A 122,767-nucleotide genomic window follows, 5' to 3' on the forward strand; every position below is an offset into this window, starting at 1 on the left:
CTCATATGACTTATCTGTGGGTTTCACCGGAGCCAGAAGATTCTTCATGAGGCTGTAGGTCGGTGCCCCGCAGACTCTGAGGAGGACCACTCTCCTTTTTGCAGTGCTTCCTTCTCCGTCCAGCTCATTGGCTACAAAGTACTGGTCTAGCCATTTGACATAGGCTTCCCAGTCCTCACCCGCCGAGAACTTCTCTAGGATGCCCACAGTTTGCTGCATCTTTGCGTTGGATTCGTATTCTCGTCACCAGTTATTGTGTTCCTAACACAGATGAGGCTGCACACAGGGAGGCGAAAGTAACAGTGACCTCAGTCTTTAATAAGACACTCCAGAGTGAGGAACAGGCCTTAGGGGCCTTAGGGTTAACCAGGACGACTGGAGACCTGCTCTTCTCCATAGCCCCCATCTCTCTGCATCCCCTTCTCTCTCTTTCTCCATATCTCCCCCCCCCACTCTCTCTCCATATCTCACCTCTTTCTCTCCATATCTCCCCCCTCTCTCTCTCTCTTTCTCCAGATCTCCCCCCTCTCTCTCTCTCTCTCTCCACATCTCCCCCCCTCTCTCTCTCCATATCTCCTCTCTCTCCATATCTCCCCCCTCTCTCTCTCTCTATCTCCCACCTCTCTCTCTCCATATCTCCCCCCCTCTCTCTCTCTCTCTCTCCATATCTCCCCCTCTCTCTCCATCCATATCTCCCCCTCTCTCTCCATATCTTCCCCCCCCTCTATTTCTCTCCATATCTCCCCCTCTCTCTCTCTCCATATCTCCCCCCTCTCTCTCCATCCATATCTCCCCCCTCTCTCTCCATATCTTCCTCCCCCCTCTATTTCTCTCCATATCTCCCCCCTCTCTCTCTCCATATCTCCCCCCTCTCTCTCCATCCATATCTCCCCCTCTCTCTCCATATCTCCCCCCCCCATATCTCCCCCCCACCTCTATTTCTCTCCATATCTCCCCCTCTCTCTCTCTCTCCATATCTCCCCCTCTCTCTCCATATCTTCCCCCCCCCTCTATTTCTCTCCATATCTCCCCCTCTCTCTCTCTCTCCATATCTCCCCCTCTCTCTCCATATCTTCCCCCCCCCTCTATTTCTCTCCATATCTCCCCCTCTCTCTCTCCATATCTCACCTCCCCCCCTTTCTCTCTCTCTCTCTCCACATCCCTCACTCTGAGTGGCGTCACTCTCCCGCTCGATCCCACCATGCGTTGCGTGCTCTCTCCTACCCAGCTTCGCTCGGCGGACAGGGCCGCGGGACCCCGCCCGGTCCCTCACCATGTCAGCGTGCCCCGCCGCACAGCCCGAGTCGGAAGGAAAGAGGCGGTGGAGAGGCCGCCCCCCCGGCAGCATGAACAAGCAGACGAGGAGCCCGCGCTCCAAGCCCACACCCTGTCTGCGCCAGCTCAGGAGTTCAAGTAAGGAGGCCGGCCTGGGAGGGCTGGGTGACCTGGCTTTGGCCTTGGGAGGAGTGGCAGTGAGCGGCTGGTGGCGGGTGGGCGCCAGTTTTCCACTCCGTTGTCCACAGTGGAAGCCTTGGAGACATCACATGGGGTTAGGCGGCGAGCCTTGGCTTCTTTAGGCAATCGTTAATCGAGGGAGTGTTTCACAAGACACTTTGGACAAGTGGTAAGTTAAGGTACAAGGAGACACAACTTTAAAATCAGAGCCAGGCCATTCAGGAAAGACGTTCGGAAACACTTCGTCACACAAAGGGTGGTTGAAGTGTTCTACTCTCTCCACTAAAGCAGTAGATGCAAGCTCAATTAGATCTGAGATTAATATCATTTTGCTAGACAAGGTTATAAAAGGATATGGAGCCAAGATGGATAAATGGAATTAGGTTACATATCAGTCATGATCTCACTGATTGCAGAACAGGCTGGGGGGGAGCTGAATGGTTAACTTCTCTGTTCCGATGTTCTTCCTAAGGTACCAAATCCAACACGCCCAACTATAACCTCAAGGCAATGGAAGAGTTGCTGCTTACCCCCAGTGTCCATTTCTCCCAAAGATGAATTCTCAGCAACCCATCTTAACCATTATTGTCACTCCCTTCTTTCTCCTGAAACGCATCTTGAGACACTGATCCAGTGCTTGGCTCTTTTCCGCAGCAGAATGATGGTGTCAACCCATGACCCTGTGTTGCTGCAGTGGTATGCGGAAATTGTGCTTCAGATCTGCTGGCATTTGTTTGATGATCTTCCATGAATATGCCAGTACAAATGATCTTATATTATATCTAGGCATCTACATTGAGATAGGATTTCTACAAAATAGTGACAGAGTTTTTCAGATATGTTGGCATCAATATTAACACCCCCTCCCCACGATGGGCAGGAGAGGGGTGGGGCTGGGGTTAAAATGTGAAATCATTGGGAGCAGATGGCTACTATTTCATGACTATTTCTGGGCCAGGAGGAGCAGGATTGCTTTCCCTACTCCCCCCCAACCTCCCGAGTAAGCCTCCAGCCCTGAGTTCCAGCCTCTCCCTCCGTCCCCTCAGCCCTCCCACCCGGCGGCCAGGCTGTCCATTTGTAGGAAAACTGGAGCTTGGCCTTAAAGGGGATAGTTAAGTGTTCACTGACATTTTTGTAAATTCATTAAATTGGGAAGAATATGGGAATCTAGTAATGGAGCTTCCAATTTTTAATATTTAAGAAAAAGGTCTAGTGATATGCATGAAACTACAGATGTTCATCGGCTGTGGAAAAGTCTTTGAAATGACAGAGATCTAATGGGTGATTTGCCCATTTCAATGGTCTTCTCTGGTAACTTATTCCATAGCTAGAACCCATTGGATGAACATTCTTCCCAACTTGCCTTCTTGCTCTCAGTTTCCTGCTTTTAGTTTGTGATACAGGAAAGGAGATGTTGAATTAGGAAAAAATATCATAAGAACATAAGAAATAGGAGCAGGAGTAGGCCATATGGGCTCCTCGAGCCTGCTCCACCATTTAATGTGATCTTGGCTGATCCGATCATGGACTCAGGTCCACTTTCCTGCCTGCTCCCCATAACCCCTTATTCCCTTATCGGTTAACTCTCTATTTCTGTATTAAATTTATTCAATGTCCCAGCTTCCACAGCTCTCTGATACAGCGAATTCCATCGATCCACAACCCTCTAAGAAAATAAGTTTCTCCTCATCTCAGTTTTAAATGGGTGGCCCCTTATTCTAAGATTATGCCCCCCTAGTTCTAGTCTCCCCCATCAGTGGAAACATTCTCTCTGCATCCACCTTGTAAAATCCCCTCATAATCTTACACGTTTCGATAAGATCACCTCTCAATCTTCTGAATTCCAATGAGTAGAGGCCCAACCTACTCAACCTTTCCTCATCAGTCAACCCTCTCATCTACGGAATCTTGGAGTTATTGTGGACAATTCTATGAATTGATCAGCAAGAAGCATGGCTGATGGGGCAAATAAGGTACAAGTTTGTATTAGCAAAGGGTTTGACTGCAAATCAAGAAAGAGTGTATTGCGGTGTAAGATGTTAGCCCGACCACATCAGGAGTATAAATGATTTGGAGCTGGGAGTGGAAGCAAAACTGCCTTTGTTCACTGGTGACATCAAATGTGGGGTAGGTTCAAATAATAGGAACAAGACAAACCAAATACAAAGGAATTTTGGCAAGGTGGAGAGGTTAGTATCAAGTGGGATCATCTTCCATTTGTTCACGTTAAAAGGAAATAAACAGTGGGGTTATAAATGCAAGTACAGTATAGTTCCAAGCTGCAGGATACAACACAGAACAACATTTTGGGAGTATTGTTGGACATCTCAGTATGATGTGTAGTCAGAAGGATAGAATGAGTTGGCACAAGGCATTCTAATAGCTATGCATGGAGTACCATGTTCAATTCTGGTTTCTGCACTGCACTGGAGCAAAGGTATATCGGCATTGGAGGTGGTACAGAAAAAGACATCCAAACTGATAACTAGTTTAAGAATGTGAGCTATGAGGAGAGGCTGAAGAGCCTGGAATTGTTTACTCTGGAGAAAAGACGACTTGGGAGATATTCAAGATTCTTGAGGGGATAGATAAATCAAACCTGGTTAATATGTTCAAGATTGTCGCAAACTCTAGAAGCAGAGGACACGGTTTCAAGGTTAGAAGGAAGGAAGGTCCACAATTAACATAGATTTAACTATTTTACATGGAGGGTGATGGATGTGTGGAATGGACTGAGCTGGGTGTGGTGGAAGAATTTAAATGAGAATTGGAGACACTTAAGGGGGAGGGCATATTGAGAGATATTGGTTTTTGGGACTAACTATAGCCCTTGCCGATCGTGTAGTTTCCTACAGTATCAAATGAATTTCCCCCCTGCCCCCCTAGCAACCCCCAATTTTGTTGTAACAAGCAGTGGTTCTTACTTGTACAGTTATGGAAAATGGTTTTATTAAACATTTTTTCTACCCCTTCCGCATGGTGGGTAGGCAACTTATTAAAATACCTTTCCCAGTGGTACAATGTAACATTTCATTATGTGGATACAAGAATGGTTGAGATTATGTCTTGTAGTTGAGATCTGTAACTCATTCTAGCTTTGCTTGGTCAGTTGAATGAATGCCTGAGGTGTATAGATACCTATTGCCATGATATGGGGCTTCAAATCAAACTACTGTACTGAAAACTACATAAGTCAAGTTTCTGCACACTCATTCACTGTAGGGACAATGCCTGCTTGCCCAAAACCCAAAATAACTTCGTCCCAAATTGGAAAGAGCCAGTGCTTAGGGATTTCCCAAGCCTACAGGTGTGCATAAGCATATTGCGGAAGTTCAAGGAGCTAAGTACCATGCAGTTTACCAGCACATGACACTGGTAAACATCCCACTAGTTCTTTCCATTATGACATTGGCTTGCAGGGTTACCTGGAGCCAAGCAGGGATATTTACATCCGCGAAGCCATTAGTCTACCCTCCCAGGTCTGGTCAATGAGTTAAGGTAGTTGGTCAATCATGAATAATGTTCTGGATGGTCACTGACCTCTTGACCTTGTTACATCCTTAATCCAGACATGGATGGAAGAGCAGAATACCAGAGGAGAGGTGAGAGTAGCTGCCTTAGCATCAAGACAGTGACTGACTGAGTATGGCACCAAGGAGCCCTAGCAAAACTGGGGTCAATGAGAAAACTCTTCAGTGGCTGGAGTTCCTCAGGGCAGCATCCTTGGCCCAACCAGCTTCAGCTGCTTCATCAATGACCTTCCTTCTGGCATAAGGGCAGGAGTGGGGCTGTTTTGCTGGTGAGATTCAGCTCCGCTGACAACTATAAAATTGAAGTTGTCTGTGCCGGCCTACAGCAGGACCTGGATAAGATCCACTTCTTGACAAGAGGCAGGTAACATTCATGCTACGTAAACGCCAGGCAATGATCTCTAAAAAGAGAAGAACCTAACCCTGATCTTCAATAGCACCACACTTTCTGAGTCCCCCACATCAACATCCTGGAGGTCACCATTGACCAGAAGCTTAATTAGACCAACCATATCGACACTAACTATGAGAGCAGGAAAGAACCTGGGTAATCTGCTACAGATATCTCCCATCCTGATCTCTCTCTGCCTCGCTACCATCTACAGCGCTCAAGTCAAAAGTGATGAAATACTCACTGCTTGCCTAATTGGGTGCAGCTGCAGCATCTCAAAGTCCAACACTGTCCAGGCCATACCAGGCTTGACTGGCACCCCTGCCACTGAACTCTATGTCCACCCCATACACCACTGGCTCACTGTGTTTCTACAGGATGCACTGCAATCAAGTTGCCCAGCCCCGTGACATCTACCATCAAGAAGGACAAGAGTAGCAATGTCATAGGAACACCATTATCTCCAAGCCACACACCAATTCCCTACCTAACACCCATCACCACAAGGACAGCAACAATTCAACAATTCCACCATCACCTTTTCAGGGCAGCTAGGGATGGGCAATAATTGTGGCATTGCCAACATCCAAGAGCAAATAGAAACTGTGCATCATTGGCCAACTGAGCAGCATGGATTTTTAGTCCTTGCTGGGCTGACAGCAGGTACCAGCAACCACTCGCCATAAAATGTGAGCACATTGCTAATAATCTCCTGACCGCAGTGTGGGTAGATAGCATATCCTATTGAATTCTTGTTCCACCAATTGGAGATGCAGCAACTACTTAGCTAGCAAGGTTGGGCCATATGCATAGAAAGCCAGATACCCCTAACATAAAGATCTGAGCCATGGATGTCGGATTGTGTTTACATACCCTTCCTTCAGGTGATTGGAACATGGGCAGATACAGCAAGAATGGCGAGATCGGGGCGAAGGAGCAGTGAGAGACCGGAGGGACGTGATCGGGGCCCAGGAGAGGTATGAGTTCGCGGCCAGGGGCCCAGGGACAGCACTGGCCAGCCCACACTGCGATATGTGTGCGCACCAGGTCTGTGCAGCAGAGCAGGTCTCCAGTCGTCCTGGTTAATCCTTGCCACTGGACCAAGACCTAGCTCTGTCAAGCCTGTGTGATGGCTGGTGTGCAAGGCAGGACCTGGAATATCAGGTCCTTCATTGGAACACCTGTGAACTTATCCTTTTTTGGCGTGGAAGCAAGTCATCCTCGTTTCGAGGGACTGCCCATGATGATGATGATGATGAATGTCTTCTGGTAATTATTGTCACCAGCCAATAACCCTGCAAGTTAATACTGTTATGTGGCAGTGTTTAACAGGTGACCCATGAGCCAACTCTGGCCCACAAGTGTTTTTTTGCATATTAAACAGAGCTGGGTTTAACTATAGTTAGTTTCATTGGGAGCAGAGCCCAGGTAGTCCTGGAGAAGGAGCACGCAGTGTCTGCCGTTATGCTTGAGGCTGTAGGGTGTAGTTGACACAGTGTAAATAATATTGTGATTCAATTGATTTAAGTTTCCTTTCTTAGCCATAATTTTGAGTGTTTATTGTTTGTGTCCCTTTAAAAGGGGGGCACTTTGGATATTTGAGTTGATTACAGTGGCGGGGTTGGCCTAATTGTCCAATAAGAAGCAGAGAAGGGAGAATGGGATGGACTGCTCAGCTGCTGCTTTACAGGTTTCTCAATTTAGAGGTTTGTCAATTTAGACCAATCAGGAAGCAGCTTCTTGCATCAATCAGCTCTCTAAGCTGGGAAATTTAAAAGGTGAGGCTCAATCGTTCCTGTTTTCAGTGTAGGAGGAGGAGATGAAGGGGGGGTGAGAATGGTATGGGGTGGGGCTTGACTTTTTTTTTGTTTATGGAGATGTTGTCTTTCCGCTGTGGCTGTCTGGCTTTCTATGTATATGGGTAGATTCCATTTTTGTGTTTGGATGGTAATGCTTTTTTGGATTTGGGCCTGACTATTTATATATTGTGAGTTTGAATTTACTGTGTATCAGGGCTCACATTTGTGCTGCATTATGTGGTCCATTCACTGGTTTTAACACAATATCAGGCTTCCAGCTCCAAATGGATAAGATTGTCCTAGCTGAATGAATGGTGGGAAGCTTACCAGTGCTCTGCCCTGGTATACTGCATGGTTTTAATATAATTAGACCCCAGTAATATTCCTATGCATGTGGAGATTGCCGAAGCATTGTTGCAAGAGGATTTGAGTATAAGAGTAAAGACGTCTTACTGCAATTTTATAGGGCCCTGGTGAGACTGCACCTGGAGTATTGTGTACAGTTTTGGTCTCCTTACCTAAGGAAGGATATACTTGCCATAGAGGGAGTGCAACGAAGGTTCACCAGACTGATTCCTGGGATGGGGGGGATTGTCTTATGAGGAGAGATTGAGTAGACTAGGCCTATATTCTCTAGAGTTGAAACCTACAAAATTCTCACAGGGCTTGACGGGTAGATACAGGGAGGGTGCTTGGTCTGGCTGGGGAGTCGAGAACCAGGGGGTCACCATCTCAGAGTAAGGGATCGGTCATTTAAGGACTGAGATGTGGAGACATTCACTCCGAGGATGGTGAATCTTTGGAATTCTCTACCCCATAGGGCTGTGGAGACTCTGTCATTGAGTATATTCAGGCCTGAGATCGATAGATTTTTGTATATTAAGGAAATCAAGGGAGATGGGGATAGTGCAGGACAGTGAAGTTGAGGTAGAAGATCAGCCATGATCTCATTGAACGGCAGAGCAGGCTCAGGGGCTGAATGGCCTACTCCTGCTCCTAATTCTTATGTTCTTGTGTTCTTTGCCTACCTCTGCTTAGTTTTATCTGGGTTTGGCTAAATGGGCTTCACCTTTACAAGGAAAGAGTGTGCATTGAATACCAGCGACAAGATAAATCTAGACCAGCGTGATTCAAAGACATGTAGGACTGCCTGCGATGTGGAGCCAATGCGATGTGCTGGTTGATCAAGTCCAGTGGTGTCACCAGCTAGTTAATCTAGGTCCTCCTGGAAAGGGTTTTGGGGAAGAGATGTGGATGCTGTGACTCTTGGCTGAGCAACAAATTGGTGACAATTTATTTTTTTTTGCCAAGAATCCACCTTGCACTTTCATCTTAGACACGCGCCATGGCTGAAAGAAACCCTTCCGTTGTAACCCAAATCCTACCTCTCTGGACAGATAAGTCATGTCGATGCATTGCCCAGTTCTACCCGTACCTCACCCTCACCATTGCTGAAATCTTTATCTTTGCTTTTCTCTATGTCCAAAGAGATTTCTCCAATGTCCTTATCAGTGGCTCAGTTGGTAGCACCCTCGACTGAGTCAGAAGGTTGTGGGTTCGAGCCCCATTCCACAGACTTGAGCACAAAAATCTAGGCTGACACTCGAGTGCAGCACTGTCAGAGGTACTATCTTTCAGCTGAGATGTTAAACCGAGGCCCCGCCTGCCCTCAGGGGGTCTTGGGCAAGGATTCCATAAAAGATTCCTGGCACTATTTCAAAGAAGAGCATCACTTAATAAAAACCGATTATCTTGCTGCTTGTGGGACTTTGCTGTGCACAAATCGGCTGTTGTGTTTCCTACATTACAACAGTGACTACACTTCAAAAGTATTTTATTTGTTGTAAAATGCTTTGGGACGTCCTGAGGTCATGAAAGATGCTATAGAAATGCAAGTCTTTGTTTCTTTCTTTGATAAACTCCCAACTAGTCTATAATGTATCCTGTCCTGCACAAGTGCGACATCCTGGTCCTTATGAGTTGCACAGGCTCTCCTGAGCCCCAAAACATTGCATTTAAAACTCTTGTACTCCTCTTACTATCCCTCCATGGCCTCGCTCCACCATAACTCTGCACTCTCCTTCAGCTTTATGTTTTGTTTTCACCCTTTGGTCTCCTAGCATGGCCTTTCTGTGCATGACTTTCTTCACTCCCATTAACTCTGTCTTCAGCTGCTGCAACCTTGCTCTCTGCAACTCACTTCTCTCTCCTTTAAAAACCCATCTCTCTGATCAACCATTAGGTCACCTTTCTTAACTCTCCCAGCAAGGCTTGGTGTCCCCTTCTGGAAAGGGACCTTTTTCTCTACTAAAGGTGCGATATGCGATCAAATTGTTTGCTGCACCAGTACAGTCATCACTGGCTTTAAATATTAATTCGCTGTTAATTCAGGATTTTGTGGTACTACTCAGCTTAAGGTCTCCAAAGGAAAAGTGCCTGCTCCCCGATTTGAAGCTTCGCTCAGGGGGGGATGATACAGTAAAGGTGGTACAAAAAGCAGCTGCTTATTTTAAAACATGTCCCATCAAAAGTAGTTATTTAAAAAATCTTCTTCGACAGTCCCCCGGAGTCGAGGATGACTTGCTTCCACACTAAAATGAGTTCTAAGATGACTGATGAGATCAATGCGGGACCTACAGTCTCTGTCACAGGTGGGGCAGGCGGTGCTTGATTTGTCGTACGTTCCTTCTGCTTTTTGTGCTTGGCTTCCGCGTGCTCCCGGCGAAGAAACTCGAAGTATTCGGTGCCTTCTCGGATGGTCCTCTTCCACTTTGAGAGGTCTTGGGCCAAGGATTCCCAAGATTCGGTGGGGTAATGCATTTTTCAAAGGACGCTTTCAGGGTGTCCTTGAAACATTTTCTTTGCCCTCCAGGGAAACGCTTGCCGTGACGTAGCTCGGAGTAGAGTGCTTGTTTCAGGAGTCTAGCATCGGGCAGCGGACAATGTGGCCTGCCCACCGGAGCTGGTCGAGCGTGGTCAATGCCTTGATGCTGGATATGTTGGCCTGAGAGAGAACGCTGACGTTGGTGCGCCTATCCTGCCAATGGATTTGCATGATTTTGTGGAGGCAACACTGGTGGTACTTCTCCAGTACTTTGAGGTGCCTACTGTACATAGTCCATATCTCTGAAGCATATTTTTTTATAATATGTGTAAATATTCTGTATGGTGAAACCAAATGCAGGCTGATCAAATTTTATAACAAGGCAAAAATAGGGAAACCTGTAAAGACTGAGTGTATGGCACAAATATCTGCAGAAGGATTTATATTATCTGTACAATTGGACAAATGTGTAGCAAGTGAGACTTAATACTGATAAATATCGAACATTATACATAGGCCAATTGTGGACACAAAATGGGAAGAGAAAATGCTGGAAATAATCAGGTCAGGCAGCATTTGCTGGAGATGCACAGATGCTGCATGACCTGATTATTTCCAGCATTTTGTCTCCTTATTTCAGATTTCCAGTATCCGCAGTATTTTGTTTTTGTATAGAATGAACGGGAAAGAGTAAGTGCACTGAGACTGAGAAAGGGGCCTATTCAGTTGTGGTGATCATGGCAAAAAACATTTTACTCACATTTAGAGTAAGGCAGCAAGCATGAAGAGGCTGAGCTATTAGGAATGATTCGGGAAGTTTAAACTTTGCAACCCGGAAAGAAAATGGTTAAAGGCTATCTCATTGAATTATCTAAAATATTAAATGGGATAAATTATTTAAATTCAAATTAATACATCCAAACAATACTTCTGAGAAAGTAGAACTGCCAGGCACAAATAAAATTGGTGAACATTAAATTTAAACTAGCTGTCGGGAAAAGATTATTTGCTCGGTGCTGACAGCAGAGTTAATGTATGGAGGAGTGAGCATTAATGGACTGAGGGTCTCCCCCTGTACCTGAATTTTCTCATGTTCTTAATGTTATGCCTTGAATAAAGAGTCAGACCAGATACTGCAAGCTCAAAGTAAGGTGTGACTGTAGTCCTTTATTACAGATCTCAGAGTGCCTCTCCAGCCTGTGAGGCCTCCTTATATACAGGTGCTCCCAAGGGATTGTGGGATCCTTTGGGACTCCAGGGAATAAGCCCTCTGGTAGTTAGACATGGTATTTACAAGTTTGCATACATAACACTTAAGTTCAAATATGTTCTTCTTCCTCTCTTAATTGCTAGCAATCGAACAAAGAATGAAGATCGATCAAAAGAATTCCACTGAAAGAGGTTCTCCAGACTCCAGTGATGCTGTGATAGATCGCAGCATTGGAGAGCCCAATGTGGATTCTACAAGGCATTTAATCAGAAGATCCGTTCAACAGACGTATTTTAAAAGAGGAACTGAGGTAAAGGATTTTCACTCTGGAAGACTACTTGTAAATATTATTAGAAACCTTACTTGTAAATATGACAGAGATGTTTCCACTTGTGGGGGAGACCAAAACTAGGGGTCATAAATGTCAGATAGTCACTAATAAATCCAGTAGGAAATTCAAGAGAGATTTATTTACCTAAAAAATGGTGAGAATGTGGAACTAACTACTACAAGGAGTGGTTGAGGTGATAGATGCATTTAAGGGGAAGCCAGATAAACACACGAGGGAGAAAGGAATAGACGGCAATGATAATGGGGTGAGATGAAGTAGGTTGGGCGGAGGCTTGTGCGGAGCATAAACATCGACATAATCCAGTTGGGCCAAATGACCTGTTTCTCTGGTAAATTTTATGTAATGTGTAATTCTATGTAAAAGTTAAAGAATATGATGCTTTTGTAAAGACAACAGTAGCCGAATGGATGGTGCAGCAGGTAAGGATGATGACTTCAATCCAGATTGATGGATGGAAAGATCCTTGGAGCTTTTGCAACCATCAATGTCTCAGCCTAAACCGCAGCACTGAAAATGAATGTTGCTCAGACCACAGGAGTGGATGGCATGGGAAATAAGTGTTTCAATACAGCAAAAATAAGAGATTGAGATTATTAGAAAAGTGTAGAGGGAAATATTTATTGCTCATAAATCAGATTCTGCTCATACTTATCTGGGCATGTGTAATGTATGCAAATAGCTATCCACGACAACATCCATCTGGTCCACCATTGCCAGAGTGCAAGTCTGTCAGTCGCCGTCCTTTCCCTGGATCTGGAGAAGGCGTTCTCCAGGGTAGAGCACGAATATCTCTTCGGGACTCCGTGCACTTTCAGGTTCGGGGTGCATTTCGTCTCCCATATCTGACTTTTGTAGACCGCCGCGGAGTGTCTGATTAAGGTTAACGGGTGTTTGAAGGCGCTCCTTCGCTTTGGGAGAGGGGTGCCTCAGGGATGCCCCATATATGGCCAGTTGTATGCCGTCTGCGTGGAGCTTTTCCTGTGCCTCTTGCGGAAGAGGTTGACCGGACTGGCTCTGCAAGGGGCGGGCTTGGAGGTCGTCCTCTCGGCTTATGCCAGTGACGTGCATCTCATGACTTGCGGAGGATGCACGAGTGCCAGCAGGTTTACTCGGCTGCGTCCTCTGCCAGGATCAACTGGGAGAAATGTTCCAGACTCCTGGTGGGTCAGTGGTGAGTGGACTCCCTGCGGGAGGAGTTCAGGCCTTTTGCCTGGAGCAACACCTATCTCCTCTTCCTGGGGGTCTACCTTAGCCCTTCCGAGGAAGCTTGGCCTGCGAACTGGCAAGAGCTGCAGGCCAAAGTCACCGCTCGCCGAGGGCGCTGGACAGGACTGCTCCGAGTGCTGTCCTACAGGGGTCGAGCGCTAGTTATAAATCAACTGGTGGCCGCTATGCTGTGGTACCGGTTGGTCACTTTGATCCCTCCCCCTGTATTTGTCACCAAGATACAGAAGAAGCTCGTCGACTACTTCTGGAACGACAGGAAGCACTGGGTCTCTGCCGCGGTTCTGAGTCTCTCGCGTAGGGAAGGTGGTCAGGCGTTGGTGTGCGTGTGAACCCAGGCTGCCACTTTCCACCTTCAGACCCTGCAGAGATACCTGTACGTCGAGCATCCTCCCAGATGGTGTGTGCTGGCGATGTATTTCTCCTGCCAGCAGTACGGCCTCAATTATGACACTCGGCTCCTGTTTGTAAACCTGAGGGGCGTCCGGGCCTCCATGCGGGGGCTGCCTGCCTTTTACCAGGAACTCATCAGGGTCTGGAACAAGGTTGCCTGCAAGCGTAGTTCTCCCCCATCTGGAGTAGCGGCTGTCCTTTGGGAGCCGCTGCTCAGGAATCCGTACTTCCACGACCTCAGTTTTAGGTGGCAGGCAGAGGAGAGGGCTGTGTTTGGCAAGGTGACCAGAGTCAGGGACTTACCTGATGGTGGAGGAGCAGGTTGGATGGCGCCAGAGGAGCTGGCACAGCATCTGTCCTGGGCTGACCGGCTCGTGGCCAAAGCCATCGAATCTCTCAAAATGGCACTCGCCGTGTCGAGGAAGCTCAAACACATGGGGCGATCTTGTCCGAACTGACCCCCGCCCGGATGGAATTCCTCATCGGCGCCAAGTCCAGAAACCCACCTCTTGAGCCACCTCCGGGAAATCTATTCTGTGCCGTTCAGTTCTGCAAGGAGGGGTTTCCTGTACGGGCTGCTCTTGCACACCCTCCATTTTGCCATCCTCGCCTGCTGTATATGCGCCATGGCGCACAATCTTACCATCTAGAGGAGGCGGGTGTCCCCAATAGAGGGCTCCCTGTGGGAGTCCTCCCTTTATCTATTGAGGACTTGACCTGGAGAGTGTTGCAATTATTAAAAATAAGTTTTTAAGTTGGTTCCCAGGCCGCCTGCAATTTCTGGGGTCTGAAGGAGTCCATGTTCCATGTGTGTGAGGTTCCAGCCCCTCTTCCATTATTTGAAGGGGCTTCTCCTCAATTTCTGGCTGCACTTCCCACGCTCCTGATCTTTGGGCACCCGGTGCGGAGGAGAGCAGGCAGGCCGGAAGGCCTCATCGTGGGACTGATCCTGGGCCTGGCCAAGGTGGCCATCAATAGATCCAGGCAGCGGGGTCGTTCAGCCCGATTGCCTGCCTATCTTCCGTGGCTATGTTTGCGCCAGGGTGTCCCTGGAGATGGAGCACGTGGTGTCTACCGGTACGCTCGCAGTTTGCCGCGAGAGGTAGCACCGGAGGGACTGGAGTGCATCATTACAGCAGGGGACAGAATTTTAATTTGATTTGGCAAGGTCCCCTTTAATGTTAATTTGTGGGTTTTGGTGCCCTTGCAAAAGAGGACACTTGGTTTAATGTTATAATTAAAATAGTTGTCGAGCTGTTGAATTTGATTTGTTTGGTTTTCTCGTTGTTGTGCCCCTTTAACAAGGGGTGGCACTTCGTTAATATTATATGGTAATGTATAGTGTGATTGTCAAACTTTTGTTAATAAACCAGCTAGTTCTTGATAGCAAAGTGTTGCTTTGAATTCTTAAGCAAAGAACCCATGAATCAAATACATTATAGCGTGCTTGGTGCTGATAATGGGTGGCAGAGTTTTGTTATCCAGCACAAGCATTTCTTGCCTTAAATGCAAACTTGATCCAAAAAATAAAACTAAGTTATAGCATGAAATATCAAGCATTCGGTCGTGATATTATGTTACAATTGTATTTTTCAGGAAAGCAAGATTGTTCCTGTGCATCTCCTGTGTGACTATATAATTCCTAAAGAGCTCCAACAACCCTCAGTATGTGACCTTTTCAGTCAGTGTAATGACACGTGCAGTAAGTCAGTAAAAGGTCCCAAAACCAAAAGGTGCCAAGCGAGAAAGCGGGCAAAGGACCACGGCTGCGAGGATTGTAAAGTGGCCGATGTGATTAAAAACAATTGGAGCACAGAGCTCATAGCAACAATTAAACCTCTCCAGGTTCACCTAAAGAGAAATGATTGTAGCAAGATAGAATTATCGAAATGTATTCAGCAAAATCATAGCAAGAGTAAATCAGCGGGTATGGAGGTTGCAACAGAAGGTGCATTATCCGGGAACAACACTAAAATACTGCTGGAAACAGGGCCATCAGAGCTGTCGAGAGTAATTCAGAAACGGATACAGCGTCTTAAAGCTCTTGATAAAGCACATTTAGAAACTGATAATATATTTGTTGATGCTGAAAAAGCTCGAGCATCCAATGTTCCTGAAGCTTGTTCTGAAAAAGGACTTGAATCAGGACCTTTAGAATTATCCTGGCATCCCAAAGGTTTGGTTTGGCAACGTACGTGCCAAGATACCACAGCTTGCAGCAAAGCGGATTCCACAGATGTAATAGGAGACTGTTTAGAAGTGGAAATAACAGCATTACCTGATGTTGGAGGACTAGCATTAACTGCTGGTTTTGAGCCTGTTGGCGTCATTGTAACTGATGAGGCGAAAGGACTTTCTGAAAGCTGTAAAAGAAAAGCAAGCGAGCGTGTGCACTCTGAGGCCTCTGTTGCTCAATTTGGTTGTGCAAGAACGACACCAGTCACTCTGGATACTTGTGCTCGAACTAGACCATTCAAGAGAATCAAACCGTGCCCAAAGTTTTGGTTTGGTTCAGAATGGTATTGGAAACAAGAAAAAACAGATGAACTGTGCAGTGATGCACCAGTACTTGAGCCAAAATCACGAACGTTGCCTCGTCAAGGTTTACTTCACAAAACTGCCAGCAATTTTGCTGGCAATCAAGGAAATTTGGAATCAGTTGCGAGTACTGTTTATTTGTTGGACATGTTGTCCTTGGAAGTACCTGAATTAAAGGCAGTTAACAAAGATAATCTGAGAAACAAATCACTATTGGAAAATAATTGCAGTTATACATCTTTTGCAAGTGACAAGGTAGCTAAGGTACAGCCATTAATACACTTCTCTAAGTACTCCAGTGTTGTAGTAGAATATGGTAGACAGTTAAAAGATGCATATGATAAAACATCCCTATCAGTCAATGTACGACATAGCTCCAAAATGGCAAATGGTGTCTGTGGTCAAGGAAAAAAATGTCTAATCAGGAAAAGTGAATTGAATTTTCGAAGTTCAGCTGCTCATTGCACGAAAAGCCTAATGTCAACAAAATTACCGGCATTCCACATTCCTTTGTGCAATGATATAGAAGGAAAAGCAGCCGTAGACTACCAAGGACACAAGACAGTTCAGGATAAATTTACTCCAAGGAAAGGGTGCACAAAGGAAATAAATGATATGCATCCAGCGGTGATCCCCGTTCATCAGAATGAATCTTTAGAGTTGAGATGTGACCGATTGGATGGACAGTGCTGTTTTGAACCGAGTGAACAGACTAGGAGTAAGGGATTTGTTGAGAGTTACCCTGTCTTAGGTTTAGAAAAAAATATAGAGAATCAATCAAAGGTAGTAGAAGTCAACAGTAATTCATTATTTGTATCCCTGTGGCCGGATGGTAATTGCAGCCTTGAAAAGCCATTGAATTCTCTGTGGAAGAGAAGTGCTGAAAATACCCCTTTATTAGAAAACCAGCAAGTGCTTCCATCTCCAAAGGAGCCTTTTATTGCAACATATACAACTGCAGACAGTGAAGTCGGAGAGATACTGGACAGGAGCTCTGAAATGAAAAGGACTGTACAGGGGGTGCCTGACATCATAAGGGCCTACGAAGAAGATGCCCTTGTGCTCGATGTGATTCAAGATGACCCAGAGCTATTTGGCAGCCCCAGTAATACTGATGAGATGGTGCAGACTGCTGGGCAATTGGTGGGTTTGCAAGAAGCTGGTTGTAGGAAAATGGAATTAAAATCTGTAGACGATTACCTTGGAAGTGAACTGAACAGCAATTGGCAGAAGGATTCAAATGAAAGGACCTCCAGGTGTGTGCACGGTTTCCATTCACATTTTTAATTGGTTATTTGATAAAGCTGTACTTTAAGTTGGAGAAGAACAGTAATGGGGATAATGTTGGAACCAATTATTAAAGATGAAATAGCAGCACATTTGGAAAGCAGTGACAGGATCGGTCCAAGTCAGCATGGATTTATGAATGGGAAATCATGCTTGACAAATCTTCTGGAATTTTTTGAGGATGTAACTAGTAGAGTGGACAAGGGAGAACCAGTGGATGTGGTGTATTTGGACTTTCAAAAGGCTTTTGACAAGGTTCCACACAAGAGATTGGTGTGCAAAATTAAAGCACATGGTATTGGGGGTAATGTACTGACGTGGATAGAGAACTGGTTGGCAGGCAGGAAGCAGAGAGTCGGGATAAACGGGTCCTTTTCAGAATGGCAGGCAGTGACTAGTGGAGTGCCGCAGGGCTTGGTGCTGGGACCCCAGCTATTTACAATATACATTATGGATTTGGATGAGGGAATTGAGTGTAATTACTTCAAGTTTGCAGATGACACTAAACTGGGTGGCGGTCGGTGTGAGTTGTGAGGAGGACGCTAAGAGGCTGCAGGGTGACTTGGACAGGTTAGGTGAGTGGGCAAATACATGACAGATGCAATATAATGTGGATAAGTGTGAGGTTATCCACTTTGGTGGCAAAAACACAAAGGCAGAATATTATCTGAATGACGGCAGATTAGGAAAAGGGGGAGGTGCAACGAGACCTGGGTGTCATGGTAAATCAGTCATTGAAAGTTGGCATGCAGGTTCAGTAGGCGGTGAAGAAGGCAAATGGTGTGTTGGCCTTCATAGCTAGGGGATTTGAGTATTGGAGCAGGGAGATCTTACTGCAGTTGTACAGGGTCTTGGTGAGGCCTCACCTGGAATATTGTGTTCAGTTTTGGTCTTCGAATCTGAGGAAGGACATTCCTGCTATTGAGGGAGTGCAGCGAAGGTTCACCAGACTGATTCCTGGGATGGGAGGACTGACATATGAGGAGAGACTGGATCGACTGGGCCTTTATTCACTGGAGTTTAGAAGGATGAAGGGTGATCTCATAGAAACATATAAAATTCTGACAGGACTGGACAGGTTAGATGCAGGAAGAATGTTCCCGATGTTGGGGAAGTCCAGAACCAGGGGACACAGTCTAAGTATAAGAGATAAGCCATTTAGGACTGAGATGAGGAGAAACTTCTTCACTCAGAGAGTTGTTAACCTGTGGAATTCCCTACCGCATAGAGTTGTTGATGCCAGTTCATTGGATATATTCAAGAGGGAGTTAGATATGGCCCTTATGGCTAAAGGGATCAAGGGGTATGGAGGGAAAGCAGGAAAGGGATACTGAGGTGAATGATCAGCCATGATCTTATTGAATGGTGGTGCAGGCTCGAAGGGCCGAATGGACTACTCCTGCACCTATTTTCTATATTTCTATGTTAGCAGAGTTTACAGAATATGCCCAAGTCGTTATTGCTAAAGCTATGCAAATATTTTTTTTAAATCATTTGAGTATATGGCATTACAGAAAGGAAAGAGTTGGAAAAATGAATTAAATTGCAGTAACACATCATGCAGTCACATGTCTAATTAGTTAGTAACCAATTTCCACCTTATTTATACACTGATCAGAGATGAAATTACTCTTAGTGTACATTGCAGGATGCATTAAATGAGTTAATTTCAGAGTATCAAGCAGCAAGTAAATGAAGTTGAGGTACAGAATAGCTATGATCTAATTGAATGGCAGAACCGGCTCAAGGAGCTGAATGGCCTTCACTTGTTCCTAATACACAAAATGTTAACTGATTTCCAGTGACATTTCTTATGAGTAGTCTTGAATCTGGATTGCAGCTATGATGTTGAACATGGCATCATGTTGAATCAGGGGATGGTGCACAGTGAGGGAGCCAAGGCAGCAGAGCACAGCAGGGCCATTGCCATGGTGTGGAGCAGAGTGAGGAGAGGCAGGGGTTTCAAAATGAAGACCAGTGTGCATCCAGAGTGATCTGTTTAATAATGCTGGTAATGTGGGGAACTGTGAGGGCAAGTGTTCTGAGATCAAGCAGGTTTCTTGGATCTGTTTTCCATTTAGTAAGCAATCGGGATGTGTCCAGTTTTTTCTTCGATAGCAAGATTGCTCATTGGTAGAGTAAGCCACAACTTTTATGTTCTCAAGATGTAGGTGGCTGGGGCATTTTATTGTCTATCCTAGTTGCTTAAAGAATCATAGAAACTTATAGCCATATGGCCTGTCATGCCTATGCTGGCATTTTGAAAGTGCAATTGTGCTTAGACCCACACCCACCTTTTGTCCGTAATCCTGTAAGAACATAAGAACATAAGAACATAAGAACATAAGAACATAAGAACATAAGAACATGGAGCACGAGTAGGCCATTTGGCCCCTCGAGCCTGCTCTGCCATTCAATAAAATCATGGCTGATCTGTTCATGGACTCAGCTCCACTTCCCCGCCCGCTCCCCATAACCCTTTACTCCCTTATCGTAAGCTCCTCTTCCTCAAGTACCTGTCAAACTTCCTTTTAAAATTATTTATGGAATCAGCTTCCACCACTTTTTTAGGTAGATCGTTCCAGATCCCAACAACTGAGTGAAAATTATTTTCCTCTTGTCCAGATCTTTTGTCAATGATTTTAAATCTATGATCTCTGGTTATTGACCCACTCACCAGAGGGAATAGTTTTTCTCCATCTACTCTTATCAAAACCTCTAGTTATATTGAAAACCTCAATTCGGTCACATTTTAACCTTCTCTGTTCCAAGGAGAACAGTCCTAACTTTTCCAACCCCTCACTGCTGAATTTCTTCATCCTGGTAAACCTCCTCTGTACCCTTTCTAAGGCCTTTATATCTTTCCTGAAGTGTGGTGCCCAGAATTGTCCACAATACTCCAGCTGAGGCCTAACCAGTGATTATAAAGTGCTCGAAGGTGGTAGATGACCTTTATTCTTGAACAGGCAATTGTTTGTATAACAAAGGCCTCTCCAGAGGGCATAAGAGTCAACTATGTAGTGAACTAGTCATATGGAAAGGATGGCAGGCTCCCTTTTCTAAAGGAGATTTGGGAACCAGTTCAGTTTTCATGGCTGCCTTTCACGGTCATAGTTTTGATATTTACTAAATTTTATTCAATTCAGTTTCACATGGTGGGACTTGAACTCACAACCACTGGGCTGCTTATGCCAGTGCCATAACTACTGCGTTACTATACCTATTCGCATCCCATGGTCCTTATTTCTTTATTGGACTAGAAAAGTAGCATCCATGAGCTGCATTTTGGGAGTTGTCTAGCTGACTGATGTGCCCATTGACAGTACATTCTGAGAATTGCAGTTCAGTAGTGTGACAAAACGAGTGCAATTGTTTTTTGGTTAAAGTACTAGAGTAATAAAGATTGTAAATTTAATTCCCACCATGGCAAGTTGTAAAATTGAATTTGATACATATGGTCATTTTTGGGCTGCCATCGGAAAAAATGACCATAAGAGCTGTTGGATTGTCATAAAAGCCCAACTGGTTATGGTTGTGATGCATATATCCACTCCTTCCTCCCTGCTCCTGGCTCCAAAAGGTTAGAAACCCCTGACTTACTATATTTAAAAAAAAATGTCTTTTTTTTTCAACTGTTCATGTTTTTTGATAAATGTTGTGGAAGGATGGACTGAAGCTGTTAGATTTTGAATCTGCTTTAGATATTTGCTTGGGTTCAGCAATGCTGATCACTCCTGTAAGCATTCCAAGATTGTTTATTGAGAAGGGATAAAGTCAGTAAGTATTTAAGTTGGGTTTCCCCCCCCCCCCACCCCCAAGTGATTCACATCTAATATTGCAATGAATTATTGGGTTACTATTAGTTGGTTGTTTTCCATTTCTATACTCTTTGAGACTTGTTAGAACGAATTCACGTGTGGTATAAGTGGAAATGCAGCCTAATGGTTAGAAAGCTCGTTGGCAGACAGGAATTAAATAATTGGGGTTAATTGGTGGTGTGCATATTAGGGAGGGGTTGGAAGTGGAATACCCCAGAAGTCAGTGCTGGGTCTGTTTTCAGAGGGAATAACAAGGAATGGGAATATAAAGATGCTGAAGAGTGTGGAGGGACGAGGAGACCTAGGTAGGGGTGCAAATACATAATTCCTTGAAAGTGTGAATGGGAGTGAATAAAACTGTAAAATGGCCAGGAGCATTTTTGGTTTTATAAATAGGGTTGTTTTATAGAAGAATAAAGCAATTATGATAACTTTGCATAAAGTAGTGGTTAAACTACACTACATTTTTGGGTCCCCTATACAGAAGTTATATTGAAGCCACAGAGTGTGCAGCATAGATTCAACTAGATGCTACCAGGAATATTGAATTGTAGTTATAAGTGACATTTGAGATTCTGGATCAAAAAGATACAGAAGAAATTTGAGAGGTATTTGAAATTAGGAAATATATTGAGGATGAAAAATGGTGAGTCAGTTGTGATGGGTTGAGTCACCATGTCAAAGTTGTCACTGTTGGGTTAGGAAATAATTCTTTATACAGGGAATAGCTAGAACATTAAAAACTGTGCTGTAAACTTAGATCCCAAGATCAGTCACACCAAACCCCATTTTGGCTCTGAATTCATCTTTCAGCTAGATTCAAATCACTTGGAAATACAAACAACCACAATTTGACTCTTCACTGAGAAAGAGAGGAAATTATTTTTGTGGCTTAGAGGTAACTCACTTTTTTTTTTACAACTTGGAAGCTTTGCACACTATGAATTTTTGAGTCTTTATGGATTTTGGGGTTGGGGGCATAATTTGCAGATGATACCAAGATCTGTGCAAGTGTTAGAACTGTAGATGATGCTCGTCTGATTCAGGCAGATCTTAATGTGTTTGGAGATTGAGCTCAAGACTGGAAAATTATGTATAACTTAGATAAGTGTAGTGTTATGCATGTGGCCAGGGCAAATGCTCAACATTCATACACCCTCCAGGGGAAGGCATTAATGATGTTAGAGATGGAAAGAGATTTGGGCATTCTCGTGCATACATCCTTGAAGGTACATGAGCAATGCCGTGCAGTGATAGCTAGAGCAAATGGGGTGTTGGGGTGTATACATAGGACAATTGAATATAATACGAGGCGTACTGTTTTGTCTTTAGTCAGGCCGCATTTAGAATACTGTGTCCAGTTTTGGTGGTCTCATGATAATGAGGCTTTGGAAAGGGTGCAGAAGAGGGTCACTTGATTAATTCCAAGTCTAAAGCATCTTCGTTATCAAGATAGGCTAAAAGAGTTGGGACTCTATACCTTAGAGCAGTGTACTTGGAGGGGAGGGAGGATCTGATTGCGGTTTATAAGATAATGAAAGGAAGAGACAGTGTTCCAGCTGACAGTTTATTTCAATTAAATAGATTAGGCAGGACCAGAGGTCACAAATTAAGTTGTATAGGGCTAGGTCTAGGTTAGATGTCAGGAGGTGGTTCTTTTCCCAGAGAATAGCAGACCTCTGGAACAAGCTGCCGTTTTGTGTGGTGGATGCAGACTCGCTGAATTCCTTCAAACGAAAGCTGGATTTGGTTCTGGCTGCGGCAGAGATCACCTCTTACAGAAGGTAGGTACTGCAGGGAATTCAAGGCAAGAGTGATCGCCTGAACTAGTTTTGATTGCCTGGATGGGTCAGGGAGATTTTTTTTTCCCCCCAAATTGGCCTGGGGTTTTTAATCTGTTTTTTTGCCTCTCCCAGGAGATCACATGGTTTTTGGTGGGGTGGAGTGTATATGTTGTGATACACAAGATATCGCAATTGTGTGGGACAGGCTCAATGGACCAGGCTTTACCTGTCTGTCCTTGTTCATATGGAGGTACTTTATATGGAGGTTCGTATGGAGGACAGAATGTATAAAAGTAAGAGTGTATCAGAAAGTCGGGTCAAAGCAATAAAAAACAGTAAAAAGACAAAATTAAAAGCTCTTTATCCATTCGTAACAAGATAGATGAGTTGACGGCACAAATAGATATAAATGGGTATGATCTGATAGCCATTACAGAGACGTGGTTGCAAGGTGACCAAGGCTGGAAACTGAATATTCAAGGGTATTTGACAATTCGGTAGGATAGACAGAAAGGAAAAGAAGCTCTTTTAATAAAGGAGGAGATCAATGCAGTAGTGAGAAATGATATTGGCTCAGAAGATCAAGATGTAGAATAAGTGTGGGTGGAGATAAGAAATAATGAGAAGTTGTCACTGGTGGATGTAGTTTATAGGCCCCCAACAGTAGCCACACTGTCGGACAGAGTATAAATCAAGAAATAATGGAGGCTTGTAAGAAAGGTACGGCAATAATCATGGGTGATTTTAATCTTCAAATTGATTGGACAAATCAAATTGGCCAAGGTAGCCTTGAGGAAGAGTTCATAGAGTGTATCCGGGGTGGTTTCCTTGGGAACAGTACGTTGTGGAACCAACAAGGGAGCAGGCTGTTTTAGGTCTAGTACTGTAATAAGACAGGATTAATAAATAATCTCATAGTAAAGGATCCTCTAGGAAATGATCATAGCATTATTGAATTTCAAATTCAGTTGGAGGGTGAGAAAGTTGGGTCTCAAACCAGTGTCCTGATCTTAAATAAAGGCAATTACAAAGGTATGAGGGCAGAGTTGTCTAAAATGGACTGGGAAAATAGATTAAAGTGTAAGACGGTTGATGAGCAGTGGCAAACATTTAAGGAGATACAGGGTATTTCATAACTCCCAACAAAAATATATTCCAGTGAGAAGGAAAAACTTTGAGAGGGGAGAACCATCCGTGGCTAACTAAGGAAGTAAAGCATGGTATCAAATTGAAAACAATGGCATACAATGTTGCCAAGATTAGTGGGAGGCCAGAGGATTGGGAAATTTTTAAAAACCAGCAAAGGACAACTAAAAAAAAATAATAGAGAGAAGATGGATTATGACAGTAAACGACCAAGAAATATAAAAACAGCTAGTAAGAGCTGCTTCTTATTGTGTTCCTAACACAGATGAGGCTGCACCCAGGGAGTTAAAGTTACAGTGACCTCAGTCTTTAATAAGACACTCCAGAGTGAGGAACAGGCCTCGGGCCAGCTTATATAAAGTGCTCCCAAGGGATGCTGGGATCTCTTGGGACTTCAGGGGATGAGCTCCCTGGTGGTGGAACATGGGAGTGCATGCTTTACAGATACACAACATCACTCTCCTCCCCCGCCCCGCCCCCCGCCCCCCCAAAGTCAAAGTGAAAACCATTTACAAGGTGAGGCGGTCGGGAGCCTTTCTTTCCCTGGTGGACTGCCTCGGTACAAATGTCTGTTCTGGTGTGTTGGCTGTGCCCTCACAGGGCTGCAAGGTGAGCCTGGCCTTGCTGGGCTGTTGAGCGTGATGGGTTCGATTTCCTGGTCCGGCGTGGTGTCGTTTATCCTTTGGGTGTGTGTTGTGGGCTCGAAAAAGGTGGTGCCTGTTGTGGGTTGTTCAGGGTGGCCTGTGATTGGTTTCCAGCTCAAATTTGAGGCCAAACAGGTACTGATGCATTTTCTTTACCCCGAATACACATGGTAATGCCTCTTTCTCAATCATGCTCTCGACCTCTCGGCCTTAGACAAGCTTCTGGAAGCATAGGCGACAAGTTACCACTTCCACGCAACGTTAGCTTGTTGTAATACACACCCGACTCCATATGACGACGCATCACATGCTAGCACAAGTCTTTTACACGGCTTATTCAATACAAGCAGCTTGTTGGAGCATAAAATGTTTCTGGCTTTCTCAAAAGCAATTACTTGTTTTTTTCCCCCCCCCCATACCCAGTTCTCACCTTTGCGCATTAACACATGTAGGGGCTCTAAAAGGGTGCTTAACCCCGGTAGGAAGTTACCAAAATAGTTGAGTCCCAGGAACGACCGCAGCTCTGACATTCTGTGGCCTAGGCGCGTTCCTGACAGCCTCTGTCTTGGCATCTGTGGGCCGAATGCCGTCTGCCGCGATCTTTCTCTCCAAAAACTTCACTTCTGTTGCCATGAAGACGCATTTCGACCTCTTCAGCCACAGCCCTACGTGATCCAGTCGCTGGAGGACCTCCTCCAGATTTTGTAGGTGCTCGCCGATGTCCCGACCTGTGACCAATATGTCGTCCTGAAAGACCACCGTGTGTGGTACTGACTTGCGTAGGCTCTCCATGTTTCTCTGGAAGATCGCTGCAGCCGACCGAATTCCAAACGGGCATCTGTTGTAGATGAACAGTCCCTTGTGCGTGTTGATGCAGGTGAGGCCCTTCGAAGACTCCTCCAGCTCCTGCGTCATGTAGGCCGAAGTCAGGTCGAGCTTGGTGAACGCCTTGCCTCCTGCCAACGTCGCAAATAGGTCATCTGCCTTAGGTAGTGGGTATTGATCCTGTAGCGACAAACGATTAATAGTTACTTTATAATCGCAGAAAATCCTGACCGTGCCATCACTTTTGAGTACTGGAACAATCGGGCTTGCCCACTCGCTGAATTCCACCGGGGAGATGATGCCCTCGCGTTGCAACCTGTCCACCTCGATTTCCACTCTCTCCCTCATCATGCGAGGCACCGTTCGTGCCTTGTGGTGAATGGGTCGTGCCTCTGGGACCAAGTGGATCCACACCTTCGCCCCGGAAAAGTTTCCAATGCCTGGCTCAAAAAGGGAAGGAAATTTGTTAAGAACCTGGGTACGTGAGGCCTCATCGACATGTGATAGCGCTCGGATGTCATCCCAGTTCCAGCGGATTTTGCCCAGCCAGCTTCTTCCAAGCAGTGTGGGACCATCGCCCGGGACAATCCAGAGTGGCAGTTAGTGCATCGTGCCCTCGTAGGTGACCTTGACCATGGCGCTGCCCAGAACAGTGATGAGCTCTTTGGTGTACGTTCTCAGTTTCGTGTGGATGGGGCTCAAGCTGGTCTGAATGGCTTGTTGCATCACAGTCTTTCAAACATCTATTTACTTTTGATGGATTGGCTAGCGCCAGTGTCCAGTTCCATGGCTACGGGTAAGCCATTCAATTTGATGTTTAGCATTATAGGTGGACGTTTCGTCGAAAATGTGTGCACCCCGTGTACTTCAGCATCTGCCTCCTCTCTCTGAGGCTCGAAATTGCTTTGATCCACCATGGACCAATCTTCCTCTGCCACGTGGTGGTTAGCAGGTTTTGCACAGCTTGCAGCTCATCTGCAAGCTCGTTGGAGGTGCCCCATTGTTCCACAGTTCTTGCAAACATACCCTTGAAGCGGCATGAATAGGCTGAATGGAAGCCTCCAAAGCGCCAACAAGGTGTGAATTGCCTTGCATTCATCCTTTGTTGGGGACTCTGAGTCATCTGGGTCACCTGAGGCCTGCTGGCAGTTGCAGACTCGTGGTTTCTGCCCTGTACATTTCTGCTCGCAAACACAGTTCCAGTTAATTTATGAACATTGCTAGCACTTGTGTGCTGAGAGATTTGTTTGGTGTTATCACTAGTGGACATAAACGCCTGTGCTCTCGCAATGGCCTTACTGAGTGAGGGTCGGTGTCTCTACAGTCAAAAGTTTTTGTAGGATGGTCTTGTGGCCAATGCCCAGTACAAAAAGGTCTCTGAGCATTTGCTCCAGGTAACCGTCAAACTTATATTGTCCTGCAAGTCGCCTTAGCTCGGCGACGTAGCTCGTCACTTCCTGACCTTCAGATCGCTGGCACATGTAGAACCAATACCTTGCCATCAGCACGCTCTCCCTTGGGTTAAGATGCTCCCTAACCAGTATACACAACTCCTCATACGATTTATCTGTGGGTTTTACCGGAGCCATAAGATTCTTCATGAGGTTGTAGGTCGGTGCCCCGCAGACTGTGAGGTCTCCTTTTTGCAGCGCTTCCTTCTCCATCCAGCTCGTTAGTTACAAAGTACTGGTCTAGCCGTTCGACATAGGCTTCCCAGTCCTCACCCTCCGAGAACTTCTCCAGGATGCCCACAGTTTGCTGCATCTTTGCGTTGGATTCGTATTCTCGTCACTAATTATTGTGTTCCTAACACAGATGAGGCTGCACACAGAGGTAACAGTGACCTCAGTCTTTAATAAGACACTCCAGAGTGAGGGACAGGCCTTAAGGGCCGGCTTATATACAGTGCTCCCAAGGGATGCTGGGATCCCTTGGGACTTCAGGGGATGAGCTCACTGGTGGCGGAACATGGGAGTGCATGCTTTACAGATACACAACACTTCTGGTATATAAAAAGGAAGAGAGTAGCTAAAGTAAATGTTGGTCCTTTAGAGGATGAGACTGGGGAATTAATAATGGGGAACAGGGAAATGGCAGAGACTTTGAACAAATATTTTGTATCAGTCTTCATGGTAGAAGACACTAAAACCATCCCAATAATAGATAGTCAAGGGACTATAGGGAGGGGGCAATTTAAAACCATCACTATCACTAAAGAAAAAGTATTCGGTAAAATAATGGGACTAAAGGTGGACAAGTCCCCTGGACTTGATGGCCTGCATCCTAAGGTCTTAAAAGAAGTGGCTACAATCTACCAAATTCCCTGGAGTCTAGAGAGGTCCCAGCGGATTGGAAAACTGCAAATGTAACGCCCCTATTTAAAAAAAGTAGGGAAACGGAAAGCAGGAAACTATAGACCAGTTAGCCTAACATCTGTCATTGAGAAAATGCTGGAGTCCATTATTAAGGAAGTAGTAGCAGGAGATTTATAATTTCATCATGCAGTCAAGCAGTGGATGTAGTGTATTTGGATTTCCAGAAGGCATTCGATAAGGTGCCACATAAAAGGATACTGCACAAGATAAGAGCTCATGGGGCTGGGGGTAATATATTAGCATAGATGGAGGATTGGCTAACTAACAGAAAACAGAGAGTCGAGATAAATGTGTCATTTTCCAGTTGGCTAACGGTAACTAGTGGGGTGCCACAGGGATCGGTGCTGGGTCCTCAACTATTTACAATCGATATTAATGACATGGATGAAGGGACCGAGTGTAATGTAACCAAGTTTGCTGATGATACAAAGATGGGTGGGAAAGCAAGTTGTGAGGAAGACACAAAGAATCTGCAAAGGGATATAGACAGGCTAAGTGAGTGGGCAAAAATTTGGCAGATGGAGTATAATGTGGGAAAGTGGGGTTATCCACTTCGGCAGGAAAAATACAAAAGCAAATTATTATTTAAATGGAGAGAGATTAAAAAATGCTGCAGTACAGCAGGACCTGGTGGTCCTTGTGCATGAAACACAAAACGTTAGTATGCAGGTACAGCAAGTAATCAGGAAGGCAGATAGAATGTTGGCCTTTATTGCAAGGGGGATAGAGTAGAAAAGCAGAGAAGTCCTGCTATAACTGCACAGGTTATTGGTGAGACCACACCTAGAGTACTGCGTACAGTTTTGTTTGCCTTAAGGAGGGATATACTTGCATTGGAGGCAGTTCAGAGAAGGTTTACTAGGTTGATTCCTGAGATGAAGGGGTTGACTTATTAAGAAAGGTTGGGCCTATACTCACTGGAGTTTAGAAGAATGAGAGGTGATCTTATTGAAACATATAAGATACTGAGGGGGCCCGACAAGGTAGATACAGAGAGGATATTTCCACTCGTGGGGCAATCTAGAATTAGGGGGCATAGTTTAAGAATAAGGGGTCGCCTATTTAGAACTGAGATGAGGAGGAATTTCTTCTCAGGTTTGTAAATCTGTGGAATTCTCTGCCCCAGAGAGCTGTGGAGGGTGGGTCATTGAATATATTTAAGGTCGAGATAGACAGATTTTTGAACGATTAGGGAGTGAAGGATTATGGGGAGCGGGCAGGGAAGTGGAGCTGAGCCCAAGATCAGATCAGCCATGATCTTATTAAATGGCAGAGCAGCCTCGAGGGGCCAAATGGACTATTCCTGCTCCTATTTCTTATGTTCTTATTTGTGGAAATTGATATTTATTAAAACTATATATGTCAACAAAGTGACTACACATGCACTTTGTGAAAGAATGGAACATGAAGGCTGATGATGGACAGAGCAGTGGTTGGGATGCCGAATGGCCCAAAGAGGGACCCTCCAATTTAATTGTCTTAATGCCATTTAGCTTTTGGTATTAATATTAAACACGGTATGGTAGGGAAGATCTTCTGCAAGTCATTCTAAAAGCCACGTAACTGAGTGAAGTTGAGTGTGAGACTTAATCTCCTACGCTCGGAACAGGCTGCCTGGTGTTTGACTGTAACTGCGAAGCGGTGGGTGAGAGGGTTAATCCTTTCCAATAGGAACAGGCTGCCCAATGTGGGAACACAGTGGAGAGGGGCGTGTGTGGGGAGGGGGGGTTTCAAAAATGACCAAAAAAATATTGGCTCCATTCTGCTGGCCCTTCTTCCCCCTCAGGGCTGTTAGAATATTAGACCCCTCTTCCCCCTGCTCAGAATACAGCCAGATTCTGCCAAACTCCTAAGAAAGACTTTCATTTATATAACGCCTTACACGTCGACTAGATGTCCCAAAGCACTTTACAGCCAATGAAGTACTTTTCAAGTGTAGTCACTGTTAAGAAGGAAATGCGGCAAACAATTTGTGCACAGCAAGTTCCCACAAACAGCAAAGTGATAATGTTCAGATAATCTGTTTTTGTTATGTTGATTGAAGAATAAATATTGTCCAGAACACTGGGGATAACTCCCCTGCTCTTCTTCAAAATAGTGCCATGGGATCTTTTACGTCCACCTAAGAGGGCAGACACTGCCTCGGTTAACATCTCATCCCAAAGATGCACCTCCGGCAGTGAAGCACTTTCTCAGTACTGCACTGGGAGAGCCAGTCTAGATATTTATGCTCAAGTCTCTGGAGTGGGATTGAACCCAGTGAGTCACTGGCTTATACATAATTATGCTAGACAATGAGGGATAGCAGTTCTTGCCAACTTCCTGCCCACCCCCTCCCAGTTCTCAAGCCCCTTCAGCTGCCCTGCAAGAAATCCCAAACTCCGGGAGCACCCCCAGTGATTCCAGATTAAAGAATTTTAAATGTGAGCGGTTCGATCTTGAGATCAGCGATGTTACTACATTGATTGGAAAGTTGGTTTCTTGTAGAAAATTGCTACAAGGTGGTGGAGACCCTGAAATAATGAAAGCATGATGAGTTTAAAAAGCTTCTGTAACTCTAGCGTACAGAATGAGGAAACTGGTATATATTGTTGCCTTGTCATGTCTCAATGATCAACTCATTTATAATGGATCTGACAGTCTTGCTAGTGAATAAAAAAAACTCTGCCACTTTCTATTGTGTATGCTTTTCTTACTGATCTTAAAATGGAGACCTGTAACTATATTTAGAAACTGTTAAATGTTCTAAAATCTGTAGGTTCTGTTCTATTCACAGCGCCTTTCTGTACATACCTAAGGATTATGCCTCTGGAAAGCTTTCAAATTCTGCCAGTCCGCAGCAAACCGGTAAGTTTATATAACTAATCCATATTTACTTCTCTCTCTCCACAGATGCTGTCTGACCTGCTGACTATTTCCAGCATTTTTCTGTTTTTATTCCATATGTACTTCTACAGTTTAAAAACTGTATGAACTGTTCAAACCGATGTTTAATGCTTGGATGAAAGAGTGCAAATTTAGGTTTCGAGTTGGTGGTCAAAATACGTGTGTTGGGGGGGGTTGGGTGGTTGAGGGGGGGGTGGTTGGGTTTGGGGGGGGGTTGGGTTGGGGGTGGGTGGGTGGTGGGAGGGAAGGAATTGTCATTTAATAATGTTATATTGTGGTAGATTTTACTACAGCTCAATCTGGGAACACACTCAATCTTACAGCACAGAAGGAGCCAATTTAGGCCACTACGCCTGGCCCAATTAGCTCCTTAAAGTTACAATACGAGCTATGTTTAATTGAAGTAATAATTCTATATTTTTTGGTATTTTAGGCAGAACACCAGTGAGTGAAGAAAGTTACTTTGAAGAGGACACTCATGTGGAGACATTAGTGAAAGAGGGAGAGATAACTGAATCTGGATACAATTTGTACCAGGTAGATTAATAGTTTAATCAATGTTTAAGTGACTTTTTTTGTGTCGGTATTGCTTTATGCCTTGTGTCTTTAGATTATTCTTTTCAGTAAATTTTTTTTTAAAACTCCCAACGTCCTTGCTTCCTTTCAATTGTCTTACCCCTCATGTTCCCTCTCCTCCACCTGGGGGTTGAGAGGCCAGGAAGCGGCCGTTTCCCACAGGCCTTCCCAAATTTAACGACAGGGCCTGATTAGTGTTTCAAAAGTCTGTTTTCCACCTGCAACCAGACAGATGGAGAGGCTGGCTGTGTAGTGTAGGCTTGCAGCACTATTTTGCAGAGAGGAAGGTTTGGGTGGGAGCTTGGGGGAGGACGGGTGGGGGTTGGGGGCGAAGGAAGCATGGATGGGGTCCGGAGCATCGGCTAGGGGCAGGAGGGAGAGAAGCATCGATCGGGGCTGGAGCGTCAATGGGGGGGATGGGTTGCGGGGAGGAAGCACGGATCAGGGCCAGAACATCGCAGGGAGGGATAGAAGCATTGATTAGGGCCGGAGCACCAGGATGGGGTTGGAGGGAGAAAAGCAGTGAATGAACCGAAGCATCGGGGGTGGGGTGGTGGGGGTGTGGGGGGGAGCATCGATCGGGGCTGGAGCGTTCAGGTGTGGGGTTGATGATTGGAGGGGGTGATCGGAGGCCTCAGGGGAGTGACCAGAGGCCTCGGTGGGGGCAGGGCGAGTGAGGCAGCGACGCTGGATCCAGCAGGTAAGTATAAAGGCACTTACCTCCTGGATCCAGTCGTCCTCATACTTTAGCTGCCAGGTTCCTTCAGTCCTGAGAAACTCGAGCACTCACAGTTAAGTTTGAAATGGTGGTTAAATCCGAGGCAGGCCAGCCTCATTATAATGGCTCTGAAATTCGGGTGGAAGGCTTCCTTCGGATGAACGCCTCTGACCCGAGAATTCTTTGAGAGTACGTGGTGGTCCCGGAGGTACCTTAGATTCCAGTCGGAGGCCTTCTCTTCCCACGCATCAGAGCGCGTCCACGTCTTCCAGGTACGCACGGAAAAGCTGGTGTCACTTGGGCCTCGGCAACCAATTACGGTACAGTATTCTCAATGATAGCAATGGGAACTCCGTAACTCCGAGTTCTCATTGCTATCAATAAGAAAAAAAAGCACCCAAACACAACACAACAAACAAAAAAAACACCTCAATTCCAAAACCAATTGAAATTAAAGTTAATCAAATGTTTTATTAAAAAAAGTTTTGGGGGGGATTTCTTTTTTATGTCTTTTAATAGGTCCAACATAAACTTACCTTAATAGACAGGGCCCCCACTCTAAAAATGTGTGTTTAAATTTACTTTTATGTGTTTTAAAACTATTACTCTGGTAAAAGTAGGCTATGCGCCTGTTTTTCCCAGGCACAAGAGTTTTAAGGACATTCGCTGGGCAAGTGTTGGGCACATAGCCCAGTCTCGTCTGCGCGAATGTCCTTGCTGTGGTAGATCTGTCAAGACAAATCTTGACAGATCAGAAAAGCTGGTTTTCAGTGCATGCGCATTGCGCGCAGAAAGCCGGCTTTTGCGAGGCCTCGCCGGGTCCATATGTATTCCGTACGGAGTCAGCGAGGCTGGAATTTTAGCCCCAATATTAAAATGGACGACCTGCCTCCTGGGAGCAGGTTGGCTGCCCCCCCCCCCCCCCCCTCACCACCGGCGCATCCTGTCAATGTTAAAACTGGAAGGAGGCGGGTTGAGGTTGGGATTTAGTTGCAACATCACCTGTGTGGAACCAGTACATGTACAGTACTTATACAGTGTCAGTCATGACTCAGTGGTAGTATGTTTACCCCTATGATCTTATTCATTACAAAGATGTGTCTGAACAAAAGATACAGGTTGTCTTTTATTTGCAGGTTGCTTCAAATACAGAATTAGTTTCTGAGATAGAGGAACATCAGGAGGGCAGAGGGACTGAAATAAGGTTAGTGGATGGAATTGTTACATTTGCATTTGCTGCAATGAGGGACACTTTCACTTCCCCTACGGTGCAATCACATCGGACCCTCTTCCCCCAATTCTCTAAAACCCCAAGAGCCTTCTTTTCATAGGAACACAGAAATGTACAGTACCAGAAAAGACCATTGCAGGATTTCACAGCAGTTGCAGAAGAAACAGCATATCGTAAGATACCACTCATTCCTCTCTATCTACGCACTTAACTGTGCCCTTCGAATTTGGTGATCCAGTCATTCTCCTGTGCCTCTTTTGGCCATTCATTCCATTCATTCCCAACCCTTTGCATAGTTACATTTAAAATGTCATTTCCTCCTCCGTCTTGCTAAGTTTGAGGCTTTGCCCTCATGTGGAATCTGTGATTGTTAAACATATTGACCCGGATTTTCCAGGGCCTATAACTGCCTACGCTGTCGTAAGTGCCTCGCAAGTTCCGGGTTCCATTGACATTTATCTTGTCTATAGCCTGTTTAGGATCTTGAATATTTCAGCAAGATCACCTGAACCTTCTCTCTCCAGTACAAACATTCCCAGCTTCTATAGCCGCTCCTTATAAATCAGGTGCCTAATCCCATTTATCACTTTAGTTACCCCTCACTGCACCCCCACCAGTGCCTGGATGTCTTTCTCAGAATGTGGTGACCAGAATTGTGCACAGCATTCAAGATGAGGTTGTACACAGCGAGTTATGATCTGGAATGCACAGCCTGAAAGGTGGTGGAAGCAGATTCAATAGTAACTTTCAAAAGTGAAATGGATAAATACTTAAAAGGAAAGATTGCATCGCTATGGGAATAGAGCAGATGCGGGATGTGACTAATTGGATAGCTCTTTCAGAGAGCTGGCACAGGCACGATGGGCTGTATGATTTTATGCTATATGTCTACTGCATACTGTGCCAATGGATTTAGTGACATAGCTACCTGCCCCAAGTCCCTCTGCTTTGCTGTGTCTAAAGAATACTATTCAGCTTATATTGTATACTTTCCTTTCCCAATCTCGTGACTTTGCATTTGTCTAGGTTAAATGACATTTTGTGTGTCAGCCGTGGCTCAGTGGTAGCAGTCCCTTCTCTGAATCAGAAGGTTGTGGGTTCAAGCCCTATTCCAGAGACTTGAGCACCTAATCTAGTCTTGACACTCAGTGCCGTACTGAGGGAGTTCTGCAATGTCAGAGGTGCCATCTTTTGGATGAAACGTTAAATCGGGGCCCCATCTTCCATCTCAGGTGGATATAAAAGATTGCGTGGCACTTTTGAAGAAGAGCAGAGGAGTGCTCCCCAATGTCCTGGCCAATATTTATCCCTCAACCAACATCAGTAAAACTAGTTATCTGGCCGTTATCACATTGATGTTTGTGGGACTGTGCTGTGCGAAATTGGCTGCCGCATTTCTTGCAGAGTGCGAAGGCTCACATACGGGAGTGGTCTTTTGGGTTCAGCACAGAGATAATATCTAATATAAAAGTTGAAAAATGTAACATTACTGTCTTGTGGCTGAGGCATCATGCAAAGTCCCGTTGATGGTGCAAGTCAACGAAAAAATATTCCATGTCATTATTCAAAGAGCAGGGAGTACTCATGGTGTCACAGCCACCATTCCTACCTCAATGAACACCACCAGAAACAGGTTAACTGGTCATTCATGACATTTACTGTTGTGGGATCTTGCTGTGCACAGGTTGCCTCATTTCCCTACATAACAGCAGTGATTGCACTTCAAAAGTAATTTATTGGCTGTGAAACACTTTACAAAGGAAAGAAAGAACCTTGTATTTCTATTGCGCCACCCCACAGTGTTTTACAGCAGCCAATGAAGTACTTTTTAAAGTGTAGTCACTGTTGTAATGTAGGGATGTACTAAGGATTTGATGAGATACTCGTTACAAATTTAGGTCTGCCGTAGGTATCTTCTTGGACTCAGTGGTGATGGTCGTTCCTGTAAGTGGATCCCAGGCCCTTTTAATTACACACACTACACTTTCAGGCTGTCTGAAAAGCATCACATTCCTTCTTGTTTCCCACATATCCAAAGTTTTATACAAGAAAGACTTCTCAACGTTGTTTGATATTAATAACCCACTGACTTCCATTATAGGTATGAGTTGCGTGCTTGAACCCAGATCCTGGGGTCATAGTCTTTTAACCTGCCATGTCTCTAAGCCTTAACAAGTAAGGTTAAATAAATTATTGTACAATATCTGGGTTAGTAACGATGCATGCTTTTCTTGCAGTGTCAGCAGTCCTCAGCACCAATGTTCAGACAGACCTATATTGGAAAATCATTTTTCTCTGAAACCACCTTGTTCTGAACCTTCATTCCAGAAATCAGCATTGACAAATGGTATGCTCCAATTTTGTATTTGTGTATGCCAACAATTCATGGTTGACCTTGGTGTTTTATAATAAAATGTGCGAATGTTAGTGCTACGTCTTTAGATGATTTGAGAGTGTAAGTACTTACTGTAGTACTTGGCAGTCCTCTCTGTAATCCTGGATTCCTACAAATAGAGACTTTTTTTGTTTAGGGCAGATGAGTGCAGCATCATAAACAGAAAATGCTGAAAATACTCAACTGGTCAGGCCGCATCTGTGGAGAAAGAGACAGTTAAAGTTTCAAGCCGCTGACCCTTCGTCAGAACTGACCTGAAACATTATTGTCATCAACCTGGCACATTAACTCTGTTTCTCTCACCACAGATGCTGCCTGACCTGAGTATTTCCAGCATTTCCTGTTTCTATTTCAGATTTCCAGCAACTGCTGTATTTTGCTTCTGTGCTAAATCATGAAGCCTTCCTGGTTGAAAGGCTATTGTTTATTAGTCCAATTCTGATCTTATTTGGCAAGTAGATTTGTTTACCTTTTTAAAAGATATTTAGGGCTAGAAATTATTTTTTCAGCAAAAGCAGTATTTTTTTGCCAAAATTACCGTTTTCGATTCGCTATCGCTATCGGGCTCGATAGTCAGGCCTTAATTTGCGCAGCGGTAAAAATCGGCATTGTACGAGGATTCGATGTTCTGAGGCTGATTGCAGAGAATCCACTGCAACCCTACCTGAGACCGTCGAATTCAGCACAGTCCAGGCATTGATCTGTTCAGTCCAGTATCTCGCCAGCCCTTGAATTTACCGGCTGGTTTATATTGAGAATGGTCACTTGGGTTAGATAGCAGAAGACTGGTGCCGCCCGTGGAACTGTACGTAGTGTGCGTCGATGTCTTCGGGAGGAGGGAGGAAAAAGGAAAAATGGCTATTAACTGAAATTGACGAGGATTTTTTTTTCCCCCTTTTAGATTTGAGGCTTACCCAGGAGCATTTATTGCCACTAACATCAGCATGTGCTGCTCCTTCTCTGCAGCTGAATAGCTCGGAGCATTGGACCAAGTCTGTAAGTCTGGAATTCATATACCCCTTCCTGATCCATTTGATCTGCTGCTGCATTTAGCATGTTTATATAGATATGGGCCTTTAGATTATATTGAGAAATGAATTGCACCCCCTAGAAAGATTTCTCTTTTGTTTTAAAAAAAAAACTCACTTAGAACTGTTGGTTCATTCACCTCCGGTTAAAAATTAAGAGTTTCTTTATCTTGTTCGATTAAAGCTCCTTGTTTTTTTTTGTAAAATTGCAACCATTGCGACCTTCTCTCCCTCAAAAGTCCATGGGTCTGTGATAGCGGTTTGCTTTTATTCCTGTAGACAGCAGTAGATTTCAGTTGATCTCCCCCGACGTTAACATTGAGATGGAAGGTAAGGGTTGATATTCAGGGGACGGCACAGAGAAGAACAATCCCTATTGTTAGAGTTCTGAGGAAAGGTTGGAAGAAATGGGAGTACCTTGACCTTGACAGGGTGCGACTGAGGTATTAACAGTTGGGCAAGATAAATCCAGACCACGACTTCCAACATAAACATCGAACTGGTGGAAGGTGACTTAAGGATGGATTCAGGAAGTCTTTGAAGATTTGGGAGTGGCCTTCTGGTACGATTCACTCCAGAGCCAGTATGCGGGTTGAGGAGCACTGTTAAGTTATTTTTCTAGATGAATGAGCAACTTGCCTCCCTATAACCTGTATTTTGTCTGTGCCTCTTTCAAATCATCCAACACAAACCTGTCTTTCTCCACCATTGTCCGCATTACTCTGGAGTTGTGAATTTCTCCAGATTTGCTGTTTTCGTGATGGTGTGATTGGACAATAAGTATTTTTATCCAAAGCACTTCTGCAATGAAGTTTTATACTGGGGCCCTTTAGAGGAATTAGTAGAATAAGTGGATTTCATTGTCCAGTAACTGTTTCTTAAAACAACAGCTACTTGCATTTATATGACGCCTTTATTGCAGTAAAACGTCCCAAGGTACTTCACAAGTGTGTTACCAAACAAAATGTGACATCGAGCCAAATAAGGAGATATCGGGGCAGGTTACCAAAAGCTTAGTCAAAGAGGTAGGTCTTAAGGTGCGTCTCAAAGGAGGAGAGAGAGAGAGAGAGAGATAGGTAGACGGAGGGAATTTCAGAGCTTAGGGCCTCGGCAGCTAAAGGCATGGCTGCCAGTGGTGAGGGCAAAATAAATCAGGATGCATAGGAGGAGTGCAGAGATCTAGGTGGGTTTGAGGAGGTTACCAAGATAGGGAGGGGCGAGACCAGAGCGGGATTAGAGCACAAGATGAGAAAACCAGCACCGTTTGCAAATTCTAGCTCATTTATTTTTTGTAATCAATGTAGATTTATATTCCGTGGGTCAATTTGTTTTGGGATATTTTGGAGATCCAGTACTGTAGGTTTAAAGCTTTTTAGTACATTTAAGAACATAAGAAATAGGAGCAGGTGTAGGCCATGCAGCCCCTCGAGCCTGCTCCGCCATTTAATAAGATCATGGCTGATCATCGACCTCAACTCCACTTTCCCGCCCGATCTCCATATCCCTTGATTACCCTAGACTCCAAAAATCTATCTGAGCCTTGAATATATTTGGAAACTGAGCATCCACAGCCCTCTGGGGCAGAGAATTCCAAAGATTCACAACCCTCTGAGTGAAGAAATTCCTCCTCATCTTTGTCTTAAATGGCCTACCCCTTATCCTGAGACTGTGCCCCCTAATTCTAGACACTCCAGTCAGGGGAAGTCACCTCTCAGCATCTACCCTTTCAATCCTTTTCAGAATCTTGTATGTTTCTATTAGATCACCTCTTATTCTTCTGAACTCCAGAGAGTATAGACCCATTCTGCACAATCTCTCATCATAGGTCAGCCCTCTCATCCCAGGAATCAATCTAGTGAACCTTTGTTGCACCGCCTCCAAGGCAAGTATATCCTTCCTCAGATAAGGAGACCAAAACTGTGCACAGTACTCCAGGTGTGGTCCCACCAAGGTAGTGTACAATTGCAGCAAGACTTCCTTACTCTTATACTCCAAACCCTTTGCAATAAAGGACAACATGCCATTTGCCTTTCTTACTGCTTGCTGCGCCTGCATGCTAGCTTTGTGTTTCTTGCACAAGGACACACAAATCTCTCTGAACACCAATATTTAAAAGTTTCTCACCATTTAAAAAAGATCTGTTTTTCTATTCTTTCTACCAAAGTGAATAACTTCACATTTCCCTACATTATACTCCATCTGCCGCGTTACTGCCCACTCACAGTCTATCTATATCCTTTAGGAGACATAGAAACATAGAAAATAGGTGCAGGAGTGGGCCATTCGGCCCTTTGGGCCAGCACTGCCATTCAATAAGATCATGGCTGATCATTCCCTCAGTACCCCTTTCCTGCTTTCTTTCCATACCCCTTGATCCTTTTAGCTGTAAGGACCATATCTAACTCCCTCTTGAATATATCCAGTGAACTGGCATCAACAACTCTCTGCGGCAGGGAATTCCACAAGTTAATAACGCGCTGAGTGAAGAAATTTCTCCTCATCTCAGTCCTAAATGGCCTACCCCTTATCCTAAGACTGTGTCCCCTGGTTCTGGACTTCCCCAACATCGGGAACATTCTTCCTGCATCTAACCTGTCCAGTTCCGTCAGAATCTTATATGTTTCTATGAGATCCCCTCTCATCCTTCTGAACTCCAGTGAATAAAGGCCCAGTTGATCCAGTCTCTCCTCATATGACAGCCCAGCCATCCCTGGAATCAGTCTGGTGAACCTTCGCTGCACTCCCTCAATAGCAAGAACGTCTTTCCTCAGACTAGGAGACCAAAACTGAACACAATATTCCAGGTGAGGCCTCACTAAGGCCCTGTATAACTGCATTAAGACCTCCCTGCTTCTATATTTAAATCCCCTAGCTATGAAGGCCAACATACCATTTGCCGCCTTTACCGCCTGCTGTACTTGCGTGCCCACCTTCAGTGACTGATGAACCATGACACCCAGGTCTCGTTGCATCTCCCCTTTTCCTAGTCTGCTGCCATTCAGATAATCTGCCTTCGTGTTTTATGGCACCAAATGGATAACCTCACATTTATCCACATTATACTGCATCTGCCATGCACTTGCCCACTCACCTAACCTGTCCAAGTCACCCTGCAGCCTCTTTGTGTCCTCCTCACAGCTCACACCGCCACCCAGTCATCTGCAAACTTGGAGATATTACACTCTATTCCTTCATCCAAATCGTTAATGTATATTACAAAGAGCTGAGGTCCCAGCACTGAGCCCTGCGGCACTCCACTAGTCACTGCCTGCCATTCTGAAAAGGACCCGTTTATCCCGACTCTCTGCTTCCTGCCTGCCAACCAGTTCCCTAACCACGTCAGTATATTACCCCCAATACCATGTGCTTTGATTTTGCACAACAATCTCTTGCGCGGGACCTTGTCAAAAGCCTTTTGAAAGTCCAAATACACCACATCCACTGGTTCTCCCTCGTCCACTCTGCTAGTTACATCCTCAAAAAATTCCAGAAGATTCGTCAAGCATGATTTCCCTTTCATAAATCCATGCTGACTTGGTCCGATCCTGTCACTGCTTTCCAAATGCGCTGCTATTTCATCCTTCATGATTGATTCCAACATTTTCTCCACTACTGATGTCAAGCTAACCGGTCTATAATTACCCGTTTTCTCTCTCCCTCCTTTTTTAAAAAGTGGTGTTACATTAGCTACCCTCCAGTCCATGGGAACTGATCCAGAGTCGATAGACTGTTGGAAAATGATCACCAATGCATCCACTATTTCTAGGGCCACTTCCTTGAGCACTCTGGGATGCAGACTATCAGGTCCCGGGGATTTATCGGCCTTCAATCCCATCAATTTCCCTAACACAATTTCCCGCTTAATAAGGATATCCTTCAGTTCCTCCTTCTCACTCGACCCACTGTCCCCTAGAAGCTTCGGAAGGTTATTTGTGTCTTCCTTCGTGAAGACATAACCGAAGTACTGGTTCATTTGGTCTGTCATTTCTTTGTTCCTCATTATAATTTCACCTGAATCCGACTGCAAGGGACCTACGTTTGTCTTTACTAATCTTTTTCTCTTCACATATTTATAGAAGCTTTTGCAGTCAGTTTTTATATTCCCTGCAAGCTTCCTCTCGTACTCTTATTTTCCCCCTCTTAATTGAACCCTTAGTCCTCCTCTGTTGAATTCTAAATTTCTCCCAGTCCTCAGGTTTGTTGCTTTTTCTAGCCAATTTATATGCCTCTTGCTTGGCTTTAACACTATCCTTAATTTCCTTTGTTAGCCATGGTTGAGCCATCTTCCCAGTTTTATTTTTACTCCAGATAGGGATGTACATTTGCTGAAGTTCATCTATGTGATCTTTAAATGTTTGCCACTGCTTATCCACCGTCAACCCTTTGAGTATCCTTTGCCAGTCTATTCTAGCCAATTCACGCCTCATACCGTCGAAGTTACCTTTCCTTAAGTTCAGGACCCTAGTTTCTGAATTAACTTTGTCACTCTCCATCTTAATAAGGAATTCTACCATATTATGGTCACTTTTCCCCAAGGGGCCTCGCACAACAAGATTGCTAATTAGTCCCTTCTCATTACACATCACCCAGTCTAGGATGGCCAGCTCCCTGGTTGGTTCCTCGACATATTAGTCTAGAAAACCATCACTAATGCACTCGGCCTAGAAAACCATCCCTAATACAATCTTTGTGTTCTCCTCGCAGCTTACTATCCCACCCAGCTTTGTGTCGTCAGAAAACTTGGATACATTATACTCGTTCTCTTCATCTAGGTCATTAAGATATATTGTAAATAGCACTGATCCTTGCGGCACCCCACTAGTTACAGCCTGCCAACCTGAAAAAGACCCGTTTATCCCTACTCTCTGTTTTCTGTCTGTTAACCAATCCTCTATTCATGCTACTACATTACCACCAATCCCATGATTCCTTATCTTGTGCAATAACCTTTTATGTGGTACCTTATCGAATGTCTTTAGGCAATCTAAATATACTACAGGTTAGAGTGTCTGAAATTCGGAAACCTCGGGACCGAGGCCGTTCCGAATTTCGCTTATTTCCGGATTTCTGGGCCAAGGTAGATAGGGAAGGGGAGGGGGTCAGGTGGGCGAGGTAAGGTGGGAAGGCTGAGTGGCCGAGATTGGGGTAGGGTGGGGGGGACGGAAGTCGTTGCCGAGGCGGGGGGACGTTGGGAGGGGTGTGGTGGTCGGGCGGCCGAGGTAAGGGGTGGGGAGGGGGAGGTCAGGGGCCAAGGTGGGGGATGTCGGACGGCCAGGGCGGGGTGGGGGAAGGTTGGGCGGCCGATGCAGGGGGGGAGTTTGGCTGGCTGAGGCGGGGTGGGGGGTGCGTGGGAAGATCGGACGGCGGGGTGGGGGGGGGGGCTGTGGGGAGGTCGGGCGACCCAGGTGTGGGGGGAGGGAGCGCGAGCGAGAGACAGTCAGGTGTGGGGGAGGGGGAGGAGTTCGGATTTCGGAATAATTTCCGGTTTCTGGACGACCCCACCATGGATCGGCCCGGATTCCAGAACATTCCGAATTTCGGACTCTCAACCTGTACATCCACTGGTTCCCCTTTATCTACCCTGCTCAAAAAACTCTAAAAATTTGTCAAACACGATTTCCCTTTCATAAAACCATGTTGACTCTGCTTAATCATGTTATGATTTTCTAAGTGCCCTTATATCACTTCCTTAACAATGGATTCCAGCATTTTCCTGATGACTGATGTCAGACTAACTGGTCAATAGTTCCTTGTTTTCTCTCTCCCTCCTTTCTTAAATAGCAGTGTTACATTTGCTCCCTTCCAATCCGCTGGGATCGTTCTACAATCCAGGGAATTTTGCATTCACTATCTCTTCAGCAGCCTCTTTTAGAACCCTAGGATGTAGGCCGTCAGATCCAGAAAATTTGTTGGCTATTAGTCCCATTAGTTTCTCTAGTACTTTTTCTCTACTTATATTAATTACATTAAGTTCCTCATTCTCATTAGACTCTTGGTTTCTCACCATATTAGGTATGCTTTTTGCGTCTTCTACTGTGAAGACAGATACAAAATATTTGTTTAACATTTCTGCCATTTCCTTATTCCCCATAATTTCTCCTGCCTCATCCTCTAAGGGACTAATGTTTACTTTTGCTACTCTCTCTTCCTTTTTACATACTTGTAGAAGCTCTTGCAATCTGTTTTTAAAAGCAATTGGTTAATTTGAGCATGAGTGTTGCATTCTTTAATGTGAAACATTGCAAGTGATTCAGAGATTAAATTGTGTTATCATTATTTCCAGTTTAGTTACCCATTGGAGCAGACTGCACTACCATCTGGTTACTGTCGATTTTATTTCACCACAGTTAAAGGCTGCTTTAGAAAACCATGTTGGTTTGGACATGAAGTTAAAAAAGGAGATGAGAAAGTAAATGCATTATTTCTTGATGCTATTGATTTTCACTGTACTTTCTAAGCTGTAGTACCTTTTGTAGATCTGTGTCTTACCGGGTTCTGTTCTCTTTAGTAATAATTTATCTGCGTAACAGATAATTAGTTTTAGTATTTAGTTATTTTGAAAATATTCAATCGAAATTTGAATCACCGTCCAGGAAATAATTGTAATACAATGTGATGAATCTTTTTCCCATTAATATCTGTGACTTTCACACTTGAATTGTGTAAATGAAGAGATGTTTGCCTGAACATACGCATTGACCTTTTTTTAGATCTGATTGCAGGATGAGCCACTGAAACTTTCTTTCACTCATTCATTTTACATTTTTCCAGTTTTGTATGGAGATTGTTCAGAGGTTCACGGAGACCAGTAATCCATATCTCTTAATACGTGCAGGTAGGAATAAGCTTGCTAAGTGCCATTTTCTATGATGCTTTTATCAGTGTAATTTTCCTCATTGGTATTTAACAGAATTGTAGCATTTTAAAAAATTCATTCCTGGGATGTGGATGTTGCTGGCAAGTCCAACATTTATTGCCCATCCCTAATTGCCCTTGAGAAGACGGTGGTGAGCTACCGCCTTGAACTGCTGCAGTCTATACAGTGAAGGTACTCCCACAGTGCTAATAAGAAGGGAGTTCCAAGATTTTGACCCAGCGATGAAGAAACAGCGATATATTTCCAAGTTTGGATGGTGTGTGACTTGGAGGGAACTTGGAGGTGATGGTGTTCCCATGCGCCTGCTGCCTTTCTCCTCCTCGGTGGTAGAGAGTGCGGGTTTGGGAGGTGCTGTCGAAGGAACCTTGGTTAGTTGCTGCAGTGCATCTTGTAGACGGTACACACTGCAGCTATGATGGAGGGAGTGAATGTTTGAGGTGTTGGATGGGATGCCAATCAAGCGGGCTGCTTTGTCCTGGATCGTGTCGAGCTTCTTGAGTCTTGTTGGAGCTGGACTCATCCAGGCGAGTGGAGAGTATTACATCGCACTCCTGACTTGTACCTTGAAGATGTTTGAAAGGCTTTGGGGAGTCAGGAGGTGAAACACTCGCCACAGACTACCCAGCCTCTGACCTGCTCTAGTAGCCACAGTATTTATGGACCAAGTCCAGTTAAGTTTCTGATCAATGGAGACACCCCAGGATGTTGATGGTGGGAGTTCCGGTGATGGTCATGCCATTGAATGTCAAGGACTCTCACTTGTTAATGATGATCATTGTCTGGCACACTTGTGATGCGAATGTTACTTGCCACTTATCAGGCCAAGCCTGAATGTTGTCCAGGTCTTGCTGCATACAGCCTTGGACTCTTCATTATCTGAGGAGTTGCAAATGGAACTGAACGCTGCAGTCATCAGCGAACATCCCCCTTCTGACCTTGTGATGGAGGGGAGGTCATTGATGAAACAGCTGAAGATGGTTGGGCTGAGGACACTGTCCTGAGGAACTCCTGGAGCGATGTCTTGGGACTAAGATTATTGACTTCCAACCACCACAACCATCTTCCTTTGTGCTAGGTATGACTCCAGCCAGTGGAGAGTTTTTGCCATGATTCCCATTGACTTCAATTTTACTAGGGCTCCTTGATGCCACACCCAGTCAAATGTTGCCTTGATGGCAAAGGCAGTCACACTCATCTCACCTCTGGGATTCAGCTCTTTTGTCCATGTTTGGACCAAGGCTCTAGTGAGGTCTGGAGCCGAGTGGTCCTGGCGGAACCCAAACTGAGCATCAGTGAGCAGGTTATTGCTGAGTAAGTGCCGCTTGATAACACAGTCAACGACACGTCCCATCATTTTTCTGATTGAGAGTAGACTGATGGGGCAGTAATTGGCCGGATTGGATTTGTCCTGCTTTTTGTGGACAGGAGATACCTGGACAGTTTTCCACATTGTTGGGTGGTACCAGTGTTGTAACTGTACTGAAACAGCTTGACTAGCGGCGTGGCTAGTTCTGAAGCACAAGTCTTCAGCACGACGACTGAGATGTTGTCGGGGCCCATAGCTTTTGCTGTATCCCGTGCGCTCAGCCGTTTCTTGATACCGTGTGGAATGAATCAAATTGGCTGAAGACTGGCTTCTGTGACGGTGGGGACCTCAGGAGGAGGCCGATATGGATCATCCCCTCTGCACTTCAGGCTGAAGATGGTTGCAAATGCTTCAGCCTTGTTTTTTGCATTTGCGTGCTAGGCTCCACCAACATTGCAGATGGGGATATTCATAGAGCCGCCTCCTCCCGTTAGTTGTTTAATTGTCCACCACATTCACGACTGGATGTGGCCGGGCTGCAGAGCTTTGATCTGATCTGTTGGTTGTGGGATCGCTTAGCTCTCTTAGCATTCTGCTTCCGCTGTTTATCAAGCATGTAGTCCTGTGTTGCAGCTTCCCCAGGTTGGCACCTCCTTTTTAGGTATGCCTGGTACTGCTCCTGGCATGCTCATCTACACTCCTCGTTGGACCAGGGTTGGTCCCCTGGCTTGATGGTAATGGTAGAGTGAGGGATAGGCCGGTCCGTGAGGTCACAGATTGTGTTGGAATGCAATTCTGCTGCAGCTGATGGCCCACAGTGCCTCATGGATGCCCAGTTTTGAGCTGCTAGATCTGTTCTGAATCTATCCCATTTAGCACGATGGAGGGTGTCCTCAGTATGAAGTTGGGACTTCGTCTCCACAAAGACTCTGTGGTGGTCACTGCTGCCAATACCGTCATGGACAGATGCATCTGCAACAGGTAGATTGTGTGAGAACGAGGTCAAGTTGGTTTTTCCCCTTGTGTTGGTTCTCTCACTACATACCCAGTCTGGCAGCTATGTCCTTCAGGACTCGGCCAGCTTGGTCAGTTGTAGTGCTACCAAGCCACTCTTGGTGATGGACATTAAAGTTTTCCACCCAGAGTACATTCTGTGCCCTTGCAGAAACTCAGTGCTTCTTCCAAGTGTTGTTCAACATGGAGGAGTACTGATTCATTAGCTGAGGGAGGGCGGTGTTGTGTATAGAACTCCACGAGGCTGAGTACTGTGAGCTAAACTTAGTGTGACCTTAGTCTTTATGACAACTCCAGAGTGCCTAAACAACATGGCAGCCAACCTTTTATACTGGCCCTGCACGTGTGTGCAGGTGACCCTTAGGACTCCAACAGTCGCGCCCTCTGGTGGCAAGTATTAATAGTTACATACATAACAGGCGGGAGATGGTAATCAGCAGGAGGTTTCTTTGCCCATGCTTGGCCTGAAGCCATGAGACTTCACGGGGTCCGGAGTCAATGTTGTGGACTCCCAGGGCCACTCCCTCCTGACTGTACACCACTGTGCTGCCACCTCTGGTGGGTCTGTCCTGTATGTGGGACAGGACATACACAGGGATGGTGATGGAGGACAATGGGACATTGGCTGAAATGTATGATTCTGTGACTATGACTATGCAGACTGTTGCTTGACTAGTCTGCTAGTCCCCAGGCATCGTGGGCTGCCCCGACCTCTGAGAACACCACCGCAGGTTGGGGCTATAAATAGAGCTGGAGCGCAGGGCCCTGGAACATCGTGGCAGAGATGCGGCGAATGAGAGTATGGGGCTCAGAAGAGCCGAGGGCCCAGGGGCAGCACGGGCCTATTCACACTGCGATATGTGTGCGCACTAGGACCGTGCAGCAGAGCAGGTCTTCAGTCGTCCTGGCTCAACCCTTGCCACTAGATAAAGGCCTAGCTCTGTTGTGCCTGTGGTGGCTGATGTGCAATAGTCACCACACGTTAAAAAAAAATCCATGCACAGGCATCTTCCACCCCCCTCAACTGGAGTTCAGGACTGGAACAGCGGGTCCTTCATTGAAACATCTGTGAACTCTTGTGAAAACAAGTCATCCTTGTTCGAGGGACCGCCTATAATGATATTGAGGACTTTGCAAGTCGGACTGGGCTGGGTGTGCCTTTGTCATGTCCGAATCCAGTGTTTCGTCCGGTTTTATTCTGATTGTATTTTGTAGCGGTTTGATACTGAGTGGCTTGCTAGGCCATTTCAGAGCGTAGTTAAGAGTGGGTCTGGAGTCACATATAGGCCAGACCAGGTAAATATGGCAGATTTCCTTCCCTAAAGGACATTCGTGAACCAGATGGGTTTTTACGACAATCCGATAGTTTCATAGTCACCATTACTGATACTATTTTTTTTTTAATTTCAGATTTATTAAACTAACTGAATTTAAATTCCCCAGTGCCCTTTGAACTCATGTCTCTGGATCATTAGTCCAGGCCTCTACTAATCCAGTAACATAACCACTATGCTACCATACCTGACTAGTTATAACTAATTCACATTGACTGCATTTCAATTGGGAATACTATATGGAATGAGAGTTCTTGTTCAAAATCAGTATTGGATGGTAGAAATTCTAAGATTATTCTCTTCCAAAAACCTTGAATCACATCTTAAAATTGGTAACTTCCAGAGAGGAAAACTATCTTGCTGTCTTAGTGGGAGATTGTGCATTGCAAAGCCTTTTGCACCCTTTTGTGTGATGATGGAGATTTTTGGATATTAATGGAATGAAAGGATATGGGGATGGTGTGGGAAGGTGGAGTTGAGGTTGACGGTCAGCCATGGTTTTATTGAATGGCGGTGCAGGCTCGAAGGGCTGAATGGCCTGCTCTTATTTTTTGTGTTCTAGAATGCCTGGAAATCCCACTGTCATCCTATACTGGCTTGGCCATTATCACTTTGCCAGTAGCCTGTTATACTGGTCTTTCAAGTCATTGTTTATTAAATTTGTATGTACTATCCTTGTGGATAAATAGTTGTTTTTTGGTTATAGATTGTGTTTAGGCCATCGTAGGGTGACTGCCGTCTGTTCTGTTGATGTAATTGTATTGTGCTTTCTGCAGTACATTAGTAATGATCAGCAAAGCTTGTATTTATATAGCGCCTTTCAAGTAGTAAAACGTCCCAAGGTGCTTCACGGGAGCGTTATCAAACAAAATTTGACACCGAGCCACAGAACGAGATATTAGGTCAGGTGATCAAAAGCTTGGCCAAAGAGAGAGTCTTAAAGGAGGAGATAGAGGAAGAGAGGTTTAGGGAGAGAGTTGCAGAGCATGGAGCCCAGGCAGCTGAAGGCATGACCAAGAATGGTGGAGTGACTGAAATCGGGGATGCGCGAGGCCAGAATTAGAACAAAGAAGGCTTTAGCACTATTATGACGTCAGAGTTTTGAGAAATGAAAGAGAGTCGAGTACGTTCCTGAGTAAATCATCAAATGATTTTTATAGATGATAAATAAATGGGTGTCCAAACGAGAGGCTATTTTAGCTGTGAGCATTCAACTGACTAAGATGGTAACAGTGAGTTTGTGTTGGAAAGGCAAAAGGGGTACGTACAGTTTGGAATGAATGCACTGTGACAGAGTGGACCTGAATCTGCAAGAGTGGGGCAAATAAATAAGAGTGGTTCAAGAATCAGTCAGGCAAATACAGAAAATGGGCACAGGACCTTAGACTAGCTATGTGTATTACATATATAATCATTGTGATACTGCGCAGAAGGAGGCCATTCGGTCCACCGTGCCTGTGCTGGTGATGTGGGATATCCTAGATCTAAAAGCATTCAGGAGGGATACATGAGCATGAAATCCTAGACTGGGTGATATGTAATGACTGAGGATTAAATAGCAATCTTGTTGTGCGAGGCCCCTTGGGGAAGAGTGACCATAATATGGTTGAATTCTTTATTAAGATGGAGAGTGACACAGTTAATTCAGAGACTAGGATCCTGAACTTAAGACAAGGTAACTTCGATGGTATGAGACGTGAATTGGCTAGAATAGACTGGCGAGTGATACTTAAAGGATTGACGGTGGATAGGCAATGGCAAAAATTGTACATCCTTGAATGGAGTAAAAATAAAACGGGGAAGGTGGCTCAACCGTGGCTAACAAGGGAAATTAAAGATAGTGTTAATTCCAAGGAAGAGGCATATAAATTGGCCAGAAAAAGCAGCAAACCTGAGGACTGGGAGAATTTTAGAATTCAGCAGAAGAGGACAAAGGGTTTAATTAGGAGGGAGAAAATAGAATATGAGAGGGAGCTTGCAGTGAACATAAAAACTGACTGCAAAAGCTTCTACAGATACGTGAAGAGAAAAAGATTAGTGAAGACAAATGTCGGTCCCTTACAGTCAGAAACAGGTGAATTTATAATGGGGAACAAAGAAATGGCAGACCAATTGAGCAAATACTTTGGTTCTGTCTTCACTAAGGGAGACACAAATAACCTTCCGGAAATACTAGGGGTCCGAGGGTCTAGCGAGAAGGAGGAACTGAAGGAAATCCTTTATTAGTCAGCAAATTGTGTTCGGAAAATTGATGGGATTGAAGACCGATAAATCCCCAGGGCCTGATAGTCTGCATCCCAGAGTACTTAAGGAAGTGGCCCTAGAAATAGTGGATGCATTGGTGGTCATTTTCCAACATTCTATAGAGTCTGGATCAATTCCTATGGACTGGAGGGTAGCTAATGTAACACCACTTTTTTTTTTAAAAAAAGAGGGAGAGAGAAAACAAGGAATTATAGACCGGTCAGCCTGACATCGGTGGTGGGGAAAATGTTGGAATCAATTATTAAAGATGTATTTGGAAAGCAGTGACAGGATCGGTCCAAGTCAGCATGGATTTATGAAAGGGAAATCATGCTTGACAAATCTTCTAGAATTTTTTGAGGATGTAACTAGTAGAGTGGATAAGGGAGAACCAGTGGATGTGGTGTATTTGGACTTTCCAAAGGCTTTTGACAAGGTCCCACACAAGAGATTAGTATGCAAAATTAAAGCACATGGTATTGGGGGTAATGTATTGACGTGGATATCGAACTGGTTGGCAGACAGGAAGCAAAGAGTAGGAATAAACGGGACCTTTTCAGAATGGCAGGCAGTGATTAGTGGAGTACCGCAAGGTTCAGTGCTGGGACCCCAGCTATTTACAATATACATTAATGATTTAGACGAAGGAATTGAATGTAATATCTCCAAGTTTGCAGATGACACTAAGCTGAGTGGCAGTGAGCTCTGTGAGGAGGATGCTAAAAGGCTGCAGAGTGACTTGGACAGGTTAGGTGCATGGGCAAATATATGGCAGATGCGGTATAATGTAGATAAATGTGAGGTTATCCACTTTGGTGGTAAAAACACGAAGGCAGATTATTATCTGAATGGTGATAGATTAGTAAAAGGGGAGGTGCAACGAGACCTGGGTGTCATGGTACATCAGTCATTGAAAGTTGACATACAGGTACAGCAGGTGGTGAAGAAGGCAAATGGCATGTTGGCTTTCATAGCGAGAGGATTTGAGTATAGGAGCAGGGAGGTCTTACTGCAGTTGTACAGAGCCTTGGTGAGGCCACACCTTGAATATTGTGTACAGTTTTTGTCTCCTAATCTGAGGAAGGACAGTCTTGCTATTGAGGAAGTGCAGCAAAGGTTCACCAGACTGATGCCCGGGATGGCGGGACTGACACATGAAGAAAGACTGGGTCGACTGGGCTTATATTCAGTGGGATTTAGAAGAATGAGAGGGGATCTCATTGAAACATATAACATTCTGGTGGGATTGGACAGGTTAGATGCAGGAAGAATGTTCCTGATGTTGGGGAAGTCCAGAACCAGGGGTCACAGTCTAAGGATAAGGGGTAAGACATTTAGGACCGAGATGAGGAGAAACTTCTTCAGAGTTGTGAGCATGTGGAATTCTCTACCACAAAGTTGTTGAGGCCAGTTCGTTCGATATATTCAAAAGGGAGTTAAATGTGGCCCTTATGACTAAAGGGATCAAGGGGTATGGAGAGAAAGCAGAAATGGGGTACTGAAGTGCATGATCATATTGAATGGTGGTGCAGGCTCGAAGGGCCGAATGACCTACTCCTGCATCTATTTTCTATGTCTATGTTAGAAGTTATGTTGGGGGAGAGGTAGTAGGATGTTTCCACTTGTGGGCAAGTCCAAAACTAGGGGCAGTAAATATAAGATTAATGGGCTCAATTTTGGCCAGAAGTTGCTCTGTTTTTTTTGGAGTATCTTAAAAATTCTGATTTTGCACATTCAATTTGCGCCAGTATAAGTGAGTTAGTTAGGATTTTTAAAAGTTTTTTTTTCTTAAAAGCGGGTGTTACCAGCCACCTATGCCAGTTTTGGCCATTTAGGTCACTTTGGCCAGCTAATAGTTACTCCAATTCTCCTTCGGCCAGCTTATGTGGCCACTTCAGAAAATCCTTGCGGAGAGTTAAGAAATCAGCGCAGGTAGGTACATTCGGCTTGGGCTAGGGTAGGGAAGGGAAGCGGAGAGGACCTTGCACCAAGACTTACAAAGCACAAAAAGTAATAAGCATTCAAGAAGAAATAAAAAATAAAACTAAGTCCTACCTTCATCTGGAAACTTGGCTCGGGAAGGCACACACAGGCTGCAGGAAGCAAACTCACCGGACAGGCTGCAGCAAGGGCAAAACACAAGCAGCTACTTCAACAGCAGGTCGGCCGGTGCGGGAGGCCACTCGTCCTGGGATAGGTGCGGGACGACCGGAAGACCACTCGGCCAGGGATAGGGGCGGGACGACCGGGAGACCACTTGGCCAGGGATAGGGGCGGGAACTGCCGACATCGGAGCGCACACAGGCTGCAGAAAGCAAACTCACCAGACAGTAAAACACAAGCAGCTGCGATTCCTTTAAAAAATGGCCGATTGCCAAATTTCGGCGCTACTGAGCATGCGCGGACATCGCGACCCGACTCCAATGCGCATGTGCAGACGTCCCGGCACTGTTTTCAGCGCAGGACACTGGCTCTGCCCCCGACTCGACTGGCCACGCTGCGCGACGACTGAGGAGAGGCCAGACAGCGGCCAAAGTGGGGAGCGATTTTTTTTTTTTTTTTTTTTTCCGGCGCACTTATCAACGGAGAAAAGTGGCGCATCTCCGTTAAGTGCGCTGAAAAAAGGGGTGGACCAAAATTGAGCCCAAAAAATCCAATAGGGAATTCAGAAGAACCCAGAGAGTGCTGATGATGTGGAACTCCACAGGCAGTGGTTGAGGTGAATAGCAATGATGCATTTAAGGGGAAGCTAGATAAACACACGATGGAGACGGGAATAGAAGGGTATGTTCATAGAGTGAGATGAAGTAGGGTGGGAGGAGGCTCATGTGGAGCAAAAACACCGACCTAGAATACGCTGCTCGAGCAGAGGAATACTGAACGTAGGAAATACAGGATTGAAAAAGACTCTGCAATCTGTCTGGCCAGTGGCAAGAACTAGGTCTCCCAGGATAGTATCTTCACCACTCTCTGCATGTTCTCAAGATGTGGGCCATACTGACAAGGCTGCATTGATTGCACATCGTCGGGTGCCCTGAGAAGGCTATGGCAATTGTGACCATTTTGTTTTTGAAGTTGACGAGGTATTTTATTGTTTTTTGGAGGAAGACAATTTAATTGAAATATAATTTTGGATGAAGACGCCTTATTCAATTTTTAAAACCTTGAGGCCCAGCATAATTCAAGGAATTCCAAGCTCTCTCTCACCTCACTGTTTTAAAGTTTTGACTCTCACTGTAGTGCTTAAAATAAAATCTAGTATTGAAATAGCCAGATGTCAGGAGTAGTTTTAGTACTGTAATTGTAACCTTGCGCAGCTGGAAAAATGCAAAAAGAAAAGTAATCCCTTCTGCTTGTTCTATCCCATTTTTAATGTATTCACTCTGCTACTAACTAAGAAACCCCATATTTTGGATTTGAAAGTAATTAAAATGCCCATTTTTCATGTCCCCTGGGTTGCATTGCCTAATATGAAAGATGGAACCCACACTAAGAGAATAATTGACCTCAGATTTTCTGAAACCTGGAATGCGCTGCCTGAAAGGGTGGAGGAAGCCGATTCAGTAGTAACTTTCAAAACTGAATTAGGTAAATATTTGAAAAGGTAAGATTTGCAGAGCTATGGGGAAAGACCGTGGGGGAGGGTGGGATTAATTGGACAGCTCTTTCAAAGAGCCAGCACAGGCACGATGGGCTGAATGGTGGCCTCCTGTGCTATAAGATTCTATGATTCTTTTAGTCAAAGCCATCTAAGTGTAAAGATTAGTCATCTTCTGGCAAGATTTTGGCAGGTTACTGCTGGTTGAGGTACATCATCCACAGTGCTTTCAGCCATTTGTTTGGGTGTGAAGAATTTGCCAAGGCTTCAGCACAAGAGCGGTGAGTCCTGGTAAGTAAGGTCAGAGTTCAATGCTTAGCACTGACTGATCTATCTTGGGCTTCCCAGTTTGACCAATTTTAATTGGGAAGCCTTGGAGGAGTCGTTTTGCAATGTGTGGCTCCTGGTGAGGTGGGGTGGAAAGTCTTGCCCCATCGATTGAGGGTAATAATATGGCTGAAAGCATGGGAAAATTATCGAAGAAAGAACAAATGCTTCCCAACCCTGCAGATAATGACGCATTGTTTATTTTTTTTCCATTCAGTAAGAATATTTAGAAGTTGCTACAGAAATTTTCAGCCTGGCATTTATTACAGTTCCCAAGTGATGAACAGACTACTTTTCGCATTGTTGAAAATGCGTAAGTTGCAAAGCCTTTTTGAACTGCTCAATATGGCCATAATCATGAAGGTGTTGGTGAGTAATCATTTTATTATTAATCCAAATTGAAGTTAATAAATTGCCCTACCTCAGTAATAGATAATGTACAAAGCAATGAGAAATGAAGAGCTGACTGATTCAATGAACAAGGAGGTATCTGTCTCTGCTCTCTGTATGATCAGTGTTGTATACTAAATCCTGGCTCCGATAGTTAGCTATCACTCACTGTTAGTTTTGAATATGATAACCCTTGACCTGTAAACCATGAAAGTTGACAAGTTGCTCTTTTAAGGATGTGGCAATTTATTGCTGATCTACTTGACTGAATTTTGAATAGTAAAACTTTAAAAGTATCCAGGTAGAATTGTTAAATGTGTAGGAGGGTGATAGCCTCTGGGAACTGTGCATCAAAGTTTCCTTTTTCAAGGAAATACTGGGTAAGAAACTTTCCCACGAAACTTCAGGAACTTTCCCATGAAACTTTTGAAACTCCGCAAGCTAGTTAGTTTTTTCTCAAAGATTATTTCTTCAAAGCTGTCATGGTGTTACTGAACAGAAGTCTGGGCAGCAGGTTTCCATTGCCAATATTTTGTTAGTCTCTCCTAATTTATTATTAGACGTTCGGTTGGCCACTTTGCTTTCTCTTAAAAGCTGCGAGCAATTTCAGTTTTCAGACATTGACCCATGGTGACACCAGATGTCAAATTCTGTGAAACATGTTGGGCTTTCCTGTTCACCGAGTGCCCTGTCTCGTGTCTTGCTGCTAGGATCTTGAGCCATGATCCCATTCCTTAAGCAGCTTTCAGAACATTGAAAAACCTGTAGACTAATATTGCGGAGATGAGTATTGCTGAATGAAGACTGACACAGAAGCAACCCAGCGATTCGCACATTTTCCTGCGGCAGGTATCCGTCTGCCAGCTTGATGCATGTCGCAGCCCATTCATGGCAGCAGAACTTAAACACAGGAAATCTCAAAGGCATTTTGGCTAAAAACTCTGCTTCATTGATTGATCTCAACCCAGTTTATCACCGTTTCTCCATATCCGATCCTATGCCATCTTTTCCGTTTCTCCTACTCCTCGACCCACTTATCCCTGTTCTTGAAAATTGTCTTATGTTCATCCTTACTCATTCCAACAAAAACAAATCAACAATTCATAACCCGTGCATACTTCTCTCTCCCGCCTTCTAATCCTTCCAGTACCTTCCTGTACTCTCATGCATGGCTGGGAGACATACAGAATGCAGCAGAGATAGACGAAAAGAGAGAAAGCATAAGTGAGAAAGTCAGGTGAACAGAGCTGACTAGGGAAAATATGCAGGGCACAGGGAAAGAGCGGAAGACATACTAAGAGAGTGAGAGAAGAGTGGAGAGAATTATAGTGGGAAAACGAGCAGAGATAGGCGATTGGAGAGAAAGACTAGTAATATAGAGCGAAAAGAAAATCTAATTTTCTTAAACTCGTACAGCACAGAAGGAGACCATTCAGCCCATTGTATCTGTGCTGGCTCTTTGAAAGAGCGATCCAATTAGTCCCACTCCCCTCTTCCCCATAGTCCTGCAAAGTTGTTTATTCTACGTCCACCATTCTTTCAGGCAGTGCATTCTAGCTCGGAACAACTCGCGTATTAATTATTTCTCCACATTTCCCCCCCGGCTGTTTTGCCAATTATTTTTAATTTGTATCCTCTAGTTACCAATCCTCCTGCCGATGAAAATAGTTTCTCTCGATTTAATCTATCAAAACTCTTCATAATTTTGAATACCTTTATTAAATCTCACCTTAACCTTTCTCTGCTCCAAGGAGAACAATCCCAGGTTCTTTAGTCACATCACATAATTGTCCCTCACCCTTTCTTTATAACTATTAGCAAAGAAAGTTTGAAATAGAAATGTGCAGGTAACAGAACACTACTAAACATACGGTAAACATTTTCTCTTCTAGCCAGATGGTGAAATTTTACTCAATGTATTTGATCTTGTGGCATCCACAGACTTGAGGGCCATGGTTCCCAATCTCATAGAAATAACCTGCAAGGTAGGGGCAACTGCTGCACATGTTATACATGCGAAAGAAGTGAAGTATGGTAGCTTTGTAAATAAAACACAGGATTTGCTACACTAATTGACACTATCTTTGAAGAAATCATATTTATTGAATTTGTTCCTTACATATACTTTAATACTGAGTACACAACAGATTTGTGTGCGGGATCTTGTACTACGTTAAAGGTGTTATACAAATAGAAGTTGTGTGTATATGCCTGCCTGTGTTGCTCGCTCTCTCTCGCCATCTCTCGTCATCGCCTCCTCGACCCCCCCTTCCTCGACCCCCCCTTCCTCGACCCCCCCTTCCTCGACCCCCCCCTTCCTCGACCCCCCCTTCCTCCACCCCCCCTTCCTCCACCCCCCCTTCCTCCACCCCCCTTCCTCCACCCCCCTTTCCTCCACCCCCCCTTCCTCCACCCCCCCTTCCTCCACCCCCCCTTCCTCCACCCCCCCCTTCCTCCACCCCCCCCTTCCTCCACCCCCCCCTTCCTCCACCCCCCCCTTCCTCCACCCCCCCCTTCCTCCACCCCCCCCTTCCTCCACCCCCCCCTTCCTCCACCCCCCCCTTCCTCCACCCCCCCCTTCCTCCACCCCCCCCTTCCTCCACCCCCCCCTTCCTCCACCCCCCCCTTCCTCCACCCCCCCCTTCCTCCACCCCCCCTTCCTCCACCCCCCCTTCCTCCACCCCCCCTTCCTCCACCCCCCCCTTCCTCCACCCCCCCTTCCTCCACCCCCCCCTTCCTCCACCCCCCCCTTCCTCCACCCCCCCCTTCCTCCACCCCCCCCTTCCTCCACCCCCCCCTTCCTCCACCCCCCCCTCCCTCCACCCCCCCCTTCCTCCACCCCCCCCCCTCCCTCCACCCCCCCCCTCCCTCCACCCCCCCCTCTCCCCTCTTCTGCCCTCCCACTGGGAACATATTAGGAATGTTTTTAAAGATTTGTGTTATCCAGAGTGACGGAAATATAAAATGAATGACTTGCATTTATATACAGGTGCAACGTCCCAAATCCGGAACTCTGAAAACCGGACATTTTGCGAATAGCTGATGGAGTCGTCCAGAATCCGGAATTATTGCCTGAAAACTAGACTTTTTGAGGCAAAACCCAAAATCCGGCATGGATTCGGTCGAGGATTCCGAATTACAGACTAGAATATCAAATCTGAAATCCAGAGTACTCGACCTAATCCATGCCGGATTTCGTATTTTAATGAATTTTCAGACTTCGCCATGGTCCGGCACGAATTCGGTTGAGGATTCCTATGATATTCTTGGTCTGAAATCCAGAAAAACCCAAAAACCAGACTGGACTCGGTAGTGGGGATTCCAGATTTTGGACGTTGTACCTGTAGCACCTTTCACGATGTCAGGATGTCCCAAAGTGCTTTACAGCTAGTTTAGTACTTTTGAAGTGTAGTCACTGTTGTAAAGTAGGAAACGCGACAACCAATTTGCGCACAGCAAGGTCCCACAAACAGCAATGTGATAATGACCAGATCTGTTTTTTTTAGTGATGTTGATTGAGGGATAAATATAGGCCCTAGGACATTAGGGATAACTGCCCTATTCTTCTTTGAAATAGTGCCATAATATCTTTTATATCCACCTGAGAGAGCAGACGAGGCCTGGTTTTAAGGTCTCCTCGAAAAGACGGTACCTCCGACTGTGCAGCACTCCCTCGGTACTGCACTGGAGTGTTAGCCTGGATTTTGTGCTTAAGTCTCTGGAGTGAGGTTTGAATCCACAACCTCTGACTCAGGTGAGAGTGCTACCCACTGAGCCACAGCTTATTTTAGATTTGCAAATGGACTTCTAATTAAATATCTGCGTTTGAGATAAGCAATAATAGGAAAGTGTCAAATATTATATTTTAGATGTGTTTAAGACTTTTTAACATACAAAGTAATTTGTTAACATTTTCAGCTTGTGGAAGCAGGGCTTGAGCTCCAGTTGGATCAGTTTAACAACATGATACACGTGCTGAATCAACTGCAAGTGTCTCACCAAGAAATACATTCCATCGTGGCACTGAAACCCAGGTAAGCAGTTGCTCAATTTGTTCTTCCGTAGACTTGTCTAGTTAGAGTTGTAAGCCTACAATACTGAAGAGTCTCCGCTTGGGTGATGTGGTCGCTGGATCAGTATATGTGGGCTATGTTTGTAACTTGGAAGGATTAATAACATTAATGGGCATGTATAGAAAATAAATGACTTATTTCAAGTGAAGAGGAGGGCTAAAGAAAGCAGTGTTTTTATTTTAATTTGTTGGTGTCACATATCACATGCTGAGATTTATTTAACTGTGTTAATGTGGGGTGGGCAAATGTATTTATCTGTAGTAAGTAAAGAAATGCTATTTTCGAGGACCAATAAAAAATACCGTCTTTGGGAGATATGTTACAAACCTGACTCACCAGATGGGCAACAATGGTTTTTTTCATCATCATCATAGGCAGTCCCTTGAAATCGAGGGAAGATTTGCTTCCACTCTAAAAGTGAGTTCTCAGGTACAGTCAATATGGGAATTACAGTCTCTGTCACAGGTGGGACAGACAGTCGTTGAAGGAAAGGGTGGGTGCAGAGTCTGATTTGCCGCATGCTCCTTCCGCTGCCTGCGCTTGCTCTCAGCGAAGAGACTCGAGGTGCTCAGCGTCCTCCCAGATGCTCTTCCTCCAATTAGGGTCTTTGGCCAGGGATTCCCAGGTGTCGGTGGGGATGTTGCACTTTATTGAGGAGGCTTTGAGGGCGTTCTTGAAACGTTTCCTCTGCCCACCTGGGGATCGCTGCCATGTAGGAGTTCCAAGTAGAGCGCTTGCTTTGGGAGCCTTGTGTCGGGCATGCAGACAATTTGGCCCACCCAACGGAGTTGGTCGAATGTGGTCAGTGCTTCGATGCTCAAATCGCTGGAGAAATACCACCAACGATGTCTCCACAAGATCCTGCAAATCTTTCCCTGGGAGGATAGACACACCAACATCTAGCGCTGTACATTACTACGTTCCTAAATTATTTCATGTATTGTCAATCTCACCCCCATTTCCAATCACTCCTCCCTTGCAACCAGGGCCAAGTTTACAGCACCGTGGGTGGCTCAGCTGCACAGGGGGGGGAGGAAGAAGACGGGAAGGGCTATAGTGATAGGAGATTCAATAGTTAGGGGAGCAGACAGGTGCTTCTGCGGCAGCAAAAGTGACATCAGGTTGGTGTGTTGCCTCCCTGGTGCAAGGGTCAATGATGTCACTGAGCGACTGCAGGGCATTCTGGGGAGGGAAGGGAAACAGCCAGTGGTTGTGGTCCACATTGGTACCAACGACAGGTAGAAAGAGGGGTGAGGTCCTGAAAGCTGAGTTTAGGGAGCTAGGAGTAAGATTAAAAGCTAGGACCTCAAAGGTGGTAATCTCGAGATTACTGCCAGTACCACGTACTAGTGAGGGTCGAAATAGGAAGGCTAGTCAGATAAATACGTGGCTGGGGCATTGGTGTAGGAGGAAGGGCATTAGTTTCCTGAACAATTGGTACCGCTTCTGGGGTAGGTGGGACCTGTACAAGTCGGACAGGTTACACCTCAACAGAGACGGAACCAATGTTCTCGTGGGTGGTTTTGATAGTGTGGTTGGGAGGGCTTTAAACTAGCTTGGCAGGGGGATGGGAACCCAGGAGAGGGCTCTGAGCTAGTTAAAGTGGGTGAGAGCTCAGATGAACAGAACTCCAAGAAAGGATGCAAAAGGCAGGAGGCAACAGAGCAGAGTAGCACTGGGGTAAGTGTAAACCACAAGGTGATAGGAAGGGACAATATGTATGAAATTAAAGGGGCTGCAGGAGGGGTCAAAACTAAAAATCATGGTTTAAAAACTAGTATTAAAACACTTTACCTAAACGCACGCAGCATTCGAAACAAAGTATATGAGTTGACGGCACAAATCATTACAAATGGGTATGATTTGGTGGCCATTACAGAAACGTGGTTGCAGGGTGGCCAAGACTGGGAATTAAACATACAGGGGTATCTGACAATTCGGAAAGATAGACAAGAAGGGAAAGGAGGTGGGGTGGCTCTGTTAATAAAGGATGATATCGGGGCAGTTGTGAGAGACGATATTGGCTCTAATGAACAAAATGTTGAATCATTGTGGGTGGAGATTAGAGATAGTAAGGGGAAAAAGTCACTGGTGGGCGTAGTTTATAGGCCCCCAAATAATAACTTCACGGTGGGGCGGACAATAATCAAGGGAATAATGGAGGCATGTGAAAAAGGAACGGCAGTAATCATGGGGGATTTTAACCTACATATTGATTGGTCAAATCAAATTGCACGGGGTAGCCTTGAGGAGGAATTAATAGAATCCATACGGGATTGTTTCTTAGAACAGTATGTTACAGAACCTACAAGGGAGCAAGCTATCTTAGATCTGGTCCTGTGTAATGAGATAGGAATAGTAAATGATCTCCTAGTAAAAGATCCTCTCGGAATGAGTGATCACAGTATGGTTGAATTTGTAATACAGATTGAGGGTGAGAAAGTAGTTTCTCAAATGAGCATACTATGCTGAAACAAAGGGGACTACAGTGGGATGAGGGCAGAGTTGGCTAAAGTAGACTGGGAACACAGACTAAACGGTGGCACAATTGAGGAACAGTGGAGGACTTTTAAGGAGCTCTTTCATAGTGCTCAGCAAAAATATATTCCAGTGAAAAAGAAGGGTGGTAAGAGAAGGGATAACGAGCCATGGATAACCAAGGAAATAAAGGATAGTATCAAATTAAAAACCAATGCGTATAAGGTGGCCAAGGTTAGTGGGAAACTAGAAGATTGGGAAAATTTTAAACAACAGCAAAGAATGACTAAGAACGCAATAAAGAAAGGAAAGATAGATTACGAAAGTAAACTTGCGCAAAACATAAAAACAGATAGTAAAAGCTTTTACAGATATATAAAACGGAAAAGAGTGACTAAAGTAAATGTTGGTCCCTTAGAAGATGAGAAGGGGGATTTAATAATGGGAAATGTGGAAATGGCTGAGACCTTAAACAATTATTTTGCTTCGGTCTTCACAGTGGAAGACACAAAAACCATGCCAAAAATTGCTGGTCATGGGAATGTGAGAAGGGAGGACCTTGAGACAATCACTATCACTAGGGGGGTAGTGCTGGACAGGTTAATGGATCTCAAGGTAGACAAGTCCCCTGGTCCTGATAAAATGCATCCCAGGGTATTAAAAGAGATGGCGGAAGTTATAGCAGATGCATTCGTTATAATCTACCAAAATTCTCTGGACTCTGGGGAGGTATCATCGGATTGGAAAGCAGCTAATGTAACGCCTCTGTTTTTTTTTAAAAAGGGGGCAGACAAAAGGCAGGTAACTATAGGCCGGTTAGTTTAACATCTGTAGTGGGGAAAATGCTTGAAGCTATCATTAAGGAAGAAATAGCGGGACATCTAGATAGGAATAGTGCAATCAAGCAGACGCAACATGGATTCATGCAGGGGAAATCATGTTTAACTAATTTACTGGAATTCTTTGAGGATATAACGAGCATGGTGGATAGAGGTGTACCGATGGATGTGGTGTATTTAGATTTCCAAAAGGCATTCGATAAGGTTACTGCAGAAGATAAAGGTACGCGGAGTCAGAGGAAATGTATTAGCATGGATAGAGAATTGGCTGGCTAACAGAAAGCAGAGATTCGGGATAAATGGGTCCTTTTTGGGTTGGAAATCAGTGGTTAGTGGTGTGCCACAGGGATCGGTGCTGGGACCACAACTGTTTACAATATACATAGATGACCTGGAAGAGGGGACAGAGTGTAGTGTAACACAATTTGCAGATGACACAAAGATTAGTGGGAAAGCGGGTTGTGTAGAGGACACAGAGAGGCTGCAAAGAGATTTCGATAGGTTAAGCGAATGGGCTAAGGTTTGGCAGATGGAATACAATGTCGGAAAATGTGAGGTCATCCGCCTTGGGGGGGAAAAAAAAACTGTAAAAGGGAATATTTGAATGGGGAGAAATTACAACATGCTGTGATGCAGAGGGACGTGGGGGTCCTTGTGCATGAATCCCAAAAAGTTAGTTTGCAGGTGCAGCAGGTAATCAGGAAGGCGAATGGAATGTTGGCCTTCATTGCGAGAGGGATGGAGTACAAAAGCAGAGAGGTCCTGCTGCAACTGTCTCGGGTATTGGTGAGGCTGCACCTGGAGTACTGCGTGCAGTTTTGGTCACCTTACTTAAGGAAGGATATACTAGCCTTGGAGGGGGTACAGAGACGATTCAATAGGCTGATTCCGGAGATGAGGGGGTTACCTTACGATGATAGATTGAGTAGACTAGGTCTTTACTCGTTGGAGTTCAGAAGGATGAGGGGTGATCTTATAGAAACATTAAAAATAATGAAAGGGATAGACAAGATAGAGGCGGAGAGGTAGTTTCCACTGGTCGGGGAGACTAGAACTAGGGGGCACAGCCTCAAGATACGGGGGAGCCAATTTAAAACCGAGTTGAGAAGGAATTTCTTCTCCCAGAGGGTTGCGAATCTGTGGAATTCTCTGCCCAGGGAAGCAGTTGAGGCTAGTTCATTGAATGTATTCAAATCACAGATAGATAGATTTTTAACCAATAAGGGAAATAAGGGTTATGGGGAGCGGGCGGGTAAGTGGAGCCGAGTCCACGGCCAGATCAGCCATGATCTTGTTGAATGGCGGAGCAGGCTCGAGGGGCTGTTTGGCCTACTCCTGTTCCTAATTCTTATGTTCTTATGTATGTCACCTCCAACTCACTGTGAGCAACACCAGAGGATTTGCTAGTAACTTTCAAAAATGTTCTAAAAGGCTTACATAGAATCATGCAGCACAGAAGACGACCAGTTAGCCCACCATGCCTGTGTTGGCTCTTTGAAAGAGTCATCCAATTAGTTTCACCGCATCCCCCCCGCTCTTTTCCCATAACCCTGTAAATTTTTCCTTTTCAAGTATATCTCCAATTCACTTTTGAAAGTTACATACAATGGGCTCAATTTTACCCGGTATTTGCGCTGTTTCTTTTTTTGAGCAGGCTGCTTTTTCTGGCCTAAATTAAAAATCCCCAGTTTCCCCAATCAATTTGCACCAGCATAACTCATTTAGTGACATTTTTTTTGAGGCAAGTTTTTGTTTCCTCAAAAGGGGACGTAACCAGCCACCTACGCCAATTCTGGCCATTTAGGGAACTTTGGCCAGCTAATAGTTACTCCATTTCTACTTAGGCCAGCGTATGTGGCCTCTCGAGAAAACCCTTGCGGAGAGTTAAAGAAATTGGCGCAGGTAAGTAAATCGGAGGCCATTCGGCCTGGGCTAGGGGCGGGGAGCGGAGCGGACCTGGACCGGCACTCACTTGGGACCGGAGAAGCTCGGCGGGGGAGGGAGCAAACTGACCGGCACTCACTCGGGGGGCCACAGCGGACCAGGAAGGCACCTCACTCGGGGACTGGAGAGGGTCGCAGACAGCCGATCTGAAGTCTTGGTGCTTGGGGAGGGGGAAGGGAGAGAGAGGTCACGAGACTCAAGGGGGGGTGAGGAGGACAGAGAGAGGAGAGGACACAAGACCTTTGGGAGCTCTACTGTGCATGCGCAGCCATTTCAGCGACGTCAAGAACGTCAGTTTTTTTCCCTGCGCATGTGCAGAAGGCCCGGCTGCTTTTTCCGGCGCAGGCTCCACCGCCCCCCCCCCCTGCTGCGAAGCGACTGCCCACGCTGCGCAGCTCCAGATTACAGCACAAACATCAGGGAAGTTCGGACATGTTTTTCTGGCACATTTCTTGACCTAAATAAGCGGCACAACTCTAGCAATACACCAGAAAACGGGCTTGGGGAAAATTGAGCCCTCTATATTTTTTCTCTTCCAGGTTACTTTCTCATCAAACTGAACCAGAAGGACTATATGACTTGAATTTTGCAATTGCTGAAATAGAGGTGCGTGGATTTTTTCCTCTTTTTAAAATAAATACATTTAGCAGCATTCCAAAATCTGTTAATTATGTAAAATTAGTATGAAGAGTGCTTTAGGTTTTCTTATGCTGTGCCTGATGTGACTATAAGTGCTACAATCAGAAAATTCTGACATATAAATAGACCCTTCAGCTGGAACTAGGTGTTGCCAACGCTACAGGATTGACCTGGAATATTCAAAGGTTACAGATTAATATCCAGCTGCGAGCAGCACTAAGGAGCATAATCATAGGGGCAATAAAGTAAATTGGATGGGTTTTTTTCCATTGAACCTTTTCTTTTGTTAGTTATAAAAGTATTGGAGATAGGGGGGAAGAACGGCTATTTGGCCGTGTGGGGCAATTGGAGGCAGGAGGTCATGTGATGAACCCTCCGGGAATATGTCCAACCAGAGTTGGCAACTCTAGCTGAACCCTCTTAATTGTCCTTTAGACATTCTCTTAGTCAAAAGTGCATGCTCGCAACCTGGAGAAAGTTCCCTCTCTCATCAAAGATCCGGCCTAGACTTCACCTGCAATCTACCCTTGTTGCATCCCATAAAACTGCCCTTTTTCCCAAGTTAACTAGTAAAGCTGTTCCCATTCGGAGACCTTTGTTTTAAGCACATGCTGCTCACAGACTGAAAAAAATGATCTTGTATCCGAACAGTATCTCTTTGATTTTTTGGATGGAAAAAATGTTTAATACTTGTTTCTGTCTTGGAAGTTTGTTGTTATCTGCGGAATCCTGCCTTTTTAAAAAATTTGTTCCTGGGATGTGGGCGTCGCTGGCAAGGCCAACATTTATTGCCCATCCCTAATTGCCCTTGAGAAGGTGGTGTGAGCTACCGCCTTAAACCGCTGCAATCCATGTGGCGAAGGTGCTCCCACAGTGCTGTTAGGGAGGGTTTGGGAGGTGCTGCTGAAGAAGCCTTGTTAAGTTGCTGCAGTGCATCTTGTAGATGGTATGCACTACAGCCATGGTACATCGGCGATGGAGGGAGTGAATGTTTAAAGTGGTGGATGGGCAGCCAATCAAGCGAGCTGTTTTGTCCTGGATAGTGTTGAGCTTCTTGAGTGTTGTTGAAGCTGCACTGAGTTATTTCCCACTAAACCATGAAAAGGAAAAAATAAACTCAGTAATGCAAATAGGTGCTACAAACTCTCTCTTAAACTAAAAAAAATCTGCAAAATGACATAGACAGGCAAAGTGAGTGGGCAAGAATTTGGCAGATGGAATATAATGTTGGAAAGTGTGAGGTCATGCACTTTGGCAGAAAAATCAAAGAGCAAGTTATTATTTAAATGGAGAAAGATTGCAAAGTGCCGCAGTACAGCGGGACCTGGGGGTACTTGTGCATGAAACACAAAAGGATAGTATGCAGGTACAGCAAGTGATCAGGAAGGCCAATGGTATCTTGGCCTTTATTGCAAAGGGGATGGAGTACAAAAGCAGGGAAGTCTTGCTACAGCTATATAACGTATTTGTGAGGCCACACCTAGAATACTGTGTGCAGTTTTGGTTTCCATATTTACGAAAGGATATACTTGCTTTGGAGGCAGTTCAGAGAAGGTTCACTAGGTTGATTCTGGAGATGAGGGGGTTGACTTATGTGGAAAGGTTGAGTAGGTTGGGCCGTTACTCATTGGAATTCAGAAGAATGAGAGATGATCTTATCGAAACGTATAAGATTATGAGGGGGCTTGACAAGGTGAATGCAGAGAGGCTGTTTCCACTGATGGGGGAGACTAGAACGAGAGGACATGATTTTAGAATAAGGGGCCGCCCATTTAAAACCGAGATGAGGAGAAATTTCTTCTGAGGGTAGTAAATCTGTGGAATTTGCTGCCTCAGAGAGCTGTGGAAGCTGGGACATTGAATAAATTTAAGACAGAAATAGACAGTTTCTTAAACGATCAGGGGATAAGGGGTTATGGGGAGCGGGCGGGGAAGTGGAGCTGAGTCCATGATCTTATTGAATGACGGAGCAGGCTCGAGGGGCCGTATGGTGTACTCCTATTTCTTATGTTAAAGGCTGTAAAGTCCTGTCCCCTCAGTACAGATTCACACGAGGCATGTAGTGAAGTCAAGGTCACTCTGGACCTGCACCTTTATTTCACAGCTCTGGAATGCTGCACTTGCCTGAGACCTGTGCTTATATACCTGTCTCTTGCAAGTGCACCCCTGGTGGTTACAGGTCATGTCTTATTACAGTCATGTATAGCATGTTAGGATACAGTTATATATAATAATGTAAGATACATGACATCACCCTCCCCCAAGGTCTTATTGTCTTTATAGGTTCAGTCTCTCAGGTGGTCTACGCTCTCGCGTGGAGCGTCTGAGTTGTGATTCAGTTGTTTGCCTTGGTGTCTGTTTTTCTTTGGGTGTGGTTGCTGGTATCTCGCCTGGGCTGTCTGTTTCGATTGGTGTGATTGTTGTTGACTTGCCTGGGTTGTCTGTTGGGATTGCCCTTTCCTCAGGTTGTTCCCTCTGTCTGCCCACCAGGTGTGGTGCGAGTTCCACATTGTAGTCTGCCTCTGGTTCCGCAGTGTTGGTAAATCTGCTTTTGACTTGGTCTACATGCCTCTGGCAGGTTTTGCCATTGTCCATTTGTACTACCAGTAGCCTGTTTCCTTCCTTGCCCGTTACTGTCCCTGCAAGCCATTTGGGACCCCTGCCATAGTTTAGTACAAACACTTTGTCCCCTATCTCATTCCATCTCCCCCTCGAATTTCTGTTATGGTACTCAGTCAGCTTACGGCGCTTTGCCTCAACGATTTTGTGCATGTCTGGGAGGATTAATGAGAGCCTTGTTTTTAAAGTCCTTTTCATCAACAGTTGCACGGGGGGGATCCCAGTCAGTGAGCGTGGACGAGATCTGTATGCCAGCAGCAGTCGCGACAGGCGACCCTGCAGCATGGGACCTTGGATTTTAAGCATGCCTTGTTTAATGATTTGCACTGCTCTCTCCACCTGGGCGTTGGAGGCTGGCTTGAACGGTGCCGTCTTGACGTGATTTATGCCGTGGTCAATTATAAAATCTTGGAATTCTGCGCTGGTGAAGCACGGACCATTGTCACTAACCAATATGTCAGGGATTCCGTGCGTTGCAAACATGGTTGCGAGGCTCTCCACAGTGGTGGAGGGTGTGCTCGAGTTTAAAATGGTGCATTCGATCCACTTTGAAAATGCATATACAACTACGAGGAACATTTTGCCCATGAATGGGCCCGCATAGTCTACGTGCACCCGCGACCACGGTTTGGTAGGCCAGGGCCAGGAGCTCAGGGGAGCCTCCCTGGGGGCATTGCTGAGTTGGGCACAAATAGTGCACCTTCGGACGCAGAGCTCCAAGTCCGCGTCAATACCAGGCCACCAGACGTGGGATCTGGCTATGGCCTTCATGAGAACGATCCCCGGGTGCTTGCGGTGGAGCTCCTGGACAAATGCCTCTCTGCCTCGCAGAGGCATGACTACTCGGCTGCCCCACATCAGGCAGTCTGCTTGTAGTGATAGTTCATGCATGCGCCTGTGAAAGGGTTTTAATTCCTTGGGGCAGGCATCGCGAGCCTCTGCCCAGTCACCGGTTAGGACACATCTTTTTACTAAGGATAACATGGGGTCGCTGGCCGTCCAGGCTCTGATTTGGCGAGCCGTCATGGGTGAACCTGTGGTCTCAAAGGCATTGATTGCCATGACTATCTCAGTCCTGTTCCTCAGACCCTTCCGTGGTCGCCAGGGGTAGCCTGCTGAGCGCGTCGGCACAGTTGTCTGTGCCTGGTCTGTGCCATATGGTATAGTCGTAGGACGCCAGCATGAGTGCCCACCGTTGAATTCGCGCCGAGACGTTGGCGTTTATTGCCTTGCTCTCGGATAGGAGGGATATGAGGGGCTTGTTGTCGGTTTCTAACGCGAACTTGGGCCCGAAAAGATATTGGTGCATCTTTTTGACACCGTACACGCACGCGAGCACCTCCTTCTCTACCATTCCGTACCCGCGCTCCACCCGCGAAAGTGACCTGGAGGCATAAGCTATGGGTTGTAATTTGCCCGCACTATTGACATGTTGCAAAACACACCCGACCCCATACGCTGACGCATCGCATGCGAGAACGATCTTTTTCCCTGGATCAAAGAAAGTCAAAACACTGTTGGAACACAGAAGGTTGCGTGCCTTATTGAAGGCGCGTTCCTGGGCGTCCCCCCAAAACCAAATGCACCCCTTCCTGAGGAGCACATGGAGAGGCTCCAGCAGCGTGCTTAAGTTCTGCATAAAGTTCCCAAAATAATTGAGTAGCCCGAGAAAGGCGCGCAATTCTGAGACATTCTGGGCCTGGGTGCCAGGCGAATTGCATCTGTTTTGGACTCTGTTGGGCGGATTCCATCAGCGGCAATCCTTCTGCCCAAAAATTCAACCTCGGGTGCGAGAAACAGGCACTTGGATTTCTTGACTCGTAGGCCTACCCGATCCAACTGCTTTAGTACTTTCTCCAAATTACGGAGATGGGAGTCGGTGTCCCTGCCCGTGATAAGTATGTCGTCTTGAAATACAACCGTTCCCAGGATGGACTTGAGCAGATTCTCCATGTTGCGCTGGAATATGGCAGCTGTCGACCTGATGCCGAATGGGCATCGATTGTACATGAAAAGGCCTTGATGTGTGTTGATGGTGGTGAGTAGCTTGGATTCCTCGGTCAATTCTTGCGTCATATACGCAGATGTGAGGTCTAGTTTTGAGAAAAGTTTACCTCAAGCCAATGTGGCAAATAAGTCCTCCGCTCTGGGCAGCGGGTACTGGTCCTGTCGGGAGACTCTGTTTATGGTAGATTTGTAGTCCCCACAGATTCGTACGGATCCATCAGGCTTCATGACTGGGACGATGGGACTTGCCCAGTCACTAAATGCCACAGGTGATATAATGCCTTCCCGCAGAAGCCTGTCTAGTTCGTGTTCAATCTTTTCCCTCATCACATAGGGTACAGCTCTGGCCTTGTGATGGACTGGTCTAGCATCCTGTGTGATGTAGATTTTGACTTTGGCCCCTTTGAAAATGCCCACACCTGGCTTAAAGAGATGCTCAAATCGCTTTATAACTGTTGAGCAGGAGGTCTGTTCCTCTAACGACATAGCATGGAATTCATCCCATTTCCAGTTTAGTTTTGCCAGCCAGCTTCTCCCCATCAGTGCTGGGGGATCTCCGGGGACAATCCACAGGGGAAGTCGATTCATTGTCCCTTTGTGTGTGACAGAGAGCATGGCGCTGCCGAGGACTGGTACGATTTATTTGGTATAGGTCCTTAGTTTGGTGTCGACCCTTGTGAGTTTTGGTCTGTCTCTTTTATGCGGCCACAGTTGTTCAAATTGTTGAGCGCCCATGAGAGATTGACTCGCTCCCGTATCCAGCTCCATGTTGACAGGTATCCCGTTGAGTAGGACCCTCATCATTATAGGAGGCGTCCTGTTGTAGGAGCAGCGGCCATTGATCGTGTTGACCCGCCGTACATCGGTGTCCCGGGTACTGTCCCCACCGTCTTCTGGTCCGCTTTCCGACCCATCCGATTCGTATACCAGCCGAGCTGCCGTTTCTTTGCACATGCGGGCCAAATGCCCTGTATATTCACAATTTCTGCAAACAGCCTGCTGAAATCGATATCCCCTTGACGAGTGCCCACCCCCACACCTCCAGCACAGACTGCTTCCATTGTTCCCAAAGAATGAGCTGCGTCTGGCTGATCTCTCTTGAACTTCTCTCAGTTTGTAATTGATTGCTCGCATTGTGGGTTGATGAGGTGTGAACGGCCATTCCTGTGGCCCTTGATGGCATCTGGTGCCACTGCCTGCTGTCGAGAGCCTGTTCTCCCGGTTTTGTCTGTGTGTGGGGGTAGCAGCTTGTTTAGTGCTGTGAACTTCTTGTTTCCGATATTTCGTTAGTTGTCGCACCTGCATTGTAAATCAACCTCGTTTCTTCTTCCCCTACCAAGAATGTCTGTGTAACCAGTGCTGTTGCCTCTAAGGTCAGGTTCTTGGTCTCTATGAGCTTTCGGAATATGCCTGCGTGGCCTATTCTTTCAATGAAAAAGTCTCTCAGCATTTCTCTCCTCAATTCATCGGAGAACTCACATAAACTAGCCAACCTCCGAAGTTCAGCCACGAAGTCGGGTATGATCTGGCCCACACAGCGTCTGTATTTGTAGAACCTGTATCTGGCCATGTGTCGGCTGCTCGCTGGCTTCAGGTGGTCTCTTACCAGTGTGCTCAATTCTTCAAACGACTTGCTTGCTGGTTTCTCGGGTGCCAGCAGATCCTTCATTAAAGCGTATGTTTTCGAGCCACAGCTGGTCAAGAGATGGGCTCTTCTCTTGTCTGCTTTGTCGTCTCCTAACCAGTCTTTGGTTACAAAGCTTTGCTGGAGCCTTTCTTTAAAGTCCTCCCAATTGTTTCCAGCATTGTACTTTTCATCTGATCCGTTGTTCGCCATTCTGTGGATTCTGTAATCTCGTAACTCGTCGCCACTGTAAAGTCCTGTACCCTCAGTACAGATTCACACGAGGCATGTAGTGAAGTCAAGGTCACTCTGGACCTTTATTTCACAGCTCTGGAATGCTGCACTTGCCTGAGACCTGTCCTTATATACCTGTCTCTTGCAAGTGCAGCCTGGTGGTAAGATTTGCTGGTGGTTACAGGTCATATCTTATTACATGTATAGCATGTTAGGATACAGTTATATATAATAATGTAAGATGCATGACAAAAGCAAGCAGGTCTCCTGTGGCATTGCTCACTAAGTCTGAGGATATGATGCTTTATTATAACAAAGTTACAGAATGTTACAACATAGAAACATGCCACTCAGACCATTAAATTATTTCCTCCACATGAGCTACCTAGTCAAATTGTATACTCCGTACTCACTTCCCATATCCTTTTAATGGTCAATTCTGATTCACCCAACATGCAATTTTCCTATTTTTGCCTTTCCTGATTTCTTTTTCATCTTGTGCTATTTAACCTATTTTAATCTTCCTACCTCCTTGTCTAAATCTAAATCTTACTTTACCTTCCAGGTGGGGTCTACTCTAATCTCTTGCTTCCCACTTGCTTGTGATATGTTAATGTTAAATACTACCTCAAATCTCCAAATAACCTTCCCACAAGGATATTGGTTCCAGTTCTATTCAGCTGTAGGCTGTTCTGTTGGTACAGCTCCAGGAGTCTGAACTTTATCCCCATACATCACACCTCTAGCCATGCATTTATCTCCCAAAATTGGCTGTTCTTGTCTGGGCTGATGCTGCATCTACTAGCAATGGCTTGATTATCACTGATGGTTTCTTAATCTTCCCCCAACTCCTGGAGCTGCTTTTGCAGGACCTGAATGCTATTTTTCCCTATCTCATCGCTTCATACATGTACAGTGTTTACTGGCAGATTTCTCCTCCCTTTCAAGGGTTTCCTTACCTGTTCCTTAATGTTCCTAACCCTGGCACCTGGGAGGCAACACACCATTTTACTTACATTACACAAGTGATTGTCTACTCTATTGGATCTCCATTACCACTGCATACCTACACTTAGCTCTCTTCCTTTGGGTGACCACTTACAATGGAGTTGGTTTTGATTACCCTTCTGAATTATTGCTTTTGTTTGTATGATTGGTTCCTGGGGTCCGTGGACCCCAGTGGGGGGTGTGTGGAAACTTTCCAGGGGGTCCGGGACCAGTGGTAATTTCCAGCCTGCTCCTCTTTTTATAAAACACACACCGATTCAGTTCTTGCGAATTATTCTCAACGACTGGGTCCGCCTCCTCACAGAGGCCCACAGCTCTCTCTCACTTTGCAATGAGCGCTCCCTGCCGGTTGAGATGATTCCTCTCCCTGGCCATCCTCCCAACACGTGATCAGAGCGCCTGCGGGGCCCTTCAAACACGTGGCTGAACATGTTCCCGCAAACACGTACAATCCCTCAGTGCCACTGTTGCAGAACACGCCAGCGGGAGAGTGTGGCAGTGAGTCATGGTTCCAGCAGCATCCCAGCATCTACATGGGTGCTCGTGCCATCATTCACCTTGATCAGCCGGCTTTAAAAATTTGTCCAAGTGGCTAATAGTGACCTTCTGTTGCAGCGGAGTACCGAGAATAGGTGTGAGAAGCAGGCACACCCATCTCACTGATATCTGTAAGTAAATACCTGTTTACTTAAAAGCATTTATTAAAACTCTCTACATGCAACACTTTCATAGTGTGAGTATTATATAGTATTGTAATTTAGATTGGGGGCAGGGAGCTGTGATAACTAATCGATTTGAAAAAGGGGTCCTTCAACCAAAAAGATTTGAGAAACACTGATTTATGCAGGTAGGATGTTTCCACTAGCTGGGGAGTCTAGAAGCAGGGGCCACAGTCTCAGAATAAGGCATCGGCCATTTAGGACTGAGGTGAGGTGAGATTTCTTCACTAGAGGATGGTGAATCTTTGGAATTATATCTATCCCAAAAGGCTGTGGAGGCTCAGTTGTTGAGCATATTCAAAACAGAGATCGATAGACTTTTGGATATTTAAGGGAATCAAGGGATAAGGGGATAGCGTAGGAAAGTGTTGAGACAGAAGAGCAGCCATTATCTTATTGAAGGGCCTTATTGAGGGGCCGAATGGCCAACTCTTGCATCTATTTCAAGTTCTTGTATCTGGCCCTAGGAGTTTCCTGCACTGCCTCTACTTGCACCCCAATGCTCGAGGAATCTAAATCCTTCCCTCCTGTGCCATGCCTCTCTGCATTTGCCATCCTAATCTGGCTGCTTCTATAATGGCTAAAGACTAGCAATCCTGCTTAATCTACCTCCTATGGATGCTCACCTCCGTCCCTTCCATTGCCTGACTATTCCTCTCTAGCTGTAGGGTGATGATCTCCTGCAATACCTGGACTAAGAGCCCTTCCTCTTTCTGGTTCCTCTTTCTGGCAACCCCCAAAATCGAGCGTGGGGATTGTGGTACACAATTAACCCACGTCCGTTCATAACATTGCAGGCAGCATGGTAAATTTATGCTACTTGCTGCCTTACATGCTATTCATTGTCCGCATGCCAGACACGAGACTCCCAAAGCAAGCACTCTACTTGGAACTCTTTCTCGGCAAATGAGCCAAAAGTGGGCAGGGAAAATGCTACAAGGGCACCCTCAAAGCCTCCCTGAATAAAGTGCAACATCCCCATCCCCACCGACACCTGGGAGTCCCTGGCCAAAGACCGCCCTAAATGGAGGAAGTGCATCCGGGAGGGCGCTGAGTACCTCGAGTCTCATCACCGAGAGCATGTAGAAATCAAGCGCAGGCAGCGGAAAGAGCGTGTGGCAAACCAGTCCCACCCACCCCTTCCCTCAGTGACTATCTGTCCCACCTGTGACAGCGACTGTCGCTCTCGTATTGGACTGTGGAAAGTGGGAGAGATGTCCTGTATCCGCAGGGGGGCAGAACACCTTCCAGACAGATGCTCTGGAGGCAATGAGAAGAACTAGTGGCAGATGTCAATGCCAGGAGTGTTGCTCCAAGAATATAAATGCAGTGTAGAAAGAAATTTAACGACACGAGTTGTCAAGGTCAGTGAGTTCATCTTTAAATGGCACATCTTACTAACTGCACCACTAGCCTCATCACTGCTCAATTCACTATACCCCCATCACCAACCTACCAACAATCTCTTTCAGTCAGTACTGAACTCTACAGTTCATGTGCGTTCCCTCACCCTCGCATTCTAAACTGTTACAAGCCTTGTATCCATAACTCCCAGCTCTCGCACACTGGCAGCTATTCAACCATGACAACCGCATCACCCAAACATATTGCACGACACTCACTGACACACTTCCCTCTTTCTGCCAGGAGATAGCGCGTAACAGCAGACAATAGCAAAGGACTGGAGGAGGACAAGAACGCCTGCATATTTTAACCCCATGGAGGAGACGGGGCTGGCGATCATGGGAAGGGACATCGCTGAGGCCGTGGCCACTGGCAGGGCTGAAGCGATCAATGATGAGGGTGTCTGCATACCTAATCCTTCTCTCAACCCGCATTTCCTCTCCCCTCACCATAACCCTTGTCCCTTTTTCATTTCAGATAGCCGAGAACTGCAGCCTTCAGTAGAGGAAGGAGAGAGTGACGATGAAGAGACACCGTCACTTGATCTTCCAATCGCAGCCACCAGCTCGAATACTGACACTGCGCTTATTTTAGAGGCTAGGATAGAGGAGGGATCTGCACATGGTGAGACACAGGGCACAGGGCGGGGGGGGTAAAAGGATTGGGGAGGTGCAAGCTCACTGGAGGGCAATGTTGCACCCTGCTGCAATGGACTTGGAGGAGGACTTTGATTGGCCAGGCTACAGAAGAAGGCGGATAGGTGTACATAACCAAATGCTTGGTGCACAGGAAAACCTGCCAGAAAGCCTGCATTCAATGTCAAGGAGCATGGAGGAGTCCAGCACCAACCTTACCACGTGCCTTTGCACAGAGCTTGGAGTCCATCCAATATGTCAGCGCACCTGTGGAACCCACCATGATGCAGCTTCTGATGGCCGATGTCACAACTTCAATTGCAGCACGAACAGCTTCCATTGCAGCACAAACAGCAGTCTATCAAAGGTCTGAGTGGAAGCTCAGACTGCTGCCATTATGGTTCTGGATACCACTGTTCAAAGGAGCTCCCAGGGCATCACAGCAGTCCATCCATCTGTTTTCTAACAGAGTACTAGGATTGTTGAGGCGCTGCCCCAGGAGAGTGGCAATGGCTCTGTGGAGAACGAATATGCTGTCCTTTCTCAGGATGACAACATTTTGTCCCAACCCTGCCACTCCGCCAATACCCTTGCTGTTGCCTGTCAACCAGCCAGCCCAGACTGCTGTAGCCCTTGGCTGAAATGGTGCAGTCTGAAGCCAGGCCTTCACGGCCCAGAGCAGCTCGAGGTCATCCTCCAAGGCCATCTGCAGTCTCTTCAATTGGAGGTCAGCAGCCTTCCACCACCCATGCTACAGCCACTGGGAGAACACATTGTAGGTACACGGAAGATGGGCACTAAAAGAATGCACAAGGGTGATTCGGTTTTTTTTATGCATTGTCATGATTGAACTTATAAGTGTGGATTGGAATGTACATTTTTTTGTGATTTTTATTTTTGTGTTGTCGGAAAGAGGAAGATGTTGTGGTCAGTGATCGAGGAAAGATAAGGAGTGTGGGACTGTTGGTGAATGGAAAGGTGTGGTTGTTACTGGTATCGCTCAATAATTATTTGATTATGTAGAGCCTGGGCAGAAAGCGGTGGTCTACATTGTAGCCTCTCTTCCCTCTTGCTGTTCCCTCTCCTGCTGCTCAGCTTCTTGTCTGATAGGTCGTGGCAAGGGTTGTTCTTTCATAATGGCCAGGTTGTGCAGCATACTACCACAAATCTTGATAACGCTCAGCTGAGTACTGCAGGGCTCCTCCAGAATATACCAGGCAGCGGAAGCTTTGCTTGAGGACACCGATGGTGTGCTCTATATTGTTCCTTGTGGCAGCATTGTATACCTGCTGTGTGCGTGGGTTCTGGACCAGAGTCATGAGCTGTGTCATGAGTGGGATAACCCTTGTTGCCCAGCAGCCAGCCTTTGAATTGCTGTGGTAGATTAAATATATTTGGCACAGAGGACTGCTGCAGAATGAAGAAATTGTGACTACTGCCAGGATAGTGGCATTCACCTACATCTTGTACTGTCTGTGGTCGCACAACCTGCACATTGAGGGAGTGAAATCTCTTTCAGTCCATGAAAATGGCTGAGTTCACATGTACGTACGCAAGGCAGTGTACGTGCAGTCAATGGCACCCTGCACCATGGGGAAGCCTGCAATACAAGCAAGCCCTCATGCTCGCTCCACCTGCTTGTCTCTGGCAAGAGGGAATGCGATGAAGCTGTGTCTTTGTATAGAGAGCCTCAGTGACATCCCTTATGCAGCAGTGTACTGCAAACTGCAAGATGTTGTTAATGTCTCCAGCAGCAGTCTGAAAGGAGCCAGACGCATAAAAGAGCCACAGTCATCTTGGCAGCTGCAGGCAATGCAATCCTTGCCCTGCTTTAAGGTTGCAGTTGTGGCTGCAATAGTTGGCATATTTCAGTCATGACATCTTTAGTAAAGCGAAGGTGTCTCATGCATTGGTCTTCACTGAAGTTGCGGTAAGAGAATTGCTCCCTGAAGACTCAGCGGATATGGCCTTCTGCTGAGACACCACCTCCATCTCCTCCTCCTCCCACTTCTAGCAACTTTCCTGTCATGCAAAGCCTCTGTTCATTCTCCCAGTCATGCTCGATTCCAAGAGGAATTCCTACCACAAGGCCACCTGTGTCTTGGAAGCAACTTGTTTTAACACTAGCTTTTAAATGAACAAAAAAGTACTTCAGCTCCAGTCAGCCCATTCCCTGTTGACTATTTTTAGATGTATAGGAAAGCTCCAAAAACATGGAGAGTTGCACCAGCAGCCAGAAGAAATAAAGCAGCAACTAACCTGTAAGCAGTTCATGATCCCTTTAGGTAGCGCTGATGGGGGCTTCACGCTGTTTGGTGTCGTGTTCAGTTGTGCGAGTTTAAGACGAGGCGTAGGCTGGAGCATAGCGTTTGTAAATGGCAGCGCTGGCGTCAAATCAGCGTTGCACACTGATTGATGTCATAATCTGCATGCTGCCAGCGGTCATTAGGTATGCATGAGCAACCCTTTTACCATGATGGCATCCGGCGCACTTCCCATTGGAAGTGTGTGCGCGCACCTCCGACGCCATTTTTGCACGTTAGGAAGCCCCGTAGCGCCTGAAGATTGGGCCCAATTTCTCCTCCATAATCTTGCAGCCACCCACTTTTGGATTGGAGCTTATCCAAATCGCACCCGTTCACTCTGTTTTCCTTGGCGGTACAGTGGCCCACCACCTTGCGTCTAGTGCCCCCACCCCCCCCCCCCCCCAAACACACATCGCAACTCCTGATAACACCACGACCCTACTACCACCCCAGTTTATCTCCACCCCTCCCCTCCTCCTTCCACCGGGAAACTTTACTCCCAACAGTCTTCTTTCATGCTGGCAAAGCATTTTTAAAACAGTATTAACTGTTTAAGTGCCTAAGAAAACTTAAAAAAAACTTTTTAAGCTGGAAGAGGCCTTTACTTTTCTTTTTAACTTATCTTTACAGTCGGCAATTACATGATAATCGGTCATAGGGCTATGAAAAGTAAACCGCCGGTGAAACCGCGCAAGTCGCTTAGCGGCAGGAAGCAGCAGTGGCCAAGGTAGGAAAGGAGTATTAATTCACTGGTGCCTGCTGCTCTTAATTTACTAATTCATTGCTGTGCCTGCTGCTTTTTGAATATTAATTTATGGACTGCTCTGTCAGATTAGCTGGTGCGCCAGCTGCTCCCATTAATATATTGTCTTTGGTGCCCACTGCCCTCGGTGTGCCAGGTGTATCATTAGTTATTTCATTTACTGCTCCATTGAGTAACTAACTGGTTGCTGTGCCTGATGCTCCATTGATTTATTGATTTGTTGCAGTAACTTCTAGTCTTATGAATTTATTAATTCACTCTTGTCCATCTCGCCCATTTAATTTGGTGCCTGCTGCTCCATTAATGTAATTCATTCGCTGCTGTCTACTTAGTTGTGCGACAATGCTAATCGGTTTATTTTCGTTGTTGCTGGACAATCGGGACAATCGTGTGTTGCTTTCTGTGCTTCAGGTTCATTGCATTGTGACAAAAAATGAGAAAGTGTCTTCTTCGAATTTAAGTTCTCTAGTTTGCTTTATATGTTTTTCTCAAATCTACATGCTATTGTAGTAGCCACTTCTGTTTGCACTGTGTTAGGGTCTGACATCACAATCTTTGGGAGCATTGAGATGAAGCATTCCAACATTGACTCCCCATGTGGGTACGATGGGCAATTAATTAATAACACACACATATTTATGGTAGAATTTTTAAAAATATATAGCTTCTCAAAAGGAAAGGAATTAATTTAATATTCTTCCACTGATTCTTTAATTTCTCAGCACGCTGAATTAGCTTGACCTATCTCTTGCAGGTTCCAATTTGAGCAAATCAACTTGTTTAAACACCCCTGAAATAGCTGTTGGGGCTCCTTCAATTTAAATGACTGTGTTATTAAATGTGTATTCAATTTAAAAAGGAGTTCACACAACACTGTTTAAATTATGTGGCTTGGTTCCTGTCTCAAATCTGTAAACTTAAACAAACCTCGCAACATGTGTATTGTTTTAGGCTGCAGCAGGGTTCTAACTGCAACGGTGTTTAATTTTTAACAAAATCATCCTGTATTGTGCCTGGATTAGAGAGACAAGGACCACCTAAAACTGGAAAAAATACTTAAATTCTATCATCATTCCCTTTATTCCAAAACACTTAAAATATCATCAAAGGCAGTCCCTTGAAATGAGAATGTCTTGCTTCCATGCCAAAAGAAAAGATGAGTTCACAGGTGTTTCGAATGAAGAACCCGAATTATATCCTCAAGGGTGGAAAGATGCCTGTGCGTGGATTTTTTTAACGTGGGGTGGCTTTTGCACACCAGCCATCACACAGGCTTGACAGAGCTAGGACAAGGTCCAGTAGCAAGGATTAACCAAGACGACTGGAGACCTGCTCTGCTGCACGGACCTAGTGCGCGCACACATCGCAGTGTGGGCTGACCCGTGCTGCCCCTGGGACCCTGGCCCGAACTCAGGCCTCCCCTGGGCCGCCCCGATCACATCCCTCCACAGACTCTCGCCGCACCTTCACCCCGATCTCGCTGCTCCTGCTGCATCTGCCCACGCTCCAATCACCGACCTGGACCTTGCCATGCCTGGTCCAGGTCGTAAGCTACATGTAAAACCTGCTGCATCAGTCTGCACACAGCCTGCATCACTCAGGTGGAGGTACGAACGCCTGTCTTGATATACCCGAGGTGGGTAAGGCCTCCTGCCCAGCACCCTACGAGCTCTGATGTTCCTGATGCGATGAAGTCGAATCAGTTGTCTCCTATGTAGCACCATGATGCAGAAGGCTCGCACAAGGTATGGCATTGTCAGTATTGCCCCCATACTTAAATTTAACCTTTGAAAGAAGCTCAAAACGGCAGGAAAGCAGGCATGACAGGTTCACAGTTCTCTCTCTCCCCAAGGTCTGTATGAATGGACCACACCGGAAGGTCTTGTGACTTCTCCTCTCTTTTCCCCGCCCCACCTTAACTAATTGCAGTCTTGTGACTACTTCTCTCTTCCCGCCCCCACCCCCCTTAGCTAATTGGTCTTGTGACTTCTCCCCTTCTCTCTCTCCTTCCTTCCCCCACCCCCCAACTCATCGCAGTCTTCAGTGCAGAAGGCTTCCGATCTGCATCTCTCTCTCTCTCTCTCTCTCTCTCCCTCGCTCGCCCTCTCTCTCCCCCCACCTCCATGGCTTGTTTTGTAGACGAGCCCCGAAGTCCGGGCGCGGGGCTGATTCTACTGGCCAAACCTACGACCCTCCAGCCCTGCTTCAAGACATTCGATGGTGATGTGCGAGTGAGTTTTTAAAAAAAAAAGGAGAAAACTTCTGAAATCAAACAAATTTACACTTACGTTGACGAGTTTTTAAAAAAAAAAGTTGAACATTATTATTGATTTTGACAGTGTTCTTGACTCCCTGCAAAATCTTTCAGCGCCGATGTTGTGAATGTGCGCTGGTTTTCATAAGTGCCCAGAAGGTTTTTCGGGAGTGGCCAGATAAGCCGATGATGGGTTCTCAGTTGCATGATATAATCCCCCTCGCCTTATCACACAACATATTATATGCAAATATGCACACAATCATTTCAACTCGAACCTGAAAATATCATGAGAACTACCACTTTACTAAAAATGTCACTTCAGTTATTCAATCACTACGTCAGTGGAAGTAGTGATATAATATATGTTAGATGGCATTAAAAAGTCTACCCTCTAACTCACTAAGCAACACTGAGAGATCTGCTAAATTACTTTATTCTTTATGCAATATACAGACAGATGTATGATTCCTGCATAATGATTTTGAACAGCATTTGTGATGTTTTCAAATCCCTCCAGGGCCTCGCCCCTCCTTATCTCCCTCATCTCATCCAACTCTATAATCACTCAGACCTCTGCGCTCTGCCTATTCTGGCCTTTTGAACAACCCCGATTTTAATTGTGTCACAATTGCCGTTTGTGCTTTCAGCTGCAAAAGCCTTAAGCTCTGGAATTCCTTCCCTAAACCTCTCCGTCTTTCTACCACTCTCTCCTCCTTAAAACCTGTCTTTGACCAAGCTTTTGGTCATCTGCCCTAACATCCCCTTGTATGGCTCGGTGTCAAATTTTGTTTTTGTTTTTGTTTACACTCCTGTGGAAGTGCCTTGGGACGTTTTATTACATTAAAGGCGCTATATAAATGCAGGTTGTTGTGTGACAGTAGCTATTCTGTGACACCTGAAGTAATCCCTGCTTCTATTCCATCAGTCCCTCCCACCACCAGTGGCGCTGTGCTACAGTGCCGCATGTTGTCTTGGTTAGCCCATTATAGAGTCATCGAATATTACAATACCAAAGGATAGCGTACTGCCCATTGCGCAAGCTTCCATTTCCCCTGCCCTTTTGTCATACCCTTGAATCCTATAGAATCTTATAGCACAGAAGGAGGCCATTTGGCTTGTTGTGCCTGTGCCGGCTCTTTGAAAGAGCTATCCAATTAGTCCCACTCCCCCTGCTCTTTCCCCATAGCCCAGCAAATTTCTCCCCTTCAAGAAATCATTTTTTGAAATATTTATTCTTTTGCCTAGGCTCAGTGGGAGGCTCTCTCGCCTGAGTCAGAAGGCTGTGGGTTCAAGTCCCACTCCGGAGACTTGAGCACATAATAAAGGCTGATACTCCAGTGCAGTACTGACTGAGCACTACACCGTGCCGTCTTTCCGATGAGATGTTAAAACCGAGACCTCGTCTGCCCCCTCAGGTGGACGTAAAAGATCCTATGGTATTATTCATGTGGCCCTTACAGCTAAAGGGATCAAGGGGTATGGAGAGAAAGCAGGAATGGGGTACTGAAGTTGCATGATCAGCCATGATCATATTGAATGGTGATGCAGGCTCGAAGGGCCAAATGGCCTACTCCTGCACCTACTTTCTATGTTTCAAAGAAAAGCAGGGGAGTTATCTCCGGTGTCCTGGCCAATATTTATCCCTCGACTGATATCACTAAAATCTTAAATGTTACTATCACACTCCCACCCCAGCAAAAACCATCCCACTCGGCACTAGTCTTCTTGGCCTACAAGTCTCTGTGGTACACCATGTACATTAGTGTTTTAGATCTAGGGAGGGTTTCTGATCATTGTGTTTTTTTGATATTTTCCTTTGTAGCAATATAAAGAAAAAGGAGAATGGAGTAAGATCGGAACTTTATTTCAGAGTTTACATTGGAACTTTGATGCTAAAAGCGAACTCCACAGAATTGCCGCATGCATTGCGGTTGCTCTCGTAAAAAGCAAGGATAATGGAGCTGCGGTCCCCTTCTGTGAATTTGCAAAAGCAGGTGTGGCTCATTCATTAAACGTTAGCACAAAAGATATTGGATGATCTTGAGGGATGCTCTACAAAATTTATTACTGTCAGAATTCTGGCTGCTACCAGAGCAATGTCACTGAAGGTGTTTTTTGATCAATTCTTTTACTCAGTATATGTGAGAATTTTACTGTAATTTTTAAGTGGAAAAAAAATAGCAAAATGATTGTCTTCAACTGTGTTTTTCCTCATTTGTCTATCTTCCGCATGCATTTGGATAGTCATCCTAAATATTAATCAGTGCCGGATCCCTCTTGGTTTTATGAGAGTTGCATCGTTCAGTGTTGCTGAAGGCAGCAGCTCCTCATAGAGGTATAGCTCTCTGGCACCCTCTGGTTACTTGCCCCAAGTGGCATTCTTCGTAGACTGTCATTGTCAGAATACTTTTCAATTAAAGGTGGGTTGAAGTCGAGCCTGATCTTGTCCTCAGCTAATGCACAGATGGGATCGTTGGACAACGATCAAAATCTGGAACCCTGGCCAGTTTTCACTCCCTAACCTAGGGAGACTGAGACCAATTGTAATGCCACTACTGCAACCCAGTTTAGAGCTTTTGCTTGGTGCTCCCATTGTCTCCTGCTCCCATGCTTCCTGTGTCTTTCCATGATATTTCTCCTCTCTGTTTTGCTTGCTCTCTCCCCCATTTGTCTCCGTGTCTCTCTGTCTCCATGTATCTGTGCCCCCCCCTATGTTTGCCACTGTTTCTTTCTCTTCTTATGTCACTCAATGCATTGCACTCATCTTTGTTTCTGTTATGTCTTTAATACTCTTATGAATGACTCCGGGGTCTAGTATTGTACTTGAGCTGTTGTGACCTTAGTCCCATTTATTGTAACTCCAGAGTGAGGCACAAGCATGGTGGGCAGACTTTTATACTGGGCTCTGCAGACCTATGCAGGTGACTCTCGGGTCTCCCACCGCAGTGCCCTCTGGTGGCACACCTTATGTGACTATACAACTAGTATGCATGGTCCTTTTCAGAATGGCAGGCAGTGACTAGTGGGGTGCCGCAGGGCTCAGTGCTGGGACCCCAGCTATTTATAATATACATTAACGATTTAGATGAAGGAATTGAGTGTAACATCTCCAAGTTTGCGGATGGCACTAAACTGGGTGGCGGTGTGAGCTATGAGGAGGACGCTAAGAGGCTGCAAGATGACTTGGACAGGTTAGGTGAGTGGGCAAATGCATGGCAGATGCAGTATAATATGGATAAATGTGAGGTTATCCATTTTGGGGGCAAAAACACGAAGGCAGAATATTATCTGAATGACGGCAGATTAGGAAAAGGAGGTGCAACGAGACCTGGGTGTCATGGTTCATCAGTCATTGAAAGTTGGCATGCAGGTACAGCAGGCGGTGAAGGCAAATGGTATGTTGGCCTTCATAGCTAGGGGATTTGAGTATAGGAGCAGGGAGGTCTTACTGCAGTTGTGCAGGGCCTTAGTGAGACCTCACCTGGAATATTGTGTTCAGTTTTGGTCTCCTAATCTGAGGAAGGACGTTCTTGCTATTGAAGGAGTGCAGCGAAGGTTCACCAGACTGATTCCCGGGATGGCAGGACTGACATGAGGAGAGACTGGATCGACTGGGCCTTTATTCACTGGAGTTTAGAAGGATGAAAGGGGATCTCATAGAAAGATAAAATTCTGACGGGATTGGACAGGTTAGATGCAGGAAGAATGTTCCTGATGTTGGGGAAGTCCAGAACCAGGGGTCACAGTCTAAGGATAAGGAGTGGGCCATTTAGGACTGAGATGAGGAGAAACTTCTTCACTGAGTTGTGAACCTGTGGAATTCCCTACCACAGAGTTATTGATGCCAGTTTGTTGGATATATTCAAGAGGGAGTTAGATGTGGCCCTTATGGCTAAAGGGATCAAGGGGTATGGAGAGAAAGCAGGAAAGGGGTACTGAGGTGAATGATCAGCCATGATCTTATTGAATGGTGGTGCAGGCTCGAAGGGCCAAATGGCCTACTCTTGCACCTATTTTCTATGTTTCTATGTTCTATGTCTACATACATGACGGTTTCCACCTTTTCATTCTCTGCCCATTTGTGTCTTTGTGTTTCAGCCTCACTTGTGTCTTGTACCGGGGAATGTCAAGGGGAACATTAACTGTGTAGAATCGAGGAGAGTACTAAACTGGGAAAGGAAGTGTCAGAAAGAATTAGGGTGGGGAGCATCAGCGATGTAAAGTATTCTGGCTGGTATGGGATGTGGGGCTAAAGGTTAGGGTCGGGAATATAGCAGTGGTTTGGGGCAAGGAACTGGAATGGTGCTGGGAAGAGTAGATATGGGACGCAGAAGAAGCCACAGAGGGGCGGTGGTGTAGGGGTAGGATTTACTCAGTGGCCTCCCATGATCTTAATAAAGGTCTTTATTTAACTTGCATTTTTTTTCTTGGGAGGTGGGCAGCACTTGAAAGGCAATACTTATTGCCTGTCCCAGGTAACCCTTGGGACAGTTAAAGTCAAGCATGTAGTGTCAGACTGGAATCACATGTCTCCCAAACTGGATAGGAGTGAAAGGTTCCTAACTCTGAAAGATGTTCGTAAACCAGTTGGGATTCCATGACAATCCGGCAGATTTCATGGTCATTTTCTGATACTAGCTCACCACAAATGACCAGATTTATTGAATTTAGTTTCACCACTTGTCATGGTGGGATTTTCACACTCAACCTCCGGGTTGCTCGTCCAGTAGCTTAACCACAAGGTTACCATACTCATGAGCTAACTAAAGTTGTTAAATGGCAGTGTTTTTCTCAATATCATGGGAAAGTCTTTAAGGGAATCCCACCACTTCCTGGTTATGAACGGAAAATGACTTTTGGACATGCGGTTTGCAACAGGTGGGAGAACACAAATAGTGCTGAAGTGGGGAAAGCTGGTTGAAGGGAATAATGGGGCACCACAGTGCACTGGTGGTGGGAGGCCTGCAGGTACATTGTGACAAGTAAATGTTTACATTGAAAGTTCCCATTATAAACCTAGGCAGTTTCAATTATAAATGTTGCCATAAAAGCATTGCCAATAATTATGACAACAGGAAGTTGGATGGAAAGTAATAAAATGAGTGTAGACTAATTAATAGAACACAGCAAACATAATTTACATCTTGTCTGTTCTGCTTTGTTTTTCAGTGTGCCAAAAGATGCACATCAATGGCATGGCCAAGAAATTGCTTGGTAGGATTGGAACCTCTGTGATGGTAGCATACTATAAAAGTGAGAATTGGAGAAAGGTATGTTCAAGGCCTGTTTAACTTGATGGAAAATATTGTGAATTCCATTTAATTTCAGAAGATACCCATTCATTCTTTATCTTTATCCTTGCTTTTTCCCATTGTGATTTTCAACACCAAAGAGAAATCAAAACTTAGGGCTGGATTTAGCCGGAAATGCTATATTTGCATGTTAAATGCGGAGGGTTCATGACTTAGCACCCAGCTGGAAGATTCGGCTATTGGTTTGCGCTGGCACAAAAACTTACCGCCTCGCCCTCTGTTTTCAGCGTGATTATGACGTCAATCATCGTGCAAGGCTGCGCTAGTGCCCCGGATGGAACTTTCGGCCTTAACACCTCATTTAACACCTGCCCCAGGAAACACCTGAAAAAACCAGGCTGTCCCAGGGTGCAGCAGGCGCTATTAGCATATTTAAACAGAAGCTAGAGGATTTTATATCGCAGTTGTCAGTGACTGACATGGTTGTGTGCAGAATGCTGCGTGAGGCTCAGAGTTGCAAACGTCAATTTTATGTGCCATGACACTTTGCTTACAAGGTCAGTGAGAGATTTCAATGGGGGCAATATTCGTTCACCAGTGTATCTTGCTGGCTGCTATTGGCAGGCAGCTTCAAGCTGTGAGACGGGTTCTTGGCCATGTTGGGCCAAGGATTTGAAGAGGCCACAGACATATAGAGAGGAGGCCTTACCCCACCCCCACCCCACCCCCACAGGTTTACAGGGAACATCGCTCATACCTCCAGGTCTGAGGCGCAGTGTGTTAGAAGATTGCGCTTCTGAAAATAATTGCTGACAGAGATATGTCAGCTCCTACAGGCAGACCTACAGCCTACCAGCGCCAACAGGACCGTGCTGCCCGTCAAGGTGACTATGGCGATGGCCTTCTATACCTCCGGCTCCTTCCAGGCAGCAGCAGGGGATATGTGCAGCATCTCTCAGCACACTGCACATTGCTGCATTCGCCAGGTTACAAGGACACTACACACGCAGAATGGACTTCATAAAGTTCCCAATGACTAGGAACAGTCAGAATGTAAGAGCTTTAGGGTTTGGAAGAATTGTAGGCTTCCCCAAGGTTCATGGAGCCATTGACTGCACACCCGTTGCCTTGTGAGCACCATTACACAACACAGGGATCTTCACAAAACGGAAGGGATACCACTCCCTAAACGTGCAGCTGGTCTGCGACCACACAGAGAATGTCCGCTATCCAGGGAGCGCACATGATGCTTTTATCTTGCGTGAGAGCAGTGTGTCACGAATGTTTCAGCGACAAAGATAAGGGCCAAGGCTGTCTAATCGGGGACAAAGGTTATGGCCAGGCCTGGCTCATGACCCCCCCCCCCCCCCCCCCCACCGAAACCACGCCACAGAAGCCGAGCAGCGCTATAATGCGAGCTATGCAGCCACCCGCAACATCATCGAACATGCAATTGGCATGCTCAAGCAGCGCTTCCGATGCCTGGATCGCTCTGGAGGCTGCCTCCAATACTCCCCTCAACAGGTCTCCAAATTCATTGTGGTCTGCTGCATGCTACACAATTTAGCCATCATGAGGGGTCAGGCATTGCCAATGGGGATTGCAGGACCACCTCTGGAGGTCAAGGAGCCTGGCGAGGAACCCATTGCGGATCCACTACAATTCATCGCCAGCTCATCAATGAATGGAGAAGGTAGGGTTGCAGCTTTAACTTGCGACTCTGCCACCATAACGGCTCATCTACACTAAATTCTGCAATGTGCCACAAGACACCAAGGGCAAAGGTTCAAGAAACATTTTTATAAACATCAATAACGAACAATGCCCCCCCACAACCCAAAACATACAATGATTTAATCAAAACTAACAAAATACAAAACTACTTCCTGCAGCAAATCAATGCAAAATAACCCATTTCTTAACATACAACTATTTATAAAGTGAACAATTCTACATAAAAGCATGAGCTCAACCTTGTGCCAGCTCTTAATGGCTCTTAGCCACACTCCCCCCAACCCCCATCCTTTCCCGTCAGCCCCTTTCCACACCTGCTCCTCAATGAGGCCTTACCGCCGACAGCAAGGTTGCTAGAGGCTTCTCTGTTGGGGGGGGGGCAGACAATGCTCTAGGGACGCCCTGGACCAGCTCTTGGCTTGGACGGCCTGGCTACGGACTGCTATGCCTTATCATTAGCGGAAGCAGTCACTGGTGGCTGGGGTGTCAACTGTTTATAGTGCATGGTTGGCGAGTCCGTGGTGGGAGCCAGAATGCTGTCATCCTGAGGAAGGCCAGCTCCTTCCATTTCCTTAGAGTCACTGACTCTCCGACAGGGCTGGGCCTCAGCATCCGGAGCACGATGTGCATCAACTTGCTGGTCTGCTTCAGCGCTATCCCTTTCCCGTTGGACAGTGGGGACCGCAGAGAGGATGGCACCAGTCATTGACCAAGCTGAAGCGTAGCTTGTGCCTGTAATGCACTAGAGGCTGCGACATGATCAAGGGCACACGCCACACACTCTGGAACGCCTTTGTCGCTCCTCCTGTGTGTGGGCAATGATGGCCTCTCTGGATTCCCGAGTCACACTGACAAGATGTGATGCTGCCTGTGCAACAGTAAGCTTGTCAATGCTCTCTGGGATCCGTTCCAATGCAACCATAAGCTCACGGTGCATTCTGTGTTTTCCCTGGACATTTCCACCAAGTCCAATTCCATGTCTGCCTGTCATTGAGCAGACTGACTTTGCCGACTCACCCTCCAGAGAGCTGACCTGCGAGATTGCCCTATCGCGCTGCATTGCTGAAGGCAACTGGGGCCAGGAGCCTCTGAAGACTCAAACCACTCAAAAGTCTCATTGCCGTCAGATAAGGATAGTTGAGAGGGGGCAACTGGTGGGCTCTGTGGCTCGGTTGTGTCCGCAGCCTCCTCATCATCGCCATGGCCTGAGGTTGATGCGTCCCGAGAAGGCTGGCGCGATTGTGGCTGATCTTCTGCAGGAACAAGAACAAACACGTGTGGCTAGCAGTAGGGGAGGGAGCAGTGTGACATGAGGAAGGTGGCATTGCAATTGTTCATATGAAGGCTCGCCGCCACTATTATATGTCTAAAGGCAGTCTCTTCAGGCGCCCTATCCATTTACATACCCTCACTATCCAAAGAGGGCTCAGCATCGCCCCCAACAACTGCCTGAGCTGCTACTCCAATGAGGATCGACACCCATTCCTCGACATCATTCAGTTGCAGTATTTGAGGTGGCCCCCGTGCACAGCTGCTCCCTCCTGTGTGGGAGTGCTTCGACTGCAAAGAGAAAAATAGGAAGGGCTCGGAAAGGGCTTCTCTCCTGTTGTGGCACATATGCCTACCATAGTGCAATAGGTGAGACTGTGTGAATGTTCCAGTGGCTTCTGTTCAATCTGTTTGGATGTTGCATGAGCTTCGTGAGCGATTGCTAGGAGGTTATGTAACATAGGGGCTATAGGTGATCTTTCTGAAAGCCATAGCAGTAGTGGGAGTGTATTGTGAGGAAGGATGTAAATTAGTGAGTTCATGTGTATTGATCATTAGAAGGCTATGGGTGCAGAAGTGAGCCTTCATCATTCTTCTGCATTGTGAAACCCACCCCACAGACAGCAAGACTTTTGAGAGGGACCATATGCATGAAAGACTTCACACAGTGTCTGAGATTCATGTTGGAAAGAAAGGGGACATACATAACTGTGAAAGGTACTCACCCTGACTATTCTGGTAAGGTCGTTGAACTTTTTTCAACATTGTGTCCTAGTTCTGGGCACAGTGTCTCCAGCAGACACCTGTGCTATGTCTCTCCACAGCCTCTTAAATACAGGTGGGATTGGTCTGCCACCCCAGCAAGATGGAGTGAGGACCATCTCCTCTCCACTGCATGGACTAAGGCCTCAGTCGCCTCATTACTGAAGCGCCTGGCACACTGCCTTCCTTCCTGCTCCTCCATCTCTGCTGAAGTGGGGTGGTTTATATGCACATGCGCGCAGGAGGCTGCCGCGCCTGCATTAATGTTTGCACCCGGAAAAAGCTCACTGCGCATGAGCAAAACGACGCAGGTTTTGGCTCGGACGCACAAAATCCGTTGTGCAGTGCCTGACTTAACGGCAACGCTCCTCCACCTTACATTTTCGGCAAAACTTACAGTTGAAGGCGCAAACTATTTTCAGGTGGCAACAGAGGGAAACAAAAAGGAGGCAAAAGCAAAAGACAGAAAGGAGATGAGGAAAAGTGGAGGGCAGAGAAACCCAAGGCAAAGAACAAAAAGGGCCACTGTACAGCAAAATTCTAAAAGGACAAAGGGTGTTAAAAAAACGAGCCTGAAGGCTTTGTGTCTTAATGCAAGGAGTATCCGCAATAAGGTGGATGAATTAACTGTGCAAATAGATGTTAACAAATATGATGTGATTGGGATTACGGAGACGTGGCTCCAGGATGATCAGGGCTGGGAACTCAACATCCAGGGGTATTCAACATTCAGGAAAGATAGAATAAAAGGAAAAGGAGGTGGGGTAGCATTGCTGGTTAAGGAGCAAATTAAGGCAATAGTTCGGAAGGACATTAGCTTGGATGATGTGGAATCTATATGGGTAGAGCTGCAGAATACCAAAGGGCAAAAAACGTTAGTGGGAGTTGTGTACAGACCTCCAAACAGTAGTAGTGATGTTGGGGAGGGCATCAAACATGAAATTAGGGGTGCATGCAATAAAGGTGCAGCAGTTATAATGGGTGACTTTAATATGCACATAGATTGGGTTAATCAAACTGGAAGCAATACGGTGGAGGAGGATTTCCTGGAGTGCATAAGGGATGGTTTTTTAGACCAATATGTCGAGGAACCAACTAGGGGGGAGGCCATCTTAGACTGGGTGTTGTGTAATGAGAGAGGATTAATTAGCAATCTCGTTGTGCGAGGCCCCTTGAGGAAGAGTGACCATAATATGGTGGAATTCTGCATTAGGATGGAGAATGAAACAGTTAATTCAGAGACCATGGTCCAGAACTTAAAGAAGGGTAACTTTGAAGGTATGAGGAGTGAATTGGCTAGGATAGATTGGCGAATGATACTAAAGGGGTTGACTGTGGATGGGCAATGGCAGACATTTAGAGACCGCATGGATGAACTACAACAATTGTACATTCCTGTCTGGCGTAAAAATAAAAAAGGAAAGGTGGCTCAACCGTGGCTATCAAGCGAAATCAGGGATAGCATTAAAGCCAAGGAAGTGGCATACAAATTGGCCAGAAATAGCAGCGAACCCGTGGACTGGGAGAAATTTAGAACTCAGCAGAGGAGGACAAAGGGTTTGATTAGGGCAGGGAAAATGGAGTACGAGAAGAAGCTTGCAGGGAACATTAAGACGGATTGCAAAAGTTTCTATAGATATGTAAAGAGAAAAAGGTTAGTAAAGACAAACGTAGGTCCCCTGCAGTCAGAATCAGGGGAAGTCATAACTGGGAACAAAGAAATGGCGGACCAATTGAACAAGTACTTTGGTTCGGTATTCACTGAGGAGGACACAAACAACCTTCCGGATATAAAAGGGTTCGGAGGGTCTAGTAAGGAGGAGGAACTGAGGGAAATCCTTATTAGTCGGGAAATTGTGTTGGGGAAATTGATGGGATTGAAGGCCGATAAATCCCCAGGGCCTGATGGACTGCATCCCAGAGTACTTAAGGAGGTGGCCTTGGAAATAGCGGATGCATTGACAGTCATTTTCCAACATTCCATTGACTCTGGATCAGTTCCTATGGAGTGGAGGGTAGCCAATGTAACCCCACTTTTTAAAAAAGGAGGGAGAGAGAAAACAGGGAATTATAGACCGGTCAGCCTGACATCGGTAGTGGGTAAAATGATGGAATCAATTATTAAGGATGTCATAGCAGTGCATTTGGAAAGAGGTAATATGATAGGTCCAAGTCAGCATGGATTTGTGAAAGGGAAATCATGCTTGACAAATCTTCTGGAATTTTTTGAGGATGTTTCCAGTAGAGTGGACAAGGGAGAACCAGTTGATGTGGTATATTTGGACTTTCAGAAGGCTTTCGAGAAGGTCCCACACAAGAGATTAATGTGCAAAGTTAAAGCACATGGGATTGGGGGTAGTGTGCTGACATGGATTGAGAACTGGTTGTCAGACAGGAAGCAAAGAGTAGGAGTAAATGGGGACTTTTCAGAATGGCAGGCAGTGACTAGTGGGGTACCGCAAGGTTCTGTGTTGGGGCCCCAGCTGTTTACATTGTACATTAATGATTTAGACGAGGGGATTAAATGTAGTATCTCCAAATTTGCGGATGACACTAAGTTGGGTGGCAGTGTGAGCTGCGAGGAGGATGCTATGAGGCTGCAGAGCGACTTGGATAGGTTAGGTGAGTGGGCAAATGCATGGCAGATGAAGTATAATGTGGATAAATGTGAGGTTATCCACTTTGGTGGTAAAAACAGAGAGACAGACTATTATCTGAATGGTGACAGATTAGGAAAAGGGGAGGTGCAAAGAGACCTGGGTGTCATGGCACATCAGTCATTGAAGGTTGGCATGCAGGTACAGCAGGCGGTTAAGAAAGCAAATGGCATGTTGGCCTTCATAGCGAGGGGATTTGAGTACAGGGGCAGGGCGGTGTTGCTACAATTGTACAGGGCCTTGGTGAGGCCACACCTGGAGTATTGTGTACAGTTTTGGTCTCCTAACCTGAGGAAGGACATTCTTGCTATTGAGGGAGTGCAGCGAAGGTTCACCAGACTGATTCCCGGGATGGCGGGACTGACCTATCAAGAAAGACTGGATCAACTGGGCTTGTATTCACTGGAGTTCAGAAGAATGAGAGGGGACCTCATAGAAACGTTTAAAATTCTGACGGGTTTAGACAGGTTAGATGCAGGAAGAATGTTCCCAATGTTGGGGAAGTCCAGAACCAGGGGACACAGTCTAAGGATAAGGGGGAAGCCATTTAGGACTGAGATGAGGAGGAATTTCTTCACCCAGAGAGTGGTGAACCTGTGGAATTCTCTACCACAGAAAGTTGTTGAGGCCAATTCACTAAATATATTCAAAAAGGAGTTAGATGAAGTCCTTACTACTAGGGGAATCAAGGGGTATGGTGAGAAAGCAGGAATGGGGTACTGAAGTTGCATGTTCAGCCATGAACTCATTGAATGGCGATGCAGGCTAGAAGGGCCGAATGGCCTACTCCTGCATCTATTTTCTATGTTTCTATGTTAACGCCACATTGCGATTAACGTCCTGAAATCCAAAAAGCTCAAAATCCAGCCCTTGGTTTCTTATCACCCTTGGTCACCACTCTCAGTAAGAGGCTGAAATTCTAGTAACCGCACTTTATAGTGCAATGGTTGATGTCACCGTCAAATGGCTGTGCACGTTATTTTAATGAAGTTCTTTGCCTATTTACCTACTAGTGTCGGTTGTGGCTCAGTTGGTAATACTCTCGCCTCCGAGTCTGAAGGTTGTGGGTTCAAGTCTCCCTCCACAGACTTGAGCATAAAATCTAGGCTGCCACTCCAGTGCAGTACTGAGAGAATGCTGCACTCTCTGAGGTGTGTCGTCTTTCAGATGGGATATTAAACAGAGGCCCTGTCTATGTTCTCAGGTGGATGTAAAAGATCCCATGGCACTATTTCGAAGGAGAGCAGGGAAGTTATCCTCGGTGTCCTGGCCAATATCTATCCCTCAGTCAACATCACAAAAACAGATCATTTGGTCATTATCACATTGCTGTTTGTGGGAGCTTGCTGTGCCGTGTTTTCTATATTACAACAGTGACTACATTTCAAAAATCCTTCATTGGCTGTAAAGCGTTTTGGGACATCCTTAGGTCATGAAAGACGCTATATAAATGCAAGTTCTTTTTTTTTTATTTTGAACAGGCTAAAATAGGCCACAAGTTTAAACCTGCCGCCTAATCCAAATTGCCACTGGAATGTCACCAGTCACTGTTTTAATTGATTTAATTTACAATGGTTACTTATTGGAAAAAATAAAGACAAGGACCAGGATACTGTGCAGGACAACAGCATGTTTGGAAAAAGATGAGGCGAATCAAGAACTTGTGGTTAGATTATGCCAACCTAAGGCTTTAAAAGACTGAGGGAGATAAGAAGGTTGAGTTTTCAGCCCTTGCGAAGACTTAGTTGGAGGAGGAGTTTGTGCGATAAGTCTTAATTTCAATGCAGGAAAGACGAGATCTCTGTAGGAGAGAGTATTGGACAACATACTTGGAGCTTAGAGGGAAGTTCATGAGCAGTGAGTGTAGTTGGACAACTTAATAAAAAAAAAGACAAGAATGATTGTGGTAGAGTGAGAGATTGAAGGCTATGGAGGTGAGTGAAGCATTGATCATCCAATAATGGACTTTTTTTGTTCCCTGGCCAGAGGAGAGGTATCTTCCAATATGGGAGCAGTATTCAGCTCTAGAGAATTGAGCATGGCCAAAGGGAATATAAAAATTGGCATGCAAGAGGAAAGGAAGCCATTTGAGAAAGCTGTAACATTGGACAAGATGTGAGATCTCCATTTGAGGTCAGAGGTGATGGTGAGGTCAAGAATACCAGTAGATGAAGGACTAAAATTGGAATCATCAAAGTCAGGGTGAATTAACTCAATTTCAAGGATTGAAAGAAACCAGATTTTCAGTTCCCGTGTAAAGGGCATGGAGGAAATTTAGATGTAGTGATTCAGCTTTTTCACTGCAAGAGGATTAGTGAACGAATGTTAGGTTTTTGGATTTTTACATTTTATATGGCGCCTTTCATGACCTCAGGACTTTGCACATGCTTCACAGCCAATAAAGTGCTTTTTCTTTTAAACTGCAGTCACTGTTGTAATGTTGTAATGTAATTTGTGCACAACAAGGTCCTACAAACAGCAGTGAAATGTTGATTGTAGAAGTGTTGCAGGAGAACTCCACCTGCTCTTCTTAAAATAGTGCCATGGGATCTTTTGCACCGACCTGAGACAGGGCCTTGGTTTAACGTCCCCTCCAAAAGACAGCATCTTTAACAGAGCAGCACTCCTTCAGTACTGCACTGAAGTCAGCCTAGATTGTGTGCTCAAGTCTCTGGAGTGGGGTGTGAACCTTCTGACTCTGAAGTGAGAGTGCTACCACTGAGCCAAGGCTGACCCTATAGATATTATTCTTGGATTTAGAATATCAGACCCCACCCGTAGGCAGGTCCATGACCCGGATTATGCTTTTACCTGCCCAATATATGTAGAAAGCCAAGGGGTCAAACAGAAAGAAAGACTTACATTCAATGTTCAAATGTCTCGGGGGTCAAACATCTTGGGGTTCAAAGAAAGACTGACTTGCATTTATATAGCGCCTTTCACGACCACTGGATGTTCCAAAGTGTTTTACAGCCAATTCAGTACTTTTGAAGTGTAGTCACTGTTGCAAAGTCAATTTGCGCACAGCAGGCTTCCACAAACAGCAATGTGATAATGACCAGATAATCTGTTTTAGTGATGTTGATAGAGGGATAAATATTGGCCAGGATACCAGGAATAACTCCCCCGCTCTTCTTCGAATAATGCCATGGGATATTTTTACATCCACCTGAGAGAACAGACACGGCCTCGGTTTAACGTCTCATCCGAAAGATGGCACTTCCGACAGTGCAGCATTCACTCAGCACTACACCGGAATGTCAGCCTAGATTTTGTGCTCAAGTCTCTGGAGTGGGACTTGAACCCACAACTTTTTGACTTGGAGGCGAGGGATGCTATCAACTGAGCCACGAAAGACAGAGAAAACCCTCATTGGTGAATTTTGGTCACTAGTTATATTATATATAGTCAAGTAATCTTCCTCGAGTTCGGAAGGCTGTATAATAATCACTTTACGAGACCATGAATTAGTCTATAAACAGTTAATCAGATTTAGTAAATATTAAATGGTTAAGTGACCAGGAGCAATGATGCAGGAGTTGTTGGCTCAACTATCCCTTCTCGAGAAATAGCATATTAACAGTCTACTATGCTACATGACATGTAAGGTGGATCGACACAAGGTCCATGAATACTAACCTTTAGCTGATGGATGCTAGTCTACAGTCCATAGAGTCTCTGTGGTCGACAGAGCTCTCTGATGGCTTCAGACAGACTTACAATTTTTTTATAGTTTGAGAAATACATTTAGAAAGAAATTTCTGGAATGAAACATTTTAATTTGTGTCTGAAACTGAGCTGCCAGTCAAATATATGTGCAAACAAAATCCACAAGGTATGCTTGTAATTGAATTAAGTGCCTTGTCCCTTCTTACTCGTTCTATATTCTGGAGCTATTGGGTCAAGACAAGCTAGGCCATTTTCTGTGAGTGCACCTGGTTTTTAATCACATACATACAGTGATGGAAAGAAGCTAACACCATGACACATTATAGACCATCATGCTTCATTTGTGTCACAGTAAGTACTGATGCCATGACATCTGAAAGAAGTAGATGAATGTAGAATGAAATCACCGGTAAAAAGGTGAATAGGGTTAGATGATGACTGGAGGAGGACATTGGTATTGAGAAGGAAGAAAAGAGAGTCCACTGGTTTGAGGAATCTTTTGAGCGGAAAGGAATTAGCATGTGACTGATTTGAGAAGAAATCAGATAGCCATGAAATATAACTGGTGCAAGATCTTGTTGAAGGCTTTGAAGATGTTCTTTTAAAAGGCTGCTCGTCACAGTGTATCCAGTCTCTGCCCCGCTCTTGTAGCCACGTTGTTGTTATGACTAGGCTAGATAAGCTTCTGGTCAATGAATGACCCCCAGCATATTGATGGTGGCCAACTTGGCAATCGTTGGGCTTTTTCTGGTTGGAGGTGATCATTACCAGGCACTTCGGTGGTGCAATAGTTACATGCCTCTCGTCAGTCCAAGCCTGGATACTATCCAGGTCCTGCTGTGGGCTGTCATGGGGCTGCTTCATTATCAGTGGAGGTGCAGATGGGGCTGAACACCTCAGAATCGTCATGAGACAACTCCACTCCTGACCTTATCGTGGAGGGAAGGTCGTTGATAAGGCAGATGAAGGTGGTTGGGTAAAGAACACATCCCTGAAGAACAACAGCAGTGATGTCCAGAGATTGTGTTGACTGGCCGCCAACAACCACAACCATCGTCATTTGAGCCGGGGGTGATTCCTGCCGCTGGAAGGTCTTCCACTTGACACCTATTGACATCGGTTCCATATTCAGTTGAATGCTGCCTTAATGTCAAGGGAAGCTATTCTCCCTTTTCTGACATTCAGCTCTTGTACAAACCTGGATCAAGACTGTGTCGAGGTCTGAAGCCGAGTTCAAGTAGAACCCGAACTTAGGATTGGCAAGCATGTTTTTAGTGTGTAGGTGCCACTTGATAGCACACTTGATAACTTCTGACTGGGAGGACGCTAACAGGATGGTAATTAGTTGGGTTAGGTTTGTTACGCTTTTTTTGGGCAGGACATTCAAAGAAACATAGAAACTTACAGCGCAGAAGGAGGCCATTTCGGCCCATCGTGTCCACGCCAGCCGACAAAAAGCCGGCCTGCCCTTGATCAGCAGCCCTAAAGGTTACATATAAACCTATGAACAATGTCAGAAAGGCAAAGAGCACCCAGTCCAAACCAGTCCGCCTCACACAACTGTGGCACCCCTTATACGGAAACATTCTACACTCCACCCCAACCGGAGTCATGTTACCTCCTAGGAGAGGCAAAAACAAGATTAAAAACCCAGGCCAATTTAGGGAGAAAAAATCTGGGAAAATTCCTCTCCGACCCATTCAGGTGATCGAAACTAGTCCAGGAGATCAACCTGGCCGTGTTCTATTCCCTGCAGTACTTACCATTATATCTGCGCCGTCCAACGAAATGTCATCCAATCTAATCCCAATTACCAGCTCTAGATCAGTAACCCTGCAGGTTACTGCACTTTAAGTGCCCATCCACCCATCTCTTAAAAGTGGTGAGGGTTTCTGCATGCACCACTCTTCCAGGCAACGAGTTCCAGATCCCCACAACCCTGTGCGTAAAGAAGCTCCTCCTCAAATCCCCTCTAAACCTTCCACCAATCACCTTAAAACTATGCCCCCTCGTAATAGACCCCTCCACCAATGGAAATAGGCCCTTACTATCCACTATGTCCAGGCCCCTCAATATTTTATACACATCATTAAAGTCTCCTCTCGACCTCCTCTGTTCCAATCAGAACAAACCCAGTCTATCTAACCTGACCTCATAACTAAAATTCTCCATTCCAGGCAGCATCCAAATAAATCTCCTCTGCACCCTCTAGTGCAATCACGTCCTTCCTATAATATGGCAACCAGAACTGCACGCAGTACTCCAGCTGTGGCCTAATCAAAGTATTATACAATTTAAGCATAACCTCCCTGCTCTTACATTCTATGCCTCGGCCAATAAAGGCAAGCATTCCATATACCACCTTAACCACCTTATCCACCTGGTCTGCTACTTTCGGGGTTCTGTGGACAAGCACTCCAAGGTCCCTTTTGTTCATCTGCACTATTAAGTGGCTTACCGCTTAATGTGTATACCCTTTCCTTATTAGCCCTCCCAAAGTGCATCACCTCACACTTCTCTGAATTAAATTCCATTTGCCACTGCTCTGCCCACCTGACCAGTAGATTGATATCCTCTTGTAGCCCATGACTTACTTCTTCATTATCAACTGCACAGCCAATTTTAGTGTCATCTGCAAACTTCTTAATCATATTCCCTATATTCAAATCTAGATCATCGATGTATACCACAAAAAGCAAGGGACCCAGTACTGAGCCCTGCGGAACCCCACTGGAAACATCCTTCCAGTAACAAAAACATCCATCAATCATTACCCTTTGCTTCCTACCTCCAAGCCAATTTTGGATCCAACTTGCCACTTTGCCCTGTATTTCATGGGCTTTAACCTTCATGATCAGTCTACCATGTGGGACATTATCAAAAGCTTTGCTAAAGTCCATATATACTACATCATACGCACTACCCTCATCGACCCTCTTAGTTACCTCCTCAAAAAATTCAATCGGGTTAGATCTTCCCTTAACAAATCCGTGCTGACTGTTCCTAATTAATCCTTGCCTTTCCAAATGTAGATTTATCCTGTCTTTCAGGATTTTTTCCAATAATTTTCCCACCACTGAGGTTAGGCTGACGGGCCTGTAATTACTTGGCCTATCCCTTTCTCCCTTCTTAAAAAGAGTACTACATTAGCAGTCCTCCAATCCTCCGGCACCATGCCCAGATACAATGAGGACTGGAAAATGGTCAAGGCCTCTGCTATTTCCTCTTTTACTTGGCTCAACAGCCTGAGATGCATTTCATCCGCGCCTGGGGATTAGACGAGGGGATTAAATGCAGTATCTCCAAATTTGCGGATGATACTAAGTTGGGTGGCAGTGTGAGCTGCGAGGAGGATGCTATTAGGCTGCAGAGTGACTTGGATAGGTTAGGTGAGTGGGCAAATGCATGGCAGATGAAGTATAATGTGGATAAATGTGAGGTTATCCACTTTGGTGGTAAAAACAGAGAGACAGACTATTATCTGAATGGTGACAGATTAGGAAAAGGGAAGGTGCAACGAGACCTGGGTGTCATGGTACATCAGTCATTGAAGGTTGGCATGCAGGTACAGCAGGCGGTTAAGAAAGCAAATGGCATGTTGGCCTTCATAGCGAGGGGATTTGAATACAGGGGCAGGGAGGTGTTGCTACAGTTGTACAGGGCCTTGGTGAGGCCACACCTGGAGTATTGTGTACAGTTTTGGTCTCCTAACTTGAGGAAGGACATTCTTGCTATTGAGGGAGTGCAGCGAAGGTTCACCAGACTGATTCCCGGGATGGCGGGACTGACCTATCAAGAAAGATTGGATCAATTGGGCTTGTATTCACTAGAGTTCAGAAGAATGAGAGGGGACCTCATAGAAACGTTTAAAATTCTGACGGGTTTAGACAGGTTAGATGCAGAAAGAATGTTCCCAATGTTGGGGAAGTCCAGAACCAGGGGTCACAGTCTGAGGATAAGGGGTAAGCCATTTAGGACCGAGATGAGGAGAAACTTCTTCACCCAGAGAGTGGTGAACCTGTGGAATTCTCTACCACAGAAAGTAGTTGAGGCCAATTCACTAAATATATTCAAAAGGGAGTTAGATGAAGTCCTTACTACTCGGGGGATCAAGGGTTATGGCGAGAAAGCAGGAAGGGGGTACTGAAGTTTCATGTTCAGCCATGAACTCATTGAATGGCCTGCTCCTGCACCTATTTTCTATGTTTCTATGACTTATCTACTTTCAAAGCTGCTAAACCCCTTAATACTTGCTCTCTCACTGTATTTATTTCATTCAGAATATCACACTCCTCCTCGATAGCAGTATCTGCATTGCCCCTTTCCTTTGTGAAAACAAATGCAAGTATTCGTTAAGAACCCTACCAACATCTTCCGCCTCCACACAAAGATTACCCTCGTGGTCTCTAATAGGCCCTACCCTGGGCAGTTTTCCACATTATCGGGTAGGTACCAGTGTAATTGCTTCATGGGAATAGCTTGACCAGGGAACAGGGCGACTCGTTCTAGTGCACAGGTGTTCAGCACCACAGCCATCATCATCACTTTTGTCATTTAATCACTCCTGCTCTCCACCCTATCAAAGACCTTTCCCCTTTTCCCCAACTCTGCACTTGTTTAAAAGCTGTTCATCTCTTAATCCCTTCCGGTTCTGATGGAAGGTCTGTTTCCCTCTCACAGATGCTGAGTGTTTCCAGTATTTTCTGTTTTTATTTCAGCTTCTGCACTATTTTGCTTTTTGTTTTTTTAGATTTAGGAAGGTGTTTGGTTTAAATTAAATGTGTGTTGAACTTTAATTGAATTGTGTTTATATGTTGTTTCATTGAACAGGCAAGAAAAGCTTTGGATGTGTTGCAGGAAATTCAAGTGAATTTCACAGTGTTGAAGGGGCTCGTTACCGAGTGCGCTGTATCACGATGCCAGATCATTAATATTGCTGCAGAAATCTTTCTCAAAGCAGGATGTGTGAACAGAGCACTTTGGCTATTAAGAGGTATTTGCTAATGTATTCAGAATGCCAAGAGTGAGCCCTAATTGGGTGGATGCATGATATTTAACAGTTAAGCTTTTCTTATCAGTGTCAGTCTGGAACTTTATCTTGTAATTGTTATTTTCTGAAACTTTTTGAGGTAATATCGAAATGGGAATTGTCACTAAATTTTCAGTCGTTCTGCACAAACCTCGGAATTGCTATTGTCTCATGGCGAAATAACCAGTGAGCATTGTCTCTAAGAAAATGTGTACTTTGAGCAGTTGGGTAACCCTGATATTTTGATTGTTCTTGAGTCTGTTTTAAGTCAATCAAAGCATAAGGGGAACAATTCTCCAATGTTTCATTAAGTTTTGATCTTTCTATTCTTGGCAATAGTCCGGGAAAAAAAACTTGGCAGTCCATTTAGTTGGCACCAGCTTGGATCACTGAAGCATGGAAATTTACAACAACGAAGACCAGTTGGACCATTGTGTCAGAATCATAGAAATTTACATAGAAACATAGAAAATAGGTGCAGGAGTAGGCCATTCGGCCCTTCGAGCCTGCACCGCCATTCAATGAGTTCATGGCTGAACATGCAACTTCAGTACCCCATTCCTGCTTTCTCGTCATACCTCTTGATCCCCCGAGTAGTAAGGACTACATCTAACTCCTTTTTGAATATACTTAGTGAATTGGCCTCAACAACTTTCTGTGGTAGAGAATGCCACAGGTTCACCACTCTCTGGGTGAAGAAGTTTCTCCTCATCTCGGTCCTCAATGGCTTACCCCTTATCCTTAGACTGTGACCCCTGGTTCTGGACTTCCCCAACATTGGGAACATTCTTCCTGCATCTAACCTGTCTAAACCCGTCAGAATTTTAAACGTTTCTATGAGATCCCCTCTCATTCTCCAGTGAATACAAGCCCAGTTGATCCAGTCTTTCTTGATATGTCAGTCCCGCCATCCCAGGAATCAGTCTGGTGAACCTTCGCTGCACTCCCTCAATAGCAAGAATGTCCTTCCTCAAGTTAGACAGCATAGAAGGAGGCCATTTTGGCCCATCGTGTCCGAGCCAGCCAACAAAGAGCTATCCAGCTTAATCCTATTTTCCAGCTCTAGGTCCGTAGCTTTGCAGGGCACAGCACTTCAAGTGCACATCCAAGTACTTTTTAAATGTGGTGAGGGTTTCTGCCTCTACCACCCTTTCAGGCAGTGAGTTCCAGGCCCCACAACGCTGTGCGTGAAGAAATTTCCCCTCCGATCCCTTCTAAACCTCCTACCGATTATTTTAAATCTATGGTTGTTGACCCCTCTGCTAAGGGAAACAGGTCCTTCCTATCCACTCTATCTAGGCCCCTCATAATTTTATACACCTCAATAAGGTCTCCCCTCAGCCTCCTCTGTTCCAAAGAAAACAACCCCAGCCGATCCAATCTTTCCTCATAGCTAAAATTCTCCAGTCCAGGCAACATCCTCGTACATCTTCTTTACTCTCTAGTGACTTCACATCATTCCTATAATGTGGTGACCAGAACTGCACGCAGTAGTCTAGCTGTGCCTAACTAGTGTTTTAGTGCCAACTCTTTGCTGGAGGAGTCGAAAAACAATCCCATAACTCTGAATTTTGCTCTGCTGCATGTGTCTATCTACTTTTTCTTTAAAGGCTCATGCTCATGCCAGTCTCTGGCAAACAGGAACAGAAGGAGGCCATTCAGATCCTTGAGCCTGTTCCACCATTCCATTAGATCATCGCCGTTCTGGATCTTAATTCCATTTACCTGCCTTGGCCCCGTAACTCTTAGATTTTTGATAGGTAAAGGATTTTCCAGCCTCAACAACTTTTTGGGAGAGAGAGTTCCAGATTTCCACCTTAGTGTGAAGAAGTGCTTCCTGACGTCACCCTGAACTATCTAGCTCTAATTTTAAAGTTATTTCCCCGTGTTCTGGACCCCTCCCCGCCCCCAAGAAGAGGAAATGCTCTCTACCTACCCTATCAATTCCTTCAATCATCTTAAATACCTCAATTAGGTCACCCCTTAATCTTCTATATTCAAGCGAAGCCTATTCTATTCAACCTGTCCTCATAATTTAACCCCATTAGCCCTGTTAGAGCAACAACTCCCCGCATAAATAAAATGTATCCTAAGCCCCCGCCCCTATCTCACTTGTTTAGTGATATTGCTGACCCCTCGCCACTGATTCTCCAACTAGAGGAAATAGTCTTTCCCTGTTCAACCTATCAGAACCCTTTATTATTTAAAAAAATATATTTATTAAAATTCTGCTTAGCCTTCTCACACCTGAACCTTGTGGCTAATGGCTAATATTCACAACTGCTTCAAAATTTATATTGAGCGCTACTCCTTCCTGATGATGGATAGTCACCACTGCTGTTTCTATTGTGTTCTGCTGTTGAATGGTAAAAGTAGGCAGTGTTCACAAAAGCTCATGTTAAAGATGCAACAGTTGAGTCATTTTCTTCGTTAGATGTTTGGCTATGGGAAAAGCACTGAGTGGGGCAGGAAGCTCTGCATTTCACAAGACCATCAGTGGACAACATAGGGGACCTGCTGAGTCAGCAGAACCTTCAATGAAGCAGGTGTACTGATTCCAAATATGGCAGTCCAGGCTCCATCTCAACATGAGGCCGGCGTTACTCAGTTGACTTCAGTTCTATCTCATGGAGCCTTGACCTCAGCATTGATAGACCTATCAAGAAAGACTGGATCAACTGGGCTTGTATTCACTGGAGTTCAGAAGAATGAGAGGGGACCTCATAGAAACATTTAAAATTCTGACGGGGTTAGACAGGTTAGATGCAGGAAGAATGTTCCCAATGTTGGGGAAGTCCAGAACCAGAGGTCACAGTCTAAGGATAAGGGGTAAGCCATTTAGGACCGAGATGCGGAGGAACTTCTTCACCCAGAGAGTGGTGAACCTGTGGAATTCTCTACCACAGAAAGTTGTTGAGGCCAATTCACTAAATATATTCAAAAAGGAGTTAGATGAGGTCCTTACTACTAGGGGGATCAAGGGGTATGGCGAGAAAGCAGGAATGGGGTACTGAAGTTGAATGTTCAGCCATGAACTCATTGAATGGCGGTGCAGGCTAGAAGGGCCGAATGGCCTACTCCTGCACCTATTTTCTATTTTTCCATGTTTCTATGAAAGACTCCTTTACTGTTGTATGTATTTACATTGAAAAATTTGGGCCAGGGTTGCGGGGACTGGTGGGGAGGTGCATGGCCACGGACCTTTTACATGGAGCGTTTCGTGGGGGCAATTTTAACCCAATTCACTCAGCAGAAACCTGATGGGTGGGCAGTTAAAATCTCCCTGGCTCTTGCCTGTCCAAAGACCTGCAATTTTAACCAGCTCTCCTGAGCAGGCAACAAGGACACACGCCCAGAGCCAACTGGGTCCTCCTTTATATAAGCATGTTGTGGCCCGATGACATCATTGAGACCCGACTGTAATTTTCATTCGCGCCTGAGCGGGAAATCCACCTGGATTTAAAATCAGGGCCTATAGTCTGGTCATGCATGAGTTGGGGGCTGAAATTAAATAAGTCCCAGCAGAACGGTCTCAAGCTGCAGAAAAGTTGCACAATTCAAACCCAGGGTCCATGTGGGGAAAAGTGGTTGCAGGGATTTCCAACGTGCAATAAATAAATCTTCGGGTGAATTTGATGGTCATTTTGGGAATTGTTTCATTATTGTGTTTATAAATTTAATTTTTTGGGATGTATATATAGTGCGGTAGGGAAACCGACAAGAGATTTAAGTCAAATCTTTGGTTGGTTTTCTGATGCTTAGTTTGTTGGTACTTTTCATTGTGTTTTTAATGAATGGAAATTTTTGTAACGAGATGTAATGTTTTCTTACACAGATAGTGGTTTCTAAATAGCTCAAATGTCTCTAACTTAAAAGTGAACAAACCAATACTGATTTCTGATTCACTTGTTTTACTCAGTGGGCTTTTGAGGCAATCAGAATTTTTTATCCTATAGATGTGTGTCAGGCACACGACCTTTAATAGTTTAGATGGATGAGTCTCGCAAAATAAAATCAGTAATCACAAGTCTACCTTTGCTGCTGCTGAATTAAACCTCTTCACTCTGAATTATTTTTAATGCACAGAATCTGGCTGGATAATCAGTACCCCAGCGTGGCCCTGTGACAAATTGGATGTTCTCAATCGACACAATTTTCTGTTTAGCCTTGCTGATGCAACTCTGAAGAATAACATGTATTGCGAAACACTGGAAGTTCTGCAGCACTTGCCTGGATTCCAGAATATAAATGGTAAGTGCAATGGAATAAATCTGGTATTGCATAGATTTAGCGATTTAGGGAACAAAATAGTCATTTTCCAATAATATTGTGTCCAGTATATGTGTCTGCAGTTAGTTCGTTCTGAATTTTGTTTGTGTCCAGAAAGGGGTGACCGTTCTGGGGGAATAGATCATATTCACACTTGTTTCATTCATCACTGAACAGATCGAAGTCAAGTATAGTTATGATTTCCAACTTTAATTGGACATGTTCCTGGAGATTTCATCACACAACTTCCAACCTCCCTGTCCGGTTAAACAGCCTTTTATCCCTTATCTCCAATATTTTTATAACTAATAAACACAATTGTTCAAACAAAATAATAAAAACACATGGCCTTTGTTAATTTATCAGATTGTGGTCAGGCCAGGGTTACGAGCAGCAACTCATAGAATCATAGAATAGTACAGCAGAGAAGGAGCTGAGACTGTGTCGGCTCTTTCGAAGTTAGTCCAACTCTCCCGCTCTATCTCCGTATCAGTGCAATTTTTCTCCTTCAAGTAATTATACAATTCCCTTTTGAAGTCTACTATTGAATCTGTCGGGCAATACATTCCAAATTCTAACCATTCGTTACGTAAAAATATTTTTCCCAATGTCGCCTCTGGTTCTTTTGCCAATCCCCTTTAATCTGCCCCCTCTCGTTAACGACCCTACAGCCATTGGAAACAATTTCTCTTTATTTACACTATTTCAACATTTCATGATTTTAAACACCTTTATCAAATTTCCTCTTTCCTTCTTGGCCTTCTCTGTCCAGAACAACCCCAGCTTCGTTAGTCTATCTACATAACTGTAATCCCTCTTCCCTGGAAACATTCTAGTAAAGTTCTTCTGTACCCTCTCCAAAGCCTTCATGTCCTGTTTCATGGATATTTAGGGAAGGCCATGGACTGTATGGCTTAATTGCTGGCATTGTATCTAGTGGAGATCCTTCAGTTGTATCAAATCCATTACATAGAATAAGACTAGCAGTTCAAGAAGGCGGCCTACCATCACCTTCTCAAGGACAGTTAGGGATGGGTAATAATTCCCAACCTTGCCAGCGGCACTCACATCCCGAATGAAGAATAATAAATGAACCAGGGTTCCCAATCATAGAAACATAGAAATCTACAGCACAGAAGGAGGCCATTTCGGCCCATCGTTTCCGTGCCGGCCGACAAAGAGCCACACAGCCCTCGGTCAGCAGCCCTGAAGGTTACATATAAGCCTATGAACAATGGCGGAAAGGTAAAGAGCAGTGCGCCCCACACAATTGCGACTCCCCCTGCACCGAAACATTCGACATTCCACCCCAACTGGAGCCATGTGATCCTGGGAGAGGCAAAAGCCAGATTTAAAAACCCAGGCCAATTGGGGGGGAAAAAATGGGAAAATTCCTCTCCGACCCATCCAGGCGATTGAAACTAGTCCAGGAAATCAACCTGGCCGTATTCAGTTCCCTGCAGTACTTACCATTGTATCTGTACCAGCCAACAAGAGGTTATCCAGTCTAATTCCACTTGCCAGCTCCAGGTCCGTAACCCTGTAGGTTATGGCACTTCAAGTGCCCATCTAAGCACCTTTTAAATGTGGTGAGGGTTTCTGCATCCACCACCCTTCCAGGCAGTGAGTTCCAGACCCCCACAATCCTCTGCATGAAGAAGCCTCCCCTCAAATCCCCTCTGAACCTTCCACCAACCACCTTAAAACTATGCCCCCTCGTAATTGACCCCTCCACCAAGAGAAATAGGCCGTTGCTATCCACTATATCCAGGCCCCTCAATATGTTGTATACCTCAATGAGGTCTCCTCTCAGCCTCCTCTGTTCCAATGAGAACAAACCCAGCCTATCCAATCTGTCCTCATAGTTAAGATTCTCCATTCCAGGCAGCAGCATCGTAAATCTCCTCTGCACCCTCTCTGGTGCAATCACGTCCTTCCTATAATATGGTGACCAGAACTGCACGCAGTACTCCAGTTGTGGCCTAACCAGAGTATTATTAAGTATAACCTCCCTGCTCTTGTTTCTATGTCTCGGCCAATAAAGGCAAGCATTCCGTATACCTTCTTAACCACTTTATCCACCTGGTCTGCTACTTTTGGGGTTCTGTGGACAAGCACTCCAAGGTCCCTTTGTTCATCTACACTATTAAGTAGCCTACCGCTTAATGCGTATACCTTTCCTTATTGGCCCTCCCATAAGAACATAACATAAGAACATAAGAATTAGGAACAGGAGTAGGCCAAACAGCCCCTCGAGCCTGCTCCGCCATTCAAAAAGATCATGGCTGATCTGGCCGTGGACTCAGCTCCACTTACCCGCCCGCTCCCCATAACCCTTAATTCCCTTATTGGTTAAAAATTTATCTATCTGTGATTTGAATACATTCAATGAGCTAGCCTCAACTGCTTCCTTGGGCAGAGAATTCCACAGATTCACAACCCTCTGGGCGAAGAAATTCCTTCTCAACTGGTTTTAAATTGGCTCCCCGAATTTTGAGGCTGTGCCCCCTAGTTCTAGTCTCCCCGACCAGTGGAAACAACCTCTCTGCCTCTATCTTGTCTATCCCTTTCATTATTTTAAATGTTTCTATAAGATCACCCCTCATCCTTCTGAACTCCAATGAGTAAAGACCCAGTCTACTCAATCTATCATCATAAGGTAACCCCCTCATCTCCGGAATCAGCCTAGTGAATCGTCTCTGTACCCCCTCCAAAGCTAGTATATCCTTCCCGAAGTAAGGTGACTAAAACTGCACGCAGTACTCCAGGTGCGGCCTCACCAATACCCTGTACAGTTGCAGCAAGACCTCCCTGCTTTTGTACTCCATCCCTCTTGCAATGAAGGCCAACATTCCATTCGCCTTCCTGATTACTTGCTGCACCTGCAAACTAACTTTTTGGGATTCATGCACAAGGACCCCCAGGTCCCTCTGCACTGCAGCATGTTGTAATTTCTCCCCATTCAAATAATATTCCCTTTTTACTGTTTTTTTTTCAAAGGTGGATGACCTCACATTTTCCTACATTGTATTCTATCTGCCAAACCTTAGCCCATTCGCTTAACCTATCTAAATCTCTTTGCAGCCTCTCTGTGTCCTCTACACAACCCACTTCCCCACTAATCTTTGTCATCTGCAAATTTTGTTACACTACACTCTGTCCCCTCCTCCAGGTCATCTATGTATATTGTAAACAGTTGTGGTCCCAGCACCGATCCCTGTGGCACACCACTAACCACCGATTTCCAACCTGAAAAGGACCCATTTATCTCAACTCTCTGCTTTCTGTTAGCCAGCCAATTCTCTATCCATGCTAATACATTTCCGCTGACTCCGCGTACCTTTATCTTCTGTAGTAACCTTTTGTGTGGCACCTTATCGAATGCTTTTTGGAAATCTAAATACACCACATCCATCGGTACACCTCTATCCACCATCCCAACATGCATTACCTCATACTTCTCCGAATTAAATTCCATTTGCCACTGCTCTGCCCACCTGACCAGTAGATTGATATCCTCCTGCAGCCCACGACTTTTCTCTTCATTATCAACCACACAGCCAATTTTAGTGTCATCTGCAAACTTCTTAATCATACTTCCTATATTCAAATCTAGATCATTGATATATACCACAAAAAGCAAGGGACCCAGTCCTGAGCCCTGTGGAGCCCCACTGGAAACATCCTTCCAGTCACAAAAACATCCATCAACCATTGTTTCCTACCTCTAAGCCAATTTTGGATCCAACTTGCCACTTAGCCCTGGATCCAATGGGCTTTAACCTTCGTGACCAGTCTACTACCGTGTGGAACCTTATCAAAAGCTTTGTTAAAGTCCATATACACTACATTGTACGCACTACCCTCATTGACCGTCCTGGTTATCTCCTCAAAAAATTCAATTGGGTTAGTCAAACGCTATCTTCCATTAACAAATCTGTGCTGACTATCTCTAATTAATCCTTGCCTTTCCAAATGTAGATTTATCCTGTCTTTCAGGATTTTTTCCAATAATTTTCCCACTACTGAGGTTAGGCTGACAGGCTTGTAATTACTCAGCCTATCCCTTTCTCCCTTCTTAAACAAGGGTATCACATTAGCAGTCCTCTGGCACCATGCCCAAATCCAAAGAGGACTGGAAAATAATGGTCAAGACCTCTGCTATTTCCTCTCTTACTTCGCTCAACAGCCTGGGATGCAATTCATTCGGGATGGTGGACTTATCTACTTTCAAAGCTGCTAAACCCCTTAATACCTCCTCTCTCACTGTTTATTTGTGAAAACAGACACAAAGTATTCATTAAGAACCATACCAACATCTTCCGCCTCCACATAAAGATTACCCTCATGATCTCTAATAGGCCCTACTCTTTCTTTTGTTATCCTCTTTCTCTTGATTCATGATTCGAGTTTCCCCTTTTGTAAAGTTTGTGGATGTCTGGTTTGGGCAAGGTGACGCTCAGCTGTGATGTTCCAAATAGCCAAATAGCCTGCCAAATACGGTCAAGCCTACACGTTAAGAATAGCTAGTTGCCCTAGGTGCCTGGGGGGCCAGTAGCACTAGTGAAATATACCCTAGTATGAGGTAAGCAGGTCCAGCAAACTAGGGGAGAAAAACTGGTTGGGGGAAAAAGAATACCAGGTGAGAGAGAGATCACTGCGCCTTTCCTTGCAGTCGGCTAAAACTAAAGCACTTACCAAGAGACTAGGAGCAGGAAGCAAGAAGACTCTTGCCTCACAGGTGCCAGTCATATTTTTGGTGACTGGAATCAACAGCAAACATGTAACTCTTGTCTGGGAGAATGAATGCATCAAAGTTAGGCCGTTACATAACAACAGCAACTTGCATTTATATAGCGTTTTCAACATCGTAAAATGTCTCCAGGTGCTTTACCAAACAAAATTTGACACCGAGCCAATTAAGGAGATATTGGGACAGGGGACCAAAAGCTTGGTCAAAGAAGTAGGTATTAAGGAGCGTCTTAAAGGAGGAAAGAGGCGGAGAGGTTTTGGGAGGGAATTCCAGACCTTAGGACCTAGGCAGCTGAAGGCACGCAAATGATGGAGCGATGGAAATCGAAGATGTACAGGAGGCCAGAATTGAAGGACCGCAGAGATCTTGGAAGGTTATAGAGCTGGAGGAGGTAACATCCTTGAGGATCCTGTGTTGATCCAAGACCCTGTTGTAGATCTGGTTCATTTTGCATACATCTGCCAACTTGTTTGGTTTTGCTTCTCTGAAACCCTTTAGATTGGGGGACCTTGTCTCTGGATAGGACTGGCAAAACAGATAAAGACTCGAGCTACCTGAGATGCTGGCACTTTTAACCCTGACAAATTCCTGTTCAATATTTTATATAAAGGCCACCCACGACCCCACTAAACTGGTAAAACTCTTCCTTGTAGCCCAACCCTCGCCTTTATTGATCTTTCTGAACTTCAAATGTTGATGGGTCAGAAATGAAGGTTAGCTGGGGGTCCAGGAATTGTCAATTCTGCATACTTGCGTTATGGATATGCATTTTTTGCAAGTTTGCTGCTGTTAAAATAGTTTGAAGAAACTAGTTTGGTGACATTCTGACTCTGAATTTTAGAAATGAAACATTTTATTTTCAGTTTTCTCCAGCAGAAGTTAATTGTGTTTTTATGTTGCAGGCACCATGGATCTCACACCGTACATCGGGATTTTCAACAATCTTCTGGAGGAGTGCATCCAGAATAATTGTCTTGGAGCATCTTGTGACACACTGGAGTTTATGAGGTCGGCAAACATTCCCATAAACTCTTTGGCTGTAAGAAACTTAATTACAGCTTTGGGCAGGTCCTGTTTGTGGCTGAAAGCAAGAAGGCAGTACAAGAGTAAGTCTCCGGCTATGTGTCCACTTGTGCATAGTGCCACATCACTGAAAGTATGTGGAAATCTACTTATTTGCCAGAATCGTTCTGTTCTGATTGTCTGAACAGTTGGAACCTAATATTTACTTACCTTGGTGTTTACACCCAAATTCTGTCATTTCCCAGTCAGTTGATTACCCAGCTTCAGTGTATTTTATTTTCTTCCTCCCCATCCCGACCCTCTGTAATGTCTCCCAGCACCACGTGCTCTTCCTGGCCTCTAGCTGTACAGCAGGCTTACAAGAAAGTACACCAAGGTGATGGATGATCATCTTTCCCTCTGAGAAAGCACCTGGGCTAGTGGGCCTCTGAAGTACATTGCCAGCTGGTGCGCTGGGTGATGACTCTCTGCCTTCAAGAGGGAGCGGGAGTGGTTCCTGACTGGGACAGAGTTCGCATCATATATAGTGCCTTTACAGATAACACGTGTGATCTCCTGGACTGATTTCAATCGTCTAAGGGGGTCAGAGAGGAATTTCCCAGAGTATTTTTTTCCCCTTATTAGCCCTGTGTTTTTCTTTTTTTAACCCCTCCCAGGAGATTACATGGCTGTGGGGGAGGAAGTGTTTAGCCATGATGGTGTGTGGGGCAGGCTTGATGGACCATCTGTTTTTTTTTCTTGTCTGCCAATTTTGTATTTGACTTCTTTCCTCTGCATTTAATTATTTCAAAGGGCTACCACTGCCTCACTGATCCTGTAATCTTAGCATTTATGTAATGCTTTTCACGTCCTCCGCATTTCACAGCCAATAAATTACTTTTGTAGTTTACTTAAGGTGGTTGTTTCAGCAAAGGCGAGTGACTTTGTGCACAGCATGAACCCACAAGCAGCAATGGTTCAATTACCCTTTATTCTGCTGCTGGTGATGTTGTTTGAGATATAAATGTTTGCTAGGGTACAGGAGAATTCCCATGCTCCTCTTCAAATAACACCAAAGGATCCACATGAACAGGTAAATATCTTATTCGAAAAATTGTGCTTCACCATCACGGCACTCCCTCAGGTAAAGTGCCGATTGCTCAAGTCCTGGAGTGTGGCTTGAACTGGTAACCACCTGTCTGAGGCGAGAGTATTACCACTGAGCTAAGCTGGCAGTTCATACTAGTTCATAATAGGGCAGCCAAATAAAGTACCAATCAGGTGACATAAACTCATTGTCACCCATTCATATTGATACATGTCCCACAGATTCATTATTACTGATACGTCCTTACTACACAGTATAAATGCACACGAGGCCCATGCTTGAGAGAAGGTCAGTCTGTGACCTGTCCTTTATCCCTTAGCACTCAAGTGATGAAGGTGGGTGGAGCTTCCCCTTTTATACCTGAAGGTCCAGGTTAGGAGTGTCTCCCACCTAGTGGTCAGTGTTCTCACGGTGTACAACTTAGGTCAGTTTATACATGGGTTACAATGCTGGTTGAATACATGACATCACCTCCCCCCCCCCCCAAAGTCTTATTGGGATCACAGGTTGAATCTCTCTGGTGGTTTACGCTCCCTTGTAGAGCGCCTGAGTTGGGGCTCCGGTTGTTGGGCGCTGGCCTGAGTGTCTGCTGTTTGCAGTGCCTCAGGCCTGTCCGGACTGCCCACAGTGACTGGGCTCTCCTCCCTTTGGTTCCGGTGTTCGGTCACCTGTGGTGGAGTGGACTCTATATCGTGTTCTTCCTCTGCTTCTTCTATGGGGTTGCTGAACCTCCTTTTTGTTTGATCCACATGTTTGCGGCAGATTTGTCCATTGGTAAGTTTAACTACCAGAATCCTATTTCCCTCTTTGGCAACCACAGTGCCTGCGAGCCATTTGGGCCCTGCAGCGTAGTTGAGGACAAAAACAGGATCATTTACATCAATACATCGCGCCCTCGCATTCCTGTCATGATAGTGATATTGTGACTGGCGCCTGCTCTCGACAATTTCTTTCATGGTGGGGTGTATAAGGGATAATCGGGTTTTGAGCGTCCTTTTCATTAGTAGCTCTGCGGGTGGAACCCCTATGAGCGAGTGTGGTCGGGATCTATAGGCCAACAGGAGGCGTGATAAGCGGGTTTGTAGGGAACCCCCTTGGAATCTGAGCATCCCCTGTTTGATTATCTGCACTGCTCGTTCTGCCTGGCCGTTTGAGGCCGGCTTGAACGGTGCCGTTCTAACATGGTTAATTCCATTGCCTGCCATGAAATCCTGGAATTCAGTGCTTGTGAAGCACGGGCCATTGTCGCTGACCAAGATGTCCGGTAGACCGTAGGCGGCGAACATTGCCCGTAGACTTTCTACCGTGGCAGAGGATGTGCTTGAACTTAAAATGTCACACTCGATCCATTTGGAGTAGGCGTCTACTACAACCAAAAACATTTTCCCCATGAAAGGACCTGCGTAGTCCACATGGATGCGTGACCAAGGCTTGGCGGGCCATGGCCAGGGGCTAAGGGGAGCTTCCCTGGGCGCATGGCCCAGCTGGGCACACGTGTTGCACCTGCGAACACAAAGTTCCAGATCTGCGTCTATCCCTGGCCACCAAACGTGTGACCTGGCAATTGCCTTCATCGTGACAATGCCCGGGTGCCCATTGTGGAGTTCTCTGATGAACACCTCACTGCCCATCTGGGGCATGACTATGCGGTTTCCCCACAGTAGGCAATCGGCCTGAATCGAGAGTTCATCCTTGCGCCTGTGAAATGGTTTAAATTTCTCACGGCATGCCCTGTACGTGGCTGCCCAGTCCCCATTCAGGCCACATTTCTTCACTAGAGACAATAGCGGGTCTCTATTTGCCCAGACTTTAATCTGGCGGGCTGTCACGGGTGAGCCTTCGCTTCCGAAAGCTTCAACAGACATGACCATCTCAGCACCATGCTCGGTAGCCCCCTCAGTGGTGGCTAGTGGGAGCCTGCTGAGTGCATCGGCGCAGTTTTCGGTGCCCGGTCTGTGCCAAATTGTGTAGTCATAGGCAGCTAACGTGAGTGCCCACCTCTGTATGCGGGCCGATGCGTTTGCATTTATGGCCTTGTTGTCGGCCAAAAGATACGTTAGGGGTTTGTGATCTGTCTTCAGATCAGATTTCCTGCCAAACAGGTACTGGTGCATTTTCTTTACCGCATATACACATGCGAGCGCCTCCTTTTCTACCATCCCGTAGCCCCTTTCTGCCTGGGACAGACTCCTGGAGGCATAAGCTACCGGCTGTAACTGACCCTTGGCATTGACATGCTGCAACACACACCCGACACCATAGGACGACGCATCACACGTTAACACAAGTTTCTTACATGGGTCATATAGCGTTAACAGATTGTTGGAACATAACAAATTGCGTGCTCTATTAAAAGCCCTTTCCTGGCTGTCCCCCCAGACCCATTCGCGACCTTTGCGTAGGAGCACGTATAGCGGCTCGAGCAGTGTGCTTAATTTGGGAAGAAAGTTACCAAAATAGTTCAGGAGCCCCAGAAACGAACGCAGCTCCGTTATGTTACGGGGTCTGGGTGCTCTCTGGATCGCTTCCGTCTTGGATGCAGTAGGGCTGATCCCGTCTGCTGCTACCCTCATCCCCAGGAATTCTACCTCTGGAGCTAGGAAGGCGCACTTCGCCTTTTTCAGTCGCAGACCTACCCGGTCCAGTCTGCGCAGCACCTCCTCCAGGTTGTGGAGGTGTTCTTCAGTATCGTAACCCGTAATGAGGATGTCGTCCTGAAAAACCACCGTCCCTGGAATCGACTTGAGGAGGCTTTCCATATTTCGTTGGAAGATCGCGGTGGCCGAGCGAATCCAGAACGGACATCTGTTGTACTCAAACATAGAAACATAGAAAATAGGTGCAGGAGTAGGCCATTCGGCCCTTCTAGCCTGCACCGCCATTCAATGAGTTCATGGCTGAACATTTAACTTCAGTACCCCATTCCTGCTTTCTCGCCATACCCCTTGATCCCCCTAGTAGTAAGGACCTCATCTAACTCCTTTTTGAATATATTTAGTGAATTGGCCTCAACAACTTTCTGTGGTAGAGAATTCCACAGGTTCACCACTCTCTGGGTGAAGAAGTTCCTCCGCATCTCGGTCCTAAATGGCTTACCCCTTATCCTTAGACTGTGACCTCTGGTTCTGGACTTCCCCAACATTGGGAACATTCTTCCTGCATCTAACCTGTCTAACCCCGTCAGAATTTTATATGTTTCTATGAGGTCCCCTCTCATTCTTCTGAACTCCAGTGAATACAAGCCCAGTTGATCCAGTCTTTCTTGATAGGTCAGTCCCGCCATCCCGGGAATCAGTCTGGTGAACCTTCGCTGCACTCCCTCAATAGCAAGAATGTCCTTCCTCAGGTTAGGAGACCAAAACTGTACACAATACTCCAGGTGTGGCCTCACCAATGCCCTGTACAACTGTAGCAACACCTCCCTGCCCCTGTACTCAAATCAAAACAACCCCTTGTGTGTCGTGATGGTGGTCAGCTTCTTCGACTCACTTGCCAGCTCCTGGGTCATGTAAGCTGAGGTCGGGTCCAATTTTGAAAAAAGTTTGCCACCAGATAGCGTCGCAAAGAGGTCCTCCGCTCTCGGTAACGGGTACTGGTCTTGGAGTGACACCCGATTGATGGTGGCCTTGTAATCGCCACATATCTTGACCGACCCATCCGCCTTGAGCACCGGCACAATCGGGCTCGTCCAGTCACTGAATTCGACTGGCGAGATGGTGCCTTCCCTCAACAGGCGGACCAATTCGCCTTCTATCTTTTCCCGCATCACGTACGGCACCGCTCTGGCCTTGTGGTGTACTGGTCTGCCGTCCGGGTTTATGTGAATCACTACCTTGGCCCCCATGAAAGTGCCAATGCCGGGTTGAAATAATGAGTCAAATTTGTCCAGGACCTGTGAGCATGATACTCGCTCCACAGAGGAAATTGCATTGACATCGCCCCATTTCCAGTTCATGACAGCAAGCCAACTCCTCCCCAGTACTGCGGGACCGTCCCCTGGGACAATCCAGAGTGGCAACCTGTTCTCCGAATCTTTGTGGCTCACGACTACCGTGGCACTGCCTAGCACCGGAATGATCTGCTTTGTGTAAGTCCGTAGCTGTGCGTCAATCGGCGATAATTTTGGCCTCCTGGCCTTGGATGCCCACAACTTTTCGAACTGTTTGATACCCATCAGGGACTGGCTGGCACCCGTGTCTAACTCCATTGATACTGGGATGCCATTGAGGAGCACTTCCATCATTATCGGTGGCGTCCTGGTGTATGAACTGTATACGTGCTCCACATGAACTCGCTGAACTTCAGCTTCCAGCGATTTCCCCCAGTGTCCATTTCTGCAATTTCTGCAGGTATTTTGCTCATCTCTGCAAACTCCGGCTGAATGTTTGCCTCCACGCCTCCAGCATGAGTTGCGGTTTGAAATAAAAGGTCCCTTGCCAGTCGATCGTCCCTGACTGCCCCTGTTATTGTCCTTGAGTGCACCATTAACAGGTGTTGATGACCCCATTACTGGCCGCATTGTCCCTTGCAATGGCGTGAATCGCTGTTCAGCTTGCCATTGTCTCTGTCGAACTCCCCTTCTGGGTTCGACTACATGTTGGGGCATGCCTGACTGCCCTTGTCTGCCTGGAGAACTGTGTGCTGCTTTAACAATGTTGAATCTCTGTCCCAACCATTCCTTAACACAGTACCTCTCGTCTGTTCTGCTAGTGGCTATGCTCGCGTGGTTTAAATCCCAGTTTCTTGTCGCTATTGATACGTCCTTACTACACAGTATAAATGCACACGAGGCCCATGCTTGAGAGGTCAGTCTGTGACCTGTCCTTTATTCCTTAGCACTCAAGTGATGATGGTGGGTGGAGCTTCCCCTTTTATACCTGAAGGTCCAGGTTAGGAGTGTCTCCCACCTAGTGGTCAGTGTTCTCTCGGTGTACAACTTAGGTCAGTTTATACATGGGTTACAATGCTGGTTGAATACATGACATCTACATTAGTGTTGGAATAAACCACCTTACAGGTCTTTTATGAGTTTTTAAAAAGTAAATGCAGTTATACAGAGGCTGTCTCCCCTAGCTGGAGAGTCAAGCACTAGAGGGGGTCATAGTCTCAGGATAAGGGGTCGGCCATTTAGGGCTGAGATGAGGAGAAATTTCTTCACTCAGAATTGTGAATCTTTGGAATTCTCTACCCCTGAGGGCTGTAGATGTTCAGTCATCGAGTCTATTCAAGACTGAGATCGCTAAATTTTTGGACACGAAGGGGATCAAGGGATATGGGGATTGGGCAGGAAAGTGGAGTTGAGGTAGAAGATCAGCCATGATCTTATTGAATGGCAGAGCAGGCTCGAAGGGCCATATGGCCTACTCCTACTTCTAATATTCTTGTACAAATCCTTCTTTGCCGGAACATTAATTCAGGTTACTGAGTATGAGTACGAGTGCTATATATTCAGAGATATCAACTGCTACACCATCTGTGAGAAATCGTAATCTTTGTCCCCTTCTCCATCTATTCTTACAGATAGATAGTTTCAAGTTTTAAAAAATACTTGCATTTATATTGGCAGATGGAGTATAATGTTGGAAAGTGTGAGGTCATGCATTTTGGCAGAAAAAAAAATCAAAGAGCAAGTTATTATTTAAATGGAGAAAGATTGCAAAGTGCTGCAGTACACTGGGACCTGGGGGTACTTGTGCATGAAACACAAAAGGATAGTATGCAGGTACAGCAAGTGATCAGAAAGGCCAATGATATCTTTGCCTTCGTTGCAAAGGGGATGGAGTATAAAAGCAGGGAAGTCTTGCTACAGCTATATAAGGTATTGGTGAGGCCACACCTGGAATACTGTGTGCAGTTTTGGTTTCCATATTTACGAAAGAATATACTTTGAAGGCAGCTCAAAGAAAGTTCACTAGGCTGATTCCGGGAATGAGGGGGTTGACTTATGAGGAAAGGTTGAGTAGTTTGGGCCTCTACTCATTGGAATTCAGAAGAATGAGAGGTGATCTTATTGAAACGTATAAGAATATGAGGGGGCTTGACAAGGTGGATGCAGAGAGGATGTTTCCACTGATAGGGAGACTACAACTAGAGGGCATGATCTTAGAATAAGGAGCCGTCCATTTAAAACTGAAATGAAGAGAAATTTCTTCTGAGGGTTGTAAATCTGTGGAATTCGCTGCCTCGGAGAGCTGTGGAAGCTGGGACATTGAATAAATTTAAGACAGAAATAGACAGTTTCTTAAATGATGAGGGGTTATGGGGAGCGGGCAGGGAAGTGGAGCTGAGTCCATGATCAGATCAGCCATGATCTTATTGAATGGCGGAGCAGACTCGAGGGGCTGTATGGCCTACTCCTGTTCCTATTTCTTATGTTCTTATATAGCATCTTTCAGGACATCCCCAAGCACTTTGCTGCCAATGAAACACTTTTTGAAGTATAGTCACTGTTGTAATGTAGGGAAACGTGGCAGCCAATTTGTGCACAGCAAGCTCCCACAAACAGCAATGTGATAATAAGCAGATAATCTGTTTTTTAGTGATGTTGACTGAGGGATAAATATTGGCCAGGATAAGAGGAAATTAAAAAAAAATAAATAATCCTGATTTCTTTTTACAGAAGCCTTGACCAGTGGGTGCTATCCACCTATTGAGGAAAACCTGTATCGCAAACTGCTCCCTATTCCATGCTTCCTGTCAGAAGTGGAAATGTTGTTGGCGACTGAAATGTTCCTGGTTACGAATGCTAGCAACATTCAGAGTCCCAGCGTCTCCAAGCAGTTTCTGCAGATTGTACTCAGAAGGTTAAGTTCCCACCTTTTAAACCGTAGCCTTGTTTTACCGTTCAGGAAGCAGGTGTTCTATTTTGATGTATATTGTTTTGGATATTAAAGGAATGAAGATGAAAGAAATCAGTTGGCCAATGGAGATTACGAAGCTGCAGTGGACCGATTGCTGGCTGCTGCCCGAATATCGGAACCAAAGCTTCAGATAAAGCACACAACGGTCAACATCGCCAAAGAAGAGATTTTCAGTTTAGAATATTCTTCCGCCCTCAAGTGGCTTGAACAGAACATGAAGTGGGCTGGCAAGGTTTGGCTGTTTGGATAAATATGGCAGAGAGATTGCTCTGGCCTGCATATAAAAATATTTTTTACGTTGTTAATGTTAAATTGACAATCACTGTACAATAAAACCATTTGACACTGAAAATGTGCCTTTTCAGTAAACGGGAGATTTGCTGCACTAGAAATGATGATTTGGGATGGGGAGAGGTGCAGGGGAACACACTGACCCCATTGAGCAGAAACCAAGCCAAGTTTCCCTTTGTAACTGGTGTCACAATTTAAAACTTACTCCACCGACATCCCTCCAAAGGCCGAGCATCAATCGAGAGGTCCCACACAGGCTGCTCACCAGTTGTTGCTGCTGGAAACAATATCGCAGAAAATTTAAAGGGACCACGAGTGGAAAAAAAATTAGAGGAAACATTGTGCTCCACCTAATATGGTTAAAAGTGGCACTGAATTTTATATGAAGGTGTCCTGCTACCTTGGTGAGATTGGAACAACAGGTATAACTCCGAAAGCAAAATACTGGAATCTGAAATAAAAACAGAATCCAGGAAATCTCAACAGGTCAGGCAACATCTGTGGAGAGAAAAACAAAGTTCATCAGAACTGCCGAATGTTCGAAAAGAGCACATTCTTAAGCACTGAAAGGGGGAGTGGCCAAATTGAAATTATAATGATAAAACTAATTTAAAAAGGTTAATCTGGATAGGGTGTGAATGGTGTAGTAATGACCAGCTGCCATTATAGACAAAGAGCTAAAAAAAAAAGAGGAAAAAAAAACATAAGATGGGGGAGGGAGGGAGGGAGAGAAGGAGGAGGAGGAGGAGCCGATGACTCCGACTCCGCTGAAAGAACAGTATAGGAGACCGAGGACGGAGAGGTCAGAGTGGGAGCGCAGGGTCATACTTATGGACTGAATGGAGGTGTTCAGCAAAGCGGTCACCCAATCTACGCTTGGTCTCCCCAACGTAGAGGAGACTACACCGTGAGCAGAGAAAACAGTATGCTAAATTGAAAGAAGTATAAGTAAATCACTGTTTCACCTGGAAGGAGTATTTGGGGTCCTGGATAGTGGCAAGGGAGGAGGTAAAAGGACAAGTGTCTCTTGCACGGGAAGATATCATGGGAAGGGTGGGGGGTGATTGGACCAGGGTGTCACGGAGGGAGCGGTCCCTTTGGAATGCTGAGAAGGGAGGGGGAAGATGTGATTGGTGGTGGGATCATGCTGGAGATGGCGCAGGATGATCCGTTGAACGTGGAAACTGGGGTGAAAGGTGAGGACAAGATGAACCTTGTGGTTCTGAGAGGGAGGGAAAGGGGTGAGAGAACAAGTGTGGAAAATAGAACCGACATGGTTGGGGGCCATGTTAACCATGGCGGAGGGGAATCCTCGGTTGAGGAAAAAGGAAGACGTCAGAAGCACTAGTGTGAAAGGTGGTGGCGTCAGAGCAGATGCGATGGAGAAACTGGGAGAATGGAATGGAGTCCTTACAGGATGTGGGGTGGGAGGAAATGTAGTCCAGGTAGCTGTGGGAGTCAGTGGGCGTAGAGTGGATAGTGGTCGAAAGCTTATCCCCAGAAATGGAGACAGAGAAGTCGAGGAAGGGAAGGGAAGAGTCAGAGATGGACCATGTGAAGGTGAGGGAAGGGTGGAAATTGGATGCAAAGTGAATGAAATGTTCACGTTCAGGGCAAAATCCAGCCATTTTATAGTACAGCACTCTGCCACACAACAAAAGGTACTAGAACATAAATAACATAAGCAGAAGTCTGCCCCTCGAGCCTGCTCCGCCATTCAATAAGATCATGGCTGATCTTCAAACTCAACTCTACTGAAATTGGAAGCAAGTATTTTAGCTGACCAACTTTATTTTGAAATATCTTAGGTTAAAAAAATAAGAACTTGAGGTACTTGAATATTCCTGTCTCTAATTCGAATTAAACACCATGCATCTCCGAGGGGTATCACAGTGGTTAGACATCTCTGGGTTCAAGACTGATGGAATGAAAGTCTCATAATGCAATTCTCTACTTGTCGGTTGGCTTGACATACTGTGCTTTAGCCCAGTGAGTCTCCCTATTGGAAATGATCAAAGGGGAGTGGGAGGGACGGAGGTGCTGGGTACAAAAAGCAAATAAACGGCAGATGCTGGAAATCTGAAATAAAAACAAAATGCTGGCAACTCCCAACAACAACGTGCATTTCTATGGCGCCTTTAACGTAGTAAAAAGTTCCAAGGCGCTTCACAGGAGTATTAGATAAAACTGGCGTGGGCAAAAGCTGATAAGTGACCAAAAGTTTGGTCAAAGGTAGATTTTAAGGATTGTCATACAGGAGAGGGGGAAGTAGAGAGGTGGAGAGGTTTAGGGAGGGAATTCTTGGGCCTAGGCAGCTGAAGGCACGGCCACCAATGGTTGAGCGATTGAATTTGAGGATGTGCAAGAGGCCAGAATAGGAGGAGCCCAGCGATCTTGGAGGGGGTGAGGTCATGGAGGGATTTGAACATGATGTGAATTTTAAAATTGGGGCGTTGCCAGCCCAGGAGCCAATGTACGCCGGTGAGCACCGGGGTGATGGGTGAACAACGGAACTTGGTGTGAGTTAGGATGCAGGCAGCAAAATTTTGGACTCAGCGGGGCAGGTAGTATCTATGGAGAGAACAGGATCCATACCTGAAACGTTAACCCTTCATGTCTGCAGATGCAGAATGTCAGAGAGTAATTTTGAAAAGCTAGAAATGGGTAAAACCAGAGGGGATCACCTGAGCAAGACAACTAAAAGAACAAATATCTATGGAGGCAGGATCAGTGAATGCTGGAACATCCAGCAAGCTCCTCAACACACCAGGCAAGATCAAAACCCACGTACAGACCATCCACAAGAACTATGGTTTGATGAAGGGCCTACACACTAAATAACAGCCCACCTTCTTCGAACTATTTGGGCTAAACAAGCCTGCATCACTTCCCCACCTTGTTCAGGCTCCATTAAAGGACTCACTTATTTTCCACTTCACCTAAAACCTTACCATCTTTTTTCCTCTTCTGCCTTGTTTCGTTGGTGATTAAATTCTGTTTCAACTTGTGGACCTGTCATGTGACAAGAGCAGTGCTGGGTCATTATCCCCCAACTCGATAAAGAACAAGGATCATTGCACTCCCATCAGTCTGGGAATGGTTTTAAAACTTATAAAACACAGTGGGGAGGGGCGGGGCAGTTTTATGCCCAGATTCCAGCATAATCTGGGTGTAAACAGATGAACCAGCACAAAAGATTGGGGAATTTAAGTGGTTTTTGGGCATACACACATTTTATGTTCGTATTTCCCACGAGCTTTTAGATTTAAGATTCAATTGCATGAATCAGATCCTGCCTATAGCATTGGCCACACCCCCAGGTTGAAATTGCACGATTATGTGCATGAGGTTCTGGAGTGAGGCTTGATCCCACAAACTTCTGACACGGAGATGACTGCTACCCACTGGATCAAGGCTGACAACTTAGTATGGTATCTGTGACCTCTGCCCCAGCAAGGGACCAGAGGTCTGGCCCATAGCAAAAAGTTGATGCCTTCAGGACGCTGAGAAAACTGGTACAAAACAAATGAAATTCCCCAAACACTTGTGTGTGAACATTGGTCAATCCTCTAAAGTATGTGGTTAGAAAGAAGGCACTGCATTTATATAGCGCCTTTCATGACCTCTGGACGTCCCAAAGTGTTTTACAGTCAATGAAGTACTTTTTCCAAGTGTAGCCACTGTTGTAATGTTGGAAACACAGCAGCCAATTTATGCACAGCAAAATCCCGCAAACAGCAATGTGATAATGACCAGATAATCTGTTTTAGTGATGTCGGTTAAGGGATAAATATTGCCCAGGCATCTTTTACGTCCACCTGAGATGGCAGACGGAGCCTCGGTTTAATGGTACATTTAGCCCTGGAGTGTCGGGGACATCCATATTCAGATACTCTGTCTCTGCCAACTTAAACAAAAAGATATGGTTTAGATTCATCTCCGTCAAAAGCAATTTCTAAAAGTATGATTCCCAATTCTAGATTACTCTGGATAGGATAATTTGTAATTCTGATAGATCTGCTATGTTCATTATTCTGCACACCTGGGAGGTTTCAGTGGGGGAAAGGCATTTAAAAAAAAATCCAAATTAGCTTCACTCATTAAAATGGTTACGAATGGATGATAAATCTTCAAAGAGAATGAAAATGATAACTCGGCCGTAAATGGAAGTTATTTGGGGCAGTGAGAAGAGTCACTACATTGTACAAAGGACCAGAAGTAGATAAACACATGAGGGAGAAACCAATAGGTTATGCTGATAGGGTGAGATGAAGAAGAGTGGGAGGAGGCTCGTGTGGAGTATAAACTAGCTGAAGTCATACCCAGCACAAAGGAAGATGGTAGTGATTGTTGGAGGCCAATCATCTCAGCCCCAGGACATCGCTGCAGGAGTTCCTCAGGGCAGTGTCCTTGGCCCAACCATCTTCAGCTGCTTCATCAATGGCCTTCCCTCCATTACAAGGTCAGAAATGGGGATGTTTGCTGACGATCGCAGTGTTCAGTTCCATTTGTAACTCCTTAGATAATGAAACAGTCCATTGCTGAATGCAGCAAGACCTGGACGACATTCAGACTTGGGCTGATAAGTGGCAAGTGCCAGGCAACGACCATCTCCAAAAAGAGTCTAACCACCGCCCTAGACATTCAACGGCATTACCATTGCTGAATCCCCCATCAACATACTGGGGGTCATTATTGACCAGAATCTTAACCGGACCAGCCACATAAATACTGTGGCTGCAAGAGCAGGTCAGAGACTGGGTATTCTGCAGCAAGCAGCACTTCCCAAAGCCTTTCCACTATTTACAAGGCACGTCAGGAATGTGATAGAATACTCTCCACTTGTCTGAATGAGCGCAGCTCCCAACAACTCAACACCATCCAGGATAAAGCAGGCCGCTTGATTGCCACTTCATCCACCACCTGAACCATTCACTCTCCACCATCGGCGTACCGTGGCTGCAGTGTGCACCATCTACAAGATGCACTGCAGCAACTCCCCAAGACTTCTTCGACAGCACCTCCCAAACTCGCACCCTCTACC

At 45.5% G+C, this 122,767-nt stretch overlaps 1 protein-coding gene across 4 annotated transcripts; it reads left to right on the top strand.

Moving 5' to 3' along the window:
- The first annotated feature begins 1,217 nt into the window (after window positions 1-1,217).
- Window positions 1,218-117,784, top strand: topaz1 (testis and ovary specific TOPAZ 1). 4 transcript variants are annotated; one of them, XM_070888959.1, is made up of 21 exons: window positions 1,218-1,413; window positions 11,353-11,519; window positions 14,775-16,972; window positions 30,372-30,442; window positions 30,915-31,018; window positions 32,912-32,979; window positions 35,244-35,353; window positions 36,303-36,397; window positions 42,713-42,838; window positions 43,201-43,264; window positions 53,347-53,498; window positions 55,412-55,504; window positions 57,438-57,553; window positions 63,393-63,459; window positions 80,891-81,062; window positions 84,238-84,338; window positions 99,242-99,404; window positions 103,527-103,691; window positions 109,365-109,568; window positions 117,192-117,375; window positions 117,466-117,784. In XM_070888959.1, exons 1-21 carry the CDS (start codon window positions 1,275-1,277, stop codon window positions 117,680-117,682), a joined length of 4,776 nt encoding a protein of 1,591 aa, XP_070745060.1. In that variant the 5' UTR covers window positions 1,218-1,274; the 3' UTR covers window positions 117,683-117,784. The 4 variants fall into 4 exon arrangements, with proteins under 4 accessions (XP_070745060.1, XP_070745070.1, XP_070745072.1 ...); XM_070888965.1 differs by lacking the exon at window positions 1,218-1,413 and adding an exon at window positions 1,426-1,624; XM_070888969.1 differs by lacking the exon at window positions 117,192-117,375 and having other exon boundaries at window positions 117,466-117,666.
- Window positions 117,785-122,767: the final 4,983 nt, after the last annotated feature.

This window comes from Pristiophorus japonicus, chromosome 1 (assembly GCF_044704955.1).
Source record: "Pristiophorus japonicus isolate sPriJap1 chromosome 1, sPriJap1.hap1, whole genome shotgun sequence".
NCBI classification, from domain to species: domain Eukaryota; kingdom Metazoa; phylum Chordata; class Chondrichthyes; family Pristiophoridae; genus Pristiophorus; species Pristiophorus japonicus.

What these genes read in the sequence shown, in the direction of transcription:
- topaz1 (XM_070888959.1), top strand. Translation starts at nt 1,275, where the DNA reads ATGTCAGCGTGCCCCGCCGCACAGCCCGAGTCGGAAGGAAAGAGGCGG. An exon ending in TTAAAAAAGGAGATGAGAAA is followed by an intron (nt 42,839 to 43,200) that starts GTAAATGCATTA and finishes ACATTTTTCCAG; the next exon opens with TTTTGTATGGAGATTGTTCA. An exon ending in TTGCAATTGCTGAAATAGAG is followed by an intron (nt 63,460 to 80,890) that starts GTGCGTGGATTT and finishes TTTCCTTTGTAG; the next exon opens with CAATATAAAGAAAAAGGAGA.